Genomic DNA, 144,179 nt, shown 5'->3' with positions numbered 1-144,179 from the left:
TTGCCCCTCCAAATAGGTAAGTTTTCAAGCTCCATAATTTCTCAAATTGACACATGTTCTGAATAGGTTTTTCAATGCTGAATATCATGATGCTTTCTTTTTTGAAAATGATTGCTTATCCATGAAGATATATGGTTTTGAAGTTTGATGTTAGAATATGTTTTTACTCGATTCTTGACCTTTGTGTGGTTTTAATGAAAATCAATGGTAGATTCTTGTTTGCCATGGCTTGCTGATCATTTCCATGTATTCAATTTGGATTTTTGGGCAAGATTGTGAAACCTTGATTTTTGGCCATGAACCCTAGTTCCCAAATTCATTTTCCAGAATTTTCTTCCCATTCTCACGTGCCTGCATGGTTACATTTCACCTGGCCAATGAAAACATTCTATTTTCTGGACCAAAACACGGTCGTTTTGATAAGTGGCAGGGTTATTTACAAAAATGCCATTCTTTCAATTTTATTCCAATTTATTTCTTCATTTTAATTACCAATCTTCCAAAATTCATAACTTGCTCATTTTTGATCCAAACTCAATGGGATTTTTTGTGTTGTGTTCATCATAATCTCTACTTTTTTATCATTATTTTTCCAGAATTTTTGGATGGTTGGTTTTTAAATGGCCTTAGGGTTTGTGACATGCGACCAAATTTTGTACACTTTGCCAAATCAATTGTGAAATGATGAGAATGTATCCAATGGCTCCCAAATTTTTTGTGCTTAAACTAGACATGTTCACCTTCATTTTGGTATAAAGTTTGTGGATTTCCCATTTGTGGTTTGCTGGTTATGATTTTTTGAAGTCATGTGTTACATTTGGTGCCATACCATGATCATGCATTTTCCCTAATTTTGTTCACATGCTTCCTTACATCCAAATGACCCCAAATTTTGCATGAACTTACTCTTGTATGTCTAGTTGACTTGTGAATTTTCTTGGATTTAATTGGACTACTTTCCATTTGTTTGAGATTTTCCTCTCCTGCCTAGTCAAATGTTGACTTTGTGTGACACATGTTCCCATTTCATTTGTGAAATTCTCATACTTTATTAGATGGACATGAAATTTTACATGAGATAATTAGACATCCTCATCTTTGCCATGGTTTTGATCTCATTCATTTCTCATCTGTTTTCAATTTGATATGATTTTCTGAAGTTGACCCATGCTTGTTGACTTTCTTTGTGCATGCTTGAATTTGGTTTGACTTCATGATTTTCATTGGCTGCCTCCCTCTCACCCAAATGGGATGAAATTTGACATGCTTACTATGCTATGTGTTAGGTTTGATCATGATTTATTTGGTGATTTTTGGAAAATGTTTAGATTGCTTTTGATGCAAGTCTTGCTGTTGACTTCTATGGGCTTCTGTATGCCATGTTTTGACTTAAATGGTTCATGAAATGATGATGATGATTGATATGAGTGTGAATCCAATTGGTTGTGTTTCCTAATTGTTTGAACATGATTTGGGATGCTTGCCCTTTGCTGTTTTAACTTTCTCATTCACTTTTGACCCTAGGCTTGCCCTAGTGGTCCTGTTATTCACCTTTGAGTTTGTGATTTCAGGTTGACCATCAAATGACCATTAAGACCAATTTCTTTTGATTGAGCTCACTCAAGTATCATTGTCTAACATTTTTGTTTTGTAGGTGGCTTGGCTCACATGCCCTAAGCCTTGTGCCTTGCACATCCATGTGCCTCTAATGGACAGTTGTTGTCTGTTTCTGTTTGTTTTGTTTGAAGTTGCATACTAACATCTGCTTGACTGTTTCAGGTGCTTTAGTTGCTTAGTTCCTTGTGAACTTTTTGCTTTGCTTTGCTTGTATAAGCAATTTGCATTGAGGTATGTCTCCTTTACTTCATGTAGTCTGGAAGACCTGGCCTGTTACTTGGCCAGGCAACTGTCTGAAGTCCTCCTTAAGAGGCAATGTTTGTGGATGTTTAACTTTGTCCTTGCATAGAGTCAAAGACCTCCTAAGTGAAGAGGCAATTGGTGGAAGGTAGGGATATGCAATCTATCCCCCACTATTCAGTGTGTCATCCGCTTTGCTCACACCACTGTGTTGATGCATTGCAGATACAAACCCAAGATCTTGTACAACTGTACAGTTGAGTCAGTTTTAATGTGTAGAAGGGTTCCCACTTTCTGAACCCACACATTCTTGTCTTGAGCTCTCCCTGGCCAGGGATAAGAGCTGTGAAGTCTTATCTTCACTCACCTTTCATCTGCTTCACCTTAGTCTCTCAATGGCAAGGTTAAGAGCACATTCACCCAATTCCAGAGGTTTGTTTGTTGAGGTTGATATGACCCCTTGACTAAAACCTAACCCTTGTTTGAGCCACTTGTTTGTGTATAGCGTGTGCTATCTGTGCTTGTAGGATTGTTTGACTTGCTTCCTGTGCAAGTTAGGATAGTTTGACTTGCTTCTTGTGCAAGTTAGGATAGTTTGACTTGCTTCCTGTGCAAGTTAGGATTAGTTTAGACTTGCTTCCTGTGCAAGTTAGTTTTTGCTTGGCTTGCTTCCTGTGCAAGTTAAGAGTGTGTGTGGCTTGCTTCCTGTGTGAGCCATGCTTAGGATAGGCTGGCCCTTGTGCCAATTAGCTAGAAACCATAACTTAGGGTTGTTTTTGCATGACAACATCTAGGCTCGAGTCGTAGTCTCCCTAGTTGTGTCTCCCTCTGTTATCTGGTTAGGCTAGTCCTTTATCCCTGCGTAGGGGAACTACATCGCCCTGATCTTCATACCAGATGAAGTATGTAGGCAGGAGATTGAGCTGATCTCTCCGGGCGCCTTTTCTTTTCTTTTGTGTGTGTTGTTTGACAGTTGCTAGGCTCGAGTGCTTGACTCCTTAGCAATTTGTTGTCTGTCTGTTTGAGTGTGTGCTTGACAGTTATAGGCTGAGTCCCTGACTCCCTATTAACTTATTGTGTTGTTGTGTGCTTGGAAGCTGATGTAAGTCCATCGAGTGGCATTTGGGTTCCAGTGTGCGTGTGTTTTAGGTTCGGATGCTGATGTAAGTCCAGCAATTGACATTCAGGCTCCATGTTTGCCTCCTTGTGTGTGTTTAGGTTCGGATGCTGACATAAGTCCAGTGATTGGCAGTCGGGCTCCATGTTTGCCTGTGCTTTGTTTGTTTGTGTGCGTGTTAGCCGAGCTACGAATGCTCTGATTCTTCTCTCGTCCGAGAAGATACGTATGCATAGGATGTGATATCCTGGCGAGCATGTGTCGTCTCCCCAGTCCGAACTACTTTGACTCTGATGTCTATGCCTGATAGACTAAGTAGGCCCAGGATGCGACATCCTGCCGAGTCCAGTTTCAGTCAGTCTCTTTCGTTTCTTTCAGCCAGTGTGTGTGAATATTTGAGCAGTGTTTAGCAACCAATTTTCCTTTCTAGTGTGCGTGGATCCCGTAGAGTACTACGGATGCGTAGGGGTGCTAATACCTTCCCTTCGCGTAACCGACTCCCGAACCCATACTCTTTGGTCGCGAGACCATGTCTTTTCCAGGTTTACTCTGAGCGTTTCCTTTCCCTCTTTTGGGATAAATAACGCACGGTGGCGGCTCTGTTGTTCTTTCTTTTCCCGCCGGTCTTTCGCGTGATGCGACAGCTGGCGACTCTGCTGGGGACATAGAGAAGTTGACCTATGCTGGTCCATCTTCCCTGAGCGAGTCTCTCCTAGCGCTCTTTAGGTTAGGGTTTTGGTTGCTTTATGCTGTGTTTATTTATTGCATTCATTATTTACTGTTTGCATTCATTGTCTATTGTTTGCATTTATGTTTGCATTAATGTTTGCATTTATTCATCTGTTCACCTGGCTGGTTGTTTGTTTCTCTCTGTGTGGGGGTGAAGAGTCAGTTGAGGTAAAAGGTCCAATACCCAGACCATGAGTGCAATCTAGGATACCTAGGAATAGAGTGATTCATGGGAAGCGGGTGGTATGGCGCCACTTAGCGGAACATTGATATCACGAGCAGTTCAGACCCTGGTGGGATGCTGTCGTTACATACTTCGGGTGTGTATATGACAGTATTCTGCGAAAGGTTATTTATGCTGCGTTTCTCTCAGCCTTACCCTGGCCTAGACTACACCCGTGAGTGGGGAGGGAATGATCATTTATTACAGGTACCGTTGGTGACTCGGTTCTGTTGGTGACTTGGTTCTGTTGGTGACTCTAGTTCAGACAACAGTTTTCGGTTGACCTTAAGTTGGATTTATGTTCTGATTTTGACTGAAGCTTCGACCTAGTATCAGAGTTTGCACAACCAGCCAGTCCAGTCTGCATCATGTGCATCATAGCATATTTATTTTTCAAAAGAAACGCATTAAAAAAAAAAAAATCAAAAAAAATCATCAAAAAAAAAAGAAAAGAAAAAAAACTAATCCCTGCATGCATATCATTTCTCAGGTACATTCCAGAGCTTGTTCACTGATAGAGATGGCAACAGTCCCAGAGTTGAAGCGGAAGACTTGTTCCTACAGCTTTCACCGTGAACCTTTGACGTCTCTGATTGAGTTGAGCAACCTTGTGACCAGTGGTAACCAGAAGGGGTTTGATGACCAGTATGGAGACATTCTGACACTATTGAAGATGGTAGTAGATCCAGTGCCTCTGCAGACACTACTTCAGTTTTATGACCCAGAGCTCAGGTGCTTCACTTTCCAGGATTATCAGCTTGCACCCACTCTCGAAGAGTATTCTATCCTATTGAGTATCCCTATTCAGCATCAGATTCCCTTCTTGGACGTCCCAAAGGAGGTCGACTTCAGATTGATTGCCAGAGCTCTCCGGTTGAGTATCAAAGAAGTCAGTGATAGTTGGAAGTCCAGTGGGGATGTTGTAGGATTGCCTTTGAAGTTTTTGTTGAGGGTAGCTAGAGAAGAAGCGGAGAAGGGAAGTTGGGAAGCCTTTCATGCTCAGTTGGCCGTCATGATATATGGGATCGTTTTGTTTCCGAGTATGCCCAATTTTGTTGACTATGCTGCAGTCAGTATTTTCATTGGAGGAAATCCAATCCCTACCCTTCTAGCAGATACTTACTATGCCATTCACAGCAGGCATGGTAAGGGAGGAGCCATCAGGTGTTGCCTACCTCTTCTGTTCAAATGGTTCATGTCTCTTCTGCCAGCCAGTGGACCATTTGTGGATACCCAGAGCACTCTTAAGTGGACTCAGAGGGTCATGTCGCTTACTTCCTACGACATCAGGTGGCAGTCGTACCGGATGGATGTAAAGGATGTCATCATAAGTTGTGGTGAATTCCGGGGCGTGCCACTCATAGGGACCAAAGGTTGCATCAATTACAACCCAGTTCTTTCTCTTCGCCAGCTAGGGTTTGTTATGAGTGAAAGACCGCTCGAAGCAGAGATAGCTGAGAGTTTCTGTTTTGAGAAGAAGGATGACCCTGCTAAGTTGGAGCAGATAGGGAAAGCCTGGAGAGATGTGGGAGTGAAGGATGGATCCGTCTTGGGGAGGAAGTTTGCCGTTGCTATGCCCGATTACACTGATTGGGTCAAGAAGAGAGTGGAAACTTTGTTGTTACCCTATGATAGGATGGAGCCGTTGCAGGAGCAACCACCTTTGATCCTTGCTGATAGTGTGCCTGCTGAGCACTATAAGCAAGCCTTGATGGAAAGTCGCCGTTTGAGGGAGAAGGAGCAAGACACTCAGATGGAGCTGTACAAAGCCAAAGCTGATAAGCTGCACTTGGCCCATCAACTCAGGGAAGTGCAAGGAGAGGATGCTAGCAGACTGAGAAGCAAGAAGAGATCCTACGAGGAGATGGAGAGTATGTTAGATGCAGAACACCGGGAGCGCTTGAGGCTGCAGAGGGCAGAAGCCAACTATCAGAAGAAAATCAGAGACTTGGAGAAGCAACTCAGAGATAAAGACATCCAGTTGAAGAAGGAAGTAGAGTTGAGACAGAGATCAGAGGACCACCTTGGAGGAGAAGTCTTGGAGCTCAGAAGACAGTTGAAGGAGAAGATCACCCCTCTACCAGATTGTTCAGAATGCTCACTGTTGATCGACCAGTGCCATTACCTGAAGACCCTCATTCCGGAAGACCGTCTGTCTTAGTTTGTATCTCTGATTGTATTTTGTTGAGAATCACCTCCAGGCTTGTTGGATGGGATTCATTTGCGTGTAGGCCATCTCTTGGATCTTTTTGTTAAGAATCACCTCCAGGCTTGTTGGATGGGATTCTTTTTCTTTGTACGTTGTTTATTCAGATATTCTGTTGACATTGGTTGTATGCCTTTTTACCCTTATGTATATATAAGGATGTCAGCATTCCCTTGTATCTGTTTTGTTCTATTGTTGCTGCAGGTTGCCATCTTTTCAAGATGGGTCAGGCTCTTTGAATGCCTGAGAAATGGGCATATCATGTGCATCATACGCATCATTAGCATCATACTCACATCATTTTGCATAACAGGTGTTCTTGGTCGTGACTTCTCACTCTGGTTCCTGTTTTAGGCAGGATAGCTGATCAACGTCCGCACCGCTACTCAACAAGACTGAATCAACAGAGAAGTATGGATCAATTTCAAGCTGAGTTGGCTGAGATGAAGGCTAGCATGGCCCAGTTTATGAATATGATGCAAGGGGTTGCGCAAGGTCAAGAAGAGCTTCGAGCTATGGTTCAGAGACAAGAGGCTGCAAATCCACCGATCAACCATGCTCCGCCAGAGGGAGGCCCGGTCAATGATAACAATGTTGCTGCTGCTGTACCCGTCAACAACTATGCTGTAGGTGATGAGTTGGGGGGTATTCGAATCAATGGTCAACCTATTGTTCCAGATACCGCTAATGCCAGAGTAGTCCGTGCTCCGGCCCGTAATCCTGCTACGATTGTTGACAGACAAGAAGATATGTTCTCTCTGCTCAGTGAAGACGAAGACGTTCTGGGAAGGGTTAATGAGAGAGACCGTAAAGTTGAAGCTCTTGCTGAGAAGATCCGTGCTATGGAAAGTCAGAATTCCCTCGGTTTTGATGTTACCAATATGGGGTTGGTAGAAGGTTTGAGGATCCCTCACAAGTTCAAAGCACCGTCCTTTGACAAATACAACGGTACTTCTTGCCCTCGCACCCATGTGCAGGCTTATTATCGAAAGATCTCTGCGTATACTGATGATGAAAAGATGTGGATGTATTTTTTCCAAGATAGTCTATCTGGGGCTTCTTTGGACTGGTACATGGAATTGAAGAGAGATTCGATCCGATGCTGGAGGGATCTGGGTGAGGCCTTTTTGAGGCAATACAAACACAACATGGACATGGCACCGAGCCGGACTCAGCTGCAGAGTCTATGTCAGAAATCCAATGAAAGCTTCAAGGAGTATGCCCAGAGGTGGCGTGAACTGGCTGCTAGAGTTCAACCCCCTATGCTGGAGAGGGAGTTGACAGACATGTTTATTGGTACTCTTCAAGGTGTGTTTATGGACCGGATGGGGAGTTGCCCGTTCGGTAGTTTTTCTGATGTTGTCATTTGTGGAGAAAGGACTGAGAGTCTAATCAAAGCTGGTAGGATCCATGATGTTGGTTCCTCGTCTTCATTAAAGAAACCCTTCTCTGGGGCACCTCGCCGTAGAGAAGGAGAGACCAATGCTGTACAGCACAGAGGGGGTGTGTACAGAACAAATGCTAACAGAGATCAATATCGTCCAGTAGCTGCAGTGACTATTCCGGCACCTCAACCTCGTCAACAACAACAACAAAGAGTTCAACAACCGCAACAACAACAACAACAACAGCAACGTCCTTATCAGCCCAGACAGAAATTGCAGGCTGATAGAAGATTTGATCCTCTGCCTATGTCTTACGCAGAGCTACTACCCGAACTACTCAGGTTGGGGATGATTGAGTTGCGTACAATGGCTCCGCCTACAGTATTGCCTCCTGGATACGACGCCAACGCCCGTTGTGACTTTCACTCTGGGGCACCAGGCCACCATACCGAAAAGTGTCGAGCTCTCCAGCACAAGGTCCAAGATTTGATTGATGCCAAAGCAATCAACTTCGCTCCAGTGCCTAACGTCGTAAACAACCCTATGCCTCAGCATGGTGGACATAGAGTGAACAATATTGAAGGGAAAGAAGCTGAAGATCTGGTTGTTAATGTTGATGATGTTCAGACTTCTCTGCTAGTTGTGAAGGGCCGTCTGCTGAATGGGGGTGTCTACCCGGGCTGTGATGAAGATTGCTTGGGCTGTGCAGAATCTGAGAATGGCTGCGACCAGTTGAGGACCGGTATCCAGGGTATGATGGATGAAGGTTGTTTGCAATTCAGTAGGGCTGTAAAAGATCGTGGAACAGCGTCAACTATCACCATTTACTTTAAACCGTCTGAAGAACGTGGACAAAGGATTGTCAGTGCACCTGCAGCAAATGGTACCCCAGTTACCATTCCCGTGCCTGTAACCATCAGTGTTCCAACTACCATCGTTGCGCCTGGGAGAAGGGTTGTTGAGAATAGTAAAGTCGTGCCGTGGAAATATGATAATGCTCATCGCAGTTACAGAAGGGCTGAAAGTCAGACAAGACCAGTGAATCAAACTCCAGTGACAATTGGTTTACCGAATAGAGTTCCTGCAACTGTTGGTCCGGCTGTGGATAATGTAGGGGGTCCAGGAGGTTTTACCAGAAGCGGTCGTCTGTTCGCACCGCAGCCTTTGAGGGACAATAATGCTGAGGCTTCTGCCAAAGCAAAGGGTAAGCAAGCTGTGGTTGAGGAAGAGCCTGTCCAGAAGGAAGCGCCCGAGGGCTCATTTGAGAAAGACGTGGAGGAGTTTATGAAGATAATCAAGAAAAGTGACTACAAGATTGTGGATCAGTTGAATCAGACTCCGTCCAAGATTTCTATACTTTCACTGTTGATGTGCTCTGAAGCACACCGTAATGCCTTGCTGAAGATGTTGAATCTGGCTTACGTGCCTCAGGAGATTTCTGTCAATCAACTAGAAGGTGTGATGGCCAATGTGAGCACCAGACATGGTGTGGGTTTCACCAACCTGGACTTACCACCTGAAGGGAGAAACCATAACAAAGCCTTGCACATCACCATGGAGTGCAAGGGGGCAGTGTTGTCTCACGTATTGGTAGACACCGGGTCGTCGCTGAATGTGTTGCCTAAGCAGATTCTGAGGAAGATTGATGCGGAAGGGTTTGTGCTTAATCCCAGTGATCTGATCGTTCGTGCTTTCGACGGATCCAAACGTTCTGTGTGTGGAGAAGTTACCTTGCCTGTGAAGATAGGTCCTGAGGTTTTTGATATCATCTTCTATGTTATGGACATCCAGCCTGCCTATAGTTGTTTGTTGGGGCGTCCATGGATTCATGCAGCAGGGGCAGTCTCGTCGACTCTCCATCAAAAGCTCAAGTATGTCTGGAACGGTCAGATTGTGACTGTGTGCGGTGAAGAAGAGATTCTGGTGAGTCATCTATCCTCGTTCAAATATGTTGAGGTGGATGGCGAGATCCACGAAACATTATGCCAGGCATTTGAGACTGTGGCTCTTGAGAAAGTGGCGTACGCTGAACAGAGGAAGCCAGGTGCTTCAATTACTTCTTACAAGCAGGCTAAGGAGGTTGTTGATTCTGGCAAAGCTGAAGGCTGGGGCAAGATGGTGGATTTGCCGGTTAAAGAAGACAAATTTGGTGTTGGTTATGAGCCTCTACGAGCAGAGCAGAATGGTCAAGCGGGTCCGAGTACTTTTACCAGCGCTGGGCTGATGAATCATGGCGACGTCTCTGCAACCGGTAGTGAAGACTGTGACAGTGATTGTGATTTGGACAACTGGGTTCGCCCGTGTGCACCAGGGGGGTCTATCAACAACTGGACGGCTGAAGAAGTGGTTCAAGTTACTCTTCTGACAGAGTAATTTTCTGTTGTTTTGTCATTTTGCATGAAAATCCTACGTTCTGCCCAAGGCGTAGTGATTCATTTTTGTAGGGCCTCATCATGTTTTAATGATTATCATTAATGAAGGACATTTTTTGAACAAATTTTGTGATCCCTGTCTTTCTATTTTTCATTCTCACCTTTTTTTCAAAACAATAAAAATGGCAATGTTTTTTTGTTTTTGTGACTTTATTGAACTCTTTTTCTAAAACAAAGCATCGAACATGCAGAAGCGATCTTATGGCATTCACTATGAACAGTTCTGTTATGGCTCAGTATGATTTCGATAATCCCATTTACCAAGCTGAAGAGGAGAGTGAGGAAGACTGTGAACTCCCTGCAGAATTGGCCAGATTGCTGAAGCAGGAGGAAAGGGTCATCCAACCTCATCAGGAAGAGTTGGAAATTATTAATTTGGGTACTGAGGACGCCAAAAAAGAAATCAAGATTGGGGCTGCTTTAGAGGACTCTGTCAAGAGGAGGCTGATTGAGATGATGAGAGAATATGTGGAGGTATTCGCCTGGTCATATCAAGATATGCCTGGTTTGGATACAGACATTGTGATGCACCGACTACCTCTTAGAGAAGGATGTCCTGCGGTCAAGCAGAAACTTCGTAGAACGAGTCCTGACATGGCAACTAAGATCAAGGAAGAGGTTCAGAAGCAGTGGGATGCGGGTTTTCTGGCTGTTACAAGTTATCCACCGTGGGTGGCCAACATCGTTCCTGTGCCGAAGAAGGATGGTAAAGTCAGAATGTGTGTTGATTACCGGGATTTGAACAGAGCGAGTCCGAAAGATGATTTCCCATTACCTCACATCGATGTACTGGTTGATAATACGGCTCAATCCTCGGTATTCTCTTTCATGGATGGTTTCTCCGGATATAATCAGATCAAGATGGCGCCAGAGGACATGGAAAAGACGACATTCATTACACCTTGGGGCACGTTCTGCTATAAGGTGATGCCATTTGGGCTAAAGAATGCGGGTGCTACCTATCAGAGGGCAATGACGACTCTTTTTCATGACATGATGCACAAAGAGATTGAAGTGTACGTAGACGATATGATTGCGAAGTCGCAGACGGAAGAGGAGCACCTGGTTAATTTGCAGAAGCTGTTTGATCGGTTGAGAAAGTTCAAGCTGAGGTTGAATCCGAACAAGTGTACGTTTGGGGTGAGATCAGGGAAGCTTTTAGGCTTCATTGTCAGTGAAAAAGGGATTGAGGTTGATCCAGCAAAAGTCAAAGCTATTCAAGAGATGCCTGAACCGAAAACGGAGAAGCAAGTCCGTGGGTTTTTGGGGAGATTGAACTACATTGCAAGGTTCATATCTCATCTAACTGCTACATGTGAACCGATTTTCAAACTGCTTAGAAAGAATCAAGCGATCAAGTGGAATGATGATTGTCAGAAAGCTTTTGACAAGATTAAGGAGTATTTGCAGAAACCTCCAATCCTTATACCTCCAGTTCCAGGGAGACCTCTGATAATGTACCTGTCAGTGACTGAGAACTCGATGGGGTGTGTATTGGGACAGCATGACGAGTCTGGTCGAAAAGAGCATGCCATATACTACCTTAGCAAAAAGTTTACCGACTGTGAAACAAGATATTCACTGCTCGAGAAAACTTGCTGTGCTTTGGCCTGGGCTGCTCGCCGACTGAGACAGTATATGTTGAACCATACTACTCTATTGATTTCTAAGATGGATCCAGTGAAGTACATCTTTGAGAAACCAGCTCTCACCGGACGAGTTGCCCGTTGGCAGATGATTCTAACAGAATACGACATTCAGTACACGTCCCAGAAGGCCATCAAAGGTAGTATCCTGTCAGACTACCTCGCCGAACAACCGATTGAAGATTACCAGCCTATGATGTTTGAATTCCCTGATGAAGACATCATGTATCTTAAGATGAAAGATTGCGAAGAGCCTCTTGTCGAGGAAGGACCGGACCCGGATGACAAATGGACACTGATGTTTGATGGGGCTGTGAATATGAATGGCAACGGTGTTGGGGCAGTATTGATCAATCCCAAAGGTGCTCATATACCTTTTTCTGCCAGATTGACGTTTGACGTCACCAACAATGAAGCGGAGTATGAGGCTTGTATCATGGGGATAGAAGAAGCCATTGATCTGAGGATCAAAACGCTTGACATTTACGGAGATTCTGCTCTAGTGATCAACCAAGTCAATGGAGATTGGAATACGAATCAGCCGCATCTGATTCCGTATAGAGATTACACCAGAAGAATACTGACGTTCTTCAAGAAAGTGAAGTTGTATCATGTCCCCCGGGATGAGAATCAGATGGCTGATGCTTTGGCTACTTTGTCGTCTATGATCAAAGTTCATTGGTGGAATCATGTGCCACATGTTGCGGTGAATCGACTTGAGAGGCCTGCGTATGTGTTTGCAGCCGAGTCTGTTGTGATTGATGAGAAGCCGTGGTATTATGACATCAAGAATTTCCTCAAGACTCAGGAGTATCCTGAAGGTGCGTCGAAGAATGACAAGAAAACCCTGAGAAGGCTAGCTGGAAGCTTTTATTTGAATCAGGATGACGTGTTGTATAAGAGAAACTTTGACATGGTCTTGCTCAGATGCGTGGACAGACCCGAGGCAGACATGTTAATGCAGGAAGTTCATGAAGGTTCCTTCGGTACCCATGCCGGCGGACATGCAATGGCTAAGAAATTGTTGAGAGCGGGTTATTACTGGATGACTATGGAATCCGATTGTTTCAAGTATGCTCGGAAGTGCCATAAGTGTCAAATCTATGCTGATAAGGTGCACGTACCACCAAGCCCTCTGAATATCATGAATTCGCCTTGGCCGTTTGCTATGTGGGGCATTGATATGATTGGGAAGATTGAGCCTACTGCTTCGAATGGACATCGCTTCATCTTGGTTGCGATTGACTATTTCACCAAATGGGTGGAAGCAGCTTCCTATGCTAACGTTACCAAACAAGTGGTTACCCGGTTCATCAAGAAAGAGATCATATGTCGTTATGGAGTTCCTGAGAGAATCATCACTGACAATGGTTCGAATCTCAATAACAAGATGATGAAAGAGCTTTGTAAGGATTTCAAGATTGAACATCACAATTCTTCTCCTTACAGACCGAAGATGAATGGTGCTGTAGAAGCGGCGAACAAGAATATCAAGAAGATTGTGCAGAAGATGGTCGTTACGTACAAGGATTGGCATGAGATGTTGCCTTTCGCTTTGCATGGGTACCGTACCTCAGTACGTACGTCGACCGGGGCAACCCCTTACTCCCTTGTGTATGGTATGGAAGCTGTCCTACCTGTTGAAGTGGAGATTCCTTCTCTGAGAGTTTTATTGGATGTCAAGCTGGACGAAGCTGAGTGGATTCGAACAAGGTTTAACGAGTTGAGCCTTATCGAAGAGAGACGGTTAGCAGCTGTATGCCATGGACAGTTGTATCAGCGAAGGATGAAGCGAGCCTTTGATCAGAAAGTGCGTCCTCAGACATTTCAGACTGGTGATCTAGTTTTGAAGAGGATCCTCCCTCCCGGTGCAGATAACAGGGGCAAGTGGACTCCTAATTATGAAGGTCCGTATGTTGTGAAGAAGGTCTTCTCCGGTGGAGCCTTGATGCTTACAACTATGGATGGTGAAGATTTTCCATCTCCTGTCAACTCAGATGTAGTCAAAAAATACTTCGCATAAATTGACCCGCTGGACAAAAAGAATAAAAGAATCCAGGCAAAAAAGGGCATCCCGACGAACCAAAAAAACAGAAAGGAAAGGTTCGGGCAAAAATTAGGGATAAAATGAAAAATTTGTACACCCGGTAAGTCGAAAACCCGCGAGGGCGGCTTAGGCAAAAATGGGTATCCCGGTGGATTGAAAACCCGAAAGGGCGATCCAGGCAAAAATTAGGGATTAAAGCGAAGACTACAGTCTGAGTTATCTGTACTTCATCAAGCTTTGTCGTCTGCCATCTCGAAAGATGTGATCTGTCCAGTCATTCTTCTCAGAAAGCAAGGAGTTGGGAGGAAAACTGATGATCTGTGAGTTATAACAGAATTGGGAAATAGTGGATGCCGTGTTCACATTGCCATTAGGATGGATTTTTTCTTTTGTGCGCAATTACCTCTTTCTAGGAATTGCTTCCCGATGTATTTGCCTCTTCAGGCACATGTTCAATCAATAAAAATTGTTATTCAGATAAATAGCTCTCTTGTTTTTATTTTTACTGTTTTGTTTGCAAAGTGTCCGAATTTTTGATAAGCATTGCATATATAAAACATGGAGGCTACACAACAATGTGCAGAATGATAAAACATTTAAAAATCATTTTGAATGTTGAGGACACTTGAGCGTATCTTGTCCATGTATCCCCTGGGGGCAGTTTGTTGTGCTGTTTTTCAAGTTGACATCTGTGAGGACGTTTCCTCAGCAGACTTTTTCCCCAAGCAAGTTTGGAAGCTATCAGAGCTATGTTCCCCTGCGAAGACGTCTGTGGATAGTGCCTTCTATTCCCCAACAGATATAAGGATTGCCTATCCCCAGCAGGCCTGTATTTGTCGATTTCCTCCCCGAGTGGGGCAGTTTCATTGAAAGTTATCTCCAGCATTTATCCTACCTGTGGACTGAAGGATATCCCTAGCGGAGTTTACCCTTCCCCAGCAGCAAGTGCTATTCTTCAACATGAGTGTGAAGTCGTTTCGCCACTCCCCGAGCAGAGTTCCCCGCAGAGTATTCCCCAAGAGGAGTCTCCCCACAGAGTTGGAGTACCCAATCAGTTTTGGCTCCCCAGCCGGAGTTTTTCATCATTCTGCATTGCATGTAGTAACCATTGCATTCTCAAAACCGCGTAGCATTTCCATTCAATATGGAGCATTACGCCATAGAAAAATTCAAACATATGCATTCATGTGTTAGCTTCATCAGACCGTATCCCCGGCGGAGGCGGATCATTTCATTCAACATCAGCACAGCAAGACTGCTACAGTTGCTCTTGACAGCATCCAGAACTGTTTATTCCCCACAGAGGTTTATTTCCTCACCCGATGGTGACAGAGGTTTATTTCCTCACCCGATGGTGACAGAGGTTTATTTCCTCACCCGATGGTGACAGAGGTTTATTTCCTCACCCGATGGTGACAGAAAATTTGTTTTTCCTCAGTGAGACCCCCAGCAAGTGGTCAACCTTGCCTTGACATATCTCAGATGTCGTTCTTGTGATACCAGTAAATGTCATGCTAGCGCCCGCGTGTGTTTCTTTGTTTGGTGTCGGTAAACGCCATTGTTTCGGTGTCTGTAAACATCGAGTTTTCTCTCCAGTCATCAGTAAATGTCTGGTCATCATTGTTTGGTGTCGGTAAACACCATTGTTTCGGTGTCGGTAAACATCGAGTCTCATCCCAGTCTTCGGTAAATGTCTGGTCATTTTTTGATGTCGGTAAACATCATCTTTCGATGTCGGTAAACATCGAGTCGTTTCCTCAGTCGTCGGTAAACGTCTGATAATTCCCAGCTAGAAATCCCCAGTAGAGTCATCTGTAAATGTCCTATCTGGTTTCCAGTTGCAAATATTCGTATCTCCCCAATAAATTTCTCATTCCCAGTCATCGGTAAATGTCTGGTCATTTCTTTGGATGTCGGTAAACATCATCTTTCGATGGCGGTAAACATCGTGTCCCACCCCAGTCATCGGTAAATGTCTGGTCATTCTTTTGATGTCGGTAAACATCATCTTTCGATGTCGGTAAACGTCGAGTCTCATCCCAGTCATCGGTAAATGTCTGGTCAACAAAATCAAGATCCCCAGAAGTCGTCGGTAAACGTCTTGTCTGGTATCACCACAAAGAGTTTATTCCTCCCCAAGTGGAGATGCTATCGGTAAATGGCCCCGTTTTCTTCGGTATCGGTAAATGTCGAATTCCCAGTTGCAGCAGCCATCGGTAAATGGTCTTGCTAAGTTTGACATCGGTAAATGTCAAATTTCTTTGAAGCCACCATCGGTAAATGGTCTTGCTTCCTTCCAACATCAAATCTGTTTCCCAGCAGCCATCGGTAAATGGTTGTGCTGAAGTTGATATCGGTAAATATCAAAGTTTCCAATTTTAACCATCGGTAAATGGTTTTGCTTTTCAGAAATCTGTTTTCCCAGCGGCCATCGGTAAATGGTCTGGCTGAAGTTGATATCGGTAAATATCAAGGGCCCAGTTTTAACCATCGGTAAATGGTTTTGCTTTTCAGAAGTTTGTTTTCCCCAGCCGCCATCGGTAAATGTTCGTGCTGAAGTTGATATCGGTAAATATCAAGTTTCCAGTTCTCCAACCATCGGTAAATGGTTTTGGCTTTTTCTGAAGCTGTCAATTGCAGTCGTCATCGGTAAATGACGTGGTTCTTTTTATATTATATCCAGTCTGTGCAAATTCTACGGTTCTTTGGTATTCAATCCCTGTTTACCCTGAAAGTCTGACAGCCGTTGCTATCATCCGTTCGGGTTCCCAGCTGATTGAATAGGGGCAGCTGTAGCACCTCAAATTTGCACCTACCATTATACATACATTTTCATATTAGGTCATAGCATGTCATGGCCCATTGCATAGCATTGCATTGTTCCCAGTTGCCTCAAGTGCAAGCAATCAAGAATTAGGTCAAACTAATCTCCTGATCAGTCAACCAAGCAAGCAAAAAAATTTCTCATTGAATCAAGGCCTTGGGGTTTGTCCAACAAGTTCACATGGCTTAGAGGTCTATTTGAAGTATTTTGGTCAAGGGTTAAGGGCTCAGAGGTCAGCAGTTCATGCCCAGACAGTCAAAAACCCTAAAAAAGTCAACTGTCAGTCAAAGCAATGGATGGTGGTCATTCTTGTGGAATTCGGGCACCATGGTCAATAATCAAGAGTTCATACAACTTGGGACATCATTTGAAGTCAAGTTCTCAAGGAATTAGGGTTTGGAAGTCATCAGTCAATGCACAATCAGGCAGAAACCCTGAAAGTCAACTGTTGGTCAACTGTCCATTTAATCAGTGATTTGATGATTGGATTTGGTTTGTGAGAGCTCATTCATGTCCAAATAGTCATCATACATCATGCCAAACACCATCATGGAAGAATTTGAGGCCAGATCAAAAATTTCCAAAAGTAGAAACTGGGCCTGTAACTGAAACTTACCATAAATGGAAAGTCTTGATCCTCAAACCTACATTTTGATACAAGCCTCAAATGAATTTTTGCCCAACATGAAAGTTGAAGAGCTTGTTCTCCCATTTCCAAAAAGTCCTAGAACTCTCAATTCCCATGTGTGGTTGGCAAGTTATGATCGAATCGATTTCAGAAAATCTTGAACTTCAGAAGGCCATATCTCTCAAACCGTTTGGCCAATTTTGGTGGGGTTTTTTCCTACAAGTCACATTTGATCCCCTCTTTCCAAAAATATAAATTTCATGAGCCAAAACTTCACCAATCAAAATGGCATATTTTGACCTTTTTCATTTAAATGTAAGTTTGACCAAGAGTTGACTTTTTGACTCAAACATTTTTTCAGCATTTGGCCAATTGGGACAGCTCATAAATATCATTTTAAGTGTGTTTGCAAAGTCAAATTATGCAGCACATGTGAATCTATACTTGGTTACTTGAATTGTAAGAAAGGTACAAATGCACCATGCTTGTCCTTGCTTTCCACAACCATGCCTTGGTACCTTCAAACAGCAATTATGCAGCAAGTTTTCTGCCATAGTAAGCCTCATTATGCAGCCATACTCCAACAGTACATAAAGCCATCCTTTGTTTGCTTGGATTGAGGGAAGAGTACATGTTGTCCCCATGCCTTCATGAACCATAACTTGTACTGTCCATGACAAATTTTCAGCCACATTTCTGCTGTCAAGGACAATAGCATTAACGGTAGCAGCATACCAATTCACTCATGCTGAACCTCACTTGCCTTTTCTAACAAAAGCCTTGCCATTTTGCATTTTGGAAACATTCAGCTACCAAGCCTTGCACAGTTCTGGACCATCATTTTTCATCATGTTAAAACAGCAAGAAGGCCATTGTCCACATTCCTCTTAAACCACACCTTGCTGTACAATTCAAAAAACTATACCTCTAAGAACCATGCTGGTACACTATCACACAGCAGGTTTTAGGGATGGGAGTTTTTTCTGTCATTTGAAAAGACTAACTGCTGCATAAACCTCATGTTGTAGAAATGCATCCTGGGCCATTTGGACAAAAATAGGTCATCAAAACTTCCAAAAATACAAAAAGCCTGCTGAGAGCCAACAGTAGAAGGAATAGCAAGAGACCATACCTCCATACCATGCAGCAGACCTAGGATGTATCTTCTGTCCTTTTGAGCAGCAGGACAAAAACCATTTGGCCAAGGCAAATCAAAGGAGGGCATTCTGATTCTAACGAACTCACTGAGGCACAAGGGTTCACTCTCTCACCTGGCCATTTTGCTTGACATTTGAAAAATCCTGTCACCACATCCTACAAAGAAAAACCCTGCTATTAGCTTTGGATTTTTTCTGTCAAAGAGGGAATGGCATAAAAACATCATGGAGCAGACTAGCAAGAACTCTCCACCACCTTGCCTTGCCCTGCTAACATCTGCAACCAACAAGCACATAACACTGCAGCAAGAACAACCCTTGGCCTTGGCTCAAAAACCACACTCATCCAAAACTGAACCCTGCTAGCAACACAAGACAGCAGAGGTTGTAGTTACTACCTGTCATGAAAAAAACTGCAGCAAAAGGACCAACTTCCTATTCTCAAAGGAATTCATTTTCTTGGCCAAGGATTTTGCTGTCAAAACAAGAAGAACAAAACCTGCCTTGAAAATCCAAGAGTTGCATTCAGTTTGTTTTTTTGCATTTTCTGTCCAAGCATAATGAACCAAAATACCTCCATACCATACTTGTATTGTCACATGGCTTGAACATATACTGGCTTGAACATCCTGCATCACACACCTTGCCACTTGTAGACAACAATATGCATCAGAAAAATAGATTGGCACAGGAAAATGGATCCTGCTCACTAACCCTGCTGTTTTGCATCCCACACCTTCTGTCCAAACCAACATAACAAACTCAACCTTGCCTTGCCTTTGTCCATCTCAGTTTCTCATTAACAAACTCAACCTTGCCTTGCCTTTGTCCATCTCAGTTTCTCATTAACAAACATTGCCTTGCCACCAAAAAATACAAAATTCACCTTGCTTTGGCCAAACTCCAAAACCTGTCCAAAACCAAGGTTGCCCAAACCCTGCATGAACCAAACTTGAAGCATTGCATTGTGACCACCAACATAACATGACTTAGCCTACATCACACAATCACCTTACACTCACCTTGGCATTCACTAAAAATCTGCCAACCCAACCAACTGCTAGCAGCATACACCCTCTCAAACTTGACTTGGCTTTTGGCACTGCATCTCCAAAACCCTGCATTCAACCTTTGGCCATTGCTCAAACCATACACCCTCCCCAAATCGCACCTTACCATTTGATTCCCCATTTTTCTGTCCATACATAACAAAACTAGCCTGGCCCTGTATTGACACAACTCCCATTCCACCATTTTTCTGTCACTCAGAAAACCATCAACAATAGCTTGGCTCACCAATTGTTTGACCTGCTAGTGACCAGCATAACCAACATACTCCAACCAATACAAGAGAACTTGACTGAGGGTTTGGAAGTCATCAGTCAATGCACAATCAGGCAGAAACCCTGAAAGTCAACTGTTGGTCAACTGTCCATTTAATCAGTGATTTGATGATTGGATTTGGGTTGTGAGAGCTCATTCATGTCCAAATAGTCATCATACATCATGCCAAACACCATCATGGAAGAATTTGAGGCCAGATCAAAAATTTCCAAAAGTAGAAATGGGCCTGTAACTGAAACTTACCATAAATGGAAAGTCTTGATCCTCAAACCTACATTTTGATACAAGCCTCAAATGAATTTTTGCCCAACATGAAAGTTGAAGAGCTTGTTCTCCCATTTCCAAAAAGTCCTAGAACTCTCAATTCCCATGTGTGGTTGGCAAGTTATGATCGAATCGATTTCAGAAAATCTTGAACTTCAGAAGGCCATATCTCTCAAACCGTTTGGCCAATTTTGGTGGGGTTTTTTCCTACAAGTCACATTTGATCCCCTCTTTCCAAAAATATAAATTTCATGAGCCAAAACTTCACCAATCAAAATGGCATATTTTGACCTTTTTCATTTAAATGTAAGTTTGACCAAGAGTTGACTTTTGACTCAAACATTTTTTCAGCATTTGGCCAATTGGGACAGCTCATAAATATCATTTTAAGTGTGTTTGCAAAGTCAAATTATGCAGCACATGTGAATCTATACTTGGTTACTGAATTGTAAGAAAGGTACAAATGCACCATGCTTGTCCTTGCTTTCCACAACCATGCCTTGGTACCTTCAAACAGCAATTATGCAGCAAGTTTTCTGCCATAGTAAGCCTCATTATGCAGCCATACTCCAACAGTACATAAAGCCATCCTTTGTTTGCTTGGATTGAGGGAAGAGTACATGTTGTCCCCATGCCTTCATGAACCATAACTTGTACTGTCCATGACAAATTTTCAGCCACATTTCTGCTGTCAAGGACAATAGCATTAACGGTAGCAGCATACCAATTCACTCATGCTGAACCTCACTTGCCTTTTCTAACAAAAGCCTTGCCATTTTACATTTTGGAAACATTCAGCTACCAAGCCTTGCACAGTTCTGGACCATCATTTTTCATCATGTTAAAACAGCAAGAAGGCCATTGTCCACATTCCTCTTAAACCACACCTTGCTGTACAATTCAAAAAAACTATACCTCTAAGAACCATGCTGGTACACTATCACACAGCAGGTTTTAGGGATGGGAGTTTTTTCTGTCATTTGAAAAGACTAACTGCTGCATAAACCTCATGTTGTAGAAATGCATCCTGGGCCATTTGGACAAAAATAGGTCATCAAAACTTCCAAAAATACAAAAAGCCTGCTGAGAGCCAACAGTAGAAGGAATAGCAAGAGACCATACCTCCATACCATGCAGCAGACCTAGGATGTATCTTCTGTCCTTTTGAGCAGCAGGACAAAAACCATTTGGCCAAGGCAAATCAAAGGAGGGCATTCTGATTCTAACGAACTCACTGAGGCACAAGGGTTCACTCTCTCACCTGGCCATTTTGCTTGACATTTGAAAAATCCTGTCACCACATCCTACAAAGAAAAACCCTGCTATTAGCTTTGGATTTTTCTGTCAAAGAGGGAATGGCATAAAAACATCATGGAGCAGACTAGCAAGAACTCTCCACCACCTTGCCTTGCCCTGCTAACATCTGCAACCAACAAGCACATAACACTGCAGCAAGAACAACCCTTGGCCTTGGCTCAAAAACCACACTCATCCAAAACTGAACCCTGCTAGCAACACAAGACAGCAGAGGTTGTAGTTACTACCTGTCATGAAAAAAACTGCAGCAAAAGGACCAACTTCCTATTCTCAAAGGAATTCATTTTCTTGGCCAAGGATTTTGCTGTCAAAACAAGAAGAACAAAACCTGCCTTGAAAATCCAAGAGTTGCATTCAGTTTGTTTTTTGCATTTTCTGTCCAAGCATAATGAACCAAAATACCTCCATACCATACTTGTATTGTCACATGGCTTGAACATATACTGGCTTGAACATCCTGCATCACACACCTTGCCACTTGTAGACAACAATATGCATCAGAAAAATAGATTGGCACAGGAAAATGGATCCTGCTCACTAACCCTGCTGTTTTGCATCCCACACCTTCTGTCCAAACCAACATAACAAACTCAACCTTGCCTTGCCTTTGTCCATCTCAGTTTCTCATTAACAAACTCAACCTTGCCTTGCCTTTGTCCATCTCAGTTTCTCATTAACAAACATTGCCTTGCCACCAAAAAAACACAAAATTCACCTTGCTTTGGCCAAACTCCAAAACCTGTCCAAAACCAAGGTTGCCCAAACCCTGCATGAACCAAACTTGAAGCATTGCATTGTGACCACCAACATAACATGACTTAGCCTACATCACACAATCACCTTACACTCACCTTGGCATTCACTAAAAATCTGCCAACCCAACCAACTGCTAGCAGCATACACCCTCTCAAACTTGACTTGGCTTTGGCACTGCATCTCCAAAACCCTGCATTCAACCTTTGGCCATTGCTCAAACCATACACCCTCCCCAAATCGCACCTTACCATTTGATTCCCATTTTTCTGTCCATACATAACAAAACTAGCCTGGCCCTGTATTGACACAACTCCCATTCCACCATTTTTCTGTCACTCAGAAAACCATCAACAATAGCTTGGCTCACCAATTGTTGACCTGCTAGTGACCAGCATAACCAACATACTCCAACCAATACAGAGAACTTGACTGAGGCATTGGCAAAGGCAAGCATCCACAAGGCAAATTCTTCAACTAATTAACATTGGAAAGCCTTATTTCATCAGTTTCAAGCATTGGTCACCAAATACCAACTGGATCATCATTGCCCCTCCAAATAGGTAAGTTTTCAAGCTCCATAATTTCTCAAATTGACACATGTTCTGAATAGGTTTTTCAATGCTGAATATCATGATGCTTTCTTTTTGAAAATGATTGCTTATCCATGAAGATATATGGTTTTGAAGTTTGATGTTAGAATATGTTTTTACTCGATTCTTGACCTTTGTGTGGTTTTAATGAAAATCAATGGTAGATTCTTGTTTGCCATGGCTTGCTGATCATTTCCATGTATTCAATTTGGATTTTTGGGCAAGATTGTGAAACCTTGATTTTTGGCCATGAACCCTAGTTCCCAAATTCATTTTCCAGAATTTTCTTCCCATTCTCACGTGCCTGCATGGTTACATTTCACCTGGCCAATGAAAACATTCTATTTTCTGGACCAAAACACGGTCGTTTTGATAAGTGGCAGGGTTATTTACAAAAATGCCATTCTTTCAATTTTATTCCAATTTATTTCTTCATTTTAATTACCAATCTTCCAAAATTCATAACTTGCTCATTTTTTATCCAAACTCAATGGGATTTTTTGTGTTGTGTTCATCATAATCTCTACTTTTTTATCATTATTTTTCCAGAATTTTTGGATGGTTGGTTTTTAAATGGCCTTAGGGTTTGTGACATGCGACCAAATTTTGTACACTTTGCCAAATCAATTGTGAAATGATGAGAATGTATCCAATGGCTCCCAAATTTTTTGTGCTTAAACTAGACATGTTCACCTTCATTTTGGTATAAAGTTTGTGGATTTCCCATTTGTGGTTTGCTGGTTATGATTTTTTGAAGTCATGTGTTACATTTGGTGCCATACCATGATCATGCATTTTCCCTAATTTTGTTCACATGCTTCCTTACATCCAAATGACCCCAAATTTTGCATGAACTTACTCTTGTATGTCTAGTTGACTTGTGAATTTTCTTGGATTTAATTGGACTACTTTCCATTTGTTTGAGATTTTCCTCTCCTGCCTAGTCAAATGTTGACTTTGTGTGACACATGTTCCCATTTCATTTGTGAAATTCTCATACTTTATTAGATGGACATGAAATTTTACATGAGATAATTAGACATCCTCATCTTTGCCATGGTTTTGATCTCATTCATTTCTCATCTGTTTTCAATTTGATATGATTTTCTGAAGTTGACCCATGCTTGTTGACTTTCTTTGTGCATGCTTGAATTTGGTTTGACTTCATGATTTTCATTGGCTGCCTCCCTCTCACCCAAATGGGATGAAATTTGACATGCTTACTATGCTATGTGTTAGGTTTGATCATGATTTATTTGGTGATTTTTGGAAAATGTTTAGATTGCTTTTGATGCAAGTCTTGCTGTTGACTTCTATGGGCTTCTGTATGCCATGTTTTGACTTAAATGGTTCATGAAATGATGATGATGATTGATATGAGTGTGAATCCAATTGGTTGTGTTTCCTAATTGTTTGAACATGATTTGGGATGCTTGCCCTTTGCTGTTTTAACTTTCTCATTCACTTTTGACCCTAGGCTTGCCCTAGTGGTCCTGTTATTCACCTTTGAGTTTGTGATTTCAGGTTGACCATCAAATGACCATTAAGACCAATTTCTTTTGATTGAGCTCACTCAAGTATCATTGTCTAACCTTTTTGTTTTGTAGGTGGCTTGGCTCACATGCCCTAAGCCTTGTGCCTTGCACATCCATGTGCCTCTAATGGACAGTTGTTGTCTGTTTCTGTTTGTTTTGTTTGAAGTTGCATACTAACATCTGCTTGACTGTTTCAGGTGCTTTAGTTGCTTAGTTCCTTGTGAACTTTTTGCTTTGCTTTGCTTGTATAAGCAATTTGCATTGAGGTATGTCTCCTTTACTTCATGTAGTCTGGAAGACCTGGCCTGTTACTTGGCCAGGCAACTGTCTGAAGTCCTCCTTAAGAGGCAATGTTTGTGGATGTTTAACTTTGTCCTTGCATAGAGTCAAAGACCTCCTAAGTGAAGAGGCAATTGGTGGAAGGTAGGGATATGCAATCTATCCCCCACTATTCAGTGTGTCATCCGCTTTGCTCACACCACTGTGTTGATGCATTGCAGATACAAACCCAAGATCTTGTACAACTGTACAGTTGAGTCAGTTTTAATGTGTAGAAGGGTTCCCACTTTCTGAACCCACACATTCTTGTCTTGAGCTCTCCCTGGCCAGGGATAAGAGCTGTGAAGTCTTATCTTCACTCACCTTTCATCTGCTTCACCTTAGTCTCTCAATGGCAAGGTTAAGAGCACATTCACCCAGTTCCAGAGGTTTGTTTGTTGAGGTTGATATGACCCCTTGACTAAAACCTAACCCTTGTTTGAGCCACTTGTTTGTGTATAGCGTGTGCTATCTGTGCTTGTAGGATTGTTTGACTTGCTTCCTGTGCAAGTTAGGATAGTTTGACTTGCTTCTTGTGCAAGTTAGGATAGTTTGACTTGCTTCCTGTGCAAGTTAGGATTAGTTTAGACTTGCTTCCTGTGCAAGTTAGTTTTTGCTTGGCTTGCTTCCTGTGCAAGTTAAGAGTGTGTGTGGCTTGCTTCCTGTGTGAGCCATGCTTAGGATAGGCTGGCCCTTGTGCCAATTAGCTAGAAACCATAACTTAGGGTTGTTTTTGCATGACAACATCTAGGCTCGAGTCGTAGTCTCCCTAGTTGTGTCTCCCTCTGTTATCTGGTTAGGCTAGTCCTTTATCCCTGCGTAGGGGAACTACATCGCCCTGATCTTCATACCAGATGAAGTATGTAGGCAGGAGATTGAGCTGATCTCTCCGGGCGCCTTTTCTTTTCTTTTGTGTATGTTGTTTGACAGTTGCTAGGCTCGAGTGCTTGACTCCTTAGCAATTTGTTGTCTGTCTGTTTGAGTGTGTGCTTGACAGTTATAGGCTGAGTCCCTGACTCCCTATTAACTTATTGTGTTGTTGTGTGCTTGGAAGCTGATGTAAGTCCATCGAGTGGCATTTGGGTTCCAGTGTGCGTGTGTTTTAGGTTCGGATGCTGATGTAAGTCCAGCAATTGACATTCAGGCTCCATGTTTGCCTCCTTGTGTGTGTTTAGGTTCGGATGCTGACATAAGTCCAGTGATTGGCAGTCGGGCTCCATGTTTGCCTGTGCTTTGTTTGTTTGTGTGCGTGTTAGCCGAGCTACGAATGCTCTGATTCTTCTCTCGTCCGAGAAGATACGTATGCATAGGATGTGATATCCTGGCGAGCATGTGTCGTCTCCCCAGTCCGAACTACTTTGACTCTGATGTCTATGCCTGATAGACTAAGTAGGCCCAGGATGCGACATCCTGCCGAGTCCAGTTTCAGTCAGTCTCTTTCGTTTCTTTCAGCCAGTGTGTGTGAATATTTGAGCAGTGTTTAGCAACCAATTTTCCTTTCTAGTGTGCGTGGATCCCGTAGAGTACTACGGATGCGTAGGGGTGCTAATACCTTCCCTTCGCGTAACCGACTCCCGAACCCATACTCTTTGGTCGCGAGACCATGTCTTTTCCAGGTTTACTCTGAGCGTTTCCTTTCCCTCTTTTGGGATAAATAACGCACGGTGGCGGCTCTGTTGTTCTTTCTTTTCCCGCCGGTCTTTCGCGTGATGCGACAGCTGGCGACTCTGCTGGGGACATAGAGAAGTTGACCTATGCTGGTCCATCTTCCCTGAGCGAGTCTCTCCTAGCGCTCTTTAGGTTAGGGTTTTGGTTGCTTTATGCTGTGTTTATTTATTGCATTCATTATTTACTGTTTGCATTCATTGTCTATTGTTTGCATTTATGTTTGCATTAATGTTTGCATTTATTCATCTGTTCACCTGGCTGGTTGTTTGTTTCTCTCTGTGTGGGGGTGAAGAGTCAGTTGAGGTAAAAGGTCCAATACCCAGACCATGAGTGCAATCTAGGATACCTAGGAATAGAGTGATTCATGGGAAGCGGGTGGTATGGCGCCACTTAGCGGAACATTGATATCACGAGCAGTTCAGACCCTGGTGGGATGCTGTCGTTACATACTTCGGGTGTGTATATGACAGTATTCTGCGAAAGGTTATTTATGCTGCGTTTCTCTCAGCCTTACCCTGGCCTAGACTACACCCGTGAGTGGGGAGGGAATGATCATTTATTACAGGTACCGTTGGTGACTCGGTTCTGTTGGTGACTTGGTTCTGTTGGTGACTCTAGTTCAGACAACAGTTTTCGGTTGACCTTAAGTTGGATTTATGTTCTGATTTTGACTGAAGCTTCGACCTAGTATCAGAGTTTGCACAACCAGCCAGTCCAGTCTGCATCATGTGCATCATAGCATATTTATTTTTCAAAAGAAACGCATTAAAAAAAAAAAATCAAAAAAAATCATCAAAAAAAAAAGAAAAGAAAAAAAACTAATCCCTGCATGCATATCATTTCTCAGGTACATTCCAGAGCTTGTTCACTGATAGAGATGGCAACAGTCCCAGAGTTGAAGCGGAAGACTTGTTCCTACAGCTTTCACCGTGAACCTTTGACGTCTCTGATTGAGTTGAGCAACCTTGTGACCAGTGGTAACCAGAAGGGGTTTGATGACCAGTATGGAGACATTCTGACACTATTGAAGATGGTAGTAGATCCAGTGCCTCTGCAGACACTACTTCAGTTTTATGACCCAGAGCTCAGGTGCTTCACTTTCCAGGATTATCAGCTTGCACCCACTCTCGAAGAGTATTCTATCCTATTGAGTATCCCTATTCAGCATCAGATTCCTTCTTGGACGTCCCAAAGGAGGTCGACTTCAGATTGATTGCCAGAGCTCTCCGGTTGAGTATCAAAGAAGTCAGTGATAGTTGGAAGTCCAGTGGGGATGTTGTAGGATTGCCTTTGAAGTTTTTGTTGAGGGTAGCTAGAGAAGAAGCGGAGAAGGGAAGTTGGGAAGCCTTTCATGCTCAGTTGGCCGTCATGATATATGGGATCGTTTTGTTTCCGAGTATGCCCAATTTTGTTGACTATGCTGCAGTCAGTATTTTCATTGGAGGAAATCCAATCCCTACCCTTCTAGCAGATACTTACTATGCCATTCACAGCAGGCATGGTAAGGGAGGAGCCATCAGGTGTTGCCTACCTCTTCTGTTCAAATGGTTCATGTCTCTTCTGCCAGCCAGTGGACCATTTGTGGATACCCAGAGCACTCTTAAGTGGACTCAGAGGGTCATGTCGCTTACTTCCTACGACATCAGGTGGCAGTCGTACCGGATGGATGTAAAGGATGTCATCATAAGTTGTGGTGAATTCCGGGGCGTGCCACTCATAGGGACCAAAGGTTGCATCAATTACAACCCAGTTCTTTCTCTTCGCCAGCTAGGGTTTGTTATGAGTGAAAGACCGCTCGAAGCAGAGATAGCTGAGAGTTTCTGTTTTGAGAAGAAGGATGACCCTGCTAAGTTGGAGCAGATAGGGAAAGCCTGGAGAGATGTGGGAGTGAAGGATGGATCCGTCTTGGGAGGAAGTTTGCCGTTGCTATGCCCGATTACACTGATTGGGTCAAGAAGAGAGTGGAAACTTTGTTGTTACCCTATGATAGGATGGAGCCGTTGCAGGAGCAACCACCTTTGATCCTTGCTGATAGTGTGCCTGCTGAGCACTATAAGCAAGCCTTGATGGAAAGTCGCCGTTTGAGGGAGAAGGAGCAAGACACTCAGATGGAGCTGTACAAAGCCAAAGCTGATAAGCTGCACTTGGCCCATCAACTCAGGGAAGTGCAAGGAGAGGATGCTAGCAGACTGAGAAGCAAGAAGAGATCCTACGAGGAGATGGAGAGTATGTTAGATGCAGAACACCGGGAGCGCTTGAGGCTGCAGAGGGCAGAAGCCAACTATCAGAAGAAAATCAGAGACTTGGAGAAGCAACTCAGAGATAAAGACATCCAGTTGAAGAAGGAAGTAGAGTTGAGACAGAGATCAGAGGACCACCTTGGAGGAGAAGTCTTGGAGCTCAGAAGACAGTTGAAGGAGAAGATCACCCCTCTACCAGATTGTTCAGAATGCTCACTGTTGATCGACCAGTGCCATTACCTGAAGACCCTCATTCCGGAAGACCGTCTGTCTTAGTTTGTATCTCTGATTGTATTTTGTTGAGAATCACCTCCAGGCTTGTTGGATGGGATTCATTTGCGTGTAGACCATCTCTTGGATCTTTTGTTAAGAATCACCTCCAGGCTTGTTGGATGGGATTCTTTTTCTTTGTACGTTGTTTATTCAGATATTCTGTTGACATTGGTTGTATGCCTTTTTACCCTTATGTATATATAAGGATGTCAGCATTCCCTTGTATCTGTTTTGTTCTATTGTTGCTGCAGGTTGCCATCTTTTCAAGATGGGTCAGGCTCTTTGAATGCCTGAGAAATGGGCATATCATGTGCATCATACGCATCATTAGCATCATACTCACATCATTTTGCATAACAGGTGTTCTTGGTCGTGACTTCTCACTCTGGTTCCTGTTTTAGGCAGGATAGCTGATCAACGTCCGCACCGCTACTCAACAAGACTGAATCAACAGAGAAGTATGGATCAATTTCAAGCTGAGTTGGCTGAGATGAAGGCTAGCATGGCCCAGTTTATGAATATGATGCAAGGGGTTGCGCAAGGTCAAGAAGAGCTTCGAGCTATGGTTCAGAGACAAGAGGCTGCAAATCCACCGATCAACCATGCTCCGCCAGAGGGAGGCCCGGTCAATGATAACAATGTTGCTGCTGCTGTACCCGTCAACAACTATGCTGTAGGTGATGAGTTGGGGGGTATTCGAATCAATGGTCAACCTATTGTTCCAGATACCGCTAATGCCAGAGTAGTCCGTGCTCCGGCCCGTAATCCTGCTACGATTGTTGACAGACAAGAAGATATGTTCTCTCTGCTCAGTGAAGACGAAGACGTTCTGGGAAGGGTTAATGAGAGAGACCGTAAAGTTGAAGCTCTTGCTGAGAAGATCCGTGCTATGGAAAGTCAGAATTCCCTCGGTTTTGATGTTACCAATATGGGGTTGGTAGAAGGTTTGAGGATCCCTCACAAGTTCAAAGCACCGTCCTTTGACAAATACAACGGTACTTCTTGCCCTCGCACCCATGTGCAGGCTTATTATCGAAAGATCTCTGCGTATACTGATGATGAAAAGATGTGGATGTATTTTTTCCAAGATAGTCTATCTGGGGCTTCTTTGGACTGGTACATGGAATTGAAGAGAGATTCGATCCGATGCTGGAGGGATCTGGGTGAGGCCTTTTTGAGGCAATACAAACACAACATGGACATGGCACCGAGCCGGACTCAGCTGCAGAGTCTATGTCAGAAATCCAATGAAAGCTTCAAGGAGTATGCCCAGAGGTGGCGTGAACTGGCTGCTAGAGTTCAACCCCCTATGCTGGAGAGGGAGTTGACAGACATGTTTATTGGTACTCTTCAAGGTGTGTTTATGGACCGGATGGGGAGTTGCCCGTTCGGTAGTTTTTCTGATGTTGTCATTTGTGGAGAAAGGACTGAGAGTCTAATCAAAGCTGGTAGGATCCATGATGTTGGTTCCTCGTCTTCATTAAAGAAACCCTTCTCTGGGGCACCTCGCCGTAGAGAAGGAGAGACCAATGCTGTACAGCACAGAGGGGGTGTGTACAGAACAAATGCTAACAGAGATCAATATCGTCCAGTAGCTGCAGTGACTATTCCGGCACCTCAACCTCGTCAACAACAACAACAAAGAGTTCAACAACCGCAACAACAACAACAACAACAGCAACGTCCTTATCAGCCCAGACAGAAATTGCAGGCTGATAGAAGATTTGATCCTCTGCCTATGTCTTACGCAGAGCTACTACCCGAACTACTCAGGTTGGGGATGATTGAGTTGCGTACAATGGCTCCGCCTACAGTATTGCCTCCTGGATACGACGCCAACGCCCGTTGTGACTTTCACTCTGGGGCACCAGGCCACCATACCGAAAAGTGTCGAGCTCTCCAGCACAAGGTCCAAGATTTGATTGATGCCAAAGCAATCAACTTCGCTCCAGTGCCTAACGTCGTAAACAACCCTATGCCTCAGCATGGTGGACATAGAGTGAACAATATTGAAGGGAAAGAAGCTGAAGATCTGGTTGTTAATGTTGATGATGTTCAGACTTCTCTGCTAGTTGTGAAGGGCCGTCTGCTGAATGGGGGTGTCTACCCGGGCTGTGATGAAGATTGCTTGGGCTGTGCAGAATCTGAGAATGGCTGCGACCAGTTGAGGACCGGTATCCAGGGTATGATGGATGAAGGTTGTTTGCAATTCAGTAGGGCTGTAAAAGATCGTGGAACAGCGTCAACTATCACCATTTACTTTAAACCGTCTGAAGAACGTGGACAAAGGATTGTCAGTGCACCTGCAGCAAATGGTACCCCAGTTACCATTCCCGTGCCTGTAACCATCAGTGTTCCAACTACCATCGTTGCGCCTGGGAGAAGGGTTGTTGAGAATAGTAAAGCCGTGCCGTGGAAATATGATAATGCTCATCGCAGTTACAGAAGGGCTGAAAGTCAGACAAGACCAGTGAATCAAACTCCAGTGACAATTGGTTTACCGAATAGAGTTCCTGCAACTGTTGGTCCGGCTGTGGATAATGTAGGGGGTCCAGGAGGTTTTACCAGAAGCGGTCGTCTGTTCGCACCGCAGCCTTTGAGGGACAATAATGCTGAGGCTTCTGCCAAAGCAAAGGGTAAGCAAGCTGTGGTTGAGGAAGAGCCTGTCCAGAAGGAAGCGCCCGAGGGCTCATTTGAGAAAGACGTGGAGGAGTTTATGAAGATAATCAAGAAAAGTGACTACAAGATTGTGGATCAGTTGAATCAGACTCCGTCCAAGATTTCTATACTTTCACTGTTGATGTGCTCTGAAGCACACCGTAATGCCTTGCTGAAGATGTTGAATCTGGCTTACGTGCCTCAGGAGATTTCTGTCAATCAACTAGAAGGTGTGATGGCCAATGTGAGCACCAGACATGGTGTGGGTTTCACCAACCTGGACTTACCACCTGAAGGGAGAAACCATAACAAAGCCTTGCACATCACCATGGAGTGCAAGGGGGCAGTGTTGTCTCACGTATTGGTAGACACCGGGTCGTCGCTGAATGTGTTGCCTAAGCAGATTCTGAGGAAGATTGATGCGGAAGGGTTTGTGCTTAATCCCAGTGATCTGATCGTTCGTGCTTTCGACGGATCCAAACGTTCTGTGTGTGGAGAAGTTACCTTGCCTGTGAAGATAGGTCCTGAGGTTTTTGATATCATCTTCTATGTTATGGACATCCAGCCTGCCTATAGTTGTTTGTTGGGGCGTCCATGGATTCATGCAGCAGGGGCAGTCTCGTCGACTCTCCATCAAAAGCTCAAGTATGTCTGGAACGGTCAGATTGTGACTGTGTGCGGTGAAGAAGAGATTCTGGTGAGTCATCTATCCTCGTTCAAATATGTTGAGGTGGATGGCGAGATCCACGAAACATTATGCCAGGCATTTGAGACTGTGGCTCTTGAGAAAGTGGCGTACGCTGAACAGAGGAAGCCAGGTGCTTCAATTACTTCTTACAAGCAGGCTAAGGAGGTTGTTGATTCTGGCAAAGCTGAAGGCTGGGGCAAGATGGTGGATTTGCCGGTTAAAGAAGACAAATTTGGTGTTGGTTATGAGCCTCTACGAGCAGAGCAGAATGGTCAAGCGGGTCCGAGTACTTTTACCAGCGCTGGGCTGATGAATCATGGCGACGTCTCTGCAACCGGTAGTGAAGACTGTGACAGTGATTGTGATTTGGACAACTGGGTTCGCCCGTGTGCACCAGGGGGGTCTATCAACAACTGGACGGCTGAAGAAGTGGTTCAAGTTACTCTTCTGACAGAGTAATTTTCTGTTGTTTTGTCATTTTGCATGAAAATCCTACGTTCTGCCCAAGGCGTAGTGATTCATTTTTGTAGGGCCTCATCATGTTTTAATGATTATCATTAATGAAGGACATTTTTTGAACAAATTTTGTGATCCCTGTCTTTCTATTTTTCATTCTCACCTTTTTTTCAAAACAATAAAAATGGCAATGTTTTTTTGTTTTTGTGACTTTATTGAACTCTTTTTCTAAAACAAAGCATCGAACATGCAGAAGCGATCTTATGGCATTCACTATGAACAGTTCTGTTATGGCTCAGTATGATTTCGATAATCCCATTTACCAAGCTGAAGAGGAGAGTGAGGAAGACTGTGAACTCCCTGCAGAATTGGCCAGATTGCTGAAGCAGGAGGAAAGGGTCATCCAACCTCATCAGGAAGAGTTGGAAATTATTAATTTGGGTACTGAGGACGCCAAAAAAGAAATCAAGATTGGGGCTGCTTTAGAGGACTCTGTCAAGAGGAGGCTGATTGAGATGATGAGAGAATATGTGGAGGTATTCGCCTGGTCATATCAAGATATGCCTGGTTTGGATACAGACATTGTGATGCACCGACTACCTCTTAGAGAAGGATGTCCTGCGGTCAAGCAGAAACTTCGTAGAACGAGTCCTGACATGGCAACTAAGATCAAGGAAGAGGTTCAGAAGCAGTGGGATGCGGGTTTTCTGGCTGTTACAAGTTATCCACCGTGGGTGGCCAACATCGTTCCTGTGCCGAAGAAGGATGGTAAAGTCAGAATGTGTGTTGATTACCGGGATTTGAACAGAGCGAGTCCGAAAGATGATTTCCCATTACCTCACATCGATGTACTGGTTGATAATACGGCTCAATCCTCGGTATTCTCTTTCATGGATGGTTTCTCCGGATATAATCAGATCAAGATGGCGCCAGAGGACATGGAAAAGACGACATTCATTACACCTTGGGGCACGTTCTGCTATAAGGTGATGCCATTTGGGCTAAAGAATGCGGGTGCTACCTATCAGAGGGCAATGACGACTCTTTTTCATGACATGATGCACAAAGAGATTGAAGTGTACGTAGACGATATGATTGCGAAGTCGCAGACGGAAGAGGAGCACCTGGTTAATTTGCAGAAGCTGTTTGATCGGTTGAGAAAGTTCAAGCTGAGGTTGAATCCGAACAAGTGTACGTTTGGGGTGAGATCAGGGAAGCTTTTAGGCTTCATTGTCAGTGAAAAAGGGATTGAGGTTGATCCAGCAAAAGTCAAAGCTATTCAAGAGATGCCTGAACCGAAAACGGAGAAGCAAGTCCGTGGGTTTTTGGGGAGATTGAACTACATTGCAAGGTTCATATCTCATCTAACTGCTACATGTGAACCGATTTTCAAACTGCTTAGAAAGAATCAAGCGATCAAGTGGAATGATGATTGTCAGAAAGCTTTTGACAAGATTAAGGAGTATTTGCAGAAACCTCCAATCCTTATACCTCCAGTTCCAGGGAGACCTCTGATAATGTACCTGTCAGTGACTGAGAACTCGATGGGGTGTGTATTGGGACAGCATGACGAGTCTGGTCGAAAAGAGCATGCCATATACTACCTTAGCAAAAAGTTTACCGACTGTGAAACAAGATATTCACTGCTCGAGAAAACTTGCTGTGCTTTGGCCTGGGCTGCTCGCCGACTGAGACAGTATATGTTGAACCATACTACTCTATTGATTTCTAAGATGGATCCAGTGAAGTACATCTTTGAGAAACCAGCTCTCACCGGACGAGTTGCCCGTTGGCAGATGATTCTAACAGAATACGACATTCAGTACACGTCCCAGAAGGCCATCAAAGGTAGTATCCTGTCAGACTACCTCGCCGAACAACCGATTGAAGATTACCAGCCTATGATGTTTGAATTCCCTGATGAAGACATCATGTATCTTAAGATGAAAGATTGCGAAGAGCCTCTTGTCGAGGAAGGACCGGACCCGGATGACAAATGGACACTGATGTTTGATGGGGCTGTGAATATGAATGGCAACGGTGTTGGGGCAGTATTGATCAATCCCAAAGGTGCTCATATACCTTTTTCTGCCAGATTGACGTTTGACGTCACCAACAATGAAGCGGAGTATGAGGCTTGTATCATGGGGATAGAAGAAGCCATTGATCTGAGGATCAAAACGCTTGACATTTACGGAGATTCTGCTCTAGTGATCAACCAAGTCAATGGAGATTGGAATACGAATCAGCCGCATCTGATTCCGTATAGAGATTACACCAGAAGAATACTGACGTTCTTCAAGAAAGTGAAGTTGTATCATGTCCCCCGGGATGAGAATCAGATGGCTGATGCTGATGCTTTGGTCTGAGAATCAGCTATCTATGGAAGAGTATCTCTTATAATGGGATGAGAATGTATATGTCCCAATTTGTGTCTGGGTCCTTTTGGAGTAAGCTGGTGACTCAGTGATATCTGAAGATTATCAGATGGTGTTCCCTGTTATGTTGTGCGGATGTCCTAACTAATGTTAGAACATTTTGTGAAGTGGTGTTCTGTTCTGGTTAGAAGAGAGATTGACACAGAGTGTGGATGTGTTCAGCCAAGAGGGTTGAACAGAGGGTGTGCTCTTGAAGACATGAAGATGCGTCTTATGTTTTCCATTCATCAAGTGGTCTGGGTTCTCTTTGAATCAGGAAGTATGTGAAGGTCCAACCTTGGGGTGTTGGATATGGTCATGTGTGATCTCCAAAAGTTTCAAGAGGAGAGTGGGTTGTTCATGACAGGGGGAGTTCTGTCTTTGTGTTGCAAGTAATCATTCAGCTTGTGGTATATGTGTTCTCAGATGACAAGGTATGGCACCTTGTTGGTTATTGGGTTGATGTGTTGTGTGTCTAGGCTGAGGGAGCAGAAGAATGTCTAACCGGATGTCATGACATTGCCTTGGACAATATTGTTATTTCCTTCTGAACCTTAAAATCATGAGGAAATATGGATGTGGTGTGTCTAATTATGATAAATTAGAATAAGCCTGACTGTTACAGTTGTGTGGTACAGGGGGAGTAACCATCTACTGGTGTTTGTGATTTTGGCTTTAGTGGTGCCAGATGTCAAGTTTCTACTGGAGGTACGAAAGTGGTCTTAGTAAATGTTGATAGGAAGAATACTTGAAGAATGCAGGCAAAAGCCACGTTGAATGTTAAGACATTGCGTGCAACGTGTCTGACTGCATATAGGGAATAGTCTCCATGCACTGGAACTGCTGTTTTGGAAAAGAAACAGTCAAGAGCTATAAAAGGTATTCAAAGATAGTCTGAGATTTTGTTGGTGATTCTCTGACTGTTTCTCAGCAAATATTAATGAATCTTGACCAAGCATTTATTCCTACCGTTAATTCCTAAGCACGGGCTGGACTATTTTAAGGATGTAATAGCCCTCTTCTTCTCACAAGAGAAACACTCCATTCCCTCTGAATCATGGGGTATGTTAAGGTTTGGGCAAACTGCGCCTGGATCTGGTTTTGTGAGGGGTTCCTTTACAAATGTTTAGCTAAAAAGGGGGAGAGAAATATAGTCCTGAGGTTGAGAATGTACCAGAAGCAAGTAAAATGTGTTAGCAAGCAGAAGTTGGCTTCAGGCACAGAAGTCACTAACTGGGCATATCACTTGTGTCTTGTGATCTGAGTTAAGAGGACAGTTGTGTCGTGTGATCTGAGTTACATTATCTATGTACTCAGCATTACATATTCTTCAGGAAGCTCTACTGTTGAGGAGAAGAATTTTGATGCAACTGATTCTGGTACCTCTACTTTCTCATGTACACCAACTTTGGTGTTTGTGGGGGTGGAGATAATAACAGAGGTTTATTTATTTTAGCTAAAATTTGCCAAAGGGGGAGATTGTTAATACCTTGGGATTGGTATTAATTTTGTAAAACAAATAATGTAATCATCTCTGTTGTTTTAATATGTTGGGTTGAAGAAGTTCAACATCTGGACCAACATGTCATGTACGATGTCACGACATCATGTCTGTGACATCGCACATGTGTAGAAAACTGAATTAATTAATTCAGTATATATTCTGGGATTAGTGAGGATATTTGGTGAATATCCTAACTCCCATGTGGAGGTCTTAAAGACTCAATCAGAATATATATAGGCTCAAAATAAGGAGATATATATGGAGAGATTTTAGGATTGAAGACCTTGTTTGTAGCAGAAATTTTCTGCTGTATTTGTAACAGCAAAGAACAAGTTTGCTGCGATTTCTGAAGGCCCAAATCCAGTTGGGTGATTAGGTTATAAATAGCATATTGTAACCTAGTTTTTGTAAGCCTCTTAGAATGAAAATTTAGGGGTGTGTGTGAGGTAAACCTCCCAATCTGTGGGAAGGTTACCATGTGTTTCTCAGTGTTCAAAGCTGAGAGTTTTTGTAACTCAAAGCCTGTAGGCAAGAGTGATTATGTGCTTGAACGAAGATGTGAAGCAAGTTCAAGTTGTTTTAACATTACATTGTATTTGTAGTGATAGGAATGGAAACTGGAGGTTTCTATCTAGGAGTTCCTAGGTATAGATTGCATTGGGTAGGGATTAAGTGAAGAGTTGTAAACGGGGGAGTTTAACTCTGAATTAATACTGCTAATAGTGGATCTTCTTCCTGGCTTGGTATGCCCCAGACGTAGGTCATGTTGGACTGAACTGGGTTAACGATTTCCTGTGTTTTTTTTCCTTCTGCATGTTATAATCCTGTATGCCATAACTAAGCTTGTATTTCAGTCTGCCTATCAAGATAATAACATACCTGATACATAGGCTTCTGGTTGAATGTCAATCAGAATGTCTTGACATTCATCATTGACAGCATATACTGAATAATAGGCAGGTTGGCCTTTCTGTTTCAGTTCAGTATATATTTAAGTCTGGCTTTCAAGTAGAAAACAGACCTGGCCAAAGGATCATTGGGAAACTGTCAAACTGGATGTCTAGACAGTTGTTCTTGTAGGTTGATACTGAATTAGAGACTGGTTGGTCTTTTACAGTACAACAAATTTAACACAGTCTGTTTTCAGGTACATAACAGAATCAGCATGATGTATATGATCTGACTGTCAAACTGAATGTTGTGACATTCATTCCTGACAGCATGTGCTAAATTGTAGGATGATTAGTTGTTCTGTTTCAGTATTTTTCTCAGGCTATTCTTTAGGAATCCAACAACTGAGCTAAAATCCAGGAAACCAACTACTACCCTACAATTAATGAACCTAACAAATAGCCTATTTGTTAACAATCTAATAAGTGGAAATTAGATTAATGTGTTCAACTTTTATTTTAGGAAATACAAGAAAAAGGCAAGCACACTGGAATAATGTAACAGATGATGTCCAAACCAATATTAAGACATCGTGCTGATAACTGTGTAGGAAAACAACAGAAGAGAGTGCTATGATTTATCTCTGCTGAGTTTGTATACCAGATGCACAGGACTAGGGGTTCCTTCCCTCTAGGGTGACATAGAAGGAGATGTCGTGACATCTGTGAAAGAGTGCGTCAGTACAGGGTTTTTAATGTGTTAACTGTCTTTCTGTATTAGTTACAATGTTGGATCAGATGTCATGACTTGGAGTAGAACATCTGAATTCTGACTACGCCAGAATTTCAAATGGTATCAGAGCAGGCATCCTGTTCTGCTTCTGGATGAGATCCATGGGTGATACTTTCTGGTATCTTGCAAGAAGTTATGTTAGTACTAATGGTGGAACCTGTGGAAGGTTCTGTAATCTCCCTGAATGGTCCCTTGAAGTAGGTGGATGGACTGTTCATGACAGGAATGGTGTGTACCTGTCTCTGGAGGTTGGCAATTGGCATGTGTGTGGGACAGTTGTGCCAGTATTGAATCACATTCAAACTTGGTATGGTCTTGGAGGCTGATCTGGTGAAGTGTGTGCTCATAGGTTGAGTTGTATTATGATTTCCGCTGCATAATACCTGGCAAAACTCAAACTCTGATGTAGTTTCCCCTCATGTGGATGAAAGGCTGCTGTATTCAAGATTTCATCATAATCTATTGAAGATGTCAAAGATACTCGAGTCTCCTCAAGTCCACTCATCATGACGCTCTCATTTCAGGATGGTAAGAATCAACTGATCACTGATTCTTTTACTCTTTTGGGTAATGTATATGAAGACCTTGAAGAATTTCAAGGAAAGTTTGTTCCAAGGAGGTGGAACTAATGTTCTATATGATGTTAGAACATGTTGTTCAACAAGTATGCAGCTACTGGTTGAAGAGCAGATGTTTTTAGGTGTCAAACAAAGGGAGACCTTGTTTGGAACCTACTCCTGACCTGGAAGAGGAGACATCTGTGTGTGCTAAGTTGACAAGGGTAGAGTCAACGGTGTGTATGCTCAAGAAGGTCACATGTAGAGGTCTGGTCTCTAGAAGTGGAGCTGGCTGAGATGTGACATTGCGCAATTTCCTGCTGCTTGTCCTACTCCTGTAGATTGATCAGGGTCGGATAGCTGTTCTCTGGAGTACTATGGTGTGTTGGAAGACAAGTCCTTTGGATGTTAGAAGTCAATAATGGGGTAACCTGATTGCTATTTCATTTAAGAGGATTGGAACCATGAGTCTTGGTATTCAAACACCTCGCTCAGAAGTGGCAGTTCCTTTTAAGGAGTGAGAATATGAATTTACAGAGGTTGGTTGAGGTAGTATGCTCTGGCAAGGCATGCCTGCTATTAGATGGTGTATGTACAATGCATGGATATTGGTGTGGAGTTTCCATGATTGTTAATTTGAGGGGGAGTTTTGGTTAACCTCCTCACGCTTGGTCAGCCTAGGGTCTGGTTGGCTGTTGACCTGTGTCACATGGGTTCTGGTTGTTGTGTGACACATCTGCAAGGAAGGATTCATCTCTCTCATTCCTAAGGGTGAATCTAATCTGGAAAGATTCTCAAATCTGTTGAAGTGCTTGCAAACAGAAGATGTTGACACAAGAAGAGTACTCTCAAAGTATTCTTATGGTGGAAGTATCTGAAAGGATAATTGGGAAAGGATTTAAGATCAATGTCTACTTGTGCCAAGTACAAGTATTTAAATTGATTATCCTTGGAGCTCAAGATAACTGATGTTCTTAAAGATGTTGGAACATCTCTTCTTCAAGACCCTGTGCAGAATCATAGGAAGGATAGTACATTGGTTTATGATCTATCTCTTTGGTGGCAGCAAAAGTGTATGATCTCTGAAAAGGTTTCCTGGCAAGAAACATGTTCAGCCTTGGTGTGTACAAGAAGAAGAAGACATCGTAGTCTTGATGGTAGTTACTTGGATCAGTGTATTTCTGATCTAGGTAAGGAAGTGCATTGGCTAATGCACACTGTGGAGTTAAGAACAAGTGGCAGCATTCTTGACTTCATGGAAACAGCCTTGCTTTAGGAAGTGGAATCCTTGGCATAGATGAAGGGATAGTTTCTAACTGGTCCTTCTGAAGACTCATACATCAGAATGTCTGATGTCTTTGGAGAAGAAGCAGGGATTCATCAAGGTGTGAGCTTGGATGACTTAACTGCAAACCTGCAGGATGGAGGTTGTTTACTCAAACTTGGTTCCACAATCAAGTCTATGAGAGCATTGAACTCTTATTCTGTGAAGGGAAGAAGTTCTTTCAAGTGACAGAAGAAGGAGCTGAATTCAACAGCTAGATGTTAAAGCACAATGTTGTGACATTTGGTTCAACATCAGAATCTTAGTTGGTGAAGTGGCACATCAACTTAAGATAGAAGGATCTACAGAGGTGTAGATTGGGTACTTCAAAAGGATCGTTCTCATTGCAGTACTTTGGAGTTGCTGGATGGAGAAGATGCTACATGTCTTAGAGAATCTAAGTTTTGTTTAACATGCAGCTTGAAGTTCAAGTCTCACTTGGAATGTCAGAATATCTTGGGAGAAGTCTGATAAACGTGGAGAGGTCAATAAGTGGCACTTGACTTTTTCATATGAGGATTCATGAAGGAGGTAATCAACCAGTGGCAGTTGGTCTATCTCAGAAGTGAGTTCGAAGGATCAAGATAATCAACAGATGGCAGCTGATTATTCTTGAGGAAAGTCTGAGACAAATTACTGTTGAGCAGAAAAGTAGTAAGTTGAAGACAAAAGGAGATGTTTTTCTATTCATCTCTTGGAGCTTGTGGTAGAAGTTCTAAGCTATCTATGGAAGAGTATCTCTTATAATGGGATGAGAATGTATATGTCCCAATTTGTGTCTGGGTCCTTTTGGAGTAAGCTGGTGACTCAGTGATATCTGAAGATTATCAGATGGTGTTCCCTGTTATGTTGTGCGGATGTCCTAACTAATGTTAGAACATTTTGTGAAGTGGTGTTCTGTTCTGGTTAGAAGAGAGATTGACACAGAGTGTGGATGTGTTCAGCCAAGAGGGTTGAACAGAGGGTGTGCTCTTGAAGACATGAAGATGCGTCTTATGTTTTCCATTCATCAAGTGGTCTGGGTTCTCTTTGAATCAGGAAGTATGTGAAGGTCCAACCTTGGGGTGTTGGATATGGTCATGTGTGATCTCCAAAAGTTTCAAGAGGAGAGTGGGTTGTTCATGACAGGGGGAGTTCTGTCTTTGTGTTGCAAGTAATCATTCAGCTTGTGGTATATGTGTTCTCAGATGACAAGGTATGGCACCTTGTTGGTTATTGGGTTGATGTGTTGTGTGTCTAGGCTGAGGGAGCAGAAGAATGTCTGACCGGATGTCATGACATTGCCTTGGACAATATTGTTATTTCCTTCTGAACCTTAAAATCATGAGGAAATATGGATGTGGTGTGTCTAATTATGATAAATTAGAATAAGCCTGACTGTTACAGTTGTGTGGTACAGGGGGAGTAACCATCTACTGGTGTTTGTGATTTTGGCTTTAGTGGTGCCAGATGTCAAGTTTCTACTGGAGGTACGAAAGTGGTCTTAGGAAATGTTGATAGGAAGAATACTTGAAGAATGCAGGCAAAAGCCACGTTGAATGTTAAGACATCGCGTGCAACGTGTCTGACTGCATATAGGGAATAGTCTCCATGCACTGGAACTGCTGTTTTGGAAAAGAAACAGTCAAGAGCTATAAAAGGTATCCAAAGATAGTCTGAGATTTTGTTGGTGATTCTCTGACTGTTTCTCAGCAAATATTAATGAATCTTGACCAAGCATTTATTCCTACCGTTAATTCCTAAGCACGGGCTGGACTATTTTAAGGATGTAATGGCCCTCTTCTTCTCACAAGAGAAACACTCCATTCCCTCTGAATCATGGGGTATGTTAAGGTTTGGGCAAACTGCGCCTGGATCTGGTTTTGTGAGGGGTTCCTTTACAAATGTTTAGCTAAAAAAGGGGAGAGAAATATAGTCCTGAGGTTGAGAATGTACCAGAAGCAAGTAAAATGTGGTAGCAAGCAGAAGTTGGCTTCAGGCATAGAAGTCACTAACTGGGCATATCACTTGTGTCTTGTGATCTGAGTTAAGAGGACAGTTGTGTCGTGTGATCTGAGTTACATTATCTATGTACTCAGCATTACATATTCTTCAGGAAGCTCTACTGTTGAGGAGAAGAATTTTGATGCAACTGATTCTGGTACCTCTACTTTCTCATGTACACCAACTTTGGTGTTTGTGGGGGTGGAGATAATAACAGAGGTTTATTTGTTTTAGCTAAAATTTGCCAAAGGGGGAGATTGTTAATACCTTGGGATTGGCATTAATTTTGTAAAACAAATAATGTAATCATCTCTGTTGTTTTAATATGTTGGGTTGAAGAAGTTCAACATCTGGACCAACATGTCATGTACGATGTCACGACATCATGTCTGTGACATCGCACATGTGTAGAAAACTGAATTAATTAATTCAGTATATATTCTAGGATTAGTGAGGATATTTGGTGAATATCCTAACTCCCATGTGGAGGTCTTAAAGACTCAATCAGAATATATATAGGCTCAAAATAAGGAGATATATATGGAGAGATTTTAGGATTGAAGACCTTGTTTGTAGCAGAAATTTTCTGCTGTATTTGTAACAGCAAAGAACAAGTTTGCTGCGATTTCTGAAGGCCCAAATCCAGTTGGGTGATTAGGTTATAAATAGCATATTGTAACCTAGTTTTTGTAAGCCTCTTAGAATGAAAATTTAGGGGTGTGTGTGAGGTAAACCTCCCAATCTGTGGGAAGGTTACCATGTGTTTCTCAGTGTTCAAAGCTGAGAGTTTTTGTAACTCAAAGCCTGTAGGCAAGAGTGATTATGTGCTTGAACGAAGATGTGAAGCAAGTTCAAGTTGTTTTAACATTACATTGTATTTGTAGTGATAGGAATGGAAACTGGAGGTTTCTATCTAGGAGTTCCTAGGTATAGATTGCATTGGGTAGGGATTAAGTGAAGAGTTGTAAACGGGGGAGTTTAACTCTGAATTAATACTGCTAATAGTGGATCTTCTTCCTGGCTTGGTATGCCCCCAGACGTAGGTCATGTTGGACTGAACTGGGTTAACGATTTCCTGTGTTTTTTTTCCTTCTGCATGTTATAATCCTGTATGCCATAACTAAGCTTGTATTTCAGTCTGCCTATCAAGATAATAACATACCTGATACATAGGCTTCTGGTTGAATGTCAATCAGAATGTCTTGACATTCATCATTGACAGCATATACTGAATAATAGGCAGGTTGGCCTTTCTGTTTCAGTTCAGTATATATTTAAGTCTGGCTTTCAAGTAGAAAACAGACCTGGCCAAAGGATCATTGGGAAACTGTCAAACTGGATGTCTAGACAGTTGTTCTTGTAGGTTGATACTGAATTAGAGACTGGTTGGTCTTTTACAGTACAACAAATTTAACACAGTCTGTTTTCAGGTACATAACAGAATCAGCATGATGTATATGATCTGACTGTCAAACTGAATGTTGTGACATTCATTCCTGACAGCATGTGCTAAATTGTAGGATGATTAGTTGTTCTGTTTCAGTATTTTTCTCAGGCTATTCTTTAGGAATCCAACAGCTGAGCTAAAATCCAGGAAACCAACTACTACCCTACAATTAATGAACCTAACAAATAACCTATTTGTTAACAATCTAATAAGTGGAAATTAGATTAATGTGTTCAACTTTTATTTTAGGAAATACAAGAAAAAGGCAAGCACACTGGAATAATGTAACAGATGATGTCCAAACCAATATTAAGACATCGTGCTGATAATTGTGTAGGAAAACAACAGAAGAGAGTGCTATGATTGATCTCTGCTGAGTTTGTATACCAGATGCACAGGACTAGGGGTTCCTTCCCTCTAGGGTGACATAGTCGTGACATCTGTGAAAGAGTGCGTCAGTACAGGGTTTTTAATGTGTTAACTGTCTTGCTGTATTAGTTACAATGTTGGATCAGATGTCATGACTTGGAGTAGAACATCTGAATTCTGACTACGCCAGAATTTCACTATTCCCATCAACAACTATGCCGTGGGTGATGAGTTGAGGGGTATTAGAATTAATGGACAGCCTCTTGCTGCAGAGACTGTCAATGTTAGAGCAACCCATTCTCCAGTTCGTCATCCTGCTCCATTGGTTGACAGACAGGAGGATATGTTCACTCTTCTTAGCGATGATGATGAAGTTGTGAGAACTGAAGAGAGGGATAGGAAGGTTGACGCCCTTGCTGAGAAAATTCGTGCCATGGAGTGTCAGAACTCTCTGGGCTTTGATGTTACCGATATGGGTTTGGTTGATGGATTGAAGATCCCTTACAAATTTAAGGCGCCGTCCTTTAACAAATACAATGGCACTTCTTGTCCTCGCACCCATGTGCAGGCTTATTACAGAAAGATCTCCGTATACACTGACGACGAGAAGATATGGATGTACTTTTTCCAGGACAGCTTGTCTGGAGCTTCCTTGGACTGGTACATGGAGTTGAAGAGGGAGTCTGTTAGAAGCTGGAGAGATCTGGGTGAAGCCTTCTTGAGGCAGTATAAGCACAACATGGATATGGCTCCGAGCAGAACTCAGCTGCAGAGTTTGTGTCAGAAATCTAGTGAAAGCTTCAAAGAGTACGCCCAGAGATGGCGTGAGTTAGCTGCAAGAGTGCAACCTCCTATGTTGGAGAGAGAGCTGACTGACATGTTTATTGGGACCCTACGGGGGGTGTTCATGGATCGTATGGGAAGTTGCCCGTTTGGTAGCTTTTCAGATGTTGTAATCTGTGGAGAAAGAACAGAAAGTCTTATCAAAGCAGGAAAGATACAAGATCCTAGCTCTTCAAGTTCTTCGAGTTCTAAAAAGCCATCCTCTGGGGCACCCAGAAGGGGAGAGAGTGAAACGAATGTTGTGCACCGTCGGAGGAGTGTGAACAGAGGACATTATCGTCAGGTTGCTGCTGTGACTATTCCTGCAACTCAACCTCAACAACAGCAAAGAAGACCAACTCAGCAATATCAACATCAACAACATCGTCCTCAACAGCAGGCTTACCAGCCTCACAATGGTAATCAAGCTAGTACGAGTAATGAGAGGAAGAAGATTATCTTTGATCTGATTCCTATGTCGTATGCAGAACTGTATCCCTCTTTGATAGAGCGGAACTTGATTACTCCCAGAGACCCACCGGCTATACCCGACAACCCTCGGTGGTGGTATAAGCCTGATCAGCATTGTGTGTATCATTCGGGTGCTCCTGGCCATGATGTGGATAGCTGTTTTCAGTTGAAGATTAAGGTTCAAGACCTTATGAGATCAGGTATCCTGAGCTTTGAGGACTTAGGTCCCAATGTTAATCGAGCTTGAAGACAGCAAGTCTCGGGCTGGCGTTGGCTTTTCTTCTGGGATCTTCAACGAAAAGGGTTGTTCAAGAGCGGAGGTTTTATCCACGACAATCAGAGTAGGGAAGCTGCTGATGCAGAGGATACTGACATTTATCATCTCTGGTGGGATCTGCCACAATTGGATCGCTGTGGGTGTTCCTACAGTTGTTCATAAGTCAGAGTAATAATCACTTTGTTTAAAAACCCTTCTCCCATGCTAAAAGGAGAAGTGATGACATTGTTGGCAACATTTGTGCAATGATATTTTCATTCAAATAAATCATGTTAAAACATTTGTTTTTCCATTTGTTTTCCCTTTTCGCTTTTTGCATGAAATTGGTGATCACAAAAAACCCTAAAAACAAGAATAAAAACAATCTTTTCATCTGCATAACGATTGTCTTGTTTGTTTTCCAAGAGCTTTTATATTCAAAATCATTATGCAGGTTGATTCCTAAACCCATAATGATCCAACGCCATCTCCCAATTTTGAATTCCCTGTATTCGAAGCAGAGGAAGATGATGTTGAAGGGGTTCCTGACGAGATTTCACGTTTTCTTGAGCAAACAAAGAAGATCACTCAGCTGTATCTCGAGAATCAGCAGAACAGCCAAACTGGGGCATTACAAACGTAATCAAAAAAAAAAGGAAAGAGGAGGGTGCAAAATCAAAATCAAAATCAAAATCAAAATCAAAATCAAATTCAAAATCAAAATTAAAAACAAAATCAAAAGAAAAAGAAAAAAAAGAAAGAAAGAAACAAAAGAATAATAGCACCCTCAAGTCCCAAGTTGACTGATGCTGAATGGATTCAGAGTCGTTATGACCAAGTGAATCTGATCGAAAAGAAGAGATTAGCTGCCATGTGTCATGGTCAGTTACATCAGCAGAGAGTGAAGAAAGCATTCGATAATAAGGTCAAGCCTCGTGTGTTCCGAGAAGGGGACCTCGTGCTCAAGAAAGTCTTGTCTTTCGCGCCCGATTCCAGGGGCAAGTGGACTCCAAGCTGTGAAAGTCCATATGTTGTCAAGAGAGCCTTTTCAGGCAGTGCTTTGACACTTACAACAATGGATGGGGAGGATTTCACTCGTCCTGTGAATTCAGATGCAGTCAAGAAATACTTCGCCCAAAAAGCAGAATAGCTTGCTAAGTTGAACCCTCGAAAGGGCGACTTAGGCAAAAAGGAGCGTCTCGGTGGATTGAAAACCCGAAAGGGCGATCCAGGCAAAAGTTAGAGACATTGAAAAAAGAATTTGCATCCCGCTAGATTGAGTACCTCACACTGGGGCAATCTAGGCAAAAATTAGGGATTTGGCAAGTAACTGCATCCTGACAAGACTGTGTTCTACATCTGTCATCCGCCAGAAAATTCTTGATTTATCGTCGACTGAAGCTTCGAATACATCGAAATTCGGAATTGGTAGAGAAACGATCATTATGTTCAATGTAGCCCTCTCCAATATATATCACCGATTTCAAACTTGTACAGATCTATGGAGTCTTGCCATTTGCAGACTACCATTCCATCACATCAATTTGAGCTTTTATCCAATTATTTGCACTCTTATTTGTTTCAACTCAACAAATGTTTTGCATGTTTTAATTGATAAAATATCATTGTTTTCAAAATAAACAAATCTTTCACAAAATTGTTCTTAAACAAAGTGAACATTCACGATGATGGAAGGATACTGAGGAGATCTGCAGTGCTCTCCCAAGGGTGGTATGATTCCTAACAAGGTAAGATTTTTGTTCATATCTCTGGCATAACTGTATCTCTTTCCTGCAGAACCTTTCACGGTTTCTCCTCAGCGAGGGTGCTCAGTGCAGTGTTGGTTGAAGTTGTTCATCTTCATCTCCCCGGCAGTGCAGCATTGTTCCTCCAAGCCCTATTAGCCCTATTGTGGGGCATCCCCAGTAGGTTGCTGTTTGAACACTTTTGTGGGCCAGTTCCTAAGCAGAGTGTTTGTTGAAGACTTCAACTTTCTTCTCTCCAGCAGAGCAGTCTTCATCTCCCCAGCGTAGGTGCTTTTCTTTAAAGATCCGGTATTTGGTGGATTAACATCCCAGTACTCCACCATTTCTTCGGATAGATCCCCAGCGGAGTTGTTGGCATGATGAGCTTTATCAATGCTTATCTATCCCCTACAGAGATCTGGTTGCTTCCTGGTATCCTTGACCCCCAGCATGAGTTGCTGTTGTGGCAGTGTCTGCCTGTGCTATGAACTCTTTTCTCCGGTTGTGACTGACGATCCCTCCGGAAGCCTCTTGTGGCCTTCCTCCCCTGCAGGATGGTGTTGTCCCCTGATATCCCAGTCTCCAGCAGATCTATTTTGCTCTCGGATGATCTTTTGGCTTTCCCTCTAGAAGGGTAGTACCGGGTGGTTGATTCCTGGACCTTGTGTGTTAAACATGTCTGTTTGTCGGCATTCATCATGCATAATACATACATGCATAATCATAACATTCAGATATTCATGTTGCATCTTTTGCCATATATCTGCGGATTGTTGTCTCCTGCTAATTGGTGATATAGATCTCCCTAGTAGATCTCCCCGAGCAGATGTGGGTGTGTCTGATCTCTCCATATAGAGTCGACCCCTTAGGTAGAAAGTGTCTACCATTTCCTTCTGCACTCCCCACTGAGTTATATCCTCGTGGATGAAGGTTGTTTCCGTTCCCTCCCTACACACATAATGGGGTGGGTTTTCCCTATTGAGTTCTTTCCTCATTAGGACGAGTCTTGATTCAGTTTGCCTTTTTGGATCGATCCTAAATTGGCTTCCTTGTGGTTGTCTCTTGTACTTCCCTGTGGTATAAATGAATAGTTGCTCACTAACCGGCACTCATTCATCTTATCCTCAGCGGAATTTGTTGGCTTCTACCTACTAACCGGTAGTTGTAAGTCCTATCTTTGCGGTCTTCTACCTATTACCCGGTAGTTGTAAATCCTATTTTCTCCCATTCTGCTCCTCAGCAGATTGTTATGGTCTTCTACCTACTAACCGGTAGATGTGAATCCTCTTTTCTCCCCGTTGTGGAGTCAACCCTTGTGCTCATCCTAGTCGGTGACGGTTACTTTTCCGTGGTTTTCTACCTACGAACCGATAGATGTAATCCCCTCTTTGCGGTTATCATTATCCAGTTTTCGGTATTGATAGTCCTTTTCCCTTTTGGGTATTTGCTTTGATTAAGCAATGTTATCCCCAGCGGGTCTTCCCCTTCCTTTTGGATAATTGCTCCGAGTAAGCCATTTTATCCTCGGTGGGCCCTCTTTCATTCACCTTTTGCCGGTAATGTTTGTGGTTTCCCCTTTTGATTGGTCATCTTTACATACCTAGTCTCGGTATCCCGATGCCTTTCTTTTTCGGTTGATTTATCCTTTAACAACCTACAACCCGGTTATGGATAATCTTCCATGCGAGAGTATTATTTACGTTTTGACGGCTATAGATAATATATCTCATGCGCTCTTTGGTCGAAGTTTTGTCCTTCCCAGTTGAGTAAGATTCGTATTCCTTGTGGAATCGAATGTCCATCCTTTAACAAGTTTGCTTTCGCTCTCTTCAAGATGATGAGTGTTTTGGAACACACACCAATTCACGTTTTCGGTCGATTTATCCTTTGACAACCTACAACCCGGTTATGGATAATCTTCCTTGCGAGTATATTATCTATGTTTTGACGGCTATAGATAATATATCTCATGCGCTCTTTGGTCGAAGTTTTGTCCTTCCCAGTTGAGTAAGATTCGTATTCCTTGTGGAATCGAATGTCCATCCTTTAACAAGTTTGCTTTCGCTCTCTTCAGGATGATGAGTGTTTTGGAACACACACCAATTCACGTTTTCGTTCGATTTATCCTTTGACAACCTACAACCCGGTTATGGATAATCTTCCTTGCGAGTGTATTATCCACGTTTTGACGGCTATAGATAATATATCTCATGCACTCTTTGGTTGAACCTTTTGTTTGTTTCCCCGACTGAGTAAGATTCGTATTCCTGGTGGAATCGAGTGTCCATCCTTTAACAAGATTGCTTTGCTAGCTCTCTTCAGGATGATGAGTGTTTTGGAACACAAACCAATTCACGCCTTGGTCGGTCACCTGTTTTATGCCAACAACCCGGTATCCTTGGTGTTCCTTCCTGTCTGCTCCCTATTGCGACCTTGGTCCCCTGTGGAGTCAAATTTTCCTGAGTCGAAGTATGCCTTTTCCAGGTTTTCCTCAGATGTTTGTTGGTGGATTGATATCTCACCCGTACACCGGTCTTTGATATTCATTCTTCCCGAGCTTGTTACCTACTAACCGGTAACACCTCACCTATTTCTTTCTCCCATTCATCCGTTGATGTCTAGTTGAGTCTTCCCAGTCATCCGTTGATGTCTGGTCACCTCTCCGTTGGTGTCGATAAACGTCGAGTTTCTCCCATTCATCTGTTGACGTATGGTTGAGTCTTTCCATTCATCCGTTGATGTCTGGTCACCTCTCCGTTGGTGTCGGTAAATGTCGAGTTTTTCCCATTCGTCCGTTGACGTCTGGTTGAGTATCTTTTTCCATTCATCCGTTGATGTCTGGTCGAGCTCTTCCTATTCATCGTCTCTCGATATCTAGTCGTGGTTTCTCTTCCTATCCATCGTCTCTCAATGTCTAGTCGTGGTTTCTTTTCCTATTCGTCCGTTGACGTCTAGTCGTGGTTTCTCTTTCTCCCATTCATCCGTTGATGTCTGGTCGAGTCTTTCCTATTTGTCCGTTGATGTCTAGTCGTGGTTTCTCTTCCTATTCATCGTCTCTCGATGTCTAGTCGTGGGTTCTCTTCCTATTCATCGTCTTTCGATGACTAGTCGTGGTTCCTTTCTCCCATTCATCCGTTGATGTCTGGTCGAGCTTTTCCTATTCGTCCTTTGGCGTCTAGTCGTGGTTTCTCTTTCTCCCATCCATCATCTCTCGATGTCTGGTCGTGGTTCCTTTTTCTGATAAAAATCAAAATCCCCAGTGGAGTCGTTGGTAAACGTCTTGTCTGGTCCAGTGATAAAAATCCAAATACCCAGTGGAAGCTGCCATTGGTGAACATTCTTTTCTTTGATCATCCACCGCAGAGTGCAAATTTCTACGGTTCTTTGGTATTCAATCCCTGTTTACCTTGAAGGTCTGACAGCCGTTGCTCTCATCCGTCCAGGTTCTCAGTTGATTAAATAGGGGCAGCTGTAGCACCTCAAATTTGCACCCCCATTTGTACATTCATTTCATTTGTAGGTCATTACCATTGCATTGACATTACACTAACATTGCATAGTACATTGCATTTCATCAGTCAAGGCTGGCATCAGGAGAAATCCCTCAGTGCAAAAGAGCCAAGCATTTCCATGAGATAAAGGCCCTATGGTTGTCCTAGAGAGTTTGTGTGAATCAAGGATCATTTTGAAGCAACTTGACCAAAGGCTAGAGGCTCAAAAGTCATCAGTACATGTCCAAGTCATCTGAGGCCCATAAAAGTCAACTACAAGTCAACTGAGGGCTAGGAGGTGGAGAAATGGTTTGAGACACTTCATTCATGTCCAAAAGAAGTTTATTCATCATGTCAAACATCTACCTTGAAGATTTTGAAGTCAGATCAAAAGTTTCCAAAAATGGAAAGTGACCTGTAATTTCAAGTTTCCAAAAATGGCAAGTTTTTGGACCAACTTCAGCTTGACTTTCCAACATCAAAGAAGCTTCAAATGAAATTTTGTCCAACATGAAAGTTGAAGATATTTCTCTCCCATTTCCAAAAAGTCCAAGATCATGAGCATTTGATGAATGGTCAAGGAGTTATGATCAAATCATTGCAAAGTGTGCTTGAAACTTCAAATGGCCATATCTTTTGAACCAAAACTCCAAATTTGGTGGTTCTTTTTGCATTTTTCTTCTCATGACATGAAGTTTCCAAAACATCCATCATATTGCATGAATTTCCATAGCATGATCATTTGTGCATTCAAGTCAATTTTGGAGGGAAACTTGGAAATTTAAAATTGATGCATCATGCGAGCTTTCCACCATTGCCATTATGTTGAAAAATTGATTTTGAGTGAAAATTATCAGCTACATGGTACTGTTCACGTGGAAATAGCCATGCACCCTCTAATTTTCAAGTTTTGGTCATAACACCTTATCTTGTTTAATTTGAACTAAGCCATGCCTAATTTTGATTAGCATGTGATTAGTGAAGAGTATATATTGATAATCACAACAGAATTGGTGGGTTTTTTGGATCTAGATCTCACATTTTTCTCTCCCTCCAAAAATTTCTCATAATCAAATTTCAAAATTCTTCAACATAGCACCTTGTTTTTGTTGAAGATTCATGATTAATGAGTGTAATTGAGTGTGAATCCATCAATTGTTTGAAGAATTGGAGCCATTTTCGAGCACTTGAAGTTCAATAACCTTGCCATGGCATTTGAGATTTGAGCTAGATCTACACGTTTCCAAGATTCCTTTTCTTCATCAAGCATCATCACAAGTATTCAGGAGGAGATTTGGATCATTTGGAGCTTTGGATCGTGCAAAATCAGAACCTGCTCTTCAAGATGTTGGTTTTTCGACCTTCACAATTCTCCAATTCATGTGTATATTCTTGTAGATCTCTCTTCACTGATGATTCTGAGATAAAAATCACATGAAATGATGCATTATTGAGTGAAATATGTGTGATTGAAATTTTCATGTCAAATATGTTTGTGATCGATTTGCACAATATAGGATGTTTTAGCATGAATTGACCATGGATTATTGATGTACATTGCATGAGCTTTGATTTGGTATGCTTTTTGTTGAATTCTGGAGAATTCTGGAAAATCTGGAAATTTGTGTATGAACCTTCATGTTGTTCATCTTCATCTTCATGAAGAAGATGAAGATCTTCATACTAGCGTCGGAGTAGCGTCGGATTTGCGTCCATTCTGGGTTCGCTAGGGTTTTCAGGCAAAACGGTGTCGTTTTGTGTTGGCGCACGCTCATTTGAATTGTTATCGTGTTCGATTCTGGCATGTGACAATTATTCAAATCATTCCAGCATTATGCATTTTCCCTCCATTTGCCATGCTATGCTCCATTTTGATTTTCATTTTTTCTTCCAACTTCATAAATCCATAACAAATTGAAAAATGGCTCAAATCATTCCCAATTTTTTGCAAAATGATCCTCTGTTTGTCTAGTTTTTCTTGATAATGATTTCAAAAGTTGTGCATGGCTGGATTTCTGTTAGTGTTAGACTATTTGAACATAGGTGTTTTTATGACCTTGCCTTGCTCTTTCTATCATGAAATGCTTGATATTGATCCAAATTGCTTGAAATTTTGCATGATGCTTCTTGACATGTTGCTGGACCTTTGAGGCTTGATTGTGCATTTTTCTCATTTGCCAATTCTGTTTTATGCATGTGTTTGTACGGTGTGACAATTTGTGTCACACATTTGGTTGTTCAACTTGTGCAATTTAATTTCCACATCAAATGATCTTTGTTGATTCTGATTTTTTGTATGATGATCATGAATTTTTCCAGAATTATTTGAATCATTTCTGTTTTGATTTGGAATTTTCATTCATAATGATCAAATGTATGCCTTGAATTGGTCTTTGACTTCTCTTGCTCACCACATGACCTTGCTTATTGATTTTGATTTGGTCCTTTTTAGGACTTGCTCTTGATTGAATAAATATGATTCATGTTGAATATCAAGTTCTGTTTTGGCTTTTTGATCCACTTTTGACCCTAGGCTTTGACCTAGTGGTTTGGACTTACCTTCTGAGTTGTGCATTTCAGGTGCAAGCCATAAGTCTTGATGATTGATGTTAGTCTCATAAGTTGAGATGCAAAGTGATATGTTCCACTAAAATTTGCTGTTTTGTAGGATCTTTGAATGATGAGATTGAGTTGCTTGCCTCTTAGGCCTTGTCTGTTTGTTGTTGACTGTTGTCTGTTTGTCTGAACATTGTACTGATTTGTTTAGTTGTTTACACAGGTACCTAAGTTGCTTTAAGTTCATTTGAACTTTGCTTTGCTTTGCTTGTGGTTGGCATACCACTTAGGTATAATCCCTGATCTTCATGTAGTCTGGAAGACCTGTCATGTTACTTTGGCAGGCACCTGTCTGAAGCCCTCCTTAAGAGGCAATGTTTGTGGTTGTTTACTTTTGTGCCTTGTACATTCAAAAACCTCCTAAGTGAAGAGGCATTGGCAGATAGAAGGGATGTGCTATCCATCCCCTGCTATTCAGTCGTGTCATTCATCCTACTCACACCATGTGTTGATGCACTTTAAATAAGAACTCAAGATCTTGTAGAGTCAGTCATTTGTGGAGAAGAGTTCCTTCATTCTGAACTCCCACACTTTCATTGATTGAAGCTCTCCCAGGCCAGGGATGAGAGCTGTGAGGCATAACCCTCATCTCCATTTCATCTGCTTCACCCTAACTCTCAATGTTAGGGTTAAGAGCTAGCAACACCCTTTTCCAGTTGGCTTGTTTGTCGAGGTTGATGTGACCCCTTGATTAAAGCTCAGCTTTGTATGAGCCAATTGTTTGCATATAGTGTGTGATACTTGTGCTTGTGTTTGCTTATGTGCTGTTTAGGATAGCTTGCTTCCTGTGCAAGTTAGGATAGAGACCTCAACATAGGGATCGTATGCATGACAACTTCTAGGCTCGAGTCGTAGTCTCCCTAGCAGCTTGTTATCTCCATAGTCTCTGGTTAGGATAGAAGTTCTTTCCCTGTTAAGGGGAACTACGTCGCCCTAATCCTCATACCAGATGAGGTACGTAGGCAGGAGATGAGCTGATCTCTCCGGGCGCCCTTTTTCTTTTTCACCCCCTTTGTGTTGTGTTGGAGTCTGACATAAGCCCAGCGATTAGCAGTCGGTTTCCTGTGTGTGTTTGTTTGGGTGGAGTCTGACATAAGTCCAGCGATTGGCAGTTGGTTTCCTGTGTGTGTTTGTTGGTTCGGAGTCTGATGTAAGTCCAGTGATTGGCATTCGGTTTCCATGTTTGCCTGTTTGTGTGGAGTCTGACGTAAGTCCAGCGATTGGCAGTCAGTTTCCTGTTTGTGTTTTGTTTGGCGTGTGTTAGCCGAGCTACGAGTGCTCTGATTCTTACTCTGGTTAGAGAAGATACGTATGCATAGGATGCGACATCCTAGCGAGCACATTCCCATGTCCCCGAACTACGTTGACTCTGATTTTTGTGCCTGACAAACTACGTAGGCCCAGGATATGATATCCTGCCGAGTCCGCTTCCTCCGTCTTTTCTGTGTTTCATTCCTAGTCTTGTGTAGTGTTTGAGCAGTGTTTAGAAACCCTTTTCCTATTCTTTCTGAGCGTGGATCCCGTCGAGTACGACGGATGCGTAGGGGTGCTAATACCTTCCCTTCGCATAACCGACTCCCGATCCTATCAATCTCTGGTCGCGAGACCATGTCCTTTCCAGGTTTACTTCGAGCGTTTCCTTTCCCTCCTTTGGGATAAATAACGCACGGTGGCGGCTCTGTTTCTTTTTCCCGCCGGTTTTTCGCGTAATGCGACAGGCAGCTGTCAATATGGTTCAGGGGTGCCCTGGTAAATATAAAGTCCTTTATGTGAATGACATAAGGCAATCCTTGGTAGAGATGCATAAGCTGTTGTGTGAACACAGTCATTATGAGCATGATCATGATAGGTGCCAAGTGTGCACTATCAATGAAAGAGGATGCCGCAAGGTGAGAAAGGACATCCAAGAGATGCTAGATCAAGGGATGATTGAGATACTTCAGAATCGTAATGAGGATGAAGTTGATGTTATCACTCCCGTATTTAAAATTCCTGATCCTGTTGTTATCAAGTATGATGGCAGCAAGAAGAAAGTGTCGCCAACTCTTGTGATCAAGCCAGCGGGCCCTGTCCCGTATGTATCAGATAGAGCGGTCCTGTACCGTTATAACGATGTTATGCTGGAAGATGGGAAGGATGTTCGACGTCGCATATGTGGATCACGATGTCACAATTGAACAGTTTGATAGCATTGTTGCAAATATAACGGCCTGCAATAATTTGAGCTTTTGTGATGATGATCTTCCCGAGGAGGGAAAAGACCACAATTTGGCTTTACATATCTCCATGAACTGTAAAGACGATGCCCTGTCCAATATGTTGGTGGATACAGGGTCATCACTCAATGTATTGCCAAAGTCTACTCTTGCCAAACTTTCATATCAGGAGCCTCCCATGAGGCAAAGTGGAGTGGTAGTGAAAGCTTTTGATGGATCGCGTAAAACTGTGATTGGTGAATTAGACCTCCCGATCAAGATTGGACCTAGTGATTTCCAGATCACTTTCCAAGTTATGGACATACATCCTTCATATAGTTGTTTGCTTGGTAGACCATGGATTCAGGAGGCAGGTTCCGTGACATCCACCCTACACCAAAAGTTGAAGTTCGTCAAGAATAAAAAGTTGGTGGTGATAGGGGGAGAGAAGGCTCTCTTGGTCATCCATTTATCTTCCTTTTCCTACATTGATGTTGAGGATGAGGTTGGAACTCCGTTCCAAGCCTTATCTATTATTGAGCCTTCTAGGAAAGGACTCTCTTCATTTGTCTCCTATAATGACGCGAAGTTGGCCATCGAGCATGGCGTAACTACTGGTTTGGGTAAAATGATAGAGATGGAAGATAACAAGTCCCGGGCTGGTATAGGGTATTCTTCTGGTGTTTCTAATGATCTTGGGTTGTTCCAGAGTGAAGGTTTCATCCACACCGTTGAAGATCAGGAAGCTGCTGCCATCATTGAAGAAGACGAAGAGGAAGACCTGGGCAACTTTGTCATACCTGGAGGAATCTGCAATAATTGGGTCGCTGTTGATGTTCCAACAGTTATTCATAAGTCAACGTAATATGTTCATTTTGTTTAAAAACCCTTCTCTCATGCCAAAAGGAGAAGTGAAGACATTGTTGGCATAATTGATTAATACAATGATATTCATTCAATAATTGCATGTTAAATGTTTGTTTTCTCAAATTATTTTTCATTTTTGCTTTTTGCATGAAATTGGTGATCACCATAAAACCCTAAAAAAGAGAATAAAATCAATTTTCCATCTGCATAATGATTTTCCTTATTTGAATTCTGAAATCTCTTTTATATTCAAAATTATTATGCAGGTTGATCAAACCCATTGAACATAATGATCCAACACCATCTCCCAACTTTGAGTTCCCTGTATTTGAGGTAGAAGAAGATGATGTTGAAGAGATTCCTTATGAGATTACCCGTCTACTTAAGCACGAGGAGAAGATCATTCATCTGCATCTTGAAGCAAGTCCGAGGTTTTCTTGGCCGCTTGAATTACATTTCGAGATTTATATCCCACATGACTGCCACATGTGCACCTATATTCAAGCTCCTCCGGAAAGATCAGCATCCTGATTGGACCGAGGATTGCCAAAAGGCCTTTGACAGTATCAAAGAGTATCTGTCTGAGCCTCCGATTCTGTCTCCGCCTGTTGAAGGGAGACCGTTGATTATGTACTTGACTGTGCTTGATGATTCCATGGGTTGTGTCCTTGGTCAGCAAGATGAATCAAGAATGAAAGAATATGACATATACTACTTGAGTAAGAAGTTCACCGACTGTGAGTCTCGGTACTCAATGCTTGAGAAGACATGTTGTGCTTTGGCTTGGGGTGCTAAGCATTTACGCCAGTATATGTTGAGTCATACAATTTGGTTGATATCCAAAATGGATCCGATCAAGTATATCTTTGAGAAGCCTGCTTTAACTGGGAGGATTGCCCGTTGGCAGATGTTGTTATCTGAGTATGATATTGAGTATCGAGCTCAAGAAGCTATTAAAGGTAGTATCTTGGCTGACCATTTGGTGCATCAACCAATTGAAGATTATCAGTCCGTGCAATATGACTTCCCTGATGAAGAGATTATGTATTTTAAGATGAAAGATTGTGAAGAGCCTACGCTCGATGAAGGGCCAGAGCCTGGTTCCCGATGGGGTATGGTGTTCGATGGTGCTGTCAATCAGTATGGAAATGGTATTGGGGTAGTGATTATTACTCCTCAAGGCACACATTTTCCTTTTACATCAAGGCTAACTTTCAAATGCACGAATAATATGGCGGAGTATGAGGTTTGTATTATGGGTTTGGAAGAATGTATTGATCATAGGATCAAACATCTGGATGTTTATGGTGATTCAGCCCTTGTTGTTAATCAGATTAAGGGTGAATGGGAGACGAATCAACCTAGCCTCATCCCATATAGAGATTATGAGAGGAGGATTTCAACTTTATTTACTAAAGTGGACTTCCATCATATTCCTCGAGACGAGAATCGGATGGCGGATTCTCTCGCTACGCTTGCTTCAATGATTATTGTCAATTATTGGAATGAAGTCCCAAATATTACTGTGATGCGCTTGGATAGACCAGCTCACGTGTTTGCAGTTGAGGAGGTGAAAGATGATAAGCCATGGTACTATGATATCAAGTGCTTTCTCCAAAGCCATACTTACCCGCCTGGGGCATCTATTAAAGATAAGAAGACTTTGAGGAGATTATCTGGCAGTTTCTACCTTAACGGTGATGTGCTTTACAAGAGGAATTTTGACATGGTTCTGCTCATATGCATGGATAGGCCAGAAGCAAACCTGTTGATGACTGAAGTCCATGAGGGTTCATTTGGTACTCATTCCAATGGACATGCTACGGCAAAGAAGATGTTGAGAGCAAACTACTATTGGCTGACAATGAAGTCTGACTGCTGCAAGTATGTGAAGAAATGCCACAAGTGTTAGATTTATGCGGACAAGATTCATGTTCCCCCGACACTTCTGAATGTTATTTCCTCACCATGGCCTTTCTCCATGTGATGAATTGACATGATTGGCATGATTGAACCTAAGGCGTCGAACGGTCACCGTTTTATTCTCGTAGCCATTGATTACTTCACCAAGTGGGTTGAAGCAGCATCGTATGCAAATGTGACCAGGCAGGTGGTTGTGAAGTTTATCAAGAACCAACTCATATGCCGATATGGTGTGCCAGATAAGATCATTACTGATAATGGATCTAACTTGAACAATAAGATGATGAAAGAGTTGTGTAGCGAGTTCAAGATTGCACATCATAATTCTTCTCCCTATAGACCCAAGATGAATGGGGTTGTTGAAGCTGCTAATAAGAACATCAAGAAAATCATTCATAAGATGGTTGTTACGTACAAAGATTGGCATGAGATGTTGCCATTTGCTCTGCATGGCTATCGTACATCCGTCTGCATTTCAACAGGGGCAACCCCTTTCTCTCTTGTATATGGCATGGAGGTTGTGCTCCCCGTGGAGGTTGAGATCCCATCAATGAGAGTCTTGATGGAAGCCAAGTTGACTGAGGCTGAGTGGGTTCAGAGTCGTTATGACTAACTGAATTTGATTGAAGAGAAGAGATTAACTGCCATGTGTCATGGTCAGTTGTATCAGCAAAGGATGAAGAAAGCCTTTGATAAGAAGGTCAAGCCTCGTGTGTTCCGAGAAGGTGACCTCGTGCTTAAGAAAGTCTTGTCTTTCGCACCCGATTCCAGGGGAAAGTGGACTCCAAACTATGAAGGTCCATACGTTGTTAAGAGAGCCTTTTCAGGCGGTGCTTTGTTGCTTACAACTATGGATGGGGAGGATTTCACTCGTCCTGTGAATTCAGATGCAGTCAAGAAATACTTCGCCTAAAAATAAAAACAGAATAGCTCGCTAAGTTGAAAACCCGAAAGGGCGGCTTAGGCAAAAATGAGCGTCTTGGTGGATTGAAAACTCGAAAGGGCGATCCAGGCAAAAGTTAGAGACATAAAAAATGATGAATATGTATATCCCTCTAGATTGAGTACCTCACCCTGAGGCAATCTAGGCAAAAATTAGGGATTTGGCAAGTAGCTGCATCCTGACAAGACTTTGATTCTACAACTGTCATCTGTCAAAGATTCTCACTCAGTCATCATCAACTGAAGTTTCAAATACAATGGATTCAGAGTTGGTGGAGAAACGGTCATTATGTTCAATGTAGCCCTTTTTCCATGTATATCACCAATTTCAAATTGGTAAAGATCCATGGAGTCTCGCCATTTGCGGACTACCATTCTTTTAAATAAATTTGAGCCTTTATCCAATTCTTTGCACTCTTACTTGTTTCTGTTTAACAAATGTTTGCATGTTTTAATTGATGAATATCATTGTTTTAAACAAATAAAGTGTTCATCCAACGCATTCCCGGATAATTTGTTTGTGCATACTTGCTTGTTTCCCTCGCGGAGTCTTAGCAATCCATGATTGGTTGTGGTTGATCTGTGGATGATCCCTTCTGTTCCAGTTCCTGCCTTGATCTTTTAGAGATGTATATCCCTCTATATCAGGCACTAGCATTTGTGTTTTATCAATTATATGATTGTCATCCCTTGTGTGGATTGACCTAAAATCCCTTATAGATTGATAAAAGTTTATATGCTTTAAGTTTAGAATTTTCCTTCCCTCACTGTTTACTCATGAGGAGAGTTTCTCTTTCCCCAGCTTGAGTAGGAATCTCTAGGAGAGTGAGCATGTGATAATCATTTCCCCAGTGAAGTCGCCAGTTGATGAAGGGTTTGTTTTCCTTTTCAAAAGGGGTTTCCTTGGTATGTTGCTTGTGGATGGAGGATTCATTTCCAGTTTCCCCAGCTAGGGTAGTTCTTTCGAGAACATTTGCAGCTTGTCCCCGGTGGGGTTGCCAGATCAGAGTTTGATGTTTGTATCTCCTCCGAGTCTGAAGATTTCTTCTAGCATTGAGAGTTGGTGGTGAAGATGTTTATTTCTTTCCCCAGTGGAGCCAGATGCTATTTTTTCCCCTTTGCAGAGTTCCTCTCCAGTAGATAGTAGGGAGTGTTTTAATTGGTGTACTTCTGTTTGGCGGTTGTTCCCCACAGAGTTTCACATCATTCCTTGATAAGTTTCCCCAATAGAGTTTCTTCTCCGGCGGATCTTATTAAACCACCTGTCCCCGAGAGAGTTGATGGAAACTCCCCGACAGATCTTCTGCATCTTCCTTATGTCAGGATTGTTTGTTTCTTGGAAGACTTCTCCTGTGCAGAGTGTTATCCCCTGCAGTTGGAAGCTTGACTTTGCTTATCCCCAGCCATTGGTCTATGTCTTCTCTTGTTCACTCTTATCCCAGAGATAATCCCCATCGGAGTTGAATTCGTTGTTTGGTTATTTTCTTTTCGCTACTCCTGAATACATCTTCTTTGTATCCTCAACGAGTGTAGCTTTGGGATAGGGTTTGGTATCCCCGATGATTTATTTTCATCCTTCTCGGGTTGTTCCCAAGTTAAGTTCTCCAGCAGGTTTTGCCCTTCTTATTGAGATGTTGTGCTGGGTGTCCGTTCGTGATTCTTGGACTCGTTTGTATTATATATGTCTGCTTGTCATCATTAATCATACACAAATCATGCATATACATGCATAATCATAGCATGCAGATATTCATGATTGCATTCTTTGCCATATATCTTTGCTTGATATCTCCTTCTATTGGTGAAATATTCTTCCCTAAGCAGGTGTTTGTGTCTGATCTCTCCATATAGAGTCAGCCCCATAGGCAGAAAGTGTCTATCTTTCCTTCTTTATTCCCCACTGAGTTATGTCCTCGTGGATGGTTATTGTTTCAGTTTCCTCCCCAAGTGTGTATTGGGATGTGAATTACCCCCCCTGAGTTATATCCTCATCGAGTTGAGTCTTGTTTGACTGTGTCTTTCTAGTTTGTTCCTAGACTGACTCCTTTCTTGTTATCCCTTGTAGATCCTTGTGGTTTAGTTGTTCAATTGCTCAGTAACCAGTAATTGTCCATCTTTTCCCCAGCGATTTTTGTGGCCTTCTACCCAGTAACCGGTATTTGTAAGTCCTATTTCTGTGGTTTTCTATCCAGTAGCCGGTAGATGTAATCCCCTTTTTGTTGGTTATCTTTACCCAGTAACCGGTATTGATATTTCTTCATTTGTTAGTATACCACCCAGTAACCGGTGATATATCTCTTGGATAATTGCTTTTGTCAGGCAATTTATCCCTTGCGAGTCATCTTTCATTTACCCTTGTTTGGTGATGATTGTTTCTCCTTCTGATTGGTCATCATTTTATACCTAGTAACCGGTATCCCGATGTCCTTTCTTTTCGATCGATTTATCCTTTATTAACCCAGTAACCGGTTGTGGATAATCTTCCATGCGAGTATGTTACCTACGTTTTACCCATATAACGGTAGTAGATAATATATCTCATGCGCTCTGCAGTCGAAGTCTTTTTCTTCCCCGGTTGAGTAAGATTCGTATTTCCTTGTGGAATTGAATGCCCATCATGTAAGTTGAGTTTGGTTTTTCAGCCCTCCTTTCGGATGATGAGTGTCTTGGATTTGTTCCCAATTCACGCCTGGTTGGTCACCTATTATATACCCAATAACCGGTATCCCTGGTGTTCCTTCCTTCTGCTCCCTATTATGACTTTTTGTCCCCTGTGGAGTCAGATTTTCCTGAGTTGAGATGTGTCTTTTGGGTCCTCCTCAGATGTTTCGGATGATTGATATCTCTCACCCTTATACCGGTCTTAGATATTCTTTCTCCCTGAGCATGTTGTTCTCTCACCCAGTAACCGGTGTTTTGATAACATGTCTCTCTTTGAGTTTATCACCCAGTAACCGGTAATATCTCATTGTTTCTTCCTCAGCTGAGTCCTTTATGGACATCTCCGTCTGAGTCCGAATTTTTATCTGATGTATCCTTTGTGGATAGTTTTGCTGTATTGGCGTATTCCCCAATACATGCACCTTTGCGTCAGCTCGAGTCTTTCCATCGATTTATTTTTGTGGAATCCTTTCGTGTCTCCCAGCAAGTTTTCAAGTCGTGACCTGCTCACGCACTTTTACCTTATTTTCCCTAGAGTCTTTTTCTCCCTAGTGAGTGTGTTACTCCTATGGATTTTTGGTTTCTCCCAATTTCTTTTCCTTCGTGGCAACTATTCACCATGAAGATTTTATTTTGCATGCATTTGCATCATGAGGTCTCTTATGGACCAAAATTCGTCTCTTTGTTATTATTTAAGCTCATTCTATCTCGTCGAGATGAAGATTTTAACCTTCATATCTCCGGCTAGAACGACCTTAAATAGGGGCATCTATAAGACCCTAATTTTGACCCTAAGATCCCTCATGGCACCATGTTATTGCACAAGTGCATTGCCTCAAGGATCATAGCATGTTTGGCTCCTTAAACCTAGGTTTGGGACTTGTTTGATTGTTTTTTGAGACCACCAAGCATGCTTGTATTGTATATTATTGCTTTTCTTATTTGATTACTAACCAAAAGCACAAAAATATGTCACTAACTCTTTTTGTTTTGAAGCTTAAGTGATCATGTGCCCCAATGCTCCTAGGAGGCTCCTAAGCCCAATGAAATGGCTAGATGAAGATGAGAAAAAGCATGACAATGGTCCACAAAGTTTATAATCATCATATATGTCTCCCAAGTATCTCAATTTGCCAATTTGATCAAGATAACCCAAAGGGATTGAGGATTGTTTCCCAAGGAAACCCTAACTTCAATATGCTTTGACTGTGCCTTGCCCATGAAGCAACCTCAACCTATGATCAAATTTAATCAAGGGAAGTTCTTTTATTAATAATTTTATGCATATATGAGCCTACTTGAGGCCCCTCAATCATTCATTCATCAAGATTGGAAGTTTGGCCTTGAAAAGTTGACCAGTTAAGTCATCTGACTAAGCTGAGCACCATTGAGATACAACTTTTGATTTGTTTGTCAAATGAAGATGACCCCAAGAGAAAAATTGTTCTTAAGAACCATATGAACAAATTTAATGTTCATCAAAAATCAATTTGAAACTTGGAAGGTCATCATTCATTTCAAAACATTATAGGTCATTTTGACTGAAACCCTTTTTTTGGGACAACTTACCAAGGGCATAACTTCCTTCATTTTTATGATTTTGAGGTGAGACAAAATTAATTTGAAATCTTGAGATGTCTAATTTAAATGTTATGTTGGATAAAATTTCATAATCCTAAAAGAAATACATGTGATAATGCAAAACATTATAGGTCATCTTGGACCTAATTCATTGAATTTTAAAAAGTACCCAACTTCAAATGCCCATAACTTTGTGATGAAAACTTTGGGTCTAAATTGATCATGTTGAAAATATCTACAACTTTGATGTTGGAGGTTTTTCCATTTGAGGCTTGCATCAGGCAAACAGAGGGCTTTTATTAAGCTTGCTTTTGGTGAAATTTTTCAAAGTGTTTTGAATATGTTTTGTACTTGGATTTTCACAGCCAGTTTTCATCAATTTTCAAATTCCAAACGAATTTTTGCCCAACATGACTTTTGTTCCTTATTTCAAGGGCTTTCCAACCATTACTCACATTACTCAGTTGGATCTACCATTTGGGAGTTTCGAATTCATTTCCATTTATGTGCATTTTGGTATTTCATGATGAAATTTGAAAATGCAAGCTAGTTCCCTCCAAAGTGCATGATCAAATGCTCTTCATGTGAGCTCATCAAACTTCTGCAATCATTATTTGGCCTTCAACACGCATACACAGGCCCATGCATCCAATTTTCAATTTGCCATGCACATGAAAGAAGCGTGTGATATGATACCTTCAGCTATAAATAACCACTTCAGGAGCTTCATTCATAAACCTTTTAGAGATCTGAATTGCTGCAGAGTTGAAACCATAGCCATACCAAAGGAATTATTCAAAAAAAATTCTTACTTTCGAGCTGAAATTCAGCATCATTAGCTGAGCTTCAAAGCCTAATTCCTTAGCCTTTCACTTCCGTTACATCCATAGATCAAAGAGGAGCAAAGAACTTGGAGGATTCGTGGCCAGAAGTGCTTCAATTCAGAGGTATACATTCAAACTTTTTGGATCTAGAACTCTTAATTCAATGTAGCATTCTTGTGTTTGTGTGGTTTTTTGAAGTCCTCACACTTGAGGCAAGCCATTGGTGCTTTCAATTCATCATTTCATGAGCTTACAGTTTGAACACCATGATCTTCTTCTTCACGTTTTTCTCAATATAGAAAGAGTGAGGAAGATCTATTGGTACAGTGATGATCTACATCGCACGAGCTTCAATTTCATGTCCTTGTTTTCCATTTTCATTAAAGTTCATTTTCCTGCAACTGGTGGCCGGAATTGGTTGTCTGGCCGGAGAAAATGGTGGTTTCCACCACCACCATCACGTGTTCTGACCAGGACCATTGGATCTAGTTGCCACGTTTTAATCTTGATCATTCATTGTGTTTACTTATTTTAATACATGTTATAACGTGTTTGACTTGGATGCATCGTGTGCCCTCAAATCTGAACTATCTATTGATGCCACGTCAATTAATGAGCTCCATCACGTGGCTGTGGTTTTTTCCATTTATTTCATTTTCTTTTATTTTTAGTTAATTCATTTGATTTTCAAAAATTCATAAGAAATTCATTTGAAGTCATAAAACTATGAGGCCAACTCCAAAAAATTTCTTGAAAAATCTAGTTTCATATTATGATTTTTAATTATATTTGTGACTTCATTTGATATTTTTCATGGATTATTTGATTTTTAATAGTTATAATTCATTTTAAAGTACTTTCTGACTTTTGAAAAATCCAAAAATATTTTCATAGCATTTATGGATCATGATAAGTCAATGAAAAATGGTCTCATCAATTTCTTATTTGATTCGAGATTATTTGAGATTTTAATTCATATTATGCTATTTTTAATTATTTTTAATTGATTTTAAATACTTTCTGGTTTCAAAAATTTGTGAGAAAATTAGTCAAAGCTTGTTTGACTATGTTAAACCTATGAGAATTTAATTGGACTTGTTGAAGTTGTTTTGAATTGAATTTGAGGTTCAACCTTATTTGTTTATTTTTTATTTGCATTTTATTTTAATTCAAAAAATACCAAAAAATACCATTTGACTCTTTGACTTGTTATCTTCATTTCTCTTCTGTTTGGTGTTGATTGATGATGATTTGATTCATATTTGATCAATTGGATTTGGTGGTTGTTTTCTTTTTCCCCTCCCTTTCATCTTCATCCCTTTCTTTTCATCAATGGTCAATGAGTTAAAGTCTTATGGTTGGTCTTGACAAATGAGAAGTTTAATCTTCTTTGATCCAAACCAAACTCAACTTGACCCATGATCAAGTGAGTTATTTTGTGTCCAAGATAGGTTGCTTCTTGGTCAAGCAAATAACCTAAAGTCAATACAAGGCCCTTCCCCTTTTTGTTTTGGCATGGCAAGTTTATGGAGCTTGGCTAACTAGTCATGACCTCTAACTTGTGTTCTTTGCCTATATTTTTATTGACCGGCCTCAGATAGGTGTGACTACTACATTAGTCCACTTACGATTGCTTAACATAGCGCTACATTGTCTTATGACAAACTAACATAACCTTACTAACTACTAACTTTAATTTGAGCTTTTAATTTCTTGCCATTTACTTTTAATGTCATTTATTTCTTGCACATTATTCATATTGCTTTTCATTTTGCTCACTTGAGCACATATTTTATGTTTATGCCATTTTTCTTTTGCTCATTTGAGCCCATTATTGTGTATAAATATATTGCTATTTTGTTTTGCTTTGTGTTTGTTTTGTGTGAACCAAATGCAAAAGGAGAAAGGACTTAGAATTAGGATTTACCTATGCTTAAAGGAGTTCAAGAGCAACTAGGCCTCATGCTTTTAGAATGCTAAAAACTCAAAGTTGATCTCAAAGGACTTCTCCTCCAAACTTATTCTTTATCCATTTCCCTTATTGTGTTGTGAACTTTTTGATGTTTGCTTTTGTGTGATAGGGATCCCACTATGAGATTGTGAAAAGAGGACCATTGTCATGAGTAGCCAAGTTAAGAGCCAAGCCAAATGGAGATCTTAGGAGCTTGAATCCAAATTGTTTGATTGCTTGCTTGTGTGCTAAATCCAAAGAAAAGGAGCATCTTGAGTCATCTCTATGACTTCAAGAAAAGGAACTCCAAGGGTTTTATCTTTCCCCTCTTATCTTTGTATGCTTTAGGAATAGCCCTTCTCTTCTTCTCCCCACCCTAACCAAGCCAAAAACCATTTTTAAAACTTTGACTTTGTTTCAAATTAGAAACCTAGGCCTTAAGCCTTTGACTTTTCAAAACTCTTTTCTTAAATACTCATTGTGAATAAACTTTAATCCAACTTTGACTTCATTTTGTAAATAAACCTAACTTATAAATATAACCCATTTCAAGTTGTTTTTGTGGTTCCAATGGTCACTTGTTAAAACCTTTTCATAAACATTAGTCATAGGTTTGAGTTATCAGGGTGGTTGATGTAAATCTCACCTCATCCTTAGTGGCTGGATTATAAGTCTTCCGTGCTTATTATAGGGTTAACCCCTCACTAGCATGTTGAAGCCTTCCTCACATGGTGGATTGTTGGTTTAGATTGAGTTTTCTCCCTTTGATAACAAAAGACCTTAAGGCTTTTGATCAAATCAATTCACCAATCTTTGAGATTTTTACCCCGAACTAAGAGGTTTTGATCCTCCTTTGTGATGGTACGTAGGCAATGGGTTCATCCATTCAAACAACAAAATTTGTAAATATAATATATTCTCTTCTCATCCCCCCAATCTTTTGCACAAATATTTTCATAAATACCAACCTGCAACACATATTTGCAAAAAGGGTTCCCTTAGAATACTAAGGATGTCTTGGGTGCATAAAACCTTCCCATTTCATAACCAACCCCCTTACCCAGATCTCTGACATTTTTATTAGTTTTTTGATTTAAAAAACTTCTTACTAGGCTTTTGTTCACTTTTTAGCCTTTCCTTTGGACAAATAAAAGTGCGGTGGCGACTCGAATTGTATGTTGACTTTTGGTTTAGTCAATAAACCTAAAGGTAACGAAAACCCCGCTACAATATCATAAAAATTGAGCAAGTTATGGTCCTTGGAAGTTAACCTCTTAACTAGGGCACAGCCAAAATGACCTATAATCTTTCACCATAAAAAATGACTTTCCAAGCAAAACTAGCTCTTGATGTCAACATGAAAGTTGTTTGGAATGTAATAAAGAGTAGCTTTTCATATGACAAAAATTGTAGGAGATAGGGTCTAGGGAACCCCAGTTTTGACCAGATGAATTCCTCTAGTCAACCTCTTTGAACCATCTTGCAAACTTGAGGTTCTCTTGATCTTTGGGGCTCATGGAGGACCGTATATGCTTGAGATGATGTATAGTGGAGTATCCCTTGATATTTTGAACAATTAATGAAGAAACTTGTTGAGGAAGTCACACAATATACCCAAATGAATTAGGGCTTCCAAGGAAAACAAGCTTCAAACTCTTGATGAATTCTTGATTAAAATATAAAATAATGAACATGGGGATCCATATATGATGATTAGAGCCAATGTGAACCTTTTCTTGATTGATATCTTGCCATGAGGATCTCAAACCCTAGTTGTGAGCTTGATGAGGCACAGGTGGACACACACACTACCTACAAAAGAAACAAAGCTACATTTAGACATATTTTTGGTATTTTGGTTAGTAAAAAAAGAAAATAAAGTATGATAAAATCAAATGTTCTTGATGATCTTTCCCAATGCAAACTCAATGAATGAGGGGTAAGGAGGGTGCCAATGTGTGATCCCAAAGCTAAGGAAAATTATGAGATAGCATGAGGGATCTTAGGGTCAAAATTGGGGTCTTACAACATGTTGCTTAATCGATTCAGAAAATCTCATTTACCTGTTTGAGATATTGCTAATCTGACGAATCTCATTTGTTATTAGAGATACTACTCTAGTATCCTCGAAGAGTCTTAGATACAATTGAGGTATCATTCCCTTGTCAGAATATCTCGATTATAAGATATTGCTTTGTCAATTCAGAGAATCTTATTTACCTGTTTGAGATACTGCTTCATTAATCTGAAGTATCTCATTTGTTCTTAGAGATACTGCTCTAGTATCCTCGAAGAGTCTTAGATACAATTGAGGTATCATTCCCTTGTCGGAATATCTCGATTATAAGATGTTGCTTCGTCGATTCGGAGAATCTCATTTACATGTTTGAGATACTACTTCAAACTCTTGATGATTTCTTGATCAAAATAACATGTGAAGATCATGGGGATCCATATATGATACTTATATCCATAGTAAACCATTTCTTGATTGAGCTTCTTGCATTGAGGGTCTTGAACCCTAGATATGAGCTTGATAGATCAAAGGTGAGCATACACATTACCTGCAAAAGCAGTTAAACTATACAATGACATATTTTTGGTATTTTGGTTAGTAAATAAATAAAAATGAAGTATGATACAATCGAATGTGCTTGGTTATTTCTCCCAATACAAATCCAATGAATGAGAAGGGTAAGGGGGATGCCATGGTGTGATCCCAATGTTAATGCATATGATGAGAATAACATGAGGGATCTTAGGGTCAAATTTGGGGTCTTACACATCCAATCCAGTCTTAAACCTTTCTTGGAAATCCAACATTTTAGCCCATCATATGCCCCCCATATTGTTGCTGCCAATTTTGTGAAATGGTCAATGTACTCCCATAGGGCTTCCTTCTTTTTCGGAGTGGCCCCACTGAGTACGGACATGTTCGTGGGTTTTCACTTTCGAAAAGTAAACTGGACAATGAAAATATCACACAAATACTTCCACAAATATATACTTTCATCCATAAGGGTTTTGAACCACGTCATCGTGGCTCCGACCATGGTTAGTGCAAAGAGTTTGCACTTCATTTCCCCTTGGACGTGGTAGTAATCCAACATGTTATCTACATGCTTAACATGTTCATCGGGATCTTCGGTCTCATCGTAACTCTGTAGCTTTTAAGGCTTCTCTATAGACTTATAGATTTTGTTATTGAGAATGCGGACAGTCAGCAAGTTCTTCTTTTGGTCTAGAGCTAGAGCGCCTATGTTGTATCTTTCCCATCTTTAGAGGGGTGATGTGTCGGTGAACGATGAGGACGACAAACCTCGGGAGAAGTGTGATGGTTGCTTCTCCTTTCAGAATTTAAAGAGAGTTATATGTCCTTGGTGTTGGTCATGAGTTGGTGACCTATGGACTCCTCTCTATGGCGTAGTTATGCCAACGAGAATCGACTCTAGTATGTCAATCTAATTTTCTTAGGAGTCTGCCTTTCGTAAAGTACTGTCATTGGCGGAGTGTATTGAAGGTTCTCTTCAATCATGAGTATCCTTTCAGCCATAAATTATAGGGTTTTGTTGGTGCACTAGGTATAACAGACATCAAAGGAGGTCGGGGTAATAGTTCTTCCTGATGAGATTGTTGTATGGATCTGAAGAACAAGAGAGCTTGGAAAGCTCATTTACTAGTTCTTGGAGGAGCGAACTCTTGTTGCGTAGATTCATATAGAAAATCCACCAAAACTAGATTGTCTTCTGTTAGAGGATGAGAAGCAAGAGACGGAGCTTTTGCAGATTTAGTAGTTACAGCTGCTATTTTCCGTTGAACAGCGAATCGAGTGATTTTGGATGTTACCATGCTTTATGAATTGGATGATATATCTATTTTATAAGGGTGTAATACAACGCCTTGTGCAGACAGACATTCAATTATATTGAGTGATGATTAATGTGTTGAAAAGATCTACTTCTAACTTAACAAATGTCTACTTATTCTATGTGCTTCTCAATTTAAAATTCATTCAGCACATATCAATAACATTTACGTCGATATGCTTCTATTCTATTCTACTCTTAACTTATAAAAAAAAAGCATAGAAAGGTATAAAATATGATTATAATAATGTGGACAAATGAAAATATATTATTAAAGCCTCTTAAACCAATTGTAACAACAAAGAAAACCTCCCAAACCTACAACATTAGGTAATTATTATTTAGGTTCATCATAGATTGATAGACCTCTATATTTTCATGAGGCATAATTCATGACACAATAGCATTACCTCATTTAGCCATTTTAGCCTATGTGTAGACTTTTTCTTTCTTGCAATAAGAAGGTTATGAATTATGATGGACTCTATTAAGCCATACCATCTGCCACCCATATGGTTCCATTGACTTGGAAACTTTATCATTACTTTATAGACATAATTTGTGACATACATATGACTATGCCCTTACAACCCGTTGAAATTGTACTAGAAAGAAGACCCAAAATAATGAAGAAATGTTCAAAGTCATAAAAACACAATAAAGTAGGGATAGTCTTTGCTTGTAACCAACCCTATCATATTAACACATTAACACAATCAAAAACTTTAATCCCTATTATGACTTAAACCGGCTTTTAAATATTACTAGTTGATAAATAGACCAATCATAGACAATTAAATTGACGTGTTTTATAATTGTTGAAGACTAATGAAAGGAAAATAAAACAACGTAGGGGTCAAGTCAACTATGTATAACCATTTCGAAATTTCTCTAATGTGTTTGGCACCAAAGCATTAAAAATGATGCATTGAATTGTAAATTTAAATGAAGGATAAAATATAAATAGCTATTTTACTACACAATGGACGAGAGAGTTTTGGGAGTAATTTTTTTATAGCACACCACATTTAACAACTACTATACTATAATTTTAACAGATATTTTCTTATATTATATGTGAAACTCAATTATAATTTGACACAACTCATCTAATATAATTTGACCTTATAATTGTTAAAATCGATTATAATTCAGGAGCATTCATTTTATTAATCGATTTTATGAGGATGAGTTAGCTGAAATATAAAATATTTAATATGATATTAAGATAAATTTAACCAATATTGTCAAGCTCTATTGGAAGGTGAAATTATATACATATAAGATGAATTTCAAATTATATACATATACTTGTGAATTTGAATTTCAACTATATTCGAATTAATTCATTGTCAAGCTCTATAGTTGTGACTTGTTTTACATGTAAAAGAGAATAACAAAAGTAGAGAATCACCAATTCAATGGTCACTGAAATGCTTGAATGAAGTCACATCTCATATACATCATACTATTATTACATCGTGTGATTCAACAACCTTGTAATCAATTTTCATTTTCACTTAGATTTGTTTCATTTTTTGTTTTCTCAAACAAACATGTATATAATTTCACTATTTTCTTCCTTCTTCTCTACTAGAAAGAAACACTAAATCTTACTCATCATGCTAACTAAACCTTGCACATATATATAAAATAAAATAAGCAAGTGGTAGGTTAAATAATAATCTCAAACAAGATCATCTTTCGCATGTCGGTTTCGTCTCATACACATTGTTTAGGCCGGAAATTTTCGTTCGACAACATCTTGCTGATTAACGTTTCAAGTCTCTTTGAACCGTTGTTTGGCCTTAGGACCGTAGTGTTTCCTACTACGGAACAAGGATCGGTCCCGTTCTCTCTGTTGCCGATGCACCAACCACCAGGAACAGGCATTCCAGGATTTCGGGATAATAGTTCTGCGTCGATTATGTCCAAAACTGGATCCTCTCGATGGAACTTTCTCGCGAAAGGAGCGTTGCTGTCGACCATAGCCTTCATATCAGCAACCGTGAGGTAGTGAGGGTGTTGCTTGGGAGGATTGTCCCATGAAATGAAGTGTAGATCGCTGTTCACGGTTGTGTTTCTGAATTCTTGAGCATTGCAGATAACTGTATGGAAGTATCCTTCGGGCGAAGATATGAAATTCGAATAGTACATGAGAACGGTTCGCGGTAAGTTGTCCCATCCCCATATGACGTAGTCGATGAAAGGTCTCGAGAGTACCATCCAAGCCGAACCTAACAAGAGAGAAATATTATGTGCTTTACCAAATGACTTGCCGTCATGAAACGCTAACATAGACTCAGACACTAACAAGTCGACCTGATAATAGTTTGAGAAAACAAAATAAGAATGTAATCACACATGTCAGTGTCGTGTCAGACACTTGACACGTCTCAGACAACACGTCTCCATGAACACTACAAAACATTCGAATGCAGAAACCAAAAAACCACTAGAAAATTCTTATGAAATACCGGATTTTTGATCATTAACTTTTCAAATAAATTGACATTAGTTTCTTATCTCAGTTTTCTCAGAAACTCGCTCATTTAACTTCTCCATGAACACTGATAAATAAACTTCTAAAGACTTTTCCACAAGTGACGAACTGTTAACTTGTTTCAATGAAAAATCTCTGTATGATAGAAGCTAAACCACACTATGCCTTATTCTTTGTTAAAATTATCACCAAAAAGTAAAAAACCACAATGCAAACATAAGAGAGTATCTATATCCACACAAAACTATAACGAAAAATCAGAAAACCGAAAAGAAAAAGCGAAAAGAAACCCAGCAGACAAGAAAAAGGATATTCACCTGTGAAAAGCTTGAAAGCAGTTGGTCTACTTCTCCTCTGTGTAACCCAAAACACATCTTGCTTCTTATTCATGTACAACCCTGGATCAACAATTATCGGCCTCGCACGCTGATGACTAATAAACAACACACAAAACAACAATCAATCTTCATCCTCGAAACAAAAAACAATCACAAATCAACGATAAATGATCGATAAAAACTCACTCTTTCCATCCAATGTCACTAGTATGGTCGATGAAATTAAGATCGCGAGGCAAGTAGCTAAACGTGTGAAGCAGATCTACTCATCCAAAATCCACAAAAAACAAAACAATCAATTCTCAAAACCAAACATCATTAAAAAACATACATAATCCTAAATTGCAATTCTCAACCTATGTCTCTATTCTACTAATCTCCAAAACCTTAATTTCAACAAATGGAACTAAACCAGAACCATAATTCAAAACCTTAAACATTAAATTAGAAAGATTAAGTTGAAAAGAGAAAAAAAACACAAACCATCTTGAGTAACAAGTGGATAATCAGAAGCACTAAGATTGATGAACCAATCCCAATCACCACATTCCTTCAACAAAATAGCAGCAGCATGAAGAGTATTAGCAACCATGGTAGGACCTCTATAAGTAATCAGATTCGCCTTAGTAATCATCTTAACATTCTCAAATCTATTAAACAAATCATGATTCTTCACAAACTCAAACAGATCCGCACGTTCCTTAGGTGAAGATTCAAGGTCAAGATGAACAACATAACGGTTATGAGGATGATACATCGCAAGGAGAACCCTTTTCACGGAACCACCATCCCCGGCGGAGCCAGAGATGAGATAAGCAAGACGAGGTGGTGGAGGGAACGGTGAAATGGGTAAAGGGTGAAGCTTAGATTCAACAAAAGCGGAATAGGAAGCTGAAATAGAACGGTAGAATGGTAGAATGCGTGTGCCTTGTGGTGATGTTAGTGTTACAATGGAGAGAAGGAAAAGAGAGAGGATTGAACCGATTGCAAGTGGGAAAATCCATTTTCTTTCTGGTGATTGGTGATGATGATGATGGTTTTTGAAGTGCATGTAATAGTTTTTCAATTTCTTCATTTTTTTGGTGATTGTGCTTGGATTCGCTTCGGTTTTGGGTTTCCTTTTCTGATGAAAATCACAGAAAAAGAAAACCCTTTTGAAGATTTCTACACCAATTTGTAGTGTTAGGGGTGAAATCGAAGAAAGATTGAAAAAGTTTTGATTTTGAGATGTGGGGTTTGTGGAAAATTGAATTTTTTTTCAGATTGGTTATGTTTGAGTTTTAGGGTATTTTTTTCTGTGGAAATTTCCGTGGAAAAATGGTGATGTATGTATGTTGTGTTCTGTTGTTCAGTTTTACTGAAATGTTGGAGAGAGAGAGGAGAGAGAGTACAATATAAGAGCTTTTTTTTCTTATATGTTTTTGTTTTTTGTTTTTTTTTATTATTTTAATTATGGTGTGTGTGAATGAAGGGGCATTTTGGGTATTTTACTTGTGAATGAAGGGGCATTTTGGGTATTTTACTTGTGAATGAAGGGGTAGTTTGGGTATTTTTCCTGTGAATGTGATGACTTTGAAAACAATCTTGTTTATGATTTGAGTTTAACAGTTATTGTTTAGTTTAAAATGGGGTCTTGTGAAAAATTGAGAATAAGTTTAGATTAGGAAAATAGGATTAGATAACTTAACATAAGAATTTAAGAAAGATTAATAAGTTTACATTAAAAAACACTAAAGTATTAAGTTTGTGTCCGTTTGTTTCATTTTTTAAAAATATTTTTTTAATATTATATATTTTGTTTTAAAAAAATTATAAAGAATTTATTATAAAGTAAATAAATAATTTAAATAATTTTTCATAGAGTATTAATTTAGGAATTTTTTCATTATAAAAGAATTTATATCAAAATTTCAAAAAATTATTTAACTTTAAAATCATTTTAAATGATTTTTTATAAAAAAAATTATATGATTTTGACTTTAAATAATAAAAATTTATATTATTAGATATTAAAATTAGTCTTTTAATTTATAAAAAATAAATAAAAAGTAATTTCTATTATTTTAATTTATTTGACTTGTTGTTTATATTTTTTAACAAATTATGAATTTCTATTTTATATAGATTTTTTAAAAAAAATTTATTGGATGGTTTTTTTATGGTTGTATTAGTTTTTTTTGTCAAGAATGCTTTTTTTTTCCTTTTTTTTGTTTTTTATGGTTGTATTAGGGAAAGCGATGTAATTAGTGTTATTCGGTTTATGGAGTAGTTATTATTAATCTAAAGAAGAAAACGGTGCTTTTAAATTTTGTTCAAAAAAATATATTGTTGTCTTAATAAAAAAAGAAATAGTTTGGTGTTTAACAGTTTTAGCAAAATTAATTAATTTCAAAGAAAAACTGTTTGAATTGAAGTGATAAGTAGTGTTGTAATTATCACATGATGATGACGTGTCATGCGTTTGTTGAGGAAGGTGGGAAGTGGTTTTATTATGAAATTGTTATGTAATATATTAACTAAATTATTCCATTAAAAATTATTATATCATTAAATGGAAAAAAAAGGTTTAAATGAGAAAACTTTCTCTTTTTTACAATATATATATATATATATATATATATATATATATATATATCATTTATTATCTATATCTATAATATAAAAATATTAGATGTTTTGAAAAACTCTTTTTGCCATTTTTTTATAAATTTGTCACCTCATTAAAATGAGAGCATTTGTTCCAAATATTTTTTTTTAATCTATAATATAAGAAAATTAGATGTTATAGAAAAAAAAATTCTCTTTCTTATAGATTTGTCATCTCATTAAAATGATGATAATTTTGGTCCAAATATTATTTTATGAAATTAATTATGTTGCAAATCTCTTCTTTCTAAAATAGATTTGTCATCTCATTAAAATGATGACAATTTTGGTTCAAATATGAAATTAATTATGTTACAATTCTCTTCTTTTAGGTAACTTTTTTCCATTCCTTTTCTCCTATTTATATGTCCTCATTTCTTCCTTTTCTCTTTCTTCTCTCCATCTTCTTATATAGTTTTTTTCTTCTCTTTTTTGCTTTACTCTTTCTTCTTTTTCTCTTCTCTCTTATGTCGGATTTGAAATGGTTGCTATGTAACCGAAAACATCATAACCAGGGTGCGATAACATGTAGATCTGCTTTTAAGTTATGGATTTAATTTCAAGCGAAAAAGATGGATATCTGATTTTGGATTGTGGATTTGATTTCAATTTATGTGTTCTTCTCTCTTTATATGTATTGTTTTATGTATATGTTGATTATGATTTTGCAGAATTTTTTATGCTTTTTTCAGCATCGGATATGGATAACTCTGAGATCGTAGCCGTCAAAATGGTTTGCTTTTCAAGGTTAGTTCTTCAACAATCTTCTTCTCACTATGTTTGTTTCAATCCTTGATTTTTTTCTGTATTGTGTTCTTTTTGTTTCTCTTCTTCAGACCCAGTACTGGTTCCTTCAAATGATTCATGTTTTCCCGATTCTGTTGAAGCAATTAAGCGGGAAGTGGGAAGGCAATATCATCCCGGGAAATTAAATGTCGCCAACACTTCTGAGAAAAGTTTTGATGTTTAGGACATTTATAGGTACAATTTTTTGCGTTTTAACATTTTCCAATGTAATTAATGAAGATTTTTCCTAAATTGTATGATAGTTATTGAGACTGTTAGCTCTTTTCAAGGAATGAGTCAAAGAAAATTATCGGAAGTGGCAAAGAATCACGTTCCTGAGGTACCACCTTCATCAACACTTCTAAGATTCATAATTTTGTTTTGGAAAATCTTCAAATACTACTAGTTATGATTTGAGTGACTGACATTTGTTCCTTCGGATTTTGAGAAGGCACAAGAAAACCATTACAAAGAAACATGTCTATTAGTATAATTGAAATATGTGAAAGGAGTGAATGAACTCATATCTTCATTAATCAATAATGAATACAAGCTCTGATTTTATAAAAGTATCAATAAGAGTTAGTTACATCAATTATAATAGAAAAACTAAATTGCAAACTAACTCTCCAGCTAAATTGGAAACTGGTTTACTTGCTTAGCAAGTAACCTTGCTAACATACATCTAACTAAGGTGACTTGTTCAACAAGTCATCATTCTCTCTTGTTACCCCCCACAAGCTGAAGAGTGGAAAATATCCACAAGTCCAAGCTTGACAACTAGGGTATGTAAAGGTTGAGGATGGGAAACTTTAGTAAAAGTGTCAGTAACTTGAGAGCTTGATTTAATTAGGAGAAGCCTCATGGGTCCTTCTTGAACCTTCAACTTAACAATGTGACAACCAATATCAAGGTGTTTTGTTCTTTCATGATATACAGGATTGGAAGCTATATGTATAGCACTTTAGCTATCACAATAAAGCACAAACTATCTAATGCATGATTGAGCTCAATCTTGCAGCAGAAATGTACGCTACTATAGTTCCCTGGTTGTTGTTGCAAAAAGCCTTGTATTCAGCTTTAGTTGATAAACATGATACATTGCTTTGCTTCTTAGATTTCCAGGAAATTAGAGAATGACCAAGAAATTATTAATATCCTAATATAGATCTTCGAGTATCCAAACAGCCACTATAGTCAGTATCTCTAAATCCCTATAATTGAATATCATAATTTCTAGGAAATAAGAGACCACAACCAGGTGTATTCTTCAAGTATCTCAATACTCTCAATGTAGCCTTGTGATAATTTTTCAGTAGGAGAATACATATATTGGTTGAGTTGTTAAGTAGCATGAGTTATTCAGACTTAGTAGTGTTGAGGTATATCAAGTGTCTTATAAGCTTTCTATGGGCTCTCATATCAGTTAAAAAAGACTGTCATCATTGATGAGCTTGATAGTTGGATCTAGTGGAGTACTAGCAGGCTTGTAGTTACTTGTTCCTGAAGTTTCAAGTAGCTCTAGACAGTACTTTCATTGGCAGATAGAGACTCCTCATGAAGATTTTGCAACTTCCAATCCTAGGAAGAATTTTAATTCTCTTAAGTTATTGATGCAGAAGAATGAGTTTAAAGCATATTTGAGAGAATTAAATTATGCCAGGCTAGGTTCAACCAGTAGTATGTCATCTACATATACTAGTAGGGCCAGTAATGTGTCAGCAGTTTTGCTAATGAAGAGTGTATGATCAGCTTGGCCTTGAGTAAACCCATGTTGCAGGAGAAAACAAGTTAGCTTATCAAACCATTTTTTGCTAGCATGTTTCAAGCCATAGAGTGATTTTCTAAGTCTGCAAACTTGGCCTAGTTCATGAGAAGTAACTCCTTGTGGAACTTACATGTACACAACTTCTTTAAGATCTCCATGAAGGAATGCATTGTTGACATCAAGTTGATGAGTATGCCCTCTCTTGATTTAAGCTAAACCAAGAAGAACCTTGATTATATACATTTTTTCCACTAGAGAGAAAGTTTCAAAGTAGTCTAGCCCTTCGGTTTGTGTAAAACATTAAGCCACTAGTCTAGCTTTGTATCTTTCAATTGATCCATATGTATGTCTTTTAGTTTTAAACACCCATTTACTGCCTATAGGTGTTGCTCCATGAGGCAGTTGAGTGTATTCCTAAGTTTGATTAGCATGAAGAGCATTAATCTATGCCTTCATAGCATTCATCCACTTAGGATCTTTGGTGGCAGAGGTATATGAGGATGGTGTAAGACCCCAATTTTAACCCTAAGATCCCTCATGGAATCATAACATTGCATTTGTATATTGCCTCAAGGATTAAAAGTAAATCATACAACTCGAGTTGCCACCGCACTTCTATTTATCCAAAGGAAAGGTTAGAAAGCGAGCAAAAACCGAGAAGTTTTATCGAATCAAAAACTAACAAAAATGTCAGAGATCTGGGTAAGGGGGTTAGTTATGCAATGGGAAGGTTCTAAGCACCCAAAACATCCTAGGTACTCTTATGGATCCCTTTTCACACTTGTTGTAAGGTTGGTATTTTGTGAAATTTTGTTTGTGCAAACATGATTGGGGAGGTGAGAAGAGAATATACAAGTTATTTACAATTTTGTGTTTTGGGTTAGTAAACAAAAGAAGAAAAGCAATAATATATAATTCAAGCATGCTTGGTGCTCTCAAACCAACTCACAAGTGTTCCCACCCAAAGGTAAGGAGCCAAGGTGCTATGATCCTTGAGGCAATATGCAAATGCAATGTTATGATGCCATGAGGGATCTTAGGGTCAAAATTGGGGTCTTACAAATGGTTCATTATCCTTGTTGGTAGCTAGATTGTATGCAAGATGTGAAGGGGAAAGGTTTGTGTAGTTTATGTGTGAAGTAATTTGATATTATGGTGGAATAACAGACATAATCATTGAGGTAGGCATGTTGGAACTAATTCAATAATATTGTCTTGTAGGTTGATGAGTAGGTTAGTCATTAGCTTGAAAGGTGATTCAATCAGTGGTACAGGCAGAGTTAGAGCAATCATTTTCATTTCTCATCTCAATGATAGTTGTATCATCATATGTAATAGGAATCAAGTTCTTTGTGGTTCAATAGGTGAGTGTTGGGACTTGTGGGTTATGTGTGGTTTAATGGTTCATGTGTGTGAGTGTTGATATTGCTTATGTAAGGAAACTTAAGTTCATAGAATTGCACATTTTTAGAAACTAAGATATATATATGTTGTGAAAATATAAGGTAATATACCCTTTCATACCTTGTTTGAATCCAAGGAAAACTGATTTATTTACTCTAGGATTGTCTTTTGAGGCTAAACATTGGACGAGTAGCATAGACAACCAAATGTCTTGATGAAGTTGAGATCAGATGCCTCACCAAAAAGCACTTCATATGAGGACCTGTCATTCAAAAGTTTGGTATGAATTCTATTGATAAAAAACACTCTATGTTGAAAACATATGACCAATAAACCTTGGGAATATTGGACTGAAACATCAAAGCTCCGCCAATGTTCAATATATTCCAATGTCTTCTTTCAACTCTGGAATTTTGTTATGGTGTGCTCACACATTTTCTCTGGTGCATAATGACATGTTCTTCATAAAAGGCTTTTAATAAAAATTCCGATCCATTCTCACCTCTGATTGTTTTTACATTCTTCTCAAATTGAGTCTTAACCATATTAATGAATCCTTTTAGACAATTAGGAACTTCTCCTTTAGTTTTGATTAAGATCACCCAAAGATACCTACTATGATCATCAAATATAGTTAGTAAATACCTAAAATCAAGAATAAATGTTGTAGAGAAAAGGGACCTCATATGTCAACATGTATCATATCAAAAACATGTTTTGAATTAGAATTGCTTAAAGCATAAAGTAGCCTCTTTTCTTTTTCCATATGACATACATCACACGATGCTTTGGCCAAAACAGGAATGTAATTGTGCCTTTTATTAAAACCCTATTTCTATCATGAGATAAGTGTCCTAACCTTAAATGACATAGCCTACTAGGATCAATATCAATAGAATGAATGCAAGCATTTAGCTTTACCTTACTACACTTTAAGTAATATAAACCGTCCAATTCCTTAGCCAAACCAATCTTCCTCATAGTTTCTCTTTCCTGTATAATTCATGTGTGCTTGAATGTTTGTCTTATCAGGCAAGCCAACATTTATGGGGGGAACTATTTGTCTATATGACATGAACCAATCAATCAAATTATATATTTGTCATACGGTGAACTGACTTTGGTGTGTTTTGCTTTGGAAAGCAAATGTCGCGGATAGCAAGAGTCGCCACCGACTTTTCTTTTATTGAAGGCAACATTGAAGGCAACATTTGTAAGGATACCTTAGCATTCGAAGGGACAATCATCATTTAACCGTAGGCTACAACGAAGGGTCATCGAGGGACAAAATCATATATTCGCAGGCAACATCCGAGGGACTATGATGATTTAATCGAAGGGTCTTTGCTAAGTGTATCCCCATATTCGCGGGATGTGACCATAATACCGTAATATCGTAAGGCAGCAAAGAGAGGTCCAAAATCACATATTCAAAGGCAATATTTTACAATCGATTAGGTAGTTGTAATCAATTAGGTAATTAGGTCCATATTATAATCAATTAGGCAATTCCAAATATGTCTCCATAAGGGTATCCCACAAATAAAGTGGAATACCTAGCAGGCCGTTTCTTCGGGAGTATGTAAGCCCTTACAAGATTCAGCAAACAGGTTAGAATATCGAGACAAAGTGCAATTGAGAATTGCACTACAAAAGAAACACAGCAGTAGTAATAATGCATGATTATAATGAATCGGATCAGGTCGGCACAAAGCAGAACAGAAAAATTCAGCGACTGTCATGTTCGCTGCTGCCTCGCCTAGCGAAGGCTTAGCGAGTGTTCGCTACATGCTCGCTTAGCGATGTGTTAGCGAGCGGCTACGGGTTTTGAGTTTGATAGCAGTACAATTTCCGGAACTCCGAACCCTATGGCATTCAATTACAGAAATAACATGGTCAAACATTCAGGATATTCAGGCATACTTAAACTCACATGCAAAATCTAATTACATATCCAAAAATTCAGTCATGATGCATTATGTATTTAGAGATTACAGGTTGGAAGCATAAAACAGTAATGATGCGCAAACCTGTTTGCAATTGAATTGCAATGTTGAATTGGCAGATCACTTTTGATATCGGATTGAGTTGGGCGGAGGTAACCTTTGTGCAGATGAGTTGCCTTCAGGTTTTCCTTTAGGGTTGCTCTGAATTCTCTTGGTTAGCCTCCAGGGTTTGGTTGCTAGGGTTCCGGTTCGTCCGCCTCTTTCCTGTTTTCCTTCCGTTTTCGTTCCCTTTTTGTTCCCCTTTTTCTGAATGAGGTCCTTGGTATTTATAATAGTTTTTGTGACCTAATGGGCTCAGAATGAAGCCCAGAATTTTCTGGTATTCGCAAGCTTCGCTAGGCGAGTGGCGTAGCGAAGGGTTCGCTAGGCGAAGGAGTTGCTCGCCTAGCGAGCATGCCAGTTTGGGCCATTTTCTGGATTTGACCATCTGTGAGCTGGGTCTTTGTTCCTTTAAGGTCAATGTCTTGAACAATGAGTTGGAGTGCCTTGAAAAATGCCTGGTAATATTAACGGGCAAATTTTGGAGTATGACAGCTGCCCCTGTTCAATATTCTTGAACCAAGAGAGTTAGAATGGTGTGTATGCCATTCGTGGTCTGGAGGTGGAAGATTATTGAACACTAGAATGCCCCAAAAATTTGCTCTTGTTAATCAAAGGTTAGTTTTGATGGAGATGGGCTTAAAGATGCCCTCCAGGAAGTTTGATGATGAGAACTTCAGAGTGCGTCGTACATTAGACGATATCTGAAGACATGGGTGTCATACCGGGTCATAGGCTAGACCGTATAGTGAGTCATCCATTATGCTGTCGACTTCGCTGGGGAGTCAGAGTGTGTTATACGCTGCTGAGGATAAGGGATCAGAATGGATCATACGCTAGACCGCATCTGAATAGCAGAGTGAGTTGTTCATTAGGTGAATGACTTCGCTGGGGAGGAAAGATCAGAATGGATCGTACGCTAGATCGTATCTAAGTTGCGGAATGAGCTGTACGTTAGGCTGTATCTGACGAAGGTAGAATCAGAATGGATCATACGCTAGATCGTAACTGAGTTGAAGATCCAAATGGGTCGTACGTTAGACCGTATTGGAGTTGCAGAATGAGTTGTCCATCAGGCTGTATCTGAGGATGAAAGGGTAGTCGTACGCTAGACCACGTTTTAGAATGTACCGTACGCTGGGTAGTATCGGAGGAATAAAGATCAGAATGGATCATACGTTAGATCGTATCCGAGGGGATGAACATCCAAATGGGTCGTACGTTGGATCGTATCTGAGTTGCAGAATGAGCCGTACGTTAGGCTGTATCTGAAGAAGAAAGTAGTCGTACGCTAGACTACACCCCGGAATGTACCGTACACTGGGCAGCATCTGAGGATTTGAAGGTCCAACTGGGTCGTACATTAGACCGTATTGGAGTAGTTGAAGGTCAGAATGGATCGTACGTTAGATCGTATCTGAGTTGAAGGAGTCATATGTTGAGCTGAGTCAGAATGAACCGTACGCTAGGCTATATCTGATAGTATTTGTATATGTTGTATTTGCAATGAATATCTGGGGTGGGCTTAAAGATGCCACCATTGGGCGGATATCAGAGTGCTTGCCAGAGTGAATGCTCATATCGATTGTATCTGAGAGATGTAGTTGAATCTTGAATGTAATTGATAAAGATGTCCGTCTGAATGGACCTTTGTTTTGACTGTATCAGGAGGATAATTAACTTGAAAAATAAAGTCAGCTTCATGCTATGTCATGATGCATGAGATGTTTTATGCTTATGAAAATAAATGCGAACAATGTATGCATGCATATGCTGTGAAATGCTGTAATGAATGAATTATGCATCTGAAAAGTTTTTCCTGGCGACTCCCTAGGGAAAATAAATCCCCATCCTCTGGTTGGAGATACTTGTATTGATGACCCTTTCTTAGCTAGGGATACTTGATTTCTATCTGATGGTGGAAACACTCAACAGAGCCTGGCTGGGGATGGAAGAGATGACCAGTCTGTCTAGTAATGCCGACTTTTTCTGGGGAATAACTGGCTTTGCTGGGGAGTAGAATTGGCAACGGATTCATTGGAAAGCATGGTTAGACCTTTCCTCGATCCTGCAGTCTTGTAGTAATTGTTATTTCCGTTTTATGCATGTACTTTGATAAACATCGATCATATTCGAATGCATATATCAATTCAAATTAAATCAATGGACGTTTATGCAAACAAAACAGAAAAAACAAAACAAAAGCATCTTTTTGGAAATAACATTGTATTGATTTTGAAAGAGGGCCTATAAACAGGCAATTTGAGCACAAGGAGACAGAAATCCTAGTAAGAGGAAATCGTCGAGACAGCAAAGAAAAGCTATGAAGAAAAAGTCCTATTGATTTTAATTCTGCCACTGTCATTATGTCTTCAAGCATCTCATCTCCTACTGTCGGATAGAAGTGATTGGCTTGTTCAGTCCCTTTGACTTGAGTGAAGCTGACTGAGAACGGGACATAGTCATACGCTTTTAATCCCTAATTTTTGCCTGGACCACCTTTTCAGGTTTTCAGTCCACCAGGATACCCTTTTTTGCCCAAGCCGCCTTTTCAGGTTTTCGACTCGTCGGGTGTACATTTTTATATGTTTATCCCTAATTTTTGCCCGAACCTTTTTGGTTCGCCGGGATGCCCTTACTTTTGCCTAGGTATGTCGACCTAGCGGGTCTCTTTTATGCGTAGTATTTTTTTAACTATGTCTGCGTTCACGGGATGTGCGAAGTCTTCGCCATCTATTGTAGCAAGTATCATGGCTCCACCAGAGAATACCTTCTTAACTACAAATGGCCTTTCGTACTTGGGGGTCCATTTGCTTCTGGGATCACCTTGTGGTAGAATGATACGCTTGATCACCAAGTCGCCAATTTGATACACCTGTCTCTTGACCTTTTTGTTAAATGCCTGGGTCATGTGCTTCTGATATATCTGCCCATGACAAACAGCCGCAAGTCTCTTTTCATCAATCAAATTTATCTGATCGAGTCGAGTCTGAATCCATTCATCCTCGTCTAAACCTGCCTCTTTCATGATTCTTAGAGAAGGAATCTGAACTTCCACTGGTAAGACGGCTTCCATGCCGTAGACTAAAGAGAAAGGAGTTGCCCCTGTCGAAGTGCATACTGAAGTGCGATAACCATGAAGAGCAAATGGTAACTTCTCATGCCAGTCTTTGTACGTCACTGTCATCTTTTGTATAATCTTCTTAATATTCTTATTAGCAGCTTCTACGACGCCGTTCATCTTTGGCCGGTGCGGAGAAGAGTTATGGTGTTTTATTTTGAACTGCGTGCAGAGTTCAGTAATCATCTTGTTGTTCAAATGGGAGAGAGCAGGTTTTCCAAATGTATATTTGATAAGATCCATCTTAGAAATCAATAAAGTGGTATGATTCAACATATACTGTCTTAGTCGGCGAGCAGCCCAAGCCAAAGCACAGCAAGCTTTCTCGAGCTGTGAGTATCTTGTTTCACAGTCGGTACCTTTTGCTAAGGTAGTATATGGCATGCTCTTTTCGACCAGACTCGTCATGTTGCCCCAACACACACCCCATTGAATTTTCTAACACGGTCAAATACATGATTAGAGGTCTTCCTTCAACTGGTGGCATCAGAATTGGAGGTTCTTGGAGATACTTCTTGATTTTGACATTCATCATTCCATATCATCTCTTGATTTTTCCAGCGAAAACCTCTACATAGTCACGTAACATCCGACTCAATCTTTCTTTGACACTGTTTTCCAAGCCTGCTCCTATTTTGACTTCTTTCTTGTCTACTTCAGTACCCAGATTCACAGTTTCAATTGATTATTCCTGCGGCTGTATGGTCTTTTCTTCTTGCAGTAACAGTCTGGCAAGTTCTCAGGTACTTCACAATCTTCCTCACTTCCATCCTCGGCTTGGTAGATTGGATTTTCAAAGTCATAATGAACAGTAGCAGAGCTATTATCAACAGGATCCAGAGTGGATATGGATCAGCAAATGGTTACGTGAGTGTGTACAAGAAAACATAGCTTATTTGAAAGATGACAGGAAAGATAAAGAGCGCAATATTTGAATGCAAAAAGGTCCATTGATTTATTGAATGTGAATATGCTTATAAAAATGACAAAACCTTTAACAAAATTTAATACATTAAAATAAGCAATAACAATTACTCCTGACTAAAGGAAATCAGGATAGTGTCTTCAGCCTTCCAATTATTGAGTCCGTCACCAATTGTTGGGAAAATCCAGCTATCCCAGTCGCAATCGCTATCAGCATCTTCTACAGCATTAACAATCTTGTCATGATTAGGCAGAGGGGCAGTGATGTCATTAGGAGTCTCCGGAGGATCAGAGGTAGCCGCCTGTATCTTTCCACTTCGAATGCCGCTTTCAACATGTTCACCTGTCAATATAAGTTCAGTGAAACCCGATGAGGAACTTCTCAATAGATGGCTGTAGAATGGGCCAGTCAGTGTGCTCATGAACATGTCCACTAATTCTCGATCAGTCATGGGGGGTTTGACTCTGCCAGCCAAATCTCTCCATTTTTGAGCATATTCTTTGAAGCTTTCTTTAGATCCCATAGTCATATTCTGCAACTGTAGCCGAGTAGGCGCTAATTCAGAATTATACTGGTAATGCTTGTAGAAAGTTGTCGCCAAATCAGTCCAGGTGCGGATGTCAGAGCTTTCGAGCTGATAATACCATTCCAACTGTGTGCCAGATAGACTCTCTTGGAAGAAATGGATCCATAGCTTCCTATCAGTGGTATACGGCTGAATCTTTCTCACATAAGCTCTCAGATGCATCTGAGGACAAGATGCCCCATCATACTTAATGAAAGCGGGGACCTTGAATTTGCGGGGAATGATCACATCAGAGACCAGACCCAAGCTTTCGAAATCCAGACTGGGCGCCTTCTGACCCTCCATAGCTAGCATACGTTCTTCCAGCAACTTATACTTATCATCTTTTGGAGAGTACTGTTCATTTTCATAATCTTCATCGTCGTCCTCAGGGTTGAAGAGGTCAACATTCTCCTCTTCCGAATCACTCTCTGTCTCCTCTTCTTGATCCTTCGGAACTCTAATCTTGACTCCTGTAACCTGTCCTTTAAGCCTTCTTCCCGGGTTAATGTAACTCACAGCTTTCTTGTCTTTCTTCTTCTCGAGCAATAGAGCCTTCAGTTCCTCCTGCCCCTTGGATAAGTTCAAGATCATCTCCTGGAATTGAGCATTCTGAGCCTGGAGATCCTTGACAGCTTGTTCGAGGTCCATTTTTCTGTTTGCAATAGGAAGATCGTGAGAACATTGATCCCTTTAGAGTACCTGTTATGCAATGTTATGTTATGCTATGCAATGTATGAAATGTTTTCAATGTTTAAAGTCCTTGAAATGGTTAGTACAATGCCACGATGTCATGATGTTATGATGTTGTGATGTTATGATGTTAAGTAAATAACAAGCACAAGCAAGTCACACAACCATCATTCCTAGGTTTTAAGGCTTGCATGAGTTCCATAGGTAAGTACCCTCCCCACTGAAGTTTGGTTGGTTCAACCTGTCCTAGAATAGTAACCGGGTTCTAGAAGGATCTCAAATCATTGACCTTCCTTTAAGTCCACTTCAGTACAACACCAAGTGGTTGACCGAAGCTTCCCTAAAGTCCAATCTCAAAGAGTGTAGTATCGAGTCTCAACCAACCTCAGTCGGAACCGAAGTCAGTTATCTCACTACTTTCTAATGGCTAGGATGAGTCAATTAAGGTTCTAAAGGTCTGGTTAATGCTTTAATGACACCACGCGGAAGCCAAATTTTTCCTCAAGTAAACGTGAGGAACATCAGGACATCCAAAGTGTCACATTAACCGTAGCCATCATTTTGACCATTCCAGTATACGCCGGATAGTCGCGATGATCTATTGCTACTTACCTAAGGTACACTAGATCCGGGTGTAGGATCTTTCACTCAAGTATAAAATACCTAAGCAATCCCTTAAAAGTAAATCAGACAATTTAAATAAGTGATCTTGTTTTTAAGGTAACCTCTCTTTAATTGTCCCCAGCAGAGTCGCCAGTTCTGTCATACGGTGAACTGACTTTGGTGTGTTTTGCTTTGGAAAGCAAATGTCGCGGATAGCAAGAGTCGCCACCGACTTTTCTTTTATCCAATAAGGAAAGGTGGAAAAGAACAGGAAAGACCTTAATTAGATTTTGGGTTCGGGAGGTACATTATACAAAGGGAAGGTGTTAGCACCCTTTGTATCCATGGTTATCCATGGGCTCTTAATTGCTTGATCACTTTTTTTTTCTTGTCTGAAAAAGTGTTCGTGAATTGTTTAGAAAATGTTTTGAAAAGAGAATTTAACTTTGTAATGATTCTTGTATGAATGTATACAAAGTGGTTATCTCGTTTAGTTTTGAAAGTTGTTTAGAAAAATATAACTCGGTAATGATTCTAGTATGAATGTATACCAAGTGGTGATTTTCTAAAAGATGTTTTGAAAGGTGTGAGGTGTGAAAAATGTTTTAGGTTGTGAGTCAGCAATTAAGTGTTATACCTACCCAAGGCCTTTATGGGCATTTCCTATCCTTATGAGGGTAAAACTGTCCTTACTATTGAGAAGTAAGTAGTTTTATCCTTTGGATGTAAAAGGGACATCGTAGGGTCATCGATTGGTCATTGAAGGCAACATTTGTAAGGATACCTTAGCATTCAAAGGGACAATCATCATTTAATCGTAGGCTACAATGAAGGGTCATCGAGGGACAAAATCATATATTCGCAGGCAACATCCGAGGGACTATGATGATTTAATCGAAGGGTCTTTGCTAAGTGTATCCCCACATTCGCGGGATGTGACCATAATACCGTAATATCGTAAGGCATCAAAGAGAGGTCCAAAATCACATATTCAAAGGCAATATTTTACAATCGATTAGGTAGTTGTAATCAATTAGGTAATTAGGTCCATATTATAATCAATTAGGCAATTCCAAATATGTCTCCATAAGGGTATCCCACAAATAAAGTGGAATACCTAGCAGGCCGTTTCTTCGGGAGTATGTAAGCCCTTACAAGATTCAGCAAACAGGTTAGAATATCGAGACAAAGTGCAATTGAGAATTGCACTACAAAAGAAACACAGCAGTAGTAATAATGCATGATTATAATGAATCGGATCAGGTCGGCACAAAGCAGAACAGAAAAATTCAGCGACTGTCATGTTCGCTGCTGCCTCGCCTAGCGAAGGCTTAGCGAGTGTTCGCTACATGCTCGCTTAGCGATGTGTTAGCGAGCGGCTACGGGTTTTGAGTTTGATAGCAGTACAATTTCTGGAATTCCGAACCCTCTGGCATTCAATTACAGAAATAACATGGTCAAACATTCAGGATATTCAGGCATACTTAAACTCACATGCAAAATCTAATGACATATCCAAAAATTCAGTCATGATGCATTATGTATTTAGAGATTACAGGTTGGAAGCATAAAACAGTAGTGATGCGCAAACCTGTTTGCAATTGAATTGCAATGTTGAATTGGCAGATCACTTTTGATATCGGATTGAGTTGGGCGGAGGTAACCTTTGTGCAGATGAGTTGCCTTCAGGGTTTCCTTTAGGGTTGCTCTGAATTCTCTTGGTTAGCCTCCAGGGTTTGGTTGCTAGGGTTCCGGTTCGTCCGCCTCTTTCCTGTTTTCCTTCCGTTTTCGTTCCGTTTTTGTTCCGTTTTTGTTCCCTTTTTGTTCCCCTTTTTCTGAATGAGGTCCTTGGTATTTATAATAGTTTTTGTGACCTAATGGGCTCAGAATGAAGCCCAGAATTTTCTGGTATTCGCAAGCTTCGCTAGGCGAGTGGCGTAGCGAAGGGTTCGCTAGGCGAAGGAGTTGCTCGCCTAGCGAGCATGCCAGTTTGGGCCATTTTCTGGATTTGACCATCTGTGCGCTGGGTCTTTGTTCCTTTAAGGTCAATGTCTTGAACAATGAGTTGGAGTGCCTTGAAAAATGCCTGGTAATATTAACGGGCAAATTTTGGGGTATGACAATATTGTTAGCTGAGATTTTCGATGCCAAGGTTGGATTAAGTATGATGAGCAAAAGAAATAGTTTGTTTCAACTTCGACAGAAAGAAGGAAATATTGTTGAAGAGAGAGATCTTTTCGAATAGATCTTTTGATAAGAGAGAGATGTTGGTTTTAAAACTTAGAAATATTTATGGGTTTAGAGCGTAATTTCGACAGAAGCAACACTCATGTTGCCTTCGACGAAAGATTTTAAATTTTGAATAAGGACGATAACAGTCTTTTGTCCTTATCCATTTATCTGAGAATGACACATGTAAAGTTATGGCAAAATGAGGACATGCAAGCAAAACGTGTCGTTTTCTGGAGGAAAGACCGTTGATAGTAGTTATTTTCGAATTAGTATAAATAGGGGTCTTAATGTATAGGACTTTCGTGTGTTCAATCATTGTACAAATACTCACAAATCACTCAAAGTATCTAAGTATATCTGAGAAACGAGATTGTTGAGAATGTACATATGAATCACCATCTTTTCATTTTAAATAAAATTATTGGCAGTTTATCAATTATTCTTTCTCATTGCAATTTACTTTAAAATTCTTTTATTTCAATTCCTTTACACATTTTTCATTATACTTTTAAACTTTAAACAACATTCTCAAATCGTGAGCATTGTCGAAGTGTTCATAGACTTTCAAATATAATTTAGCAATAGCACATGTCCTAAGATTCACTGATTAATCCTGTAAAGTAAACCATTTTTGGAGACCAGAGATTGTTTACCAATTTTAACGGTAAACAAATTGGCACGCCCAGTGGGACGGTGCTATTGTTAAAAACATTTTTTTTTGAATTTTTTTGTATATGTTCTTCATTTTACTATCTCTCTAACTTTGTTGCATGAGACTTAGAAGTGGAAAAATATCCACAAACAACGAAGAAAGACTAGGGAGAGGATACATAAGAAGGATGGTGAATCAAAATCCACCAAATAATCAAAATCCACCAAATAATGGAGAACCACCCATGTCATCTTCGATAGAGGGAACTACGGTCACATGATCTGTATCGGAACTTGTACCATCCACGACAAGTATGGCGCTTGTGCATTCGATTTCCCAAAGTTGACCTATTTTGTCTTATGTAGGGACACGGGGTCCACAAGTGACTCCCTCTCCAGTGGGGAATAACATATGTAAGCCTTATATTCCTGGATTCTCAATGCCTTTAAATGGTCGCGAATAACCTTATGGCATGCCAACTTCGATGATGGCAAGTTTGCACAATACATCATTAACGTTTACAGAACCAGCGGTGAACATGAATTTGCCACTATAAGGATCTGATTCAGCCATTAATAACATGGTTAGAATGAGTCAACCCTTAAGGATGGTATTTCCTACCCAAATGTCCAATCTTACCAACAACTTTGCGGCAGTAATAAGGCAGCATATGGACGAAAGCAACCACGAAATGGTCCAAATGCTGGCTAACCAAATGGGTACAATATTTAACCCATTGATCCAAAACACTACCCAAACGAACCAACAGATGGCAGTGTAGATGACACGCATTGCTGACTTCTTTGGTGTTCCATAACCTCATAGACATCTTTAAAGGGAGTGGATGATAGAAAATTAGGGGGTAGGCTTTGAAGAAGATCCCACCATTAACCAAAGAAACGTACCTCATGCGAACATGGTGAATTAGGGAGTAGGAGTCGAACCTCCTAGGGTCGAACCCCTTAGAGTCTAACCCTTAAGGGAGAGACAACCTAGGGTAGTAATGGTAAATAAGAACCAAGATGCTGACAAAGTCATACATCATATTCGACGTGATGATATGGCGGAGGACAACAACCTAGTAGCCATGGTCGAAAGAATCATGGCACAAAATGGGGTGAATGTTGGCCCTCATGGGCCAAATTACACATCACCGTTGTCTAAATATATTTTGCAATCAGAATTACCCCCCAGGTGGAAAGTCCCCAAGTTTACTAAGTTTTATGGGGACACTAATGAGTCCATTGTCGAACATGTGGCTAGGTACCTGATAGAAGCGGGGGAAATTGCTAATAACGAGAACCTAAGGATAAAATACTTCCCAAGTTCCCTTACGAAGAATGGCTTTACGTGGTTCACCACGTTGCCAGCAAATTCAATCCATGATTAGACTCGACTCAAAAGGTTGTTCCATGAATAATTCTATATAGGACAGTCAAAGATCAGTTTGAAGGAATTGGTCAGTGTTAAACAAAAATTCTTTGAGCCAATAGATGATTATTTGAACAAATTTTATTTGCTTAAAGCCAGATGTTTTATATAAGTGTCTGAGTATGGACTGGTCGAAATGGTCGCTGGTGACCTCGATTATTCCATTTGGAAGAAACTGGATACTCAATATCTAAGGGACATGGCCCAGTTGGCTGACAGAGTTTGATAGGTAGAGCACCTGAAGGCTGAAAAAGCTAGAGCAAATAAGAATTGCATGAGGGAAAGGGTAGCCTATGTTGAATTGGATGAAGATGATCCAAAAACGTATAATGGTCCTTTAAATTTAGGCGAAAGCAAAGTTGACCTCGATGAACTGAAATAAGGACCACCTTACTCCTGCAGAGTCCTAACACCTTCAAATGGGAAAAACCCAATCGAACCAGAAAATAGTGATTCTTTCCCTAAGAAAACATACACCTTCGACGTCACCAAGTGTGATGAGATTTTTTATTTATTAGTTAAAGATGGTCAGATGATAATGCCTCCTGGTGCTAAAATACCTCATCTAGAACAAAGGAAAAAGATGGGTTTTGTAAGTATCATAATTTTTTGGATCATAAAACTTCGCAATGTTTTCTCTTAAAGGATCATGTGCAGAAGGCTATCAGAGACGGAAGGCTCAAGTTCAGAGACAGGTCAAAGTCTCAAAAGAGGATTGATTCAGATCCTCTCCAAGTGGCAGACACCCATTTGACTAAACCATCTTTTGTGAATATGATGGACGTGTCTGCGAACTACGCCAAGAAAGCGATGATGGTTGAAGTTGATGAAGGTTTCAACCAAGGAGCCACTAAAGGCTTAAAAAAGGGAACCATTAAAGGTTTCAAACAAGGGGTCACTAAAGGCTTCGACAAGGGAATCACTGAGGATTCCAGCCAAATGATCACAAAAAATGAAACTGCTGAAGGTTTCATACAGATTAACAACATAACTAAGGCCACTGAGGGCCTTAAAATCAAGTTACAAGATTTGGACATCACTGAGGATGCCAAATTAGCGATTAACATGGTCGAAGTGACCTAAGAGACTGCAATGGAGGTTGACGAACAAAGCCTCAGGCAGGAGTATGTCAAAATAGCCGATCCCAAGCAAGAGGAAAGCTTGGCCGAATTCCTGCACCAGTGCCAAAGAAAGAAATTTTAGGTGATGTTGTGCCCAAGGTGCAACTCAGTCTTCGATAGAAAGGTAGCAGAGAATGTTGATGGGGTTCGACTAGCCAAGAACAGGAGAAATTAGAGGGACACCAACAACTGCTTTTCCTTCAAATGGAAGCAAGAGCAAGGAAGACTAGGACCACGTGGCTATAAACCAGCCACCTTCAAGCCTCTGATTGATTCCCCTAAGGGTAATTGGGTGAAGCCTGTCGAAAGAGGGGATCAAGGCTATAAGAAGTTGAAAAACTTTGAAGTAGAGAGAAGTTCCTCAATGGCATACCGCAAGGAAATCGAACCTCAAAATAGTTAGTATATTGCTCTGAAAACTACAAAGGGAATAACCCCATGTCAAGGTCTCAGTGGAGGAGACAACAGAGGAGAAGAAAGGATGAGAGAGAGGCTAGAGAAATGGCGAAGGCAGAATCAAGTAGTAATGTACCTCTAAAATAGGATAGGAACGAATAAACGAAGCATGTCGAAAGGAAGCTCCTTTCCTCTCAAAAGGAGAAATCTGTAGAGAAGTTTGACCAAGCAGCAGCAAAAGTTGACATACTGACGGATGATTTCGACACTGATTTAGAGCCATCAATGGATATCACGTGTAACATGGTGTCTGTGTTGCCCAGGGAATACGACCAAGTTATGGAGATAAAGTAACCTAAGGATGCAACTGATTTGGAAATGGCCAGGCATAAGCCAGTTTGCTACTATGTAATGAATAATAGATGCATAGAAGAGCAAAACGCCTTTTTTGAAAGGCCTGACGAAGAAATGAAAAACCACTTAAAACCTCTACTTATTAGAGGCAAAGTGGAAAACGTAGGAGTGAATAAAATCTTAGTGGATGGTAGAGCGACTGTGACTTTAATGTCGCATTGCATGTTGAAAACAATATGGAAGGATGATACTGACACTAAACCTCATAATGTGGTTCTTTCGAACTATAAGGGGAAGGTGGGTACAACAATTGGGGTAATTCAAGTGGACCTCACAGTCGGCACCATCACAAGGCCGACTATGTTTATGGTCATAGCATCAAAAGCCAACTATAATCTGCTTTTGGGTCGAGAATGAATCCATGGTATCAGTGCAGTACCTTCTTCACTACATCAACGAATTTCAATATGGATAAATGATGGAATAGTGGAGAATATATAAGTGGACCAAAGATACTACATGGTGGAAGTCAACCAGGTGGGTAGAAGGCACTTTGAAAAACACCTGGCACACATTGCACCTTGCAATCCTGCAGAGTTCGACTTTATGCCAACTGACAACGTATTTTGTTCCCTTTATCTACACCTAACCTATGGTTTCCAATGGGATATGGAGGTCTTAGGTGAGGAAGATTTAGGATTAGGAGAAATAGAAGGAATCCAACCAATTTGTTGGGGAAGTGAATTTGGTGACGATGTCCGAGTCAAAGACATTGAAAAAGATTTCGGCTTATATAGTCGAAAACAAATTAAAAGCAGCCTTAGAGGCTGAAGCCAAATACATGGTTGTCGAAGCCAAAAGGAATGAAACGCACTTAAAAGGTCTTGCTAAGGACTTCAAGCCAAAACCACTTGATAAGGTTCAAGACGAAATGCAAGGCTAGAGGCTCAACGCCATTTATGATGACGAGCCTTTGGGATTCAAAAAGGATCCGTTGGAAAATGACATAAAGATGCTAGCGCAAGATCCTTTAGAAGAAATTAACCTGGGAGAGGGGGCAATCGAAAGGCCAACATACATAAGTTCCAACATCAGTCCAGAACTCAAGGTCGAGGTAATCCAACTATTGGAGGAATACAAGGACTGCTTCGCCTAGGATTACGACGAGATGCCAGGTATAAGCAGGGAACTGGTCGAACTAAAATTGCCTATAAAGCCTGGGAAGAAGCCAATCAAGCAGACTCCAAGGCGTTTCACACCTGAAGTTCTATCGAAAATCAAGGAAGAGGCCGAGAGGCTTCTCAAGTGCAATTTAATTCGTACGACCTGGTATGTTGAATGGATTTCTAATATTGTACCAGTCATTAAGAAAAATGGCACTTTGAGGGTTTGCATCGACTTCGGAGATCTGAATGTTGCAACCCCAAAGGATGAATATTCAATGCCCGTAGAAGAAATGCTTGTTGATTCCTCCGCAGGGCACAAATATCTCAGTATGCTCGACGGATATTCTGGGTATAACCAGATTTTCATTGCTGACGAAGATGTACCAAAACCAAAATTTCGATGCCCCGACGCCTTAGGCAACTACGAATGGGTGGTGATGCTATTTGGCCTAAAAAATGTTGGGGAAACTTATCAAAGAGAAAAGAACTCTATATTTCATGACTTCATTGAAACTTTCATGCAAACTTATATTGATGGAATTGTGGTTAAGTCTGTTTCAGGAAGAAGTCACATAGACCATCTTCGACAATCATTAGAAAGAATGAGGAAACATGGTTTAAAGATGAATCCTCTTAAATGTGATTTTTGTGTGCAAGCCAAGGATTTTCTAGGCTTTGTGATCTATAAGAAAGGAATCAAAATTAACCAAAACAAGACCAAGGTCATCATGGAAGTGAAAACGCCATCGACGAAGAAGGAACTACAGTCGTTGCTAGGAAAGATGAACTTCCTAAGGAGGTTCATCTCAAACTTAAGTGACAAGACTCAAGCTTTGTCACCTCTACTTAGACTCAATAATGAAGGTTTTGAATGGGGGCAAGTGCAACAAGAGGCTTTCGACAAGATCAAAGACTACCTTGTTTATCCTCCAATTTTGGCGCCTCCTTGTAGGAATAAAAGTATGAGATTGTACATATCTGCATCTAATATGACTTTAGGGAGCATGTTATCTCAAGAGGATGAAAATGGCGTAGAAAGAGCCATTTACTACCTTAGTAGAGTCTTAAATGATGCAGAAACTAGATATAGTATAGTCGAAAAGTTATGTTTATGTCTATATTTCTCATGTACAAAATTGAAGCATTATATAAAGTCGATTTATGTTTCGTCTCACTTCGACATTATTAAACATATGTTACCAAAACCAATTTTGCATAGTCGAATCGGTAAATGGGAATTGGCCTTAACCGAGTATACTTTAACTTACATGCCTTTAAAGGCTGTTAAGGGGCAAGTGGTAGCAGACTTTATAGTCGACCACTCTGTAGTCAAAAACTCCCTAAACTATCTGGAGCTTGAACCTTGGAAATTATAGTTTGACGGTTCTAGTCATAAAGAGGGAGCGAGTGTTGGAGTACTGATTACTTATCCTAACAAAATTCCAAAAAAATTGTACAAGGTTGAAGGCCTTTGTTCAAACAATGAGGCTGAATATGAGGCTTTAATAGCCGAACTTGAGATATTGTTGGAATTTGGGGCAACTCAAGTTGAAATAATGGGTGACTTAAAGTTAGCTGTAAAACAAATCACAAAGGAGTATAAGTATGTTAAAGAAAATCTTATAATGTACTTTGTAATAGCCAATAGACTATTACGAAGGTTCGAAATGATAAGCATTCGACACATACCTCGACTTGAGAACCAAGAGGCCAATGATTTATCCTAAATTGCTTCTAGATATAAGATTTCAAAATAAAAATTGCAAGATGTAATCGAAGTCAGAGGAAGAGTTGCGTCAACTAGATTATCCCCAACATATTTGGAAACAACAAAGTTAGGGTATGCTGACGAAGAAAATTTTGAGATACTAGCCATAGACAGATTGATAGACAAAGATTGGAGAAAGCCAATTGTAGAATACTTATAAAATTCAATGACATTTGCTGAATGAAAATCAGGTACCACGCTTTAAGTTATATTCTTATGGGGAACGAACTATTTAAAAAGACCCTAGAAGAAGTTTTACTCAAATGACTTAGCGAATCTGAGGCATATTTAGCTCTCTCTAGTGTCCATAGTGGGGCGTGTGGGGCGTATCAGGTAGGCCACAAGATGAAATGGTGTTGTTTCGACAAGGGATGTATTGGCCTACCATGCTTAAGGATTATATTGAATTCTCTAAATGGTGACAAGAGTGCCAAACACATGCAGGCATACAGCATGTCCCTGCAAGCGAACTACACTCTATTATGAAACCTTGGCCCTTTAGAGGTTGGGCGTTGGATCTGTTTGGAGAAATTCGACCAGCATCATCTAAGAGTCAAAGATACATTCTAGTGGGTGTCGCATTACGCGAAAAACCGGCGGGAAACAAGAACAACAGAGCCGCCACCGTGCGTTATTTATCCCAAAAGAGGGAAAGGAAACGCTCAGAGTAAACCTGGAAAAAGCATGGTCTCGCGACCAAAGAGAATGGGATCGGGAGTCGGTTATGCGAAGGGAAGGTATTAGCACCCCTACGCATCCGTCGTACTCGACGGGATCCACGCACAATAGGAAGGAAAATGGTTGCTAAAACACTGCTCAAACACACACACACTGGCTGAAAGAGACACAAGAAACACACAAGACTGACTCGGCAGGACATCGCGTCCTGGGCCTACTTAGTCTATCAGGCATAGACATCAGAGTCAAAGTAGTTCGGACTGGGGAAACGACACATGCTCGCTAGGATGTCGCATCCTATGCATACGTATCTCCTTGGACGAAGGAGAATCAGAGCATTCGTAGCTCGGCTAACACGCACACAAACAAACACAGGCAAAGGCAAACGTGGAGCCTGAATGCCAATCACTGGGCTTACATCAGCATCCGAACCAAAACACACACCAGGGGGTTGAAACACAAAGGTTGAAAAAGAAAAAGGGGCGCCCGGAGAGATCAGCTCATCTCCTGCCTACGTACCTCATCTGGTATGAGGATCAGGGCGACGTAGTTCCCCTACGGAGGGACACAGGACTAGCCTAACCAGATAACAGAGGGAGACACAACTAGGGAGACTACGACTTGAGCCTAGATGTTATCATGCAAATTCATCCCTAAGTTAAGGTTTCTAGCTAACTTGCACAGGAAGCAAGCCTATCCTAAACATGACTTGCACAGGAAGCAAGCCAAACTAAACCTAACTTGCACAGGAAGCAAGCTAAAGCAAACACACAAGCACAAGTAGCACACACTATATGCAAGCAATGGGCTCAATCAGGGTTAGGTTTTAGTCAAGGGGTCATATCAACCTCAACAAACAAACCACTGTAACTGGGTAGTGTTAGCTCTTAACCCTAACATTGAGAGTTAGGGTGAAGCTGATGAAAGGTGAGTGAAGATGAGACTTCACAGCTCTGATCCCTGGGCTGGGAGAGCTTAAGACAAGAATATGTGGGTTCAGAAAGTGGGAACCCTTCTACACATTTGATACTGACTCCACTGTACAACTGTACAAGATCTTGGGTTAGTATCTGCAATGCATCAACACAGTGGTGTGAGCAAAGCAGATGACACACAGAATAACAGGGGATGGATTGCACATCCCTTATATCTGCCAATGCCTCTTCACTTAGGAGGTCTTTGAATATGTGCAAGGACAAAAGTAAACAGTCACAAACATTGCCTCTTAAGGAGGACTTCAGACAGGTGCCTGGCCAAGTAACAGGCCAGGTCTTCCAGACTACATGGAGTAAGGAAATTATACCTCAATGCAAATTGCTTATCAAGCAAAGCAAAGCAAAGTTCACAAGGAACTAATAGCAACTAAAGTACCTGAAATCAGTCAAACACAATTAGTATACCAGACACAAGGTTAAAATAAACAGCATAAGAGTCAAACAGATAACACAGTCAATCAGATGTGCAAAGCACAAGCTCAAAGCAAATGAGCTAAGCAACCTACAAAACACACAAGTTAGTTCATGATAAACCATCAAACTCATTTAACTTGTATTAATCTCTTTGAAGCATTTGCTGCTTAACCTGAAACAACAAGCTTAAACATGAGCAACAAGACCACTAGGACAAGCCTAGGGTCAAAAGGAGACAAAAAGTTTAAAATAGCAAGGGACAAGTGTCCAAAGCCAAGACAAATCAATCAAGAAACAAACCCAAGTGGTTTCATATTCACATCATTCATCATTATCATTTCACAAGCAAATTAGGTCAAAGCGTGGCATATAGAACCTCAAAGAAGTCAACAGAATGACTCAACTCAAATTCAATCACAAACAATTCAAAAATTCCTCAAATAAATCATGATCAAACATCATCCACAACATGATAGGCATACCAAATTTCAGCTTATTTGGATCAAAGGAAGCAGGGAAATTAAATTCAGAAAGGCAAAGCAAGTTCAAGCATACTCATTCAAAGCATCAAAACATGCACCAACTTCAATTAACCATAAAACAGAACCAACACATGATAAATGAATGGGGTCAAAGCCATGATGTACCTTAAGATGTCTACAATGCCCATGTCAAGTTTCAAGTCCATCCAATAATGTATGAGAATTTCACAAATCATATGGCATCATGTGTCACAAAAGTCAACATTTTGGTCAAACAGGAGAGAAATTGCCAATCAATTAGGAAATGCATTCAAAATTTCCAGAAAAATTCACACACATTCTAAACATGCACAAGTGTCTTCATGCAAAAAATCAGACCATTTTGAGTTCATTAGGCGAGGTAATTAAAATCATGAAGTTGGACATGCATGGTGTGACACAAATTGTCACACCCCTATTCAAAAAATCATATCTCCACGACCAGCAATGATAAAATTACAAACTCTATACCAAAATCACCATGAACATATCTAGTTTAAGCACAAAAAATTTAGGAAGCATTGGATAAAGTATCACCATTTCACAAGCAATTTGGCAAAGCATACACAAAATGGACAACATGAACAAACCCTAGGCATTTTTAAAATCCACACATGCAAAAGATCTGGAAAAAACATCATAAAAAACTAGAGGTCATGAGGAGCTTTCCAGAAAAAATCCCATCAAAATTGGATTAAAAACGAGCAACTTATGATTTTTCTAAGATTGGGTCACAAAATGAAATAAATATTGCACATGAAAATGATTTAAACTAATTAAATAAACGGGAATGGCATTGTTGTAAATATCCGGTCCCTTAAGTGAAACTCTGTGTTTCACTTAAGGATATGCTGCGCTCTGATTGGCTCATGGCAATGGAACAGTAATCTCATGCAAAGCAGAACCAAAACACGATCAAAACAAAATTTCTGGGCACAACAGGCTAGGGTTTTATGCTACAGTGTATGTTCATCATCGTTGATGAACAATTTTCCCAGATTTGGGAATCAAGCACACCATTCGAACCATCCAAACATGTACAATACAAATCCAACCCTATTTTTCACTAAATCGAGCTATCAAGAAAGAACCAAGCACAAACATATTTGACAACACAACTTTGAATCCATGTATCTCTCTCAATATTCAACCATTTGCCACGATTTAAAGCTCAATGTAATCAGAATGGAAAGACCTTTCTAAAGCACATCATGATTTCAAAAAACAAGAGAATCGAAAACCAACCTTGTTGAAGATGCAGTGATGAAACAGTGGTTATTTGGCCTTGTATTGTGTAAACAGAAATCCTACCATGCTCCAGGAAGTGAATGGAAGTAGGTTGGATGTTCAAATGCTTCAATTCCAGCTCAGTAATCCAAATGCCATGTGAGATGCTTCAATAGAACAGTAGCAATCTTGGCCTTACAGTTATGAAACAAGGCTTGCAATGGCTTCCAAAAAGATGGTGAACGATGGCACGATGCTCAGGAACAAGAGTTCTCTGACAGTTTATTCAGAAAAAGTTCCAAGTGAGGAAATGAGAATTTGAGAGAAAATGGAATTTGATCTGGTTTGGTGAAGTGTGGCTAGGGTTTCTCAGTCAGAAATGATCAATATATACCTTAATTAACATTGCTTAAGTGTGTTTAATGAAGTGGTAAGTGGATTTTTGCTTAATGGAAGTGTTTTGCAAATTTGCTAAAAAAACCAAACAAATTGCATGGGGTGTATGTATATGCACGAAATTGGGCTCAAGCAAATCCAAAATATGATTTCTGAACAATTGTAAATGGTATAAAGTGTTGGAAATGTTTTATTTGAAAGTCCATTTTTCAACTCACCCCTCTTTTAATTCATGCACTTGGAAAAAGGCCATTTTGAATGAAAGATTTTTGGTGAATTGTGATGAAAGATTTGGATAGAGCACATCAAATATGACTTGTAGCAAAAAACCCCACCCAATTTGGCCAAATGGTTTGGAAGATATGCCACTTTGAAGTTCAAAAAAACTTGAGAATGATTTGATCATAACTTGCCAACCATGAATGAGAAATGAGTGTTCTTGGACTTTTTGGAAAGGTGAGAGCAAGATCTTCAACTTTCATGTTGGACAAAATTTCATTTGAAGCTTGTATGATGATGTAAATTTGAGGAGAAAAACTTTCTATTTTTGGCAGTTTCCAATTACAGGTCACCTGCCATTTTAGGAAACTTTTTGTCTGACTTTATTTTCTCCAATCTTGATCTTTGAAATGTCAAATGAGACTTGTATGGACATGAATGAACCCCTTCAAACCATCTCCCACCTTGAAATCCATAAAATCAGGCACAGTTGACCACAGTTTACCATAGTTGACTTTCTAGGGTTTCTGGTGGATTGAACCATGACTGATGACTTCTGAGCACCCAATCCTTGACCAAAACTCTTCAAAAGGACCCCTAGGTCATGTGAACATGTTGGACCAACCCTAGGCCCTTGCTTCAATGGAAATTGCACTTGCTTGCTTGATTGACTGATCTCCTGACCAGTTTGACCTAATTTTGCCAGTTAAACTTGCACTTGGGCAAAGGACAATGCAATGCTATGCAATGGACTATGCTATGTTAATGACCTAATATGAAATGGATGTACAGAAGGTAGGTGCAAATTTGAGGTGCTACAGCTGCCCCTATTCAATCAGCTGGGAACCCAAATGGATGAGAGCAACGACTGTCATACTTTCAGGGTAAACAGGGATTGAATACCAAGAACCGTAGAATTTGCACAATACATGGATCCACCAAATGAAACGTCCACTGGGATTTGATATTTATTACTGGGTATTTTTTGGTGTTTTTTTTTCCAAAGGATACGGCCACATCCAGACATCACAACGACGATGAATGGGAACAGAAATCACAACTAGATGCCAACGGACAACTAGGAAAAACTCAACGTTTATCGGAACCAACGGAGAGGTAACCAACTGGGGACGACCAAGAAAAACTCGACGTTTACCAAGACCAACGGAGAGGTAAACAACTGGGGACGACCAGGAAAAACTCGACGTTTACCAAGACCAACGGAGAGGTAAGCAACTGGGGACGACCAGGCAAAACTCGACGTTTACCAAGACCAACGGAGAGGTAAGCCAGACATCAACGGATGAATGGGAAGACTCGACCAGACGTCAACGGACGAAAGGAAGAAGCTCGACATTTACCGACATCGAAAGATGATGTTTACTGACACCAAAAAAAAGATCGACCAGACATTTACGGATGAATGGGAAGAACACAACTAGATGTCAATGGACAACTAGGAAAAACTCGACGTTTATCGACACCAACGGAGAGGAGGAGTGCTTCACTAGGGAAGGGGGACACAACCAAATCATCAACAGATGATCGGGAAAAACTCGACGTTTATCGACACCAACGGAGAGGAGGACTACTGCTGGGGAGACGGAACACAACCAAATCATCAACGGATGATTGGGAAAAACTCGACGTTTATCGACACCAACGGAGAGGAGGAACGCTTCACTAGGGAAGGAGGACGACGTTACGAACATCGAAAGATGATGTTTACCGACATCAAAAGAAGACCAGACACTACGCATGACTGGGAAATCACCGAAAGATGGTGTTTACCGACACCAAAGAAATAGCACGCGCGGGTGCTGACAGGATACTGACATCTACATGTGTCAAGGCAAGGCTACACACTTGCAGGGGATCTCACTGGGGATCGAGGTCACGACAGCGAGCCGACAGGAAGGAACACCAAGAATACCGGGTTGTAGGCATGAAACGGGTGACCGACCAAAGCGTGAATGGGTTTGTTTTCCAAAACACTCAACATCCTGAAGAGGGCTAGAAAAGCGATCTTGTTAAAGGATGGACATCCGATTCCATAGGGAATATGAATCTTACTCTGCTGGAGAAAACAATCAAAAGATTGACAAAAGAGCGCATAAGATATATTATCTATAGCCGTCAAAACATAGATAATATACTCGCATGGAAGATCATCCATAACCGGGTTGTAGGTTGTTAAATGGATAAACCGACCGACATCATCCTGAAGAGAGCAAAGGCAAACTTGTTAAAGGATGGACATTCGATTCCGAACAAAGGAATACGAATCTTACTCAACTGGGGAGGACGACTTCGATCCAAGAGCGCATGAGATATATTATCTATAGCCGTCAAAACGTAGATAACATACTCGCATGGAAGATTATCCATAACCGGGTTGGTTGTTAAATGGATAGATCGACCGATATCATCCTGAAGAGAGCGAAAGCAAACTTGTTAAAGGATGGACATTCGATTCCGAACAAAGGAATACGAATCTTACTCAACTGGGGAGGACGACTTCGACCCAAGAGCGCATGAGATATATTATCTATAGCCGTCAAAACGTAGATAACATACTCGCATGGAAGATTATCCATAACCGGGTTGGTTGTTAAATGGATAGATCGACCGACAAGAAAGGCATCGGGATACCAGGACTAGGTATGCAAAGATGACCAATCAAAAGGGATAAAGTTATTTACTCAAAGCAAATATCCGAGAGGTGAAAGGAATATCAATACCGAGACTGGACAATGATAACCACGAAGAGGGGATTACATCTACCGGTTAGTAGGTAGAAAACCACAGAAAGGTAACCGTCATCACTAGGATGAGCCCAAGGGTCGACTCCACAACGGGGAGAGCAGAGGATTCACATCTACCGGTTAGTAGGTAGAAGACCACCAAGATAGGACTTACAACTGCTGGTTTGTAGGCAGAGGCCAACACAATCTGCTGAGGATAAGATGAATGAGTGTCGGTTAGTGAGTCACTATTCATTTATGCCCCAGGGAGGCACAAGAGACAGTTACAAGGAAGCCAGTTTAGGATCGATCCAAAAAGGCAAACTGAATCAAGACTCATCCTAATGAGGAAAGAACTCAATAGGGAAAGCCCATCCCGTTATATGTAGGGAGGGAACGGAAACAACCGTCATCCACGAGGATGTATCTCAGTGGGGAAATGGCAGGAAAGGATAGACACTTTCTGCTTAAGGGGTTGGCTCTACATGGAGAGATCAGACACACCCATATCTGCTAGGGAGGATCTAGTGGAGAGATCTGTATCAACAAATAGCAGGAGACAACCATCAACAGATACACGGCAACAGCTGCATCATGAGTATCCGAATGCTATGATTATGCATGTATGCATTATGCATGATGAATGTATGATGAATGCTGACAAACAGACATGTAAACACACAGGTCCAGGAATCAACCACCCGGTACTACTCTTTTTCCATAGGGAAGGCCAAAAACACCAGAGAGCAAACGCGATCTGCTGGAAACCGGGATAACACCATCCTGCGGGGAGAGGAGAAGACTGCTCTGCTGGAGAGACGAACGCTAACGTCTTCAGAAAACACTCTGCTTGGGGAGCTGCCCCACAAAAGTATTTCAACAGCAACCTTGCTGGGAATGCCCCACAGTAGGGCTCAAACAAACCTATACTGGAGATGCCCCACAATAGGGCTAACAGAGACTTGGAGGAAGAATGTTGTACTGCCGGGAACATGAAGGTAAACAACTTCAACCAACACTGCACTGAGCAACCTTGCTGAGGAGAAACCAAAAGAGGTTCGACAGGAAAAAGATACAGTTATGCTCGAGATACGAACAAATGTCTTACCTGTTAGTAATCATACCACCCTCGGGAGAGCACTGCGGATCTCCTAAGTATCCCTCCATCATCATGAATGTTCACTTTGTTTAAGAACAATTTTTGAAAAATTTGTTTATTTTGAAAACGATGATACTTTATCAATTAAAAACACGCAAAACATTTGTTGAGTCGAAACAAATAAGAGTGCAAATAATTGGATAAAAGCTCAAATTGATGTGATGGAATGGTAGTCTGCAAAGGGCAAGACTCCATAGATCTGTACAAGTTTGAAATCGGTGATATATATTGGAGAGGGCTACATTGAACATAATGACCTTTCCTCTACCATTCCGAATTTTCGATGTATTCGGAGCTTCAGTCGACGATGAATCGAGAATCCCTGACGGATGACAGATATAGAGCACAGTCTTGTCAAGATGCAGTTACTTGCCAAATCCCTAATTTTTTTTGCCTAGATTTCCCCAGTATGAGGTGATCAATCTAGCGGGATGCAAATTCTTTTTCAATGTCTCTAACTTTTGCCTGGATCGCCCTTTCGGGTTTTCAATCCACCGAGACACTCCTTTTTGCCTAAGTCGCCTTTTGGGGTGTTCGACTTAGCGAGCTGTTTTGCTCTTTTTCTTTTTTTAGGCGAAGTATTTCTTGACTGCATCTGGATTCACAGGACGAGTGAAATTTTCCATCCATCGTTGTAAGTGTCAAAACATTGCCTGAAAAGGCTCTCTTGACAACATATGGACGTTCATAGCTTGGGGGTCACTTGCCCCTGGAATCGGGCACGAAAGACAAGACCTTCTTGAGCACAAGGTCATTTTCTCAGAACTCAAGACTTGACCTTCTTGTCGAATGCTTTCTTCACTCTCTGCTGATGTAACTGACCATGACACATGGCAGTTGATCTCTTCCTTTCGATCGGATTCACTTGGTCGTAGTGACTCTGAATCCACTCAGCATCAGTTAACTTGGGACTTGAGGGTGCTATTTTTCCTTTATTTCTTTCTTTCTTTTTCTTTCTTTTGATTTGGGTTTCTTTTGATTTCTTTTGATTTTGCACCCTCCTCTTTCTTTTTTTTTTCTTTTTTTTTTATTGTTTTTTTTTTTTTTTATGCCCTAGTTGGCTGTTCTGCTGATTCTCGAGATGCAGCTGAGTGATTTTCTTTTCTTGCTCAAGAAGTCGGGAAATCTCGTCAGGAATCCCTTCAACATCATCTTCTTCCGCTTCGAATACAGGGAATTCAAAATTGGGAGATGACGTCTGATCATTATGTTCAATGGGTTTAAGAAACAACCTGCATAATGATTTAGAGATGAAAAGCCTTTTGAAAAACAAACAAGACAATCGTTATGCAGATGAAAAGATTGCTTTTATTCTTGTTTTTAGGGTTTTTTGTGATCACCAATTTCATGCAAAAAGCGAAAAGGGAAAACAAATGGAAAAACAAATGTTTAATGTAACACCCTTCTAAAATACCCCAAATATTTAATTAAAACAACAATTATATATCAGAGTAGATATGCAATTAAGGGTGTCACACAATCACTTCACACCATTCACCAAAATAACTGTCATGCTCTTTTTTTTTTATTCAAAACATAAGCATTTGCATAATACGCAGCGGATAGAAATCTCATCAATCATTGTAAAACATGTAATACATTACATGTAAAATGGTTCAACAACCAACAATAAGACAATTAAAAACATCCCATCCCGATGTTACATCTATCAGAGCATGACCCACTAAGGAACTACACTAGACTCCAAGCACTAGCTCCTACTCAATCATTGCTCGTTACCTGAAACATAGTTGTAAGGGTGAGTTCCTCAATCGATGTAATAAGCATTATAAAATATCATGTAATGCTAAGTAATTTAACACATATCACCACCCTAATCAGATCTCACATATTCAGCAACGGCAATATCAACTCATAATCATCATCATCATCATACTCAAACTCAACACAACCATAAAACACACGTATAATATTGGAATACATCCATTCATATTATACGTCATACATACATACATTATGCAATGAGACTCCATGCATGCGGTACCGACTATTCGTGAACATATAGTTCAACCTCACCGATCAAATCCAGATACGGCTATCAAGCTCACTAGTCCCACTCATTTGAGACCTAGTGACTCACTCACTAATTCCTCACCATGGGAATTAGCTACCACCCCAAGGGCTATGATATGCACGCTAATCACCTAGCATGCAAACATCAACAACGATCCACAATACTAACTCACTAATTCCTCACCATGGGAATTAGCTACCACCATAAAGGCCACAATATGCAAGCTAAATCACTTAGTCATGCAAACATCAACAATCATCCACAATGGACATATGCTCACACTCTAAGCCATAAACAGTCCATTCATAATTTCAGACATGATAGATACATTCACAACATTATGCATATCATCATACATCATCAACATATTCACCACATAATCATATCATGTCATACCACATAATCAATCACAACATTAGCACACTCTACTAATACCTATACTACTCAAAACAACGGGAAATGATCCCTACTCTATCATACATCAGCTAATTTACATTACTCAGCTGAACAACCAAAAACTGCACAACAACAGCACAGAAAAATCACAATCCTGCTCATACGCGTATTGCCTAGTCCCATACGCGTATGGCCCAATTCTCAGCCAATTCCATACGCGTACCACCTATCTCATACGCGTATGCTACGCGTACTACTCCCCATACGCGTACCAACAGAGACCAAACCACGTTCAAAACATCATCTTCCTCATCCATACGCGTACCAGACCATCTCATACGCGTATTGCCTAGTGCCATACGCGTATGACCAGAAACCAGATTTCCAGATCTGCTATGGTCTTCTCTGCTACGAGATCTACCAATTCCAACCTCCTACAATCCAATTTTTCACAGTAATCGTTCATATCATCTAACACGAATCATACCCTATTCAATTTCACCAATTCTAACATTTTTACATCTAATTCCTACGAATTCCTCTCAATCATAATCCAATTTCGTTCATCCAAAAGTTCACAATTTCATCATGCATCATTCCGAATAGAGTCAAATCAATGGTCTATCACTACCCACTACATGTTATCCCATAATACCCATTAATCGACGATAAACCCCCCTTACCTGAGTTAATCCGGCAAATCCTGCAGCTTCAAGCTCTTCCTCTCTCCAACCCTTGTTCTCTGGTTCTCTTTGCCCTTTTTCCACTTTTCTGCCCCTTTTTCCTTTTCACGTGAAAAATAAACCTTTTTACTAAATGGGACCTTTTCTAAATTCCAACTTTTATTCCAATAAAATAATAATCCAATAATAAAAATTCCAATTATTTAATTAAATTAATAAATATATTATTAACTTAAATTAAATAATTATCTTGTTTTATCGGGGTGTTACAACTCTCCCCCACTAAAAAAGTTTTCGTCCTCGAAAACATACCTCAAGCGAATAACTCAGGATAAGACTCCTTCATCTGACTCTCAAGTTCCCAAGTTACATTGCCACCTGCTGGTCCTCCCCAAGCTACCTTTACCAAAGCAATCTCTTTACCCCGCAACTGCTTTAACTCTCGATCCTCAATCCTCATAGGTGATGTTTCAACAGTCAGGTTATCTCTCACCTGGACATCATCTACTTGGACCACATGCGACGGATCATGAATGTATCTCCTCAACTGAGACACATGAAAAACTTCATGCAAATTCGCAAGTGACGGCGGTAAAGCGATACGATAGGCTACCTCCCCTATCCTCTCCAAAATCTGATAAGGACCAATAAATCGAGGTGTCAACTTCTTCGACTTTAAAGCTCGACCAACCCCAGTTATCGGAGTAACACGAAGAAACACATGATCTCCCTCTTGAAACTCAAGTGACTTCCTCCTCTTGTCGTGATAACTCTTCTGACGACTCTGAGCAATCCTCATCTTCTCCTGAATCATCTTAATCCTTTCCGTAGTTTGTTGAAAAATCTCCGGTCCAATCACAGCACTCTCACCGGACTCATACCAACATAAAGGTGTCCGACATCTCCTACCATACAAAGCTTCAAACGGTGCCATACCAATGCTCGAATGAAAACTATTGTTGTAGGTAAACTCAATCAAAGGTAAATAACAATCCCAAGCACCTCCCTTTTCCAAAACACAAGCCCTCAAAAGATCCTCCAGTGACTGAATCGTCCTCTCAGTCTGACCATCAGTCTGCGGATGATATGCAGAACTCAATCTCAACTTGGTTCCCAAAGCCCTCTGCAAACCTTCCCAGAACTTCGATGTAAATCTAGGATCTCTGTCCGAAACAATACTCGACGGAATACCATGCAAACTTACAATCTTCTCAATATACAACTCGGCTAATCTCTCTAACGGATAATCCATTCTGATCGGAATGAAATGAGCCGATTTTGTCAATCTGTCAACAATCACCCAAATAGCTTCAAAATTCTTAATTGTCCTCGGTAAACCAGAAACAAAATCCATACTGATACTATCCCACTTCCACTCTGGAATAGCCAACGGTTGCATTAGCCCCGACGGCTTCTGATGCTCAATCTTTGACTTCTGACAAGTCAAACAAGAATAAACAAAACTCGCAATTTCTTTTTTCATTCCCGGCCACCAAAATAACTTTTTCAAATCATGATACATCTTCGTAGCCCCAGGATGAATACTCAGGCCACTACGATGTCCTTCCTCAAGAATACTCTTCTTAAGCTCGGTAACATCCGGAATACACACCCGATTACCAAATTTCAAAACACCTTTCTCATCAACTCTGAATTCACCACCTTGACCTTGGTTCACTAGAGTCAACTTATCAACCAAAAGCACATCGGATTTCTGACCCTCTCTAATATCATCCAGAATACCACTCGTTAACTTCAACATTCCCAATTTAACACTATTGTGAGTATTCTCACACACCAAACTCAAGTCTCTAAACTGCTCAATTAAATCCAATTCCTTAACCATTAACATAGACATATGCAATGATTTTCGACTCAATGCATCAGCCACTACATTTGCTTTACCCGGATGGTAATTCAAACCAAAGTCATAATCCTTCAGAAACTCTAACCATCTCCTCTGTCTCATATTCAGCTCTTTCTGATCAAACAAATACTTTAAACTTTTATGGTCACTGAAAACCTCAAATCTTGACCCGTACAAGTAATGCCTCCATAACTTCAGAACAAATACCACAGCTGCCAACTCTAAATCGTGTGTCGGATAGTTCCTCTCATGAACCCTCAGTTGTCTCGAAGCATAAGCTACAACCTGCTTATTCTGCATCAAAACACCACCCAAACCCAACAATGAAGCATCACAGTAAACCTCAAATGGTTCCGACGAACTCGGTAATATCAGAATAGGAGCAGTAGTCAACCTTCTCTTTAACTCTTGGAAACCTTCTTCACATTTTGAGTCCCAAACAAACGCTTGCCCCTTTCTAGTCAACATCGTCAACGGTAACGCCAACTTAGAAAATCCCTTAATGAATTTCCTATAATAACCTGCAAGTCCAAGAAAACTCCTTATCTCAGAAACTGACTTCGGAGCTTCCCACTTAGATACCGCTTCTATCTTAGAAGGATCAACAGCAACACCACCTCTTGAAACCACATGACCAAGAAAACTAACCTCTTCTAACCAAAATTCACACTTGGACAGTTTAGCAAATAACTTCTTTTCTCGTAGAACTCCTAAAACCATTCTCAAATGCTCAGTATGCTCTTCTTCCGAGTTCGAATACACCAAAATATCGTCAATAAACACCACAACAAACTTGTCTAGATACGGATGGAAAATCCTATTCATATACTCCATAAATACTCCAGGCGCATTAGTCACACCAAAAGGCATTACAGAATACTCATAATGTCCATACCTTGTTCTGAAAGCAGTCTTCTGAATATCCTCAGTTTTCACACGTATCTGATGATAACCAGATCTCAAGTCTATTTTACTGAACACACTCGCACCAACCAACTGATCCATCAAATCATCAATCCTCGGTAAAGGATACCTATTCTTGATCGTCACTTTATTCAGTTGCCTGTAGTCCACACACAACCTCATAGTACCTTCTTTCTTCTTAACCAATAACACTGGTGCACCCCACGGTGACACACTCGGACGAATAAATTTCTTATCCAACAGATCTTCCAGCTGACTCTTCAATTCAGTTAACTCAACAGCAGACATACGGTACGGAGCCATCGATATCGGTCTAGTACCAGGTACCAAATCAATCGAGAACTCAACTTCACGTTCTGGCGGTAATTCATTCACTTCTTCAGGAAACACATCAGGAAAATCACACACCACGGCTAGATCGCAAATCACCAGTTTATCTTTAGCCTCCAAAGTCGCCAACAGCATAAACAACTCTGCCCCATCTGCTACCGCCTCATTCACCTGCCTCGCTGATAGAAACAAACTCTTTCCTTCCTCAATCTCAGGAAAGATCACAGTCTTATCAAAACAATTGATATAGACTCGGTTAAACACCAACCAGTTCATACCCAGGATAACATCAACCTGCACTAGTGGAAGACACACTAGGTCCATCCCAAAGTCCCTACCAAAAATACTCAAAGGACAATTTAAACAAACTGAAGTAGTAGTCACTGAACCCTTCGCAGGAGTATCAATCACCATACTTCCATGCATCTCCGATATCTCTAAATTAAGTTTCACAGCACAATCCAAAGATATAAAGGAATGAGTCGCACCTGTGTCAACAATAGCTACAAGAGGAAAGCCATTAATATAACACGTACCTCGGATCAAACGATCATCTGCAGAAGTCTCAGAACCCGATAAAGCAAAGACCTTGCCTCCCGACTGATTCTCTCTCTTCGGCTTAGGACACTGTGGACTGATATGACCCACTTCTCCACAGTTGAAACAAGTCACAGTCTTCAACCGGCAATCTGCAGCCAAGTGACCACCTTTGCCACACTTAAAACACTTCTTCTCATTACTGGTACACTCATGGATACGATGTCCAGCCTGACCACATCTGAAACATTTAGCAGGGGCACTGGAGTCTCCCCCACTAGGCCTCTTCATCCCACTCTGTCGCTGGAAACCTTTGCCAGCTGCATACGGTTTCCCACGATCATTCTGATTCTTGCCTTTCCTATCAACCCTTTGTTGATAGCTCTCTGCTCTAGCCTTGGTATCCTGTTCAAAAATCCTGCAACAGTCAACCAAATCGGAAAACACTCTAATCCGCTGATACCCAATAGCCTGCTTAATCTCGGGACGTAACCCGTTCTCAAACTTCACACATTTCGAAAATTCCCCAGTAGCCTCGTTATAGGGAGTGTAATACTTCGACAGCTCTGTGAACTTAGCAGCATACTCAGTAACAGACCGGTTTCCCTGCTTCAATTCTAAGAACTCTATCTCTTTCTTTCCTCTGACATCTTCTGGAAAGTACTTCCTCAGGAATCTCTCTCTGAACACAGCCCAAGTGATCTCAGCATTCCCAGCAGATTCCAACTCAGTGCGGGTAGCAACCCACCAATCATCTGCTTCCGCTGACAGCATATGCGTACCGAACCTGACCTTCTGGTTATCGGCACACTCAGTCACTCGGAAGATCCTCTCGATCTCCTTCAACCACTTCTGAGCACCATCTGGATCGTATGCTCCCTTGAACATTGGAGGATTGTTCTTCTGGAACTCACTCAGTTGACGAGCAGCTCCCATTCCCACAACATTCGGATTTCCTCCAAGTACTCCAGCTAGCATACCCAGAGCCTCAGCAATCGCAGCATCATCTCTACCTCTTCCAGCCATCTTCTAATCTGAAAACCCAATCAAGCTAAAACAATAAGTACTGATAGGGTTACACAACACCTATCACGTACAGGGGAAACAGAATAATTACGACTCGACTCGACCGACTATGCTCTGATACCACTAATGTAACACCCTTCTAAAATACCCCAAATATTTAATTAAAACAACAATTATATATCAGAGTAGATATGCAATTAAGGGTGTCACACAATCACTTCACACCATTCACCAAAATAACTGTCATGCTCTTTTTTTTTTTATTCAAAACATAAGCATTTGCATAATACGCAGCGGATAGAAATCTCATCAATCATTGTAAAACATGTAACACATTACATGTAAAATGGTTCAACAACCAACAATAAGACAATTAAAAACATCCCATCCCGATGTTACATCTATCAGAGCATGACCCACTAAGGAACTACACTAGACTCCAAGCACTAGCTCCTACTCAATCATTGCTCGTTACCTGAAACATAGTTGTAAGGGTGAGTTCCTCAATCGATGTAATAAGCATTATAAAATATCATGTAATGCTAAGTAATTTAACACATATCACCACCCTAATCAGATCTCACATATTCAGCAACGGCAATATCAACTCATAATCATCATCATCATCATACTCAAACTCAACACAACCATAAAACACACGTATAATATTGGAATACATCCATTCATATTATACGTCATACATACATACATTATGCAATGAGACTCCATGCATGCGGTACCGACTATTCGTGAACATATAGTTCAACCTCACCGATCAAATCCAGATACGGCTATCAAGCTCACTAGTCCCACTCATTTGAGACCTAGTGACTCACTCACTAATTCCTCACCATGGGAATTAGCTACCACCCCAAGGGCTATGATATGCACGCTAATCACCTAGCATGCAAACATCAACAACGATCCACAATACTAACTCACTAATTCCTCACCATGGGAATTAGCTACCACCATAAAGGCCACAATATGCAAGCTAAATCACTTAGTCATGCAAACATCAACAATCATCCACAATGGACATATGCTCACACTCTAAGCCATAAACAGTCCATTCATAATTTCAGACATGATAGATACATTCACAACATTATGCATATCATCATACATCATCAACATATTCACCACATAATCATATCATGTCATACCACATAATCAATCACAACATTAGCACACTCTACTAATACCTATACTACTCAAAACAACGGGAAATGATCCCTACTCTATCATACATCAGCTAATTTACATTACTCAGCTGAACAACCAAAAACTGCACAACAACAGCACAGAAAAATCACAATCCTGCTCATACGCGTATTGCCTAGTCCCATACGCGTATGGCCCAATTCTCAGCCAATTCCATACGCGTACCACCTATCTCATACGCGTATGCTACGCGTACTACTCCCCATACGCGTACCAACAGAGACCAAACCACGTTCAAAACATCATCTTCCTCATCCATACGCGTACCAGACCATCTCATACGCGTATTGCCTAGTGCCATACGCGTATGACCAGAAACCAGATTTCCAGATCTGCTATGGTCTTCTCTGCTACGAGATCTACCAATTCCAACCTCCTACAATCCAATTTTTCACAGTAATCGTTCATATCATCTAACACGAATCATACCCTATTCAATTTCACCAATTCTAACATTTTTACATCTAATTCCTACGAATTCCTCTCAATCATAATCCAATTTCGTTCATCCAAAAGTTCACAATTTCATCATGCATCATTCCGAATAGAGTCAAATCAATGGTCTATCACTACCCACTACATGTTATCCCATAATACCCATTAATCGACGATAAACCCCCCTTACCTGAGTTAATCCGGCAAATCCTGCAGCTTCAAGCTCTTCCTCTCTCCAACCCTTGTTCTCTGGTTCTCTTTGCCCTTTTTCCACTTTTCTGCCCCTTTTTCCTTTTCACGTGAAAAATAAACCTTTTTACTAAATGGGACCTTTTCTAAATTCCAACTTTTATTCCAATAAAATAATAATCCAATAATAAAAATTCCAATTATTTAATTAAATTAATAAATATATTATTAACTTAAAATAAATAATTATCTTGTTTTATCGGGGTGTTACATTTAACATGAATTTATTTGAATGAAAATATCATTGCACAAAATGTTGCCAACAATGTCATCACTTCTCCTTTTGGCATGGGAGAAGGGTTTTTAAACAAAGTGATTATTACTCTGACTTATGAACACTGTAGGAAAGCCCACAGTGACCCAATTGTGATAGATCCCACCGGGGATGACAATTGTCAGTATCTCTTGCGTCAGCAGCTTCTGTTTTCTGAACAACCCTTCTGAAGAAAAGTCGGCGCCAACCCAGGACTTGTTATCTTCAAGCTTGATTAACATGGGGACCCAAGTCTTCAAAGTTCAGAATACCTGACCTCACGAGGTCTTGAACCTTCATCTTCAACTGAAAGCAACTATCCACGTCATGACCAGGAGCACCCGAATGATACACACAATGCTGCTCAGGCATATACCACCACCGAGGGTTGACGGGTATAGCCGGCGGGTCTCTGGGAGTAATCAAGTTCCGCTCTATCAAAGAGGGATATAACTCTGAGTACGACATAGGGATCGGGTCAAAAATGATCCTCTTCCTCTCATTACCCGTATTGGCTTGATTATCATAGGGAGGCTGGTAAGCCTGCTGTTGAGGACGATGTTGCTGATGTTGATATTGCTGAGTTGGTCTTCTCTGTTGCTGTTGAGTTTGAGTTGCTGGGATAGTCACAGCAGCGACCTGACGATGTGGTCCTCTGTTTGCACTCTTTCGACGGTGCACAGCATTTGTTTCACTTTCTCCCCTTTTGGGTGCCCCAGAATATAGCTTCTTAGAACTCAAAGAGCTTGAAGAGTCGGGATCTTGAATCTTTCCGGCTTTGATAAGGCTCTCAGTCCTTTCCCCACAGACAACAACATCAGAAAAGCTACTGAACGGGCAACTTCCCATGCGGTCCATGAACACACCTTGCAAGGTCCCAATGAACATGTCAGTCAGCTCTCTCTCCAGCATAGGAGGTTGCACTCTAGCGGCTAGCTCACGCCACCTCTGGGCATACTCTTTGAAGCTCTCCTTGGATTTCTGACACAAACTCTGCAATTGGGTTCGGCTCGGCGCCATGTCCATGTTGTGCTTGTATTGCCTCAGAAAGGCCTCACCCAGCTCTTTCCAGCTTCTGACTGATTCTTGTTTCAGGTCCATGTACCAGTCCAAAGATGCCCCAGATAGACTATCTTGGAAAAAGTACATCCACATCTTCTCGTCGTCAGTGTAAGCAGAGATCTTTCTGAAGTAAGCTTGCACATGGGTGCGAGGACAGGAGGTACCGTTGTACTTTTCGAATGAGGGTGCTTTGAATTTGTACGGGATTCTCAAACCCTCTACCAGCCCCATATTTGTAACATCAAATCCGAGGGAGTTCTGGCATTCCATCGCACGGATCTTCTCGGCCAGGGCGTCAACCTTACGGTCCCTCTCTTCAACTCTAACCACCTCATCATCCTCACTCAGAAGTGTGAACATGTCCTCTTGTCTGTCGACAATAGGAGCTGGATGACGAACCGGAGCCCGGGTAGCTCTAGCATTGACCTCTGCAGCAAGAGGCTGTCCATTGATTCTTATTCCTCTCAATTCATCCCCGACAGCGTAGTCGTTAGTGGGAGCAGTAACATTGAGAGTCTCATGAGCGGGTGCAGCAACAGGCGAAGCACGGTTGGAAGTCTGAAGTACAGCCTCTTGTCTCTGAACCAGGGCTCGGAGCTCTTTCTGACCCTGTGCAACCCCTTGCATCATAGTCATGAACTGGGCCATGTTCGCCCTCATCTCAGCCAACTCGGTCTGAACTTGATCCATGCTTCCTTGATGATTAAGTCTGGTAGAATACCGGTGCGGTCTTTGATCAGCTATCCTGCCTGACACAGGAACCAGAATGAGAAGTCTTGTCCCCAAAACATGTTTGTAATGCAAGGATCATATGTGCATGATATGCGCATGATGCGGATGCTATTTTATCATGAATGATCCTGAAAAGGATATGCGTATGCGAGTTAACTTTTTTCATGCATTATTACTTTTTTTTGAAAAATAAACATGCTATGATGCAAATGATGAAGCCAAGACTGGCAGGCTGTGCGTCTCAGAAAACCGGATCGGAGCTTTGGCTTGAACTCGGAGTCACAATTCCTCTGAAACCCAAAGTCAATCTGATCAACTGGCATCTGAGCCCATATCTGGAGAACTGAGTCACCATCTAGTCACCAACCGGTCACCATCAGTACCTGTTAAAATGATCATCCCTCCCCACTCACGGGTGTCGTCTAGGCCAGGGTAAGGTCGAGAGAAACACAGCATAAATAACCTTTCGCAGAATATCATCATATACACACCTGAAGTATGCAACGATAATATCCCACCAGGGTCTGAACTGCTCGTGATATCAATGTTCCGCTAAGTGGCGCATACCACCCGCTTCCCATGAATCACTCTATTCCTAGGTTTCCTAGATTTCACTCATAGCCTGGGTATTGGGCCTTTTACCTCGAGTAACTCCCACCCCAAACAGAGAAACACAGCACAGCCAGCAGATGAATATGAATGAATGCAAACATTAATGCAAACAATAAATGCAAACAGTAAATGCAAATATATACAAATGAATGCAATAAATAACAGCACAAAGCAACCAAAACCCTAACCTAGAGAGCGCTAGGAGAGACTCGCTTAGGGAAGATGGACCAGCAAGAGGTCAACATCTCTATGTCCCCAGCAGAGTCGCCAGCTGTCGCATTACGCGAAAAACCGGCGGGAAACAAGAACAACAGAGCCGCCACCGTGCGTTATTTATCCCAAAAGAGGGAAAGGAAACGCTCAGAGTAAACCTGGAAAAAGCATGGTCTCGCGACCAAAGAGAATGGGATCGGGAGTCGGTTATGCGAAGGGAAGGTATTAGCACCCCTACGCATCCGTCGTACTCGACGGGATCCACGCACAATAGGAAGGAAAATGGTTGCTAAAACACTGCTCAAACACACACACACTGGCTGAAAGAGACACAAGAAACACACAAGACTGACTCGGCAGGACATCGCGTCCTGGGCCTACTTAGTCTATCAGGCATAGACATCAGAGTCAAAGTAGTTCGGACTGGGGAAACGACACATGCTCGCTAGGATGTCGCATCCTATGCATACGTATCTCCTTGGACGAAGGAGAATCAGAGCATTCGTAGCTCGGCTAACACGCACACAAACAAACACAGGCAAAGGCAAACGTGGAGCCTGAATGCCAATCACTGGGCTTACATCAGCATCCGAACCAAAACACACACCAGGGGGTTGAAACACAAAGGTTGAAAAAGAAAAAGGGGCGCCCGGAGAGATCAGCTCATCTCCTGCCTACGTACCTCATCTGGTATGAGGATCAGGGCGACGTAGTTCCCCTACGGAGGGACACAGGACTAGCCTAACCAGATAACAGAGGGAGACACAACTAGGGAGACTACGACTTGAGCCTAGATGTTATCATGCAAATTCATCCCTAAGTTAAGGTTTCTAGCTAACTTGCACAGGAAGCAAGCCTATCCTAAACATGACTTGCACAGGAAGCAAGCCAAACTAAACCTAACTTGCACAGGAAGCAAGCTAAAGCAAACACACAAGCACAAGTAGCACACACTATATGCAAGCAATGGGCTCAATCAGGGTTAGGTTTTAGTCAAGGGGTCATATCAACCTCAACAAACAAACCACTGTAACTGGGTAGTGTTAGCTCTTAACCCTAACATTGAGAGTTAGGGTGAAGCTGATGAAAGGTGAGTGAAGATGAGACTTCACAGCTCTGATCCCTGGCCTGGGAGAGCTTAAGACAAGAATGTGTGGGTTCAGAAAGTGGGAACCCTTCTACACATTTGATACTGACTCCACTGTACAACTGTACAAGATCTTGGGTTAGTATCTGCAATGCATCAACACAGTGGTGTGAGCAAAGCAGATGACACACAGAATAGCAGGGGATGGATTGCACATCCCTTATATCTGTCAATGCCTCTTCACTTAGGAGGTCTTTGAATATGTGCAAGGACAAAAGTAAACAGTCACAAACATTGCCTCTTAAGGAGGACTTCAGACAGGTGCCTGGCCAAGTAACAGGCCAGGTATTCCAGACTACATGGAGTAAGGAAATTATACCTCAATGCAAATTGCTTATCAAGCAAAGCAAAGCAAAGTTCACAAGGAACTAATAGCAACTAAAGTACCTGAAATCAGTCAAACACAATTAGTATACCAGACACAAGGTTAAAATAAACAGCATAAGAGTCAAACAGATAACACAGTCAATCAGATGTGCAAAGCACAAGCTCAAAGCAAATGAGCTAAGCAACCTACAAAACACACAAGTTAGTTCATGATAAACCATCAAACTCATTTAACTTGTATTAATCTCTTTGAAGCATTTGCTGCTTAACCTGAAACAACAAGCTTAAACATGAGCAACAAGACCACTAGGACAAGCCTAGGGTCAAAAGGAGACAAAAAGTTTAAAACAGCAAGGGACAAGTGTCCAAAGTCAAGACAAATCAATCAAGAAACAAACCCAAGTGGTTTCATATTCACATCATTCATCATTATCATTTCACAAGCAAATTAGGTCAAAGCGTGGCATATAGAACCTCAAAGAAGTCAACAGAATGACTCAACTCAAATTCAATCACAAACAATTCAAAAATTCCTCAAATAAATCATGATCAAACATCATCCACAACATGATAGGCATACCAAATTTCAGCTTATTTGGATCAAAGGAAGCAGGGAAATTAAATTCAGAAAGGCAAAGCAAGTTCAAGCATACTCATTCAAAGCATCAAAACATGCACCAACTTCAATTAATCATAAAACAGAACCAACACATGATAAATGAATGGGGTCAAAGCCATGATGTACCTTAAGATGTCTACAATGCCCATGTCAAGTTTCAAGTCCATCCAATAATGTATGAGAATTTCACAAATCATATGGCATCATGTGTCACAAAAGTCAACATTTTGGTCAAACAGGAGAGAAATTGCCAATCAATTAGGAAATGCATTCAAAAATTCCAGAAAAATTCACACACATTCTAAACATGCACAAGTGTCTTCATGCAAAAAATCAGACCATTTTGAGTTCATTAGGTGAGGTAATTAAAATCATGAAGTTGGACATGCATGGTGTGACACAAATTGTCACACCCCTATTCAAAAAATCATATCTCCACGACCAGCAATGATAAAATTACAAACTCTATACCAAAATCACCATGAACATATCTAGTTTAAGCACAAAAAATTTAGGAAGCATTGGATAAAGTATCACCATTTCACAAGCAATTTGGCAAAGTATACACAAAATGGACAACATGAACAAACCCTAGGCATTTTTAAAATCCACACATGCAAAAGATCTGGAAAAAACATCATAAAAAACTAGAGGTCATGAGGAGCTTTCCAGAAAAAATCCCATCAAAATTGGATTAAAAACGAGCAACTTATGATTTTTCTAAGATTGGGTCACAAAATGAAATAAATATTGCACATGAAAATGATTTAAACTAATTAAATAAACGGGAATGGCATTGTTGTAAATATCCGGTCCCTTAAGTGAAACTCTGTGTTTCACTTAAGGATATGCTGCGCCCTGATTGGCTCATGGCAATGGAACAGTAATCTCATGCAAAGCAGAACCAAAACACGATCAAAACAAAATTTCTGGGCACAACAAGCTAGGGTTTTATGCTACAGTGTATGTTCATCATCGTTGATGAACAATTTTCCTAGATTTGGGAATCAAGCACACCATTCGAACCATCCAAACATGTACAATACAAATCCAACCCTATTTTTCACTAAATCGAGCTATCAAGAAAGAACCAAGCACAAACATATTTGACAACACAACTTTGAATCCATGTATCTCTCTCAATATTCAACCATTTGCCACGATTTAAAGCTCAATGTAATCAGCATGGAAAGACCTTTCTAAAGCACATCATGATTTCAAAAAACAAGAGAATCGAAAACCAACCTTGTTGAAGATGCAGTGATGAAACAGTGGTTATTTGGCCTTGTATTGTGTAAATAGAAATCCTACCATGCTCCAGGAAGTGAATGGAAGTAGGTTGGATGTTCAAATGCTTCAATTCCAGCTCAGTAATCCAAATGCCATGTGAGATGCTTCAATAGAACAGTAGCAATCTTGGCCTTACAGTTATGAAACAAGGCTTGCAATGGCTTCCAAAAAGATGGTGAACGATGGCACGATGCTCAGGAACAAGAGTTCTCTGACAGTTTATTCAGAAAAAGTTCCAAGTGAGGAAATGAGAATTTGAGAGAAAATGGAATTTGATCTGGTTTGGTGAAGTGTGGCTAGGGTTTCTCAGTCAGAAATGATCAATATATACCTTAATTAACATTGCTTAAGTGTGTTTAATGAAGTGGTAAGTGGATTTTTGCTTAATGGAAGTGTTTTGCCAATTTGCTAAAAAAAACCAAACAAATTGCATGGGGTGTATGTATATGCACGAAATTGGGCTCAAGCAAATCCAAAATATGATTTCTGAACAATTGTAAATGGTATAAAGTGTTGGAAATGTTTTATTTGAAAGTCCATTTTTCAACTCACCCCTCTTTTAATTCATGCACTTGGAAAAAGGCCATTTTGAATGAAAGATTTTTGGTGAATTGTGATGAAAGATTTAGATAGAGCACATCAAATATGACTTGTAGCAAAAAACCCCACCCAATTTGGCCAAATGGTTTGGAAGATATGCCACTTTGAAGTTCAAAAAAACTTGAGAATGATTTGATCATAACTTGCCAACCATGAATGAGAAATGAGTGTTCTTGGACTTTTTGGAAAGGTGAGATCAAGATCTTCAACTTTCATGTTGGACAAAATTTCATTTGAAGCTTGTATGATGATGTAAATTTGAGGAGAAAAACTTTCTATTTTTGGCAGTTTCCAATTACAGGTCACCTGCCATTTTAGGAAACGTTTTGTCTGACTTTATTTTCTCCAATCTTGATCTTTGAAATGTCAAATGAGACTTGTATGGACATGAATGAACCCCTTCAAACCATCTCCCACCTTGAAATCCATAAAATCAGGCACAGTTGACCACAGTTTACCATAGTTGACTTTCTAGGGTTTCTGGTGGATTGAACCATGACTGATGACTTCTGAGCACCCAATCCTTGACCAAAACTCTTTAAAAGGACCCCTAGGTCATGTGAACATGTTGGACCAACTCTAGGCCCTTGCTTCAATGGAAATTGCACTTGCTTGCTTGATTGACTGATCTCCTGACCAGTTTGACCTAATTTTGCCAATTAAACTTGCACTTGGGCAAAGGACAATGCAATGCTATGCAATGGACTATGCTATGTTAATGACCTAATATGAAATGGATGTACAGAAGGTAGGTGCAAATTTGAGGTGCTACAGTGGGTATAGATTATTTCACTAAATGGATCGAGGTTATACCTTTGGTGAATGTTGATCAAGAAGCAGTGATTGAATTCATCCAAAGCCATATCATTTATAGGTTTGGAATCCCAAAAACTATTACAACTGATTAGGGATCAGTTTTCACTAGTCGAAAGGTTCAGGAGTTTGCTAAAGAAATGGGGTTCGAGCTATTGACATCTACACCTTATTATGCTCAAGAAAATGGTCAAGTCGAAGCAGTAAATAAGGTAGTTATTGGATTGATTAAGAAACACGTGGAAAAGAAGCCGAGGAATTGGCATAAGACATTAGACCAGATTTTATGGGTATGTTGAACCTCCCCTAAAGAGGCTACAAATACTACGCCTTTTCGACTAACATATGGTCACGACGCAGTGTTACCAGTCAAAATCTATATTTAATCAACTAGAGTCAAAAGGCAAAATGAGATTCCATCAAAATCCTATTGGAACATTATGTTGGACGAATTAGTTGACTAAGACTAAGAAAGGTTAAAAACGTTATAGTTATTAAAGAGGCAAAAAAAAGAGTAGAGAAATCTTACAATAAAAAGGTTAAACTTAAAACTTTTTCGCTTGAAGAATTAGTTTGGAAAGTGATCCTACCCATGGATCGAAAGGATAGAGCATTGGGTAAATGGTACCCTAAGTGGGAAGGCCCTTTTCAAATTATTCAAGTCTTCTTTAATGGATCATACGAGATCGAAGAATTAAATGAAGAACAAAGAGTCCTAAGAGTAAATAGGAAATATTTGAAGAAATATAGGTCGCTGCTTTAGGACGTAAAAATAATGACAGAATAATTCGTACATAACAATTGAAGCCAAAATGGAAAGTTGAAATGAATAATGCCAAGATGGATAAGTCATTATGCAAATGCCACGAAGGGCTTAAAGTCATTGCATGAAAAACAAAAATCCTTTGAAGTCAAAGTTCAACAATTACAACGAAATTAAAAGGGAAGAGAAGCCTTCATTTTGTGGTACTTCGAATTTTGAAGTCTCAAGTGCCATTCGTAAACATATTTGTTTGGAATAAGGCTGTCAATTTCCTTTTCCAGTTTCTAAGCCCTTTCAACATGATGCATGTCAACTTGGATTTCCTTGGCCAATTTGTCTTGATCAATCTTTTGGAGTTCATCTTTGCGTTTCATGGCCTTGGTAATCTTGGCTTGCAATTCTTTTATCTATTGCTCCCAAGCCTCAATGTTTTTGTCACAAGCTTTAACCTCCTTTTTGTTCTTCTCAGAGACCTTATCCAATTCTGCCACTTTTTTAATAGATTAGTGGCGATGTCCCATTCCGCGGCTTAGGTCTCTGATTTATTGAGGATTTTGTTTCAAGCTTCCCTTATACGATTAAGTTCCACAATAACTTGATCAATCAGCAACCCCAGATCCATGATGACGTCTGCAACTTCTGGGGAAGCGTTCAAGACGTCAACTTGTGTTCAAGAGGTCATTGATCCCAAAGCAAGCAGTAGTGTCTTTCTCTAAGAGTTGGAACAGACCAACATCGAAGGCATTTTCTTCAATTTTAAGGAGCAATTCATCACCATATTTGCTTGTAGATTAGCCGCCTGACACTATCGAAGTACTAGGGCTTTTCTCATCGAACTACCCCTTGAACTGATGATGGCCTTCAGGTATTCCACTAGCTTGCTCTTTTTTAGCGCCTCGAGTTATTCTAACGAGAGGGAAATAGTGTTTCAGATCAAAGGTGATATTGTCCTTTTGGAAGCATCAGAAATTGGTTTGGTCTTGGGTATGTCTTTGTTTTTCTCATTTTATGGTTCATTATCTTGTTCCTCATCTTCGTCCTCAGCAGGCTCCGTGTGAAGGTTGGACATAGAATGATCCTCTTTTTCATCATCTATACTATCAATGCTTGGATTTGTAATTGTTGGAGAGCCATCTACAGATATCTCTTCAACAACATCGTCAACATCCTACATCCCCTCATCCATTTTCTCCTAAACATGAGCATTTTCCTCCTTTTCATCCTCATTCTCAGAATCACTAGTATGACCCTTTTGCATTTTTTCCACAGGCTTGTCCACTTCATCTGTAGATTCTTTTGTCGAATCTTTGGGAGATGTTGGATGCTAAGAGGGAATGATGTTGGGGTGATAAGAGGGAGTGCTGGTAGGGGGATAAGAAGGATCATTACTTTTACTGGGATTATTTGTTTGATGTTGGATTGCTTTGTACCATCTGCGACCCCCTGAAAAAATAATCAAACATGGATGAGTCAAAAGCCAAGAGAAGCAATTAATAAATTGAGAAATTAAGGTAAAGTTTTTACCTTAGGACCTTCATCCCCGAGGCTGGAATTGTCGCTTTCAAGTTGTTCAGGAGTCTTTTTTGTTGGTGGTTTAGGGTCAGTAGAAGGTACCCTTAGAGTAGAGGCTTTCTTCTCTAAGGTTTTGGTAGCCTTTATTTTTGGGTGAGAGAGAGCATCAGAGGTCTTTATTTGCTTCTTTTTCTTGGTTGGTTTTGTGGTATCCAGTGAGAGATCACCATCTTCTGAATCAGTTATTTGAACTTGGGGTTCCTTTTGCTTTCGTTTTTTGGGCGTTGGTGGTGGTTTTCGACTTGCCTGCAAGAAAAGACGTCTCAAAAAAATAAAAAAGACATGAAGGCAATACATAAAGGAAAAAATAATAACAATATATGAAGTGTACCGTTGTTGTTATTTTGTTGATGTTTCCTTCATCTTTCTCTTCGACGATATCTTTATTCGTGGAAGTAGCTTTCTTGGCAGGTATTCTCACGACTTAAATAAAACTAAGACGATTATCACAAATAAGAGAAAATTACAAATTGAGAAATAAAGTCGAAAAACGTCCCATTCCACACCTTCGTATATTGGAGACTATGCGAACATGTTCTATGCCAATATGAAGATGTCCCTCGAAACTGTCCAGAGTATGCTTAGTCGGAACCACCCGCTGGGCACGTTTTTGTAATTCTTGTCGAAGAATTTTTACCAAATATCCACCGACGAACTAGTCTGGAAATGGAGGGCTAAAAGCCACGCCGGACTCAGCACTGGGAAGTCGAGGAAATTTTGGGGGATGCATGTTAAAATCTAGTTTATACTGTTGTTCAGGTTTAACGAACGAAGGCAGTTTTAAATCCTCCATTTTCTTTGAAAATTTCTCTTTTAGAGTAACTGTTGCTTCACGGATGGTTTAACTAAGATCATCAAGTCTATAAGTAGTTTCAAAGTACTTTTCGAATGCTTAGATTTCTTTGACATGAGTTGAAATACCTTTCTTGGCTTTGTCCTGCACAAAGGTGAAAGCTTTGGTCAGATGTTGAGTAAAAGTAGGAACGTCGAAGACTTCTTCAGTATAATAATTTCTCCACCAAGCATCAAACTCTTGGGTACAGAGAAAGTATGGTTTGAATGCAATATGAGTGAATTGTGTATTTCCAGAGTATCGAGATATGAGCTTGTCACTTTGGGCTTCTGTATGTATCATGTTATAGAGGATGAGGGAGTTCTTTTTGGCGAAGAGTGGATTTGGCATAATTTGAATAAGTCCAAATTTTTGAGAGACAAGATTGGGTTGGTAGCTCAAAAGAGTGAATTGGTTCGTCGATTGCCTGAGCCTGGTTAGTGATAACCCAGGGCTGAGAAATGCCTCCTAGATTCCACTTCTTGGTCTTTCGACAGAGCAATGAACTTTCTCGTGAACCACTCAGGGACATGCGTCCTGTGGGCGAAGAGAGCCATGGATGGAGTGAAGTTATAGAGTTTGGCGAACATCATCACATAGCTAGTGAAGGTTTGTTTTAGATTAATTCCTTAATCACTAGGAGTCATCAAAGCGAAGCGTGTTCCTTCGACCCTCATATTTTTAATCTCTTCAGCCTCTGCATCTATGAGATTTTGAATTGGCAAAGATGCTTCGAAGGTAGCATTAAACTATAATTGTAGTAACCAAAAAGGACCAAAAAGTAGCAGGTTTCCTTTGGGTTGAATATTCTTGAGAGTTGTGACGCCTTACCCTAGGGACTCATAGAGGCTAGCCAAGATCATTTTGATAAGATAAAATTTATGTCCAGTATGAAGTTAGTTCGCCATAGTCAGGAATTTCTTCGCTACTTGAAGAGATTTGGAGCAGAAGACGCAGCGAGACAACCAGAGGGCGAGGAAGGCAATGTGTTCTTGGTCAGATACTTCGACAAAGTTTTTATCATTGTAGTATGTTATATAGGTGGTGAGAGAAGCTTTGATGGCTTCAAAAAAGATAGTATCCTCATCCATAAGGTTTGGCTCGTAAGTTTCCCCAATAGGTTTGAGCCCAGTGATGGCAACAATGTCAAAAAGTGTGGGTGTCATCATACCACAGGGAAAATGAAAATTACTATGGGTGTTATCCCATAAATATAGAGAAGAAACTAATATATACTGGAAATATCCTGGTCCAACCTTCGACAATTGAATCATGTTGAAGATGCCCATGTTTTTCAAAACTTGGGATGTCTTGTTTTCTATCTTTTTTAACCAACCTAGATAATCTGAGGAGTCTCTTAATAAAGGACACGGTCCAAATACCCCAAAACCATTATTCATGTAATCTAGGTCAATGGGGTTTTCTATTGAAGGCGTACTTTGGTTGTCAGGGTGTGGGTTTTCAGCAGTCTCAATTTCATTGCTAGCCCTAGGTTTCTTCCCATTGGCTATGTTGGAAAAAAATCCCTAAGACTATCAGTATTAACAGTTGTGTTTGATAGGGGTCCTAACATAGCATGCGTTTTACTAGAAACAGGAATAGGAATTAATACCCACGATTGGTAGATTTTTCTCTTTTCTTCAGCAAGTGGAGGCTCAGGTATGTACTGTTGGTTACCCATAACGTTTGGTCATAATACTTTGTGAACTGGAGCAAGACCAACTAATTTCCTGTACTCTTTTGTATCCTTTATTGAAACTTTAGTAGTTTTGGTAGAAGACACCACTAATGTAGTGGATTTGAAGAAAAAAATTGGGTTTTTGTTTTGTGGAAGATGAAGAGTTTGAGAGGAGTTTTTTCTTGGTTAAGAGAGGTTTGAGAATGGGAAAAGTTGAACAAAGGTGATATTCGTTATTTATATATGAGTGAAGTAGAAGAGGTTCACTTCAAGGAATTAATAGTTGAAAGGATAGTGGAACACGTTCCAGTCGGAGAACAAGTGATGGAATGGTGGAAGTTAAGTTAGCACACGATCTCCTAGGAGCTAGAAATGTGATGACTGTGAAAAAGATTCTCGCATGCTTTTGAGAAGATGTTTAGGAAAAGGTGTCATGATGATCATGACATCATAGAAGATGGAGAGTATGTGGCGTCGAAAGAGACTTTCAAAAAATGCCTTTTTTCTCCATTTTGGTCGAAAAAGACATTTTTTGGGGGGAATTTGCTAGCTGAGATTTTCGATGCCAAGGTTGGATTAAGTATGATGAGCAAAAGAAATAGTTTGTTTCAACTTCGATAGAAAGAAGGAATTTTTTTCGAAGAAGGAAATCTTTTGATTAAGTATGACGTATGAATCATTATCTTTTCGTTTTAATTGAAATTATTGGCAGTTTATCAATTATTCTTTCTCATTGCAGTTTACTTTAAAGTTCTTTTATTGCAATTCCTTTACACATTCTGCATTCTACTTTTAAACTTTAAATAACATTCTCAAATCATGAGCATTGTCAAAGTGTTCATAGACTTTCAAATAAAATTTAACAAGAGCAAATGTCCTAGGATTCACTGGTTGATCCTGTAAAGTAAATCATTTTTGGAGACCAGAGATCGTTTACCAATTTTTACAGTAAACACATATTTGATTTGTTTTTCATGTATCTTAAATCTAGCTATAATCATTACCTTTGGATTTGGATTCACAATTAGAATGGTTACCTGCTACTCTTGCAGAATAGCAATTGTTGCTTTCTCCTCTCACCAAGTCGGATGCATGTATCCATCCATCAACACTATTCTTTTCAAGAAGATCCATCAACCATTTGTAATGTTCTTGAGTGAGGGATATATTTTCTTCATCATTTCCCTTCATCTTCATTTCAACATTGACCTCTTGAAACTCAGTACCAACAGTGTTAGCAAAGACATTTCCTCTTCCTGCTCCCGAGTTGAGAGGATATCCATGTTTCTTATAACATACATCCATATTGTGGCCATTATTTCCATAATGTGTGCATACATTGTCTTTGAAGAAAAATCCTCTACCTCTTCATGCTTGATTGTATCCTCTTCCCCTGTCAAAATTTCGATTGACTTCATTGCTTTCCACTGCATTAACTAGTGCATCTGCATCGTACTCCTTCATATCAGCATGGCCTCTAGTTCCATAACCTTGTTGTCTCTATTCTTCACTATAATATTTTGATTCTATGATAATGTCTAATTTTTGAAATGCAAAAATACCATTCTCGTAGAATGCAATAGGCAACGAGGTCCAAATTTCGTTGCAGTAGAGTATATATTTTTTTCAAATATTATGCAACAGTTAGAAACAATTCTTGTAGATGACAAAAATAATGGTTTTTTATATTCTTCTTTGCCAATGTGTAAAAACCATAATTATTTTAATGTCATGACTGTTCTCTATTTATTTTCCTTTTTCTTTTTTTTTTCTTTTTTATTTACTAAATCAAGGATTGAGAGCTGAGCCAGCTAAAATAAAAAAAATGCTTTTTTTCTCTCCCATTTCAGTGAGTAGAATTTCATTTCAGGGTTTTTGTAATGTCATTCATTGTTTTTATTTTCCATTATTTTCTTTTTCTTTAGTGCTACCTGTAAGACCCCAATTTTGACCCTAAGATCCCTCATGCTATCTCATTATATGCATTAGCTTTGGGATCACACCTTGACATCCTCCTTACCCCTCATTCATTGGGTTTGCATTTGGAGAGATCACCAAGCACATTTGATTGCATCATACTTTTTTTTTCATTATTTACTAACCAAAATGCCAAAAATATGTCAATGTATAGTTTACTTCTTTTGTAGGTAGTGTCTGTGTTCACCCATGCCTCATCAAGCTCATATCTAGGGTTTGAGACCCTCAATGAAAGGAGACTAATAAACAGATGGTTCACATTGACTCTAGACATCATATATGGATCCCCATGGTCTTCACATATCATTTTGATCAATAAATCATCAAGAGTTTGAAGCTTGTTTGCCTTGGAAGCCCTAATTCATCTAGGTATCTTGTTTGACTTACTCAACAAGTTTCCTCGTCATTTGATCAAATATTTCAAGGTATACTTCATATTATATCATATTATACATATATGATGCTTCATGAGTCCAAGAGATCAAGAGAATTTCAAGTTTCCAAGTTGGTTCATGGTGGTTGGCCAGAGAAAGTCAAGTGGTCAAAACTAGGGTTCCCCAGACCCTATCTCCTACACTTTTTGTAATATGAAAATTATTCCAAGAGAAATGCTACTCCTTATGACATTCCAAACAAATTTCATGTTTAAGTAAAGAGATAATTTTGCTTGGAAAGTCATTTTCTATGGTAAAAGATTATAGGTCATTTTGTTTGAACCCTAGTTAGGAGGTTAACTTCTAAGGACCATAACTTGCTCAATTTTCATGATATGAAATCCATTAAAATCTCATGATCACATTCAGGATGTATTCTACAACTTTTATTCTTGGAATAAATTCAAATTAAACTTACAAATTCATGTGCCAAGAGGAAACATTATAGGTCATTTTGGGCCACTACCATTGAACAGGTGATTTTCCTCAATTTCTAAAATGCATAACTCCTTCATGCCAAATCCAAATGAGGTCAAATTTGTGACAAATTTTAATAGGTTTGAAAGAGCTATAACTTTTATGAAGGAACATTTTCCATTTGAATCCCATAGCAAAAGTTATTCAAGATGGAAGAAGTGAACATTTGGCTTGGTACTTAGAAAATTTTCAAATATGTTTGATTTTCCAAACTTCCACCTCAAAATTCATCATGATCTAAGCTTCAAATGGAAAAATGTTCAACATGAAAGTTGTTCCCTTGACCTCACCTTTCCAAAAAGTCCAAGATCATCTCATTTTTTTCAAGAATTGGAGGACTTGCACATGGGTTCTTTTCAAAGGTTCATTTGGATGAAATTCATGATCATTCTCCATTCACCATTGCATGATCACATGACATGCTTTCAGCATTGCACATGAGGGATTTGGGACCTGATCACATCATTTCATGGGCTTATCACACGCCCATGCAAGCATGCAAGTGAATTTTTATTTTTGGTCAATTTTGGAAATGTGTAGAAAGCAAATGCATAACCTATAAATAAGACCCTCATTGCTCAGAATTAAGGACACCTTGCCCAAGCTTTGAACCTGCATTCCAAACCTTTGCTTGATCCAATTCAACTCCTACAAGCTTTTGAAGTCTAGCCAAGGCCAATTGGAAGCAAGATTAAGCAAGTTTGAAGCTCACTCGAAGGCAATTTTCCATAATTTTCATCTCTTCGATTCTCTCTCAATTCTTTACCATTCTTTGTGATTTTTGGTTGGCTGAAGTCCTACCAATGTAGGCAACAAGATTAAGTTGCTTTGAGGTTAAATCGAAGTAACTCAGTTCATGATCCTCAAAATTCAAATCCCTATATCTTTCTATATACTTGGAATTAGAGGAAATTGAGGCCAGATTCGTGATTCTGAGCAGTTTCTCTTTGAAATAGTGTCCTTGTTTTTCATTTTCCATTGAGATGAAGTTGAACCAGTCCGGTGGAGGTCACCGGAGAAGATGACCAGAGCCCTAGCTCCGGTGGTGATTGGCACATCTCCTGGCCATCTAATCATGATTGGATGTTATAATCTCGACCATTGATTTTGATTACCACGCGTACATTTGTTTGACTCAAGTCCACCATGGAACACGTGCGTGTGGTCATCAAATATGCCACCTCAATTAGTGAGGGAGATCTGATGGCCCTTGTTTTTTATACTTTTATTTTAATTTTTGATTTTATGTTTAATCATTTTATTTTGTTTAATTCATATTAATTTCATTTTTAATCCAAAAAATATGGGACCTTCACCAAAAAATTTTAAATATTTTTCTCTTTCATATTCTGAATTAAAATTTATTTTTTGGATTAATTTTGATATTTTTCATGAATAAAATGTTTTTGTGCATATTTTTAATTGTTTAAAAATACTTTTGACTTTTCAAAAATCATGAATTTTTTTGTCTAAGGTAAGATCCCTTGACTTTGTTTGACCTAGGATAAATCTCTTGGCCATTTATTTGGTGTTTTGACGAGATTTTAGGTTTTGACCAAATTAAAATGTATTTTAATTAATTTTTAAATTTATTTTTAATTGATTAAATGTGTAAAAATTATGTTGAGCCATTTTTATGGTCTTGTGATGTTTGACTATTTGTTTGGGCTTTGATTAAGGTTGATTTGACTTTTGTTGGATTAAAACCATTGGATTTAGGGGATTGATGAAATGTACATTTCATCTCCCAAAATGAATGAATGGTTTTAGTTTGATAAAAATCCTCCCTTGGTCAATTTGTGTTTCTATCTTCCCATCCCTCTTCATCTTCATCCCTATTTTTTCCATTCCCTCATTTGACCAATGAAATCTCTAATGTCTTAAGGCTAATTGGTTCATCAATGATCTTGTATCAGATGAACCAATACAAGTATGACTGAGATAGGTCCCTCCCTCTTGATCTTTTCTTTTAGTGTGTGATATATTTTAGGAGTTTGGTTCTTCATACCAAATCTCTAACATGCATTAACACCTAAATTTTTATTGCCCGGTCTCAGATAGGTGTGACTTCTACATAAGTCCAATTACAATTGCTTAACATAGAGCTAAATTTGACCCTAATGGCATAACATTCTAGTAAGTAAGATTGTAAGTCTCCCATTTTTTATGGTATTGAGTGGAAACTTGACCTTTTTTCCTTTCATGAGAGCTAGTGGCATACTTGTTGAATTATCCAAGTTGGAGCCCTTGTCATGGAAGATGTCTTGGTTTAAGAATTCATACTTGTGAAAGGATGGTTAAGTGTTCTCCAAAGAATGACTTAATCAATTAAAACATACCACTAACACTTGACTGACCATTGACTAACATTTGACTAATTCTTGTTAATATTGCTTTACTTTCAAGTCATTCACTTTATGCAATTTAAATTTCAGTCATTTATCATTCCTTGCCACTTACATTCCATTTAACTTGTTTATGTTTATGTCATTTTCACTTTGCTCATTTGAGTCATATCTTGTGATTGTATATATTGCTTGTGCATTTGGATTTTCCTTGTGGTCTTAAGACCTTAAAATACTTAATAATAACAAAAACCCTACAAAATGTCTGGTGGACTGTTGATCTTGATCTGAAATCTTGGACTTAGGATTGGACAATTGAAATTCTGGCGTAGTCAGAATTCAGATGTTCTACTCCAAGTCATGACTGTTGGTGTAAGCCCTAGAGGCCAATACTTTTTGGTACTTGTATCGAATTATTTATTAATAATAAAAAGCATTTTCTTTATTATGGTTGATTAATACAGTCCCTGGAATAGATAGTCCGTTTAATGTATTAAGTGTGACTTAATCGTGAGAACACATTAAACATAAGGACACTATTCTTAAAGTATCCGTAGTCGAGCTTTAGTGTGAAGTGGGATAACATTAAAGCATTAAGACTATTATGTTTGTAGACTGATGATCACATCTCATGGATCATGGATAAAGAGTTATCAAGTCTTAAACATAGGTATGAATATTAGGAGTAATATTTATACCGGATTGACCCGCTATGAGAATACTATATAGAAAGTTATGCAAGGTGTCATAAGTTATTCTCATGGTGATAATAGTGTATTCCACTCTTCGACCTGAAACCACTATGGATCCTAGATGTAGAGTCGAGTGCTTTATTGCTGATCCAACGTTGTCCGTAACTGGATAACCATAAAGACAGTTGATGGGTACTCCACAAAGCATGCTGAGGGACATGAGTGACCTAGATGGAATTTGCCCATCCTGCATAACAGGATAAATGTCTATGGGCCCAATATTGAACTGGACAAGGATGACACGGTCTATGCCTTGTGTTCAATATAGACATAAGGGCAAAAGGGTAATTATACACATAATTATTATCACAGAAGGTTTTGTCAGATCACTTGACATTTTCGTGTCTTGGGTAGCAGTGATGTGTTGCTAGATACCGCTCACTGTTTATTATGTTAAATGCGTGATTTAATATAATTGCCAACGTCACGAAAACCTACAGGGTCACACACAAAGGACGGATTGATGAGAGATAGAGTAACTAAGGAATATCGTAAGGTACGGTGCCCTTAAGTGAATTATAGAACATCGTAAGGTACGTTGTACTTGAGTAGAATACGAAATATGGTAAGGTACCATGGGCTTAAGTGATTTTGGGCATATTATAAGATATGGGCCAAAATACACTTAAGTGGGCTTTTTAGCTTGAAGCCCACACAAGTGGTTCTATAAATAGAACCCTTGTGCAGAAGCAAAAATTTGCGGTTGCATTATTTTCGTTTTCTATCACTCTCTCTCTCTCACTCAAAGCCTTCATTCGTACCAGCTAGCACTGAGATTGAAGGAACCCGTTCGTGTGGACTGAGTAGAGACGTTGTCATCGTTCAACGTTCGTGATCGCTTCGTGGATTTGCATCAAAGGTTTTGATCGCCACAAGAGATCTGCACCAAAGGTTTCAACCGTCACATGAGGTAAATATTCTATCACTGATCATGACCATTCGTAAGGATCTCTAAAGGAGAAAATTTTTATTTCCGCTGCGTTTTGGACCGCAATTCTCCTTCAATGACATCTGATCCAACATTGTAACTAATACAGCAAGACAATTAACACATTAAAAACCCTGTACTGACGCACTCTTTCACAGATGTCACGACATCTCCTTCTATGTCACCCTAGAGGGAAGGAACCTTTAGTCCTGTGCATCTGGTATACAAACTCAGCAAAGATCCATCATAGCACTCACTTCTGTTGTTTTCCTACACAGTTATCAGCATGATGTCTTAATCTTGGTTTGGACATCATCTGTTACATTATTCCAGTATGTTTGCCTTTTACTTGTATTTCCTGAAATAAGGTTGAATACATTAATCTAATTACCACTTATTAGATTGCTAACACATAGGCCATTTGTTAGGTTCATTAATTGTAGGGTAGTAGTTGGTTTCCTGGATTTTAGCTCAGCTATTGGATTCCTAAGGAATAGCCTGAGAAAAATGTTGTAACAGAAAAACTAATCATCCTACACTTTAGCACATGCTGTCAGGAATGAATGTCACAACATTCAGTTTGACAGTCAGAACATATACACCATGCTGATTTTGTTATGTTCCTAAACAAACCAGACTGTGCTAAATTTGTTGTACTGTAAAAGACCAACCAGTCTCTAATTCAGTATCAACATACATGAACAACTGTCTAGACATCCAGTTTGACATTTTCACAATGATCCTTTGGCCAGGTCTATTTTCCACTTGAAAACCAGACTTAAATATATACTGGACTGAAGCATAAAAGCCAACTAGCCTATTATTCAGTATATGCTGTCAATGATGAATGTCAAGACATTTTGATTGACATTTAGCAGAAGGCTATGTACCAGGTCTGTTATCATCTTGACAAGCAGACTGGAATACCAGCTGTGTCATGGCAGAAGGATTATAACATACAGAATGGAAAACAAACACAGGAAATTGTTAACCCAGTTCAGTCCAACACGACCTACGTCTGGGGGCATACCAAGCCAGGAAGAAGATCCACTATCAGCAGTATTAATTCAGAGTTAAACTCCCCCGTTTACAACCCTTCACTTAATCCCTACCCAATGCAATCTATACCTAGGAACTCCTAGATAGAAACCTCCAGTTTCCATTCCTATCACTACAAATACAATGTAATGTTCACACACCTTGAACTTGCTTCACAGCTTCATTCAAGAACAAAATCACTCTTGCCTACAGGTTTTGAGTTACAAATACTCTCAGCTTTGACCACTGAGAAACACATGGTAACCTTCCCACAGATTGGGAGGTTTACCTCACACACACCCCTAAAAATTCATTCTAAGAGGCTTACAAAAACTAGGTTACAATGAGCTATTTATAACCTAATCACCCAACTGGATTTGGGCCTTCAGAAATCGCAACAAACTTGTTCTTTGCTGTTACAAATACAGCAGAAAATTTCTGCTACAAACAAGGTCTTCAATCCTAGAATCTCTCCATATATATCTTTTTATTTTGAGCCTATATATATTCTGATTGAGTCTTTAAGACCTCCACATGGGAGTTAGGATATTCACCAAATATCCTTACTAATCCCAGAATATATACTGAATTAATTAATTCAGTTTTCTACACATGTGCGATGTCACATGCATGATGTCGTGACATCGTACATGACATGTTGGTCCAGATGTTGAACTTCTTCAACCCAACATACTAAAACAACAGAGATGATTACATTATTTGTTTTACAAAATTAATGCCAATCCTGTATTAACAATCTCTCCCTTTGGCAAATTTTAGCTAAAACAAATAAACATTACACTGGACAAAACATCCCAATATGGGTATGCTCTTCATCTCTGTCATTGACTCCACCACCACAAACACCAAAGTTGGTGTACATGAGGAAGTAGAGGTACACGGATCAGTTGTACCAGAACCCTTCCCCTCAACAGGAGAGCTTCCGGAAGAATATGTAATGCTGAGTACATAGATAATGTAACTGAGATCACAAGACACAACTGTCCTCTTAACTCAGATCATAAGACACAAGTGATATACCCAGTTGGTGGATTTTGTGCCTGACACCAACTTCTGTTTGCTACCACAGTTAGCTTGCTTCTGGTACATTCTCAACCCCAGGACTGTATTTCTCTCCCCCTTTTTAGCTAAACATTTGTAAAGGCACCCCTCACAAAACCAGATCCAGGCGCAGCTTGCCCAAACCTTAACATACCCCATGATTCTGAGGGAATGGAGTGTTTCTCTTGTGAGAAGAAGAGGGCTATTACATCCTTTAAATAGTTCAGCCCGTGCTTAGGAATTAACGGTAGGAATAAATGCTTGGTCAAGATTCATTAATTTTTGCTGAGAAACAGTCAGAGAATCACCAACAAAATCTCAGACTATCTTTGAATACCTTTTATAGCTCTTGACTGTTTATTTTCCAAAACAACAGTTCCAGTGCATGGAGATTAGTCCATATATGCAGTCAGACACGTTGCATGCGATGTCTTAACATTCCACGCGGCTTTTTCCTGCATTCTGCCAGTATTCAACATTTCCCAAGACCCCTGTCATACCTCCAGTAGAGACTTGACATCTGGCACTGCTACAGCCAAATTCCCACACTTCAGTAGATGGTTACTCCCCCTGTACCACACAGCTGTAGCCATCAGGCCTATTCTGATTTATCAGAATTAGACACATCACCCTTATAATTCCTAATGACTTTAAGATTCAGAAGGAATTAACAGCATTGTCCAGGGCAATGTCATGACATCCGGTCAGACATTCTTCTGCTCACTCAGCCTTGACTTACACCACATCATCCTAACAAGGCGCCATACTCAGTTATCTGAGACCACAAAGACCACTAGCTTGATGATTACTTGCAGCACAAAGACAGAACTCCCCCTGTTATGAACAACCCACTCTCCTCTTGAAGCTTGGAGATCACACATGGGCATATCCAACATCCCAAAGTTGGACCTTCACATACTTCCTGATTCAAAGAGAACCCAGACCACTTGATGAATGGAAAACATAAGACGCATCTTCATGTCTTCAAGAGTACCCCCTCTGTTCAACCCTCTTGGCTGACCACATCCACACTCTGTGTCACTCTCTCTTCTAACCAGAACAGAAGACCCCTTCACAAGATGTTCTAACATCAACTAGGACATCCTTCACAACATAACAAGGAACACCATCTGATAGTCTTCAGATATCACTGAGTCACCAGCTTGATCAAGAAGAACCCAGACATAAATTGGGACATATACATTTTCATCCCATTACAAGAGATAATCTTCCATAGACAGCTCAGAACTCCTACCACAAGCTCCAAGAGATGAATAGAAAACACCTCCTTTTGTCTTCAACTTACTACTTTTCTGCTCAAAAGTAATTTGTCTCAGACTTTCCTCAAGAATAATCTGCTGCCATATGTGGATTATCTTGATTCTTCGAACTCACTTCTGAGATAGACCAAAAGCCACTGGTTGATCACCTCCTTCATGAATCCTCATATGAAAAAGTCAAATGCCATTCTTTGACCTCTCCACGTCTATCAGACCTCTCCCAAAGATATTCTGACCTTCCAAGTGAGACTTGAACTTCAAGCTACATGTTGAACAAAACTTAGAATTTCTAAGACATGAACATGTAATATCCTTTCTATCCAGCAACTCCAAAGAACTGCAACGAGGTCGATCTTTTTGAAGTATCCAATCTACAACCCTGTAGACCCTTCTATCTCCTGTTGATGTGCCACTTCACCAACTAAGAATCTGATGTTGAACCAAATGTCACAACATTGTGTTTTGACATCTAGCTGTTGAATTCAGCTCCTTCTTCTGCCACTTGAAAGAACCTCCTCCCTTCACAGAACAAGAGTTCAATGTTCTCATAGACTTGATTGTGGAACCAAGTTTGAGTAAACAACCTCCATCCTGCAGGTTTGCAGTTAAGTCATCCAAGCTCACACCTTGATGAATTCCTGCTTCTTCTCCAAAGACATCAGAGACTCTGATGCATGAGTCTTCAGAAGGACCAGTTAGAAACTGACCCTTCAGCTATACCAAGGATTCCACATCCTAAAGCAAGGCTGTTTCCATGATGTCAAGACTGCTGCCACTTGTTCTTGACTCCACAGTGTGCATAAGCTAATGCACTTCCTTACCTAGATCAGAAATAAACTGATCCAAGTAACCACCATCAAGACTATGATGTCTTCTTCTTCTTGTACATACCAAGGCTGAACATGTTTCTTGCCAGGAAACCTTTTCAGAGATCATATGCTTTTGCTGCCACCAAAGAGATAGATCATAAGCCAATGTACTATCCTTCCTGTGATTCTGCACAGGGTCTTGAAGAAGTGATGTTCCAACATCTTTAAGAACATCAGTTATCTTGAGCTCCAAGGATAATCAATTAAACACTTGTACTTGGCACAAGTAGACATTGATCTTAAATCCTTTCCCAATTATCCTTTCAGACACTTCCACCATAAGAATACTTTGAAAGTACTCTTCTTGTGTCAACATCTTCTGCTTGCAAGCACCTCGACAATTTTGAAAGTCTTCCCAGATTAAATTCACCCTTAGGAATGAGAGAGATGAATTCTTCCTTGCAAATGTGTCACACAACCACCAGAACCCATGTGACACAGGTCAACAGCCAACCAGACCCTAGGCTGACCAAATGTGAGGAGGTTAACCAAAACTCCCCCTCAAATTAACAATCATGGAAACTTCATACCAATATCCATGCATTGTACAGGCATGTCTCAACATGACATACACCATCCCTACCAGTGGCACCTAACTCTATGAGTTATACCTATACATACTCCAATCACACCAATCAGACTTCAGCTGACCATAAGTACTAGTGAAAAACAACACCAGTCAATAGTAGATATGCATTGCCAGAGCATACTACCTCAACCAACCTCTGAATCTTCATATTCTCACTCCTTGACAGAACTGCCACTTCTGAACGTGGTGTTTGACTAACAAGATTCATGGTTCCAATCCTCTTAAATGATATAGCAATCAGGTTACCCCAATATTGACTTCTAATCATTCAGGGGACTTGTCTTCCAACACAGCATAGTACTTCTGATCAATCTACAGGAATAAGGCACACAGCAGGGATAGCACAATGTCACTTCTCAACCAGCTCTACTTCTAGAGGTCAGACTTCTAAAAGTGACCTTCTTGAGCATACACACAGTTGACCCTACCCTTGTCAACTTAGCACCCACAGATGTCTCCTCTTCCAGGTCAGGAGTAGGTTTCAAACCAAGGTATTCCTTTGTTTGACTCCTAAAAACATCTGCTCTTCAACCAGCGGCTGCATACTTGTTGAACAACATGTTCTAACATCACATAGAACATTAGTTTAACCTCCTTGAAACAAACCCTCCTAGAAGGTCTTCAAGGTCTTCAAGGTCTTCACATACACTACCCAAGAGTGTAAAAGAATCAGTGATCAGGTGATTCTTACCATCCTGAAGTGAGAACGTCATGATGAGTGAACTTGAGGAGACTCAAGTATCTTTGACATCTTCAGTAGGTTATGATGAAATCTTGAATACAGCAGCCTTTCATCCACATGAGGGGAAACTACATCAGAGTTTGAGTTTTGCCAGGTATTATGCAGCGGAAATCATAATACAACTCAACCAATGAACACACACTTCATCAGATCAGCCTCCAAGAGCATACCAAGTTTGAATATGATTCAATACTTGCACAACTGTCCCACACAAAGGCCAATTGCCAATCTCCAGAGGCAGGTGCACACAGTTCCTGTCATGAATAGTCTATCCACCTACTTCAAGGGACCATTCAGGGAAACCACAGAACCATCTACAGGTTCCAACATCAGTACTAACATAACTTCTTGCCTGATACCAGAAAGTATCAGCCATGGATCTCATCCAGAAACAGAACAGGATGCCTGCTCTGATACCATTTAAAATTCTGGCATAGTCAGAATTCAGATGTTCTACTCCAAGTCATGACATCTGATCCAACATTGTAACTAATACAGCAAGACAGTTAACACATTAAAAACCCTGTACTGACGCACTCTTTCACAGATGTCACGACATCTCCTTCTATGTCACCCTAGAGGGAAGGAACCTTTAGTCCTGTGCATCTGGTATACAAACTCAGCAAAGATCCATCATAGCACTCACTTCTGTTGTTTTCCTACACAGTTATCAGCATGATGTCTTAATCTTGGTTTGGACATCATCTGTTACATTATTCCAGTATGTTTGCCTTTTACTTGTATTTCCTGAAATAAGGTTGAATACATTAATCTAATTACCACTTATTAGATTGCTAACACATAGGCCATTTGTTAGGTTCATTAATTGTAGGGTAGTAGTTGGTTTCCTGGATTTTAGCTCAGCTATTGGATTCCTAAGGAATAGCCTGAGAAAAATGCTGTAACAGAAAAACTAATCATCCTACACTTTAGCACATGCTGTCAGGAATGAATGTCACAACATTCAGTTTGACAGTCAGAACATATACACCATGCTGATTTTGTTATGTTCCTAAACAAACCAGACTGTGCTAAATTTGTTGTACTGTAAAAGACCAACCAGTCTCTAATTCAGTATCAGCATACATGAACAACTGTCTAGACATCCAGTTTGACAGTTTCACAATGATCCTTTGGCCAGGTCTGTTTTCCACTTGAAAACCAGACTTAAATATATACTGGACTGAAGCATAAAAGCCAACTAGCCTATTATTCAGTATATGCTGTCAATGATGAATGTCAAGACATTTTGATTGACATTCAGCAGAAGGCTATGTACCAGGTCTGTTATCATCTTGACAAGCAGACTGGAATACCAGCTGTGTTATGGCAGAAGGATTATAACATACAGAATGGAAAACAAACACAGGAAATTGTTAACCCAGTTCAGTCCAACACGACCTACGTTTGGGGGCATACCAAGCCAGGAAGAAGATCCACTATCAGCAGTATTAATTCAGAGTTAAACTCCCCCGTTTATAACCCTTCACTTAATCCCTACCCAATGCAATCTATACCTAGGAACTCCTAGATAGAAACCTCCAGTTTCCATTCCTATCACTACAAATACAATGTAATGTTCACACACCTTGAACTTGCTTCACAGCTTCATTCAAGAACAAAATCACTCTTGCCTACAGGCTTTGAGTTACAAATACTCTCAGCTTTGACCACTGAGAAACACATGGTAACTTTCCCACAGATTGGGAGGTTTACCTCACACACACCCCTAAAAATTCATTCTAAGAGGCTTACAAAAACTAGGTTACAATGAGCTATTTATAACCTAATCACCCAACTGGATTTGGGCCTTTAGAAATCGCAGCAAACTTGTTCTTTGCTGTTACAAATACAGCAGAAAATTTCTGCTACAAACAAGGTCTTCAATCCTAGAATCTCTCCATATATATCTCCTTATTTTGAGCCTATATATATTCTGATTGAGTCTTTAAGACCTCCACATGGGAGTTAGGATATTCACCAAATATCCTTACTAATCCCAGAATATATACTGAATTAATTAATTCAGTTTTCTACACATGTGCGATGTCACAGGCATGATGTCGTGACATCGTACATGACATGTTGGTCCAGATGTTGAACTTCTTCAACCCAACATACTAAAACAACAGAGATGATTACATTATTTGTTTTACAAAATTAATGCCAATCCTAAGGTATTAACAACAACATTCTCTATGCAAAAAGGACTTGGTCAATGCCAACATTTTGAGACCAAGTTATTGTGAACTAAGCCTTCATCTGACGCAAGTCTTAGGATTTGTTTGAATTCAACTGCTACTTTGTCTTGATGCTAATTGTTATTTTGATCTTGTGTTTGATGCTTTGTTTTGAGTTGATCAAGGAATATTTCATCTGATACATTGGAAGACAATGAAGATTGCTAGCTACTGGAGTTGCATGCTTGGATATGACTATCTTTATTTGATGCCTTGATCTTCATAATGTTTGGATATTGCTAATTGCTTGTTGATTATTGTTTGAATCAAAGTCCAAAGGAAAAATGAGTTTTTTATATGGCATTCTTGTCTGTTGAATTGCATCTCATTGGTCAGATCTTTTCAACTCTTAACTTTTAATTTTGTGTTTAGGATAGTCTCTTCATCTTCTCCCGCTTCTTAAATTTTAAAATCTCCCCCCCCCCCCTTTCAAAAAATTTCTTTACTTGCGATTTCAAACTTAGACCTTATTTTAAATAGAAACTTTGGCCTTATACCAATGAATTTTCAAGCTCTTTCTTAAATCAAATTTGTAAATAAACTTAATCATACTGACTTAAATTTTTTTTTAAAAAAGACAAAAGGAACTAACAACTCTATTCAAATTTTTGGCCCCCTTGGTGCCTTTTCATTTAAACATTTGTTAAAATCAACTCACTAACTTTGAAATTGTTACCACGAACTACGAGGTTTTGATCCCTCATTTTTATGTTGGTATGTAGACACAAATCTGAAGGTCTTGTCAAACACAAAAATATAGTCAATGAATTCTTTTCTCATCCCACACTCTATTTTTCTCAAACATCTTTTATACCAAAAACACATACACACATAAAAAAGGGCTTCCTAGGAGTACCTATGACACTTTGGATGCTAACACTTTCCCTCTGTGTAACCAACCCCCTTACTTGTAATCTCTGACATTTTATTAGTTTTGATTTGAAAACTTCTTATCTTTGGGTTTTGTTCGTACTTTTCCCTTTTTCTTTGGTCATGAATTTACTGCTACATTATCTATTGAATAGTATGTTTTCTTGTAACGAACTAATATCCCTTACTCTTGGATAAATACTATTAAGAGATTTTCAATTCCTATCAGAAAGTAGAACACCAAATACCGCATATGCTTGTTCTGATCGCAGCTGCAGTGTAAGCTATTACACAATTTAACATCCTTATAATAGACTTCAAAAGTCTTAAAACTAGGTCCTGCTGATCTGCTAGCTGCTCCAAAATCAGATTCGAAACTAGAATCTCAGATTTTGGAGTATCCACAATGTTGTTTGGTGAACACAGTGTGCAACATTAGTGTAGTTAGCATCTGTTGTTTGTTATATGAACTATATTAGCAACATATAATCACTTATTTAAATCTCTATCAACTATAGCATATATATATATATATAAAGTTGAAATTAAGAATCCGACAAGAAGTGAGCTTTAGTGTAGGAAAATCTGGTTTGAAATCGGTTACATGAATCTGTGTATTACTCTCTAAAATAATTTAAAATGTTAATTGTGTTTTTAAAATAAACTAGTATTATATTTATTAAGGTATGAGTTTATTGAAAAAAATTAAATATTAAAATAGTAATAAAGTGAATCTATACCTTATACTCACGTTGTGTGTGTAAATTTCTAGTTGTTAATAAAACTTCGTTTAAGAAAAAGGTGAATGCGAATAAATAAGCTAAAGTACTAGAGTGGATACAAGGTCGAAAATAATATTAGTATCACATAATTCATCATCGGTGACATGGGTGAGATAGACTTTGTATAAGATCTGAGAATCATGAAGTTCAAATGGGTTTGGCAAGTAATTGTTAGCTTTGTGGTGTGGATGTGGATAAGTGGCACTCTTTTGGATCAAACTATTATTTTATTCATATTAATGTGATAGTCATCATTTTTAGCATATTAAAGTATCAATTTTGAACTTTCTTTATGTTGGAGTTTGGTGCAAATTGAACAAGAATAATGTTTTGAATTGCATAATCATTTGTTTGAATAATTTGACTAGATTATTGTTTGATTATGGATTGATATGGAAATAAATTTTCCACAAAATTAAATTGCTTATACACAAATTATATGGCTAGGTGATTTACCGGATGTTTGATTATGGATTGATATGAAAATCACAATGGTTATACACAAAAATAGTCATGTTGAGACATAGAGTATCTAAGAAATATATAAGGTTTAGACATAGATTTTTCATGTGTATTCTAATTTACATTGTGATTGATTCAAGTCATGTTTATATATTCTCTTTTGCAAATAATTAAGTGTAAGATATTATTCTTTGTTTTGTCTTGTATATTGTTCGATCTTATCTTTTATTTGCTAATACTATATAATGTATGTTAGATTGAATAGTTTTATACTTTACATTCTAGTTTTATAGTCTTTAGATAATAATTTTATTTCAATTATATTAATTTTATTTTATAGATAATCAATGATGATATATCAATAAAGATTTTCAGTCAATTAAAGATGAA

General features: G+C 40.0%; 1 protein-coding gene across 1 annotated transcript; it reads right to left on the bottom strand.

The window, feature by feature from the left end:
• Positions 1–71,256: 71,256 nt before the first annotated feature.
• LOC127122561 (beta-glucuronosyltransferase GlcAT14B) lies at positions 71,257–74,090 on the bottom strand. Its single transcript, XM_051052879.1, has 4 exons — positions 73,178–74,090; positions 72,881–72,956; positions 72,674–72,789; positions 71,257–72,090 (listed from the first exon to the last, which is right to left on the bottom strand). The coding sequence occupies exons 1-4, from the start codon at positions 73,767–73,769 to the stop codon at positions 71,576–71,578; spliced, it is 1,299 nt and encodes a 432-aa protein (XP_050908836.1). The 5' UTR covers positions 73,770–74,090; the 3' UTR covers positions 71,257–71,575.
• Positions 74,091–144,179: the final 70,089 nt, after the last annotated feature.

This window comes from Lathyrus oleraceus, chromosome 1, assembly GCF_024323335.1.
Source record: "Lathyrus oleraceus cultivar Zhongwan6 chromosome 1, CAAS_Psat_ZW6_1.0, whole genome shotgun sequence".
Classification (NCBI taxonomy): domain Eukaryota; kingdom Viridiplantae; phylum Streptophyta; class Magnoliopsida; order Fabales; family Fabaceae; genus Lathyrus; species Lathyrus oleraceus.
This window is presented reverse-complemented; position numbering and strand designations above follow the sequence as displayed.

Coding starts and splice junctions, on each gene's coding strand:
- LOC127122561 (XM_051052879.1), bottom strand. CDS start 73,769: ATGAAGAAATTGAAAAACTATTACATGCACTTCAAAAACCATCATCAT. Junction 72,957..73,177: donor TCCACTTGTTACTCAAGATG/GTTTGTGTTTTT, acceptor TTGGATGAGTAG/ATCTGCTTCACACGTTTAGC. Junction 72,091..72,673: donor TGCTTTCAAGCTTTTCACAG/GTGAATATCCTT, acceptor CTCTCTTGTTAG/GTTCGGCTTGGATGGTACTC.